Raw genomic sequence first — 144,179 nt, forward strand, 5'->3', positions numbered from 1 at the left:
TCTGACCGAACACGCTGAGCCACCGTGCCGGCGACCCAATAGGCGGTCACCTGAGGCGGTTGCTTTTAGCTCTGACGATGGATAGGGCGGGCGCCTGTCAACAGCTTCACGCTATGGATTCATCGGACATGGTGTTCACAGTGTAGACCAATGTTGGTAGCCGTATAATGCGAGGCAAGTACACGCGAAAAGAATTTGAGCCTCTCGCCATAAAGGAATCTGTCCTGGAGTCTGGCATTAGTACCATTACCTTGTGGACTAACTGCCATCAATCTTGTTTCATATTTTTCGGAAATGAGGAGGCACCGATTTCGAGTAAATCGAATGGCCTCGCAAACTGGCATTTTAATCAGTATATAGTTTTATGTTAACCAATCGCTCCCAGACCCTTGCGTAGTTTCCTTACTACAGAGAACCGCAGCTGTTTATTCCCTTTTTATTACTTTTCTGACCAGCTTCTTTAGTTAATCACCAAAACGCGCTAAACACAAATACTGGCAATCCTAAACCGTAGAGGGCTTCTTCACTAAAAGCTGCAACGCCTAAAAAAAGGAGAGAGAAAGTTATTCTGAGGGTCAGAGACAAGTGAAAACAAGCATTGTCGTTTCTGATCGAATTTCGAGTAGCAATACGAAGCCATGTGAGCCGACCAAAAATAGAGGTTTATGTTAAGTGAAGTAAATGAGTGGATTTTTATTAATTCTTAGAATTTGCGAATTACACTTTCTCAGAGGATGAACATGCTTCAAGGAAATCTAGAAAATTATTTTACATACAGTTAGTCAACACGAGACGCAAATAAAATTGAAGAGATCGAACTGCTACTGTCATATTTTATCCATGATAACTTCATCTTTCAAAAGTTCCTAAATATCTTTCTTCTTTCGTCTTAACTGTCCATGATTCAATGCTGTGTAAAACTACACTCCAAACGTAACATGCAGCAAATCTTTTACTCAGCTCCACTAGCATTCTTCTATCGTCTAGTAACTGCTTCTCCTTATCAAATGCACTCTTTCCTCCTCATTTCGTTTGTAGTCTCCACTCCAAATCATTAAACTTCTCAGTTACAGATAGGACTGCACTTGTTTCAATCTAGGAATATGTTGATTGGAGCTTCCTTATCGCTTATTCTCGCCACTTTTGTCTTTCCTGTATTATTGTTCATTACATACACCTTGCCTTTTCCTGCAATACTCTTAAACATCTTGTGTAGCTGCTTTTCTGATTACTGCAGCACTGCTTGATCATCCAAGTATTTTATAGTCTTTATCCTCTGTCCTCCAATTACAATGGCTCTTGCATCCTCTAGGACCTTTCCTATCAGTTCTTCTCCATATAAAAGGTGTTCCGAAACAAATAAATGAGATAAATAGATCAAAAGGCCATAATCACATCAAGTAGACGATTTATAATGTTGTACTTGTTTCAGGCTTTAATACGTGCAAAACATAATGTTGCTCCTTGTGTGGATTGTATAAGTACGATTATTACATAAACGTACAGTTGTTTGATGATTAAATACGGTGTTGACGTAAACCGTATGAAGAAGGAAGTTATTCACATCGAGAGAATGCATTTTTTCTAGACGTTACTACGAAATACAGCCGTAATTTGATTTGGATATGAAGATAAACGTTTTCTTTCCCGCATGAAACAGCAGAATAGATAACTGAGAGTTCGATCACAGATGTTGACAAATCTCCTTTATCATGCTGCCGAGACGAGTTTCTAACTGTGCTGTACACATCATCTTTCGACAAGTAACTGTAATGACATTTCAGTGACCTCCTTGTGTTTTATGAACCATCAACAGTCACGCATATCTTAAGCAACACGTAAAAAATATTTTAAGAGGAAGAAAAGGAATATAAATATACCACTAGTCATTGAGATATATTTGTTTTATATTCCAAATCCATGGAATAATACTTGATAAAATTAAGGGTAGAGGGACGTTGAATGCTATATGCATAGGTTAAACGGAGTGATTCTAAATTCGTTTTACAATCTCCTAAAACGGATACAGGATGTCGGAAAGGTTATGATTCCAGTAGCGACTCCTGTCAGGGTTCCAGTGATTTCCAAGCTACAGTAAGAGACGTGTAATGTGTTTTAATATTCTGCGTCTACTAGATGGACATTTGATAATAATCTACCGAGACTGTGGTATTTATTACATTACCAAGGTAATAATGCCCACTCTTAAGCAACACATGAATCCTTGAGTAACCATGTCTCACATAACACTTTCTAAACTCCTTCTCACAGTGATAGCTTCCCGTTCCACCACTACACTAATGTTTGTAAAAATCGCATCTTTCAGAAAGAATATCCCGCAGGGATCTAAACACGGAAAATGGGAAGAATATTGTACCTCCGAAATGCTTTCCTGACTTGAGAAAGATGGGGTGTACCTAGACCTGGCAGCGATTACTCTTGCGTGACCAGATATGTCAGTCTAACGTCATGCTGAGGCAGGGAAATGCTACTATGCGAAGAACGAATACGAAAACAGCTGTCATAGACCTAGCTGGCGTCAAACGGGACAACGACAGAATGACAGTTCGAGTGGGGCAGAGTATTTGATTTCGGAGAACAGGTTTGTGACTCCGTGGTGGCTACGATGGTAAATGCTGTTATTATAGTGCAGTGTGTCTGTCTGTGTGTGTGTGTGTGTGTGTGTGTGTATATGGATCCCGTAGATAGAATAGAGCCATTCCAGCGAAGAATTGATACTTGTCTATGCAGTGCGGTAACAGGAGAGCATGGCCACCATCTCGTCGGATTGATCTTAATGGACGGTACATCTCCGTCCAGTGTAGTACAATGTAAGTGCGATGCTGCTGCTTCTGCTGGTATGGAATAACCTGTGTGGACGTTTCGACACCATTTGCTGCGGTTTGGGCTGGTGGTACGCATGCAATTACGTTGCCTTCGATTTTACGGCAACCACAAACACCTCAGCCTGCAATTAGCGCATGAACGCGTCGTAAATGGCAATATTTATGCTTTCGAAACAGTTGCAGTTCAGCCGGTCGTATAGTGACAGCTGAATACTTGTTAGATGCTATTATAGCAACTTTAACCGGATCGATGTTATGTCAGGATTGTTGACCAGAATAGCAGAGAATCATGGGATGCTTTTAGATACATCGTGTGGTGTCCACTTCTGCTCACTGAAGGGAATCTGAGCATCAGTTGCTATATCTTAGTTTTAGAGGTATTGTTCTTCCTTAAGGCACCTCTGTACTCGAAATGCTAATCAACATGAGTCGAAGAATATTAAAGATTTATTCGAAGAACGAACGCTACGACTGGTCTCCAACCTCCATTTTCGAGTCAGTTACTCCCCATCGACCATGTCTCGTTACAGTCCCTGTGCTCTTAATCACTTCTATCATTTGCGCACTGTCACGTACCTAATCTGTTGTATAAAGTTCTTTTCCGTCACATGTATCCTTCTTTGGCGTAACTGTTTCACGAACCTTAATACACAATAACTGTTCTCATATGGCACTAATTGCTATCAAGCGAACAATTAATTGGTTGGTTCGTTAGGGGGAGGGGACCAAACAGTGAGGTCGTCGGTCCCATCGAGTTTGGTAAGAATGGGGAAGGAAGTCGGCCGTGCCATTTCAGAAGAACCATCCCGGAATTTGCCTGAAGAGATTTAGGGAAATCACGGAAAACCTAAATCGGGATGGCCGGACGCGGGTTTGAACCGTCGTATTTTCGAATGCGAGTCCAGTGTGCTAGTCACTGTGCCAGTGTGATCAGTTAATTAATCTAATCTACAGTAGCGCTCAAAAGTATTTTGTAGTTGTAGTGTTACGTTGTCAGTACTGTTTGCATGCAGTCACAACAGAGCAACGCATATAAGGCCTGTTTCACAATGGGACACTGGTGACGGTCACCAGTGACGATCACTGGTAATTGTGATGAACACTCCTGGATCACCGGTGTTCGACACCGCAGGTATTGCCAACTGATTAGTTAGTGAAATGGACTCGAGCGAGGAGGAACTTTTGTTAGTACTTCTAAGCAAGAGGAGGAGCAAAATGCAGACAAAACGTTCATCACACTTACATCCACTGCCACGAGGTCGGCTGGAAAAAATATCGTTTTACACTCTTTATGTCGATCTGAGACAAGATTAGAAGTAGTTCTTTTTTTTTTAGTATTTTCGAATGTCGAAAACTTCATTTGATGAACTGCTAGGAGAAGTGAAAGAAGAAATCACAGGAATGGACAATAATATTTTAACTGTATTTTTCGGACCATCAGGCGGAGCGCCTAAAGACGACGATAAGACGCACACTTAATTTTGTTATGAAAATTCTGAAATATAAGTATTTTTTTAGATTTCTTCTTCATTCGCCCTGTAGGGGTGAATTTATGATTTCTACGCTCATCCATTTTGTCCCTTCTTATCGCATTAAGACTGCGTAAAGATATACTTAATACTGGTAAATGCAAAAGAAAAGGGGTGAGGGATGCACATGTGCTTGAAGGTTACTATCCTCCTAGCCTTTACAGGCGTACTTACTAAATTTCGCTATTCTTTTATGGTCCGAAAAACAAGGTATTAAATTTGAAAAACAACGTACAACTTACCAATTATGTTTTATTCATCCATGCTCTTCTCACTGAAATCAGGCACAAATTTCGCTATAATTTCTTGTCAAGCATTCGTTTTCACCACTTTGTTGCTATAGTCATATCTTTTGACATTCCAAATAGCAGGACGACTTTCTACTTCACTTATAAAAGTCTTCCATGTTAATCAAATCTAAACTCATGACTACCCCCACCCCCTTCTAACAGCCATGTACCGCAAGTCTCTAGAGGAACGGAAGGTTCCAAATGATTGGAAAAGAGTACAGGTAGTCCTGGTCTTCAAGAAGGGTCGTCGAGCAGATTCGCAAAACTATTAACCTATATCTCTGACGTCGATCTGTTGTAGAATTTTAGAACATGTTGTCTGCTCACGTATCATGTCGTTTCTGGAAACCCAGAATCTAATCTGTAGGAATCAACATGGATTCTGGAAACAGCGATCGTGTGAGACCCAACTCGCTTTATTTGTTCATGAGACCCAGAAAACATTAGATACACGCTCCCAGGTAGATGCCATTTTCCGTTACTTCCGGAAGGCGTTCGATACAGTTCCGCACTGTCGCCTGATAAACAAAGTAAGAGCCTATGGAATATCAGACCAGCTGTGTGGCTGGATTGAAGAGTTTTTAGCAAACAGAACACAGCATGTTGTTCTCAATGGAGAGACGTCTACAGACGTTAAAGTAACCTCTGGCGTGCCAAAGGGGAGTGTTATGGGACCATTGCTTTTCACAATATATGTAAATGACCTAGTAGATAGTGTCGGAAGTTCCATGCGGCTTTTCGCGGATGATGCTGTAGTATACAGAGAAGTTGCAGCATTAGAAAATTGCAGCGAAATGCAGGAAGATCTGCAGCGGATAGGCACTTGGTGCAGGGAGTGGCAACTGATCCTTAACATACACATAGAATGAAGGATCCTTTATTGTATGTTTATATGATAGCGGTACAAACACTGGTAGCAGTTACTTCTGTAAAATATCTGGGAGTATGCGTGCGGAACGATCTGAAGTGGAATGATCATATGAAATTAATTGTTGGTAAGGCGGATACCAGGTTGAGATTCATTGGGAGTGTCCTTAGAAAATGTAGTCCATCAACAAAGGAGGTGGCTTACAAAACACTCGTTCGACCTATACTTGAGTATTGCTCATCAGTGTGGGATCCGTACCAGATCGGGTTGACGGAGGAGATTCAGAAGATCCAAAGAAGAGCGGCGCGTTTCGTCATAGGGTTATTTGGTAAGCGTGATAGCGTTACGGAGATGTTTAGCAAACTGAAGTGGCAGACTCTGCAAGAGAGGCGCTCTGCATCGCGGTGTAGCTTGCTGTCCAGGTTTCGAGAGGGTGCGTTTCTGGATGAGGTATCGAATATATTGCTTTCCCCTACTTATACCTCCCGAGGAGATCACGAATGTAAAATTAGAGAGATTCGAGCGCGCACGGTGGCTTTCCGGCAGTCGTTCTACCCGCGAACCATACGCGACTGGAACAGGAAAGGGAGGTAATGACAGTGGCACGTCAAGTGACCTCCGCCACACACTGTTGGGTGGCTTGCGGAGTATAAATGTAGATGTAGATGTACAATGTTTACATTATAATGTACAACGAATGTTTCGCGGCACTGTCTCAGAAATAATTGCCTGTCTGTGGGCAAATCTGCAGCGCTGTGTCTGTGATCTGTGTCCCAGTGCGAACACTCCAGTTCAAACTAATGCATGTCCGGCGGGGACTGCTGTGAACACAGTGACCCTGTCCGTCACATGTGGCGAGAGTGAGTCAAGGGCTTGGTGAGGCGGTGTAGTATACCGGTGTGAATGCTTCAGTTCACACCAATGTATCTCTGTCGGTGACCGTCGCTGGTGACGGTCACCAGTGTCCCAGTGTGAAACGGGCCTAACCGTGCCAGTCCATCAAGAGCTTCACACTGCTGTGGTTACATATCTAACAAATAAGCCAATAAACCAAGGTCAGGTCGTCCTTGAAACACAACAACAAGGGAGGACAGCATGTTTTGTAAGCAGTCGGTTGCTGATCCAAGAAAATCGGCTCTGACAGATTAGGGATGATCTGGAGCAGCATCATGCACTGAACCCACATGTCGTTACTGTAAAACGCTGCCTGTTAGCAGGTGATTTAAATGGTAGGCGACCACCGTGAAAAGCACTCATAAATTAAAAAAAAATTAGGTAGACCATGACAGAGTTTGCAAAGAAACATCCGACTTGGAACGCTATAGATTGATCCAAGGTTTTATAGAGTGATGAAAGTAAAATTAATGTATTTTCTTCTGAGAAGACCAAAGAGAAAACAAAGAAAACAAAAAATACCAGGCACCGACCATTAAGCACGGTCGTGGTGTGGGGATATTATTATGGACTTGGGTTTGGTTATCTAGTCCAAACAGAAGGCAAAATAGATCGTTTCCTGCACAGTAACATTACAGAAAAGAGTATGGTTCCACACAGGAGAAAGAATATGCTAGATAATTTGGTACTTTGCCAGGACAACGATTCAAACTCATCTTCGGCTATTAAAAAAATTATTTTCGGTTAAAAAAGTAAAAAATTTAGTGTCCAAGCCAGGACCCTGATCGGAATCAAATTAAACACCTCTGGGGTGCACTGGAATGACGTGTTCGTCGTAGAAGCTACTCAAACAAGGATTAATTTGCTGCTCCCTTACTGGACGAAAGGTCAAAACTCTCACTTGACCTATTACACAAGCTTGTGGATTCTGTGCCAAATAGATGTGCAGCTGAGATCAAAGTCCATGAGTATGCAACGATAAACTGATTTGTTCTTCAGATTCCAAAACAGTTTTGTTTTAATCTTACATACTCAGACCCACAAATTACTTTTGAGCCAGAAGAATTGTTCCCGTTTTGATGTAAGATAGCTTTGTTTCCACTAACGTAGTTTTGTACTAAATGGATTATAATTACATGTTTTTCAGTTATGCACTGACAGTTTTTTCTGTTACACCCTTACATATACGTAATTATAGTTAATGCTTTCTATAAAATACTTTTGAGCGCTACAGTATATGAACCTTGCAGTGTTCAGCAGCTGGATACGTATATATAAGGTGGACAGTCTGAAAAGCTATTAAGAGTGTTTCAGTGTAGTTTGTGCTGATAAGTAATTGTTAAGAAAAAACTTCGATACGTTGCGCCGTTTCCGAGTTAATTAGCATTTAAGTTAGTCAATGAGGCCATTGGGCTCGCAAATTCTAGCGGCCTGCCGGAGACGCTGTCACAAAACATGTGCTTCGTTTAGTTTCCTGAAACCGAATATGTATGTGATTAAAAAATTGGACACGGGGCGGTGGTAAGGATCGAACCCCGAGCCTAATGCTGACCGGTCTTGTGCGCTATCATCTACGCTATGAGAAAAAGTGCACCAACTGTATCCGGCAGGCCGCTTTAATTTGTGCGCGCAACGGGCTGATTGGCTAACTTCAATGTTAATTAACTCGGAAACGGCGGAACGTATCGAATTTTTTTTCTTAACAGTTATTTCTCAGCACACCATACTCTACAGCACCCTTATAAGCTCTTCAGACTGCTTCTCACCACCGTTCATACACAGTGTTCCACAATTCCTACTAAAGTTTTATAGCGTTTGTAGAGGGGGATTAAGTAGGTAAGATTCTGATAAAGAACTCGTGTCCACAAATGTATTTTTTAAATGTAAAATAAGTTCGAACGTTGGATCAATTTCAAATCTTCCGCTTCACAGCACGCACACAGCGAAGTCAATGAGCTCTCACCTCTGTGCTTTAAAAGAGCTGCTCCACATAGTGACTCTCCTGTTCGTTGCAGAAGGTGTATCTGCGACGCAAGCTTCAATATAAACGGTCCACAAATCCTAGTGCGTGTCCATGGAGAACCACAGTCAGACCTCCTTGTACGGAACGCACCAGTTTTTCTGTTGTGATCAGGCGAAAAATATTAACTGAAGCGATCCGAAAAACGTTCTTGATATATGCTTTGCGGAGCTCTACCATGACGTACCGTACCCTGAGGTGGTCGACATGAAGGTGAAACGATTTTGAAATCTATTTTATATCTAAAGGGTACATTTCTGGACGTGGGTTCCTTATCAAACATTTATCTACTAAGTACCCTCTACAGCTCCTAGAAGCCTGTAATAGGAATTGTGGAACACGCTGTATGTGTGTACAACTCACCATTAGGTCACTACATACTTAAGATTTCGAAAAAGAACTGTAAACAGTTGTAGATTGTCAAATTTAACATAGCGCGGTAGTTATCGTTTTTTCACCATCCAGAAGCATTGGACCGAAGTGTCAGCCATTCTAGAAGTATGTCATTCATGTTGATGTATTGTACTAATTAGCAACGCATATGAAGTAGTTTGCAACCTGCCTCCTCCCCCCCCCCTCTCTACCTCTCTCTCTCGCCTACACGCATGGTTATTGATAAAATGTGAAGTCAAGAAATAAAAACATACTCACATTTTTCTGTCGACTGCGTCATTGTTAAAGAGCCTTGAAACTAGTAGTACAATTCTTTGGAGATGTATGTGACAGGCAGTTACGAACATGAATTTTTGAAGTGGAACCAAATTACCTCTTTTCATGCTTTAAATAAACGCAACGAATGATTACCCAATATCCGTTGACACTGATACCGTATTTATATTGCACAATGCAGACAGCTTCATCCTTTGTCAGTGTACTGTAGTTCATGGTGGTTCATGGCATTTAAGGTACAAATGTTTTTATTGTTGTAAAAGTGACACAATAAAAATAAAACGCTAAAAGTGGACTTTTGAGGAAAGTAGCACAAGTGCTGTTGCGGGTCAGAAAACATACCAAGATTATTACTATGCTATTCGAAATTGAAGCATTTCCAGTTACACAAACTCATGCGCAGGACTCAGAGGTCTCCCTTCATAAACGAAACATAAGAGATTTTTGAAGTGTCATATGCACAACATAGACGCTGAAGAAAATGGTAAAATATGTGTCTGAATGATTCTCAACTGAACAAAACAGGTTAACTTCAGAAATCTTTATATTTTATAAAGCAGCTACTCACCATACGATTCATGCAACAGAAATTTACTGTGAATCACACAAGATAAAATGTTCAGCATAGGTTTAAAATTAACATTTCGTATAACTGATCAGACGACAGAGTTGAAAAGATGGTCTTTAGTTAGTGATAGGGATGAGCAGAGCTATTGTACATGAATAGCACTGTCAGTGTCAAAATAAACTACGAACCATGCTAAATGCTCCTGTTACCAAAGCTATAAAATATAGGAATTACACTACTGGCCATTAAAAGTGCTACACCACGAAGATGACGTGCTACAGACGCGAAATTTAACCGACAGGAAGAAGATGCAGTGATATGCAAATGATTAGCTTGTCAGAGCATTCACACAAGGTTGGCGCCGGTGGCGACACCTACAACGTGCTGACACGAGGAAAGTTTCCAACCAATTTATCATACACAAACAGCAGTTGACCGTCGTAGCCTGGTGGAACGTTGTTGTGATGCCTCGTGTAAGGAGGAGAAATGCGTATGGTCACGTTTACGACTTTGATAATGGTCGGATTGTAGCCTATCGCGATTGCGGTTTATCGTATCGTGACATAGCTGCTCGCATTGGTCTAGATCCAATGACTGTTAGCAGAATATGGATTCGGTGCGTTCAGGAGGGTAATACGGAACGCCGTGCTGGATCCCAACGGCCTCGTATCACTAGCAGTCGAGATGACAGGCATCTTATCCGCATGGCTGTAACGGATCGTGCAGCCACGTCTCGATCCCTGAGTCAACAGATGGGGACGTTTGCAAGACAACAACCATCTGTACGAACAGTTCGTTGCATTAGCTTGGACTATCAGCTCGGAGACCATGGCTGCGGTTACCCTTGACGCTGCATCACAGACAGGAGCGCCTGCGATGCTGTACTCAACGACGAACCTGGGTGCACGAATGGCAAAAAATCATTTTTTCGGATGAATCCAGGTTCTGTTTACAGCATCATGATGGTTGCATCCGTGTTTGGTGACATCGCGGTGAACGCACATTGCAAGCGTGTATTCTTCATTGCCATACTGGCGTATCACCCGGCGTGATGGTATGGGGTGCCATTGGTTACACGTCTCGGTCACCTCTTACTCGCATTAACGGCACTTTGAACAGTGGACGTTACATTTCAGATGTGTTATGACCCGTGGCTCTACCCTTCATTCGATCCCTGCGAAACCCTACATTTCAGCAGGATAATGCACGACCGCATGTTGCAGGTTCTGTACGGGCCTTTCTGGATACAGAAAATGTTCGACTGCTGCCCTGGTCAGCACATTCTCCAGATCTCTCACCAATTGAAAACGTCTGGTCAATGGTGGCCGAGCAACTGGGTGGCCACAATACGCCAGTCACTACTCTTGATGAACTGTGGTATCGTATTGAAGCTGCATGGGCAGCTGTACCTGTATACGCTATCCAAGCTCTGTTTGACTCAATGCCCAGGCGTATCAAGGCCGTTATTACGGCCATAGGTTGTTGTTCGGGGTACTGATTTCTCAGGATCTATGCACGCAAACTGCGTGAAAATGTAATCACATGTCAGTTGTAGTATAATATATTTGTCCAATGAATACCCGGTTATCATCTGCATTTCATCTTGGTGTAGAAATTTTAATGGGCAGTAGTGTAAATTGAAACTTAGCTTGTGACGCTAGTGGTTAACACTGAGGAGAAAAGTAAGATTTTCAACTAGAGTCATGTTTAACATAGCGTGTTACTCTTAGGAAGCAGTCGAAAGCACTACTATAGCGCCGAACCGTAAGTACATAAAGCATTCGCTCTCCAGCTTAGTAAAAGCGTACGTGTAACGAATACGGAATCAAATGCAGACGCTTACCTGCGTATCTCCTGGATCATCTCGAAGAACTGGGCTTTGCTCTTTCGGCGTCGGCGTTGCTCGTGTTCCTTCTGAAACAAGGCAACGCTCTGATACCCGTCACCAGGTCTGTGGCTAGCGCGCTGCTGCACTACGACACAACCCACTACAGCTATTCTACGAGCAACGAAGCCGTACATGCCTAGGGTAGCGCCCTTCTTACTCATGGCTGATTTCTCATGTCAAAAACAATATTGCAACACATACGTAGCAAATAAGCACACTGCAATCAGTTTTTCTTAGCTGATCTCGGAGGCAGATCAAACTTCTGTGTTTGGCTTATTATTAGGAGCAGTATTCTTTCAAGTGAGCTTTGAAGCTTGTACATAAACGACAAAATGGCCATTTTGAATTTCATTGTGGAAGTCATGCATAAAAGTAAAGCTGTCCGTTAGTAACACATTTTAAGTTGACCATATCACTGGACACCTAAAACGTCATCTCATATTTTTATTAAGAGACAATTTTTTAATTTTTAATACAGCATGTAAGTTAATACATGAACTTGCCCCTGGAATCAGTGCCCTTTGATTTAATTTTTTGGTTAGAAAAGTACCGTGAGAAATGGAACAGTTCAAGCAAATACCGTGTCCCTCAGACTATCGTGTGAGAAACGTATGTTTTACACTGCGAACCGTAGCGTGGTGTTCACGTAATCAATGCTTGACACGCAGGTGTAGAAACCAGGCTAAAGAGCACCAGCGTGGCAGTTCCGAAGGTCGCAGTCTGGAGAGGTGGGAAGGTGGCGACGGTGGTAGAGGGGCGGAAGAAGGAATGGCGTGTCGTCGCTGTCGGGAGTGTGCACGCGGAATTGACGAAATTTAAGAAACGAAAAAAAAATTAATTTTAAGGGTGGAAGAGAGACGTGAGTATCACGAGTGAATAGTAAGAAAAGTACTGGATTCATTTCAGTGCCCGCCGAAGTGTCTCAACGTGATTGGAAAAAGATGATGCAATTGGTACTGGCCTTATTCATTAGCAGTTGTTGTCGAGAATCTAAATTACTATCAATAATATACAACTCAAAATGAGTACACTTGTGGGTTTCTGATTCAAGATAATCACCTGCCTACGAATATCTTCTCAAAGATTTGCAGTGGCGTAACCATGACGGCAACCACGCCCTCAACCAGGCTTCGCCGCCATGATACGGGTAGAACCGAGTACATTATTGAGAAGCTCCGGAAACCATCGCTTGGGGCACGGAGGACAGATCAAGACAGCCTTTCAAAATGAAGACACTAGGACTGAATATTCAAGAACAGACATTACAGACGGTAATTTTAATATTACTGAGTCCGATTATACAACAGTAAGGCCGTTGCGAAACAAAACGGCTAACATTGCTTTAGACAGTTAAAAAAAAGACAATTTTATACTAAAGACTTAACATCCAACACTAGTGTAGTTAATTTAGACATGGATTTCGGGGCCGAAATAACATCAACGATTTCATTTCAATAATGTTAAATATGACTTGCAACGTTCAACTTCTTTCTCCAGAAATACATTCGTATTACAACGTATTAAAGGGGAACTATTTAGACCAAATTAACTGAAAACGATAGTCTCGTGAACTTTTTGCTGTATTTCAAATGTTTTGCCTTTTTGTAGAAGAGATCAGGTATGTCAGTCTGTTGTTATTTTAGCACCAGACTGACAAAATGTAGGTACGATCCCGGGCAATTCTAGGATACTTTTTATTTGTCTGAAGTCCTACCGTACACTGTCACAATCTGTGTGTAACAAACACTGTCGTCAAGGGGACTTCTTACGTCTCTTTTGTGCCACATTTATTGCCGTTATGAGTCAGTAATTCATGTTATCAGAAGGGGACCATCGTCAAAATGTAACTGGAAATAGCGTCAGACCAGGTAAGGCTTGGATATCTACCTTGGCACAAGCAAGCTATTCCAGTGGCTACACAGCCGGCCGGTGTGGCCGTACGGTTCTGGGCGCTTCAGTCTGGAACCGTGTGACCGCTACAGTCGCAGGTTCGAATCGTGCCTCGGGCATGGATGTGTGTGATGTCCTTAGGTTAGTTAGGTTTAAGTAGTTCTAAGTTCTAGGGGACTGAGGACCACAGATGTTAAGTCCCATAGTGCTCAGAGCCATTTGAACCATTTTTGAACCAGTGGCTACATCAAAACTTCGTTTAGTCAGTGTGCACGCCTATGATCCAGGAATCAATTTGCAGCAGAGCACTGCGAACAATGAGCTCCACATAATTTGTGTTCTCCATATCATAGCGTTCGCCACCATAACTGAGTGGTCAGTGTTGATGACTGCCATGCGGAGGACCTGGGGTCAGTAGCTGGTACAGCCAGGTATTTTTTTCCTTGCAGAGAGGACTGGAACGAAGTGCGCTTAGCCTCATGATGACAACTGAGGAGTTACTTGAATGAGAAGTAGCGGCTGCGAGATCTGGAAAGTCTCTATGGCCAGGAGAGCAGTGTGCTGACTCCATACTCCTCCATACCGCATCTGCATCCGGGTATGACACGTGGATGACACGGCGACCGGTTGGAATCGCGCGGTCCTCTGGGGCTGATCACTAAGCAACTTCCACCATATGATTATACTTTCCCGCTGATTGCGCCATGGATATTTTGCTCTGCATAACGAGCAAGCCGTCGACGTTCGCGCGCCATAAGGAGTACGGACGTCAAGTGCATTTTCGTATACATAAAAAAAAATCATCACCAAGAAGAACTGGTGCGAGATAAGCGAAATTTGATACGGTCTGTTTCTGCATACGAAAGAAGACACATATTAAAATTTCGCGATAATCGCATACGTGTAACGCTAGTAACGCCACGATGAGGACACAAATGAGTGTAATGTGCTGCGAATACATAGAAAGAAAGATCCCTTATCATTTAGCTACAATATAGCAGGTCAGCAACTGGAAGCAGTTAATTCCATAAATTATCTGCGAGTAGGCATTAGGAGTGATTTATAATGGAATGATCATATAAAGTTGATCGTCGGTGAAACAGATGCCACACTGAGATTCATTGGAGGAATCCTAAGGAAATGCAATCCGAAAACAAAGGAAATAGGTTACAGTACACTTGTTCGCCCACTGTTTGAGTATTGCTCACCAGTGTGGGATCCGTACCAGATAGGGTTGATAGAAGAGATAGAGAAGATCCAAGGAGAGCAGCGCGCTGCGTTACAGGATCATTTAGTAATCGCGAAAGCGTTACGGAGATGATAGATAAACTCCATTGGAAGACTCTGCAGGAGAGACGCTCAGTAGCTCGGTACGGGCTTTTGTTGAAGTTTCGAGAATATACCTTCATCGAGGAGTCAAGCAGTATGTTGCTCCCTCCTACGTATATCTCGCGAAGAGACCATGGGGATAAAATCAGAGAGATTAGAGTCCACACAGAGGCATACCGACAATCTTTCTTTCCACAAACAACACGAGACTGGAACAGAAGGGAGAACCGATAGAGGTACTCAAGGTACCCTCCGCCACACACCGTCAGGTGGCTTGCGGAGTACGGGTGTAGACGTAGATGTAGATGAGGTTTGCTGTAAATGCGTACTATGACGGTCGTGAGCATTAGTTATCTCTGATATTGGACGTAGTGAGTTGGTATCAGTCAATAATGCCTTTGAGACGACGAAGACACCATTATCAACAGCTCATTGAGTTTGAACGAGGTTGCAAAATAGTGAGTCGAGAAGGTGGTTGTTTCTTCTGCGATATTGGAGAAAGTCTGGGCGTGAATGTAGCCACTGTACATGACTTGTGACAGCGGTTGTCAGAGGAAGACACGGTCGGAAGAAGATCGGGCTTCAGAGGGCCCAGGGGCACTACGGAAAGAGAAGATAGTCGTGTTTGGCGTATCGATGTGGCGCATCGTATTGTGTCTGCATCACAGTGACACAACGAATTGTTACAAATCGGTTACTTCGAGGACAGCTCAGAACCAGATTCCCTGTAGTGTGCATTCCGCTAACCCCAAAACCACCATCGCTTGCGACTTCAGTGATGTCAAGCGCCAGCCGGGGTGGCCGAGCGGTTCTAGGCGCTACAGTCTGGAACCGCGCGACCGCTACGGGCATGGATGTGTGTGATGTCCTTAGGTTAGTTAGGTTTAAGTAGTTCTGAGTTCTAGGGGACTGATGACCTCAGAAGTTAAGTCCCATAGTGCTCGGAGCCATTTGATGTCAAGCAAGAGCTCACTGGAGGGCGGAGTGGAGGTCTGTTGTGTTTTCTGATAAAAGCAAGTTCCGCCTCCGTGCCAGTGATGATCGCGTATTGGTTAGGAGGAGTCCGGATGAGCAACTGCAGCCAACCTGTCTGTGTCCTAGACACAATGGATCTACACATGGGGTTATGGTCTGAGGTGCAGTTTCGTATGTCAACAGGGTCACTCTCGTGGTTAATCCCACTCACGCTGACTGCAAATTCCTACCTCAGTCTGGTGATTCGACAGCTTGTGCTGCCTTTCATGAACAGCATGCCTGGAATTGTTTTCCAATAGGATGACGCTCACCCACATACCGCTGTTGTAACCCAACATGCTGTACAGTGTGTCGACATGATGCCTTGGCCTGCTCGAACACAATAACTGTCTCAAATCGAGCACGTATGGGAAATCATCGAACAGCAATTCCAGCGTCATCCTCAAACAGCATTTGCCATCCTTGTATTGACCGACCAAGTGCAACAGGCATGGGGCTCCATCCCACATATTAACATCCGGAACCTATGCGACAAATGCATGCCCGTTTTCAGTACCAGCATGAAACATTCTGGCGGCTACGCTGGTCATTAATGTACCAGCGTTCCAATTTTAGATGACTTACCTTGCGCTTACATTAAGCTGTGAACTTGCAACGTTCATCACTTAAATGTGTTATCTGGAAAAGTATATTCCCGAAACTTAAGTACTCTACATTAAATTTTTGTTGGAGTTGGGATTTTTTACCGTTACAGCACCAGAAATGTCGTTGTAGTTTATCGACATTCCTTCAGTAACACAGAAACAACAAACGTATCTCTCAGATACTCGTTCTCAGGAACTGTCTCAACACAATTTCTTTTTCATCAGTATTGTTTAAATCAAAAGCCTTAACCACTTTCCGTACAAGAAGTCCACTGAGTGGTTTCACGAAATGAGATGGTATAATGGGTAAGGCACTTAAATTGTATTAAAGACGATCTCATTTCAAATCTTCATTCGAAAATCTTGGTTTCGATACTGCTCTGCTTCCTTTCCTTAAAATGAATCTTGCTGTGGCCAGATTGCTCTCTTGCCCAAATCCAGTGGAGATCGTACAATGTCGCTAATGATCATTTACTGGGTGTGTAGAGATCCTGTGAAATTGCTTTCTTTATTCTTTCCGAGAAAAAACGAATTCAATTTGGGAATGTTGGCCTAGTGTTTCAGTGACTGAGATTTTCTCCATTGTGATTTATTGCAGTATCTTCTGTTCATGATTTAACATTTTAATACAGTTTCAAGTGTAGTATGTTTTTTAATATTTTTATAAACTAATCATAAATTTCAGGACAAATAGAAATATACAAGAGACCAGTATTGTATGAAAATGTATGTTTGTTGGATTTTATGTACGATCAGATGTAAAGTGTATGTAATACTGACTCCCCGTGAAAAGTGCTACGGTTCAGTGGGTTAAGATTAACCTTTGTAATTTTGTCAAGAAGGAACAACACAATTGATTATGTGAGCTGTAAGTGGAAAGATTGACAGAAAGGATTTGGCAGATTGCTAGTAGAGAAATGAGTGTATTTAGTGGAAAGGAAGTTGTTTCTTTTGTGATAATGTTGGCGTCTATGTTACAATGATTCATTGAATCTTGGGATAAAGCGTCGATATTTTTAAGCTTAGAGAGAAGAGAGCCTGGCAAGGGATAAAGTGGGAGAGAGAAGACGGAAGAACTAACATTTACCTACGCAGAAGATTTTTCAAGAGAGTTGATGCGGAAGATCATAAAGACAAAGAAATAAAGACACAAAAGACCAAAACTCATGCAGGTTTTTGTCAAGCGAATTTGAGTGTCCGCACCAATAGCAATGGTTGTACAAAATGGTTCAAATGGCTCTGAGCACTATGGGACTCAACATCTTAGGTCATAAGTCCCCTAGAACTTAGAACTACTTAAACCTAACTAACCTAAGGACACCACACACACCCATGCCCGAGGCAGGATTCGAACCTGCGACCGCAGCAGTCCCGCGGTTCCGGACTGCAGCGCCAGAAGCGCTAGACCACCGCGGCCGGCAATGGTTGTACATGGAGTAGGTAATAGTAGATTGACAGAGAGAAGAGGAGAGACAGTGGACTGCAACGGAGGAGTGGACTGTATAACTAGAAGTGACAGTTACGCCATATTTGTGTTCGAGAGGGAAGGAGATCTTGGAATAGCGTAGTTTTCAGGGAATATAGTGTGAGGTCCAAGCACTGATTTTGTTTGAAAGTTAATCTAAAAAACTGATGCCATGCGATGTAAATCAGGTATAGCACGAGCGTCCATTGCTGAAATCAGGAAACTGTTTGTGCTTATAAAATAACCTCGCTAATCTCCAGATCTATACTTCAAAAGTGATTTAATACTATTATTTCATCAATTTGTTTCTGAAGCAGCTTTTTGAAGGAGAACATTTTCTTTATAACTTTAAACGCTGAATCAGAGATATTGCCATATTAACAATATCCTTTGGCAGGTGAAACATAGGCTGCGCCACAGAGCCAGCGACATCTTCTGCCACAGTAATTACATCTCAGGTGAGAAGAATGAATACAATCTTTGGGCAGGGATTTTAATAACAACAAGCAACTGTGTGCGTATATGTGAACACGCTGCTTACCGTACTTCAATTAGTTAACAGCAAAGTACATCCGAATTGTGTTAATTATTCTGAAAGTTAATAGGAAACAAATACGTTCGGTTCTGTAGAGAAATCTATATTACTTGCAGTCATTTCCTTTCCATTTCTGTGCAAAACTGCAGTAGAAAAACTTATTTCTTGAATGGGATTTTCACTCTGCAGCGGAGTGTGCGCTGATAAGAAACTTCCTGGTAGATTAAAACTGTGTGCCGGGACGAGACTCGAACTCGGGACCTTTGCCTTTCGCGGGCAAGTGGCAGGAAGTTTCATATCAGCGCACACTGCGGAGTGAAAATCTCATTCTGGAAACGTCCCCCAGGCTGTGGTTAATCCATGTCTCCGCAATATCCTTTCTTTCAGGAGTGTTAGTTCTGCAAGGTTCGCAGGAGAGCTTCTGTAAAGTTTGGAAGGTAGGAAACGAGGTACTGGCAGAAGTAGAGCTGTGAGGACGGGGTGTGAGTCGGGATTGGGTAGCTCAGTTGGTAGAGCACTTGCCCGCGAAAGGCAAAGGTTCCGAGTTCGAGTCTCGGCCCGGCACACAGTTTTAATCTGCCGGGAAGTTTCAACTATTTTTCTTCCTTTCTTTCTTTTATTTTTTTAAGTGGTGTTGGATCATTTATTACTAAGTCCAAGTTCCTCGATAAAATAACTTTGTTTGGAGATTAGTTCAGTTGTGGTACTACGTTGCCGCATTTAGTGAAAGAGCGCACTTCTCAGCCGTAACTATGTACAGAGCGATAGGAACCTTGTTATAGCTATTTTAATAAAAGTTTCAGTTCATTACAATTAATTACGAACATATTGTAGAAAAGAGCTTCAGTAGTTCCACAACAGGTTGTAACATTACGACCTAGTCCGCAACCAAGAAATGCTGTGAGGTAAGGTGTATATGGCCGAACGCTAGCCGGCCCGGGGCTCAGGTCGGCACGCAGCACACGCTCGAGGCGAGCCAGGTGCAAGGGCGTCAGCAAAGGACCGGGTGTGAGTTAATCCCAGTACTGGAAATTTTGGCGACGGACGGTCACTAAGGAAGACAGATAATGCTACAGCAAATGGCGGAGTGTCAGACAATCTTAAAGGTGGTTAAGTTACAGCTCTTCGAACTGTGACGATAAATCGCAGTTACATATTAAAGCAAATCTGAGTACAACGGCGATCTCAGAAAAATGAGGCGCTTCCAATGACATAAGAGTAATTTCAGTATCTTTAAAACCACACAAAGTTAATATTACGCAGTGAATAAACATTTGCACAATGAACCACTGCATAAACAACTTTTAATCATTTCATGCCATTTCAATAAACGATACCTTAGATGATAGCATTGCACTAAAGCTACCATCCCTGAAATCTAAGTATCTGTATCAATTTTATTTATTGATTTACGGTGTCTTTTATATCTGTTTCATTAGGCAAGTGTTTGTCAGAACGTTGTGTCCACCACGTTTACACAGCAAATTACGACAGCATCAGTACCTCATATTTTGTCATACTTGTGTAGTTATTTAATGAGCAGTTTATTATTTAGCCAGTAACTTCATTTAAGTGTTGGTTGTAAGTGCTATTTAAAACTATGCTAATTTAAAAGTGGTCAATCGCATTAGTGGCAGACACCACAACTGAAATGAGAACCAAAAGGTGCCTCTGCCAAGAGAGCATAAATAATTGTTTAAATAATATATAACGACAATCTGTTGTCATTTGTCGTGAGCGTACCTGTACAAGAATACTGTCTTATTTACTGATGGACAAACCTTTACTTATAATTATTGTAAATTATCTGAGTTGACAGGATGCTTATAACATTTCTTTATTTAAATATTGTTGTAACACATTAGTTTAGTTTGAGAAGGGGTCGTGGTGAATCAAATCACGCCTGTAGCACCTAAGAACGATGTATTTTGGCGGGGATGGAACAGCAGACAGTAGCGTAACACTACAGGAGTGAAGAGCTCAAGGGAGCGATTCCGGACACTTCTTTAAGGTGGCAGACTTGCCTGTGGTAACGAGTGGCATTCGATTGTGGAGGTGATTGATTCTGGGCGATGAACTGCTGCTACGACACTTCAACTTCTGAAGGGAGGCTTGAATGTGCTCCAGAGTAGGACTCTGACTGTTGCCCCTTGGTTACGGAACTGAAAACAGACAGAGTGTGAGATACTATTCTTCGTATGGCGTCTGTTAATTTGTGAATCATCATGTTGAGCTCTGAACTGTTTCGAGATTGTGAATCTTTCGCTTATTATGATCATAAAATGGACTTAGTTTACGCGAAACTTTCATGACTATTTAGTTTGGAGATTTTGCTACCATTCTCGTAACACTCTCAAAGTACATAACTTTACGGCATTTGATAAGGTATAAACCATCACTACGATAAAATAAGGAAAATCAGAGCTCGTACGGAAAGATGTAGGTGTTCGTTCTTTCAGGGTATTTTCTGTCTGTATTTTAAATGAATAGTGTAGGACCACATACCGTTTATTTGAGATATCCTTTCTTGAATAACCGTCATTCAGATTAACTCTCTGTCGTTTTCATCAATTACAGACGTTAGAAGAGAACAGTTTTTATTAAATCATTCGTTTATCTTTTACATTTATGTGTATTTTATTAACTCGCAACTCTAGCCAATGCATAGACTATTTAACTGCAGGATCACAGCTACGTTTGCAGCGACCATAGACCACATACAGAAATAACGGCTACAGTACAGCACAGAAGCTAACTGAAAGAAATACGCAATGACAGGAACAGAAACTCAAAGAGAATGTTCCATTGTCGAATATTATCGTGCTGTTGGTCCAGGTATTAGGGTGTAGGGAGGCGTGATGTTTCATGGACGTACTGATCTCCAAATCTTTGAACACAGTACACTCATCGGCCACCGTTACTGTGACACAGCGCTTCTACAGCACGCGCGTCTTTTCAGGCAGGGGCGCATTTTATGACGACGATCGACCGCATCGAACAGCCCATGTGGTGCTAATGGAACTGGAGGAAATTTGGCGAATGGACTGGACTGCCCGTTCCTTCTACTTAAGTCACATCGAGCACATGTTGGCTGCTTTAGGGATACGCACTGCAACACGTCCTCATGCACGAACGACCATCCAGCAAATGTCAATCGCGATGGTAGAGGACTGGAACGCCCTACGACAAGAACCTTGTGGCCAGCATGGGAGCGCGTTGCAGAGTGTGCACTGCCGTCCGTGGTAATCATACACAGTACTAAGAACCATGTGCTATCTTCCGTAATGTCCAGTGGACCATCATGAATAGTGGTGACTTCAGTATAATTATTGTATTTGAAAAATTGTTGAAAGGAAAGTGCGAGTATTAGTTGAGGACCAATTGGATGAAAATCAGTGTGGGTTTAGGCCTCTTAGAGGTTGTCAGGACCAGATCATTAGCTTACGGCAAATAATGGAGAAGTGTTATGACTGGAACAGGGAATTGTATCTATGCTTTATAGATCTAGAAAAGGCATATGACCGGGTTCCTAGGAGGAAGTTATTGTCTGTTCTACAAGATTATGGAATACGAGGCAAACTTTTGCAAGCAGTTAAATGCCTTTACATGGATAGTCAGGTAGCAGTTAGAGTTGACGGTAAATTGAGTTCATGGTTCAGAGCCGGCCGAAGTGGCCGAGCGGTTAAAGGCGCTACAGTCTGGAACCGCACGACCGCTACGGTCGCAGGTTCGAATCCTGCCTCGGGCATGGATGTGTGTGATGTCCTTAGGTTAGTTAGGTTTAAGTAGTTCTAAGTTCTAGGGGACTTATGACCACAGCAGTTGAGTCCCATAGTGCTCAGAGCCATTTTTCATGGTTCAGAGTAGTTTCAGGGGTAAGACAAGGCTGCAACCTGTCTCCACTGTTGTTCATATTATTCATGGATCATATGTTGAAAACAATAGACTGGCTGGGTGAGATTAAGATATGTGAACACAAAATAAGCAGTCTTGCATATGCGGATGACTTAGTTGTGATGGCAGATTCGATCGAAAGTTTGCAAAGTAATATTTCAGAGCTGGATCAGAAATGTAAGGACTATGGTATGAAGATTAGCATCTCCAAAACGAAAGTAATGTCAGTGGGAAAGAAATATAAACGGATTGAGTGCCAAATAGGAGGAACAAAGTTAGAACAGGTGGACGGTTTCAAGTACTTAGGATGCATATTCTCACAGGATGGCAACATAGTGAAAGAACTGGAAGCGAGGTGTAGCAAAGCTAATGCAGTGAGCGCTCAGCTACTATCTACTCTCTTCTGCAAGAAGGAAGTCAGTACCAAGACTAAGTTATCTGTGCACCGTTCAATATTTCGATCAACTTTGTTGTATGGGAGCGAAAGCTGGGTGGATTCAGGTTACCTTATCAATAAGGTTGAGGTTACGGATATGAAAGTAGCTAGGATGATTGCAGTACTAATAGATGGGAACAATGGCAGGAGGGTGTCCACAATGAGGAAATCAAAGAAAAACTGGGAATGAACTCTATAGATGTAGCACTCAGGGCGAACAGGCTTAGATGGTGGGGTCATGTTACACGCATGGGAGAAGCAAGGTTACCCAAGAGACTCATGGGTTCGGCAGTAAATGGTAGGAGGAATCGGGGTAGACCAAGGAGAAGGTACCTGGATTCGGTTAAGAATGATTTTGAAGTAATACGCTTAACATCAGAAGAGGCACCAATGTTAGCACTGAATAGGGGATCATGGAGGAACTGTATAAGGGGGGCTATGCTCCAGACTGAACGCTGAAAGGCATAATCAGTCTTAAATGATGATAATGATGATGATGATGAAAAACGTGTCATTTCTATTGGTCTCATTGCGTATTACGTTGAGTTACCTTCTTTACTATAGCAGTTCTTTCTGTGTGTGGTCGAAGCTTCATCGAGTTACATTGGCAGTGGTACATCATGCGAAACTTACTTTTGTCTTTAAGTTTTACACGCCAGCGTGTATACAGGGTGGTCCATTGATAGTGACCGGGCCAAATATCTCAGGAAATAAGCGTCAAACGAAAAAACTACAAAGAACGAAACTTCTCCAGCTTGTAGGGGGAAACCAGATGGCGCTATGGTTGGCCCGCTAGATGGCACTGCCATAGGTCAAACGGATATCAACTGCGTTATTTAAATGGGAACCCCCATTTTTATTACATATTCATGTAGTACGTAAAGAAATATGAATGTTTTAGTTGGACCACTTTTTTCGCTTTGTGATAGATGACGGTGTAATAGCCACAAGCATATGGCTCACAATTTTGGGCAAACAGTTGGTAACAGGTAGGTTTTTTAAATTAAAACACAGAACGTAGGTACGTTTGAAAATTTTATTTCGGTTGTTCCAATGTGAAACATGTACCTTTGTGAACTTATCATTTCTGAGAATGCATGCTGTTACAGCGTTCGCCGTGCGGTTCTAGGCGCTGCAGTCTGGAACCGAGCGATCGCTACGGTCGCAGGTTCGAATCCTGCCTCGGGCATGGATATGTGTGATGTCCTTGGGTTAGTTAGGTTTAATTAGTTCTAAGTTCTAGGCGACTGATGACCTCAGAAGTTAAGTCGCATAGTGCTCAGAGCCATTTGAACCATATTTTTTTGTTACAGCGTGATTACCTGTAAATATTACATTAATGCAATACATGCTCAAAATGATGTCCGTCAACCTCAATACATTTGGTAATACGTGTAACGACATTCCTCTCAACAACGAGTAGTTCGCCTTCCGTAATGTTCGCATATGCATTGACAATGCCCATGTTGTCAGGCGTTGTCGGTGGATCACGACATCAAATATCCTTCAACTTTCCCCACAGAAAGAAATCCGGGGACGTCAGATCAGCTGAACGTGCGGGCCATGCTTCGACGACCAATCCACCTGTCATGAAATATGCTATTCAATACCGCTTCAACCGCAAGCGAACTATGTGCCGGACATCCATCATGTTGGAAGTACATCGCCATTCCGTCATGCAGTGAAACATTTTGTAGTAACATCGGTAGAACATTACGTAGGAAATCAGCATACATTGCACCATTTAGATTGTCATCGATAAAATGGGGGCCAATTATCCTTCCTCCCATAACGCCGCACCATACATTAACCCGCCAAGGTCGCTGATGTTCCACTTATCGCAGCCATCGTGGATTTTTCCGTTGCCCAAAAGAGCACATTATGCCGGTTTACGTTACCGATGTTGGTGAATGACGCTTCGTAGCTAAATAGGATATGTGCAAAAAATCTGTCATCGTCCTGTACTTTCTCTTGTGCCCAGTGGTCAGAACTATACGCGACGGCCGGCCGGAGTGGCCGTGCGGTTCTAGGCGCTACAGTCTGGAACCGCGTGACCGCTACGGTCGCAGGTTCGAATCCTGCCTTGGGCATGGATGTGTGTGATGTCCTTAGGTTAGTTAGGTTTAAGTTGTTCTAAGTTCTAGGAGACTGATGACCACAGCAGTTAAGTCCCATAGTGCTCAGAGCCATTTTATACACGACGTTCAAAGTCGTCGCCATGCAATTCCTGGTGCATAGAAATATGGTACGGATGCAATCGATGTTGATGTAGCATTCTCAACACCGACGTTATTGAGATTCCCGATTCTCGTACAATTTCTCAGCAGCTAAAACACCTACTTGGGCATCATCATTTGTTGCAGGTCGTGGTTGACGTTTCACTTGCGGCTGAACACCTCCTGTTTCCTTAAATAACGTAACTATCCGGCGAACGGTCCGGACACTTGAATGATGTCGTCCAGGATACCGAGCAGCATACATAGCACACGCCCATTGGGCCATTTTGATCACAATAGCCATACATCAACACGATATCGACCTTTTCCGCAATTCGTAAACGGTCCATTTTAACACGGGTAATGTATCACGAAGCAAACACCGTCCGCACTGGCGGAATGTTACGTGATACCACGTACTTATACGTTTGTGACTATTACAGCGCCATCTACCAAAAAGCGAAAAAAGTGGTCCAACTAAGGCATTCATATTTCTTTACGTACTACACGAATATGTAATAAAAATGGGGGTTTCTACTTTAAAAAACGCAGTTGATATCAGTTTGACCTATGGCAGCGCCATCTGGCGGGCCAACCATAGCGCCATCTGGTTTCCCCCTTCAAGCTAGACATGTTTCGTTCTTTGTAGTTTTTTAGTTTGACGCTTATTTCGTGAGATATTTGACCCGGTCACTATCAATGGACCACCCTGTATATATTAAACGTTTAAGTTCAACCGCCTTAATCGGAATGGGTTAATTTATCCGTATCCACTGGGTACCTTGCCTTTTATAAACGTGGAATTTCTTAAGTGTTTTTGTGTACAGTCTGTGAAGACGGCGTGTGTTGGACTGTAGTGTCGTGTTCGAGCTGTAACTGATGATGATGATGATGAATGGAAAGCGAGAGCGTGAACTACGGAGCCAGCACACTGCATTCTCTCCTCGAATAGCATTAAAGATATCGCTTAGTCTGACTTCCTCTTTGTTAGACGCATCGCTGTCAGCAGTGTCACACGCTGTAATTCTACGAGGCACTGCAGAGAGGTTTGGAATCACACCCAGTGCGTGCCACGAAGATGGGTGGTAAGGAATTTTACGCCAAAACCTCACCTTTCCTTGCTGTCCAAGTGCTGGCTCTGAAAATTACTTTCGTCACTCGAATTCGAATTGGCCATACCAGAATCTAACACCACCGTAGAACCGTGCGTTAACGACCTCGAATATTGACGTGGCCCCCTTCCGAGCTGTTATCCTTCGTATCATGCACTAAATCTGTGGGACAGCGAGCGACATCTGTCCCCTACGTAACCTGGGCGCGCTCATAATCAGACAAATGAACTGGTTCAAAAATTGTTCAAATGGCTATGAGCACTATTAGACTTAACTTTGAGGTCATCAGTCGCCTAGAACTTAGAACTAATTAAACCTAACCAACCTAAGGATATCACACACATCCATGCCCGAGGTAGGATTCGAACCTGCGACCGTAGCGGTCACGCGGTTCCAGACTGAAGCGCCTAGAACCGCACGGCCACAACGGCCGGCCAAATGAATTGGTCATGCTTCATAGACTCAGCAGTATATGTTAGTCCCGAATCTGACGTTTCATGTGGAGTGACAGTATTACCATGATTTATTGGACTCTGAAGGATATATTTATGACCAATATGGTCCTGTTTATTAAGGGAGACTGCGAAATATGTACCCTTGTCCGTACGAAAAGTACCGGGAGCTAAAATTTGAGCAACACATAGTGTTACATGGGCGGCTGTCATTTTAAAGAATGTACAATACTACTGAAAAAAGTAAAAGGAAATCGCAGTTGTGAGTGTGACAGTCTTGTTGAAACTCAGGGAAGGCTGTAACCTCTCAAAAGAGGCAATGTAACCCGCGCCGTAAATATCGTAATGTTACTGGCACTTTAAACGCATTTGATGTGTTACGGTGGATTTAAAGGTGGAACAATGACCATACTTATCTGTAGATTTACTATTCCAGCGCAATGTTTTGGTTACGCAGTGCGTTGATGAAAGGTTGGAATCCGACTTCACATTGTCATGCTTGACTCGAATCCTATTTTAAGAGATTCTCTTACGTTACAGCTTTAATATGTTTCCTTGATGGGGGTTCGTGCCATTTTTCTCATAATGTCCCTTTTACCTCCGCCTATAAAGTCTCTGACACACACACAGCCACAGCCATTGCCCACCGCCCTTGCGGCTACGTCTGAACCGTTCGATAACATTACAGCGAACTTCGGTGCTTAAAAATTAAGTCCAACCAATTGACACAAGCTGTCAACATAGGCTGCTGCAGTTTTTAGCGAAGCTCTCTAGCGCAATGCTTTATGTTCGAAAACAAGAACGGCAAGAAATTTGCTGTAAACAAAATGTGCAGTCTTTTATATCATGCTTACGAGAGATCGCAATTGATTTCACATTCTGGTATGCAAATAAAAGCAATTATGTTCATAAACATTTCCCCAACAGCGTTCTCATCAGCTGTCAGTCTCTGAACATCTCACTGATTTTGCTAGTATAAGGTATGTATTCTTCTGTGATTGTTCCATGACGTCCACGCGCTTTTCATGTGGCATGGAATCGCAGACAAACGGTGGCCTTGCGATATCTGTGAAAAAATTAAGCTTGCCGAATGTGATATAACAGGTATTTAGTTGTATTTTCTTCACAGCTGAAACTATCTTCGGTGGAATGGTGCAAGCATTTAGTGTCTGAGAACACCGACACCACAACATTTCAGGATGGAGATGGCAAAGTTAGCGATGTCGTGTTGTGACAAAACACAGTGGGAACTGAATGCAGACATATGTAGGGCCCTTGACTGATACAGTAGAATCAACTTTTAACTAAACGTTTTTGTGAACAGTAATTATCATGTTACATCGAAACAATCTTATATTTTACCGACGCTTCCAACGTAGTCTGACATGCTATATTTCACTCGCGTTAATGCCGAACAAGACTTCAAATTTGGCTGTGATTTCCGCCGGTTAGTTTTAGTGCTGTAACCTGTGCTACACTGAAGAGCCAAGGAAACTGGTGGCCACGACATCTTGGTAGATGACTGTTGCAGTGTCTGTGTGTTTATTGGTTGCATTTTTTCATATGATTTGTCAAGCCAATGGCAGCACGGCATCTCTTGCCGCAATTGTCACAAGTGTATCTGGCTGCTGAGGCAGGAGCAGTGGTAGCATTGCGAAGCTTTTTCTACCTTAATCCGTCTAACAAGCCTTCATCATGCTTCGACATTCCAGATGATATATCATCACGCCACTCTGGTCTCATGTTAGCCCGTGTCGATTCCTAAGCTCTCCATATCTCGTTTACAGGAGTCCTTGAACCTCAATACAGGACGTCCTACAGGTCTTTTGGCTATAGAGATCTCTCCAAGCATTACCTCACGTGGTAACCTCTCAGGATCCATACGGTGGACGTGTCCCTCCCAGCGGAGTCGTCTCTGCTTCAAGATATCTGTAATACTGTTGCAGTTGGTTTTATATAGCACTGCTTCGTTGGTCACTCGGTCCTTCCACGTTACTCCGAGGATGGATCTCAGGCACCGCATGTGGAAAGCATTAAGGCGACGTTCTTGTAGCATAGGTAGTCCATGTTTCCGATGCATACAAAAGGATGCTGAGGACGCAAGTTTGATATACAAGAATTTTGGTGGTCAAAGAGAGTTTGTTGTTTTCCCAAACACTGAAGAGCCAAGGAAACTAGTAGACCTGCATAATATCGTGTAGGGCCCCCGCGAGCAAGCAGAAGTGCCGTAACACGACGTGGTATGGACTCGACTAATGTCTGAAGTAGTACAGGAGGGAATTGACACCATGAAACTTGCAGGGATGTCCATAAATCAGTAAGAGAACGAGGGGGTGGAGATCTCTTCTGAACAGCACGTTGCAAGGGACCCCAGATATGCTCAATAATGTTCATGTCTGGAGAGTTTGGTGGCCAACGGAAGTGTTTAAACTCAGAAGAGTGTTCCTGGAGCCATTCTGTAGCAATTCTGGACATGCGGCGTGTCGTATTGTCCTGTTAAAATTTTCCAAGTCCGTCGGAATGCACAATGTACATGAATGGATGCACGTGATCATACAGGATGCTTAACTACGTGCCACCTGTCAGGATCGTATCTAGATGTATCAGGGATCCCATATCACTCCAACTGCACGCACCCCACACCTTAACATAGTCTCCACAAGCTTGAACAGTCCCCTGTTGACATTCAGAGCCCATGAATTCATGAGGTTGGCGACATCACGGTGAACACACATAGGAAGCGTGTATTCGTCATCGCCATACTGGCGTATCACCCGGCGTGATGGTATGGGGTGCCATTGGTTAAACGTCTCGGACACCTCTTGTTCGCATTGACGGCACTTTGAACAGTGGACGTTACATTTCATTTCAGATGTGTTACGACTCTTGGGTCTAACCTTCATTCGATCCCTGCGAAACCCTACATTTCAGCGGGATAATCCACGACCGCATGTTGCAGGTCCTGTACGGACCTTTCTGGATACAGAAAATGCTCGGATGCTGCCCTGGCCAGCACATTCTCCAGATCTCTCACCAATTAAAAAGGGCTGGTCAATGGTGGCCGAGCAACTGGGTGGTCACAATACGCCAGTCGCTACTCTTGATGAACTGTGGTATCGTGTTGAAGCTGCATGGGCAGCTGTACCTGTACACGCCACCCAAGCTCTGTTTGACTCAATGCCCAGGCGTATCAAGGCCGTTATTACGGCCAGGGGTGGTTGTTCTGGGTACTGATTTGTCAGGATCTATGCACCCAAATTGCGTTAAAATGTAATCACATGTCAGTTGTAGTATAATATATTTGTCCAATGTATACCCGTTTATCATCTGCATTTCTTCTTGGTGTATCAATTTTAATGGAGAGTAGTGTATTCGAACTGAGTATACGTTCAAGAATTGAGGAACAAAAAGATGTTCGGGATATTGGTCAGTAATTTTGCGGGTAGATTCCTTTACCTTTCTCGTATACTAACGTCACTTGCGGCTTTTTTCCAGTCGCTTGGGACTTTGCCCTGGGCGAGAGACTCGCGACCAATGTAAGCTAGGTAAGGGGCCAATGCTGTAGAGTAGCAATGGTCTCGTGAAGATTCTCACACCCGTAGACAATTCTCTGGACGTCCACAGCACAGACGCCCGCCAGGATGGTTTTATTGAACGTGAAGCAATGCCAGATCGTACAACTATTACAGCACGGGTATGAGAGCTTGTTATCCCAGACGTCAACACGAACTTTTGCGAACCGGTTATTAACAATGGGACTACGGGCACTCTCGCCTCTAGCTCGTCTTCCACTAACGCCTCAGTATCGAAAAATGGCTCTGAGCACTATGGGACTTAACTTATGAGGTCATCAGTCCCCTAGAACTTAGAACTACTTAAACCTAAATAACCTAAGGACATCACACACATCCATGCCCGAGGCAGGATTCGAACCTGCGACCATAGCGGTCACGCGGTTCCAGACTGGTTAGTTGGTTGGTTTGGGGAAGGAGACCAGACAGCGTGGTCATCGGTCTCGTCGGATTAGGGAAGGATTGGGAAGGAAGTCGGCCGTGCCCTTTCAGAGGAACCATCCCGGCATTTGCCTGGAGTGATTTAGGGAAATCACGGAAAACCTAAATCAGGATGGCCGGACGCGGGATTGAACCGTCGTCCTCCCGAATAAGAGTCCAGTGTCTAACCACTGCGCCACCCCGCTCGGTGGTTCCAGACTGTAGCGCCTAGAACCGCTCTGCCACTCCGGTCGGCTTCAGTATCGACGTGCACTTCTCTACTGGTGCCGTGAGAGGATCACTTGGAATGGCTCGCCGTGGTCTTCAGCGATGAAAGCAGCTCGTGCCTGAATGCAAGTGATGATCGCTTGCGCGTACAGTGTAGATCTTTGAGCGCTGTTTCGTGGAGGGCATTCGTCCAACGCACACTGGTATGGTATGCGACAAGCTGTAACTGTCGTTCACGTTTGGTGTTTCTAGAGAGGACGCTAACTAGTGCTCGGTACGCGCAGAGACCCGTTACTTTACCGTTCGTGCAACAGGAAGGTGGTGTGTTGTTCGAACAGGACAGTGCTCGCCCATACTCTGACCATGAAATTCAACGTGTTCTGCAAGACGAGCAGCAACTTCACTGGCCAGCATATTTACGGACTCGTGTTCAATTGAGCACGTATGAGATATAATGGGACGAGCAGTGACTCATGCGACTCGTCTCAGTCAACAACTCTGACAGAACTACGTGAACAGTTCGAGCAGGCCTGACGTAACGCATCCCAGGACAGTATTCGCCATCTGTACGATCGACTAGTTGCCAGATTCAACGCTTGCATACAATTAAAGTGTACCTGTTTTTATCATGGTCGGTATATTATAAATCTTACGCATTGACGAGTCACAGTATTATGCCCATTTGTCCACGGCGGAATTGAATACCGCCTCGTTGCGTTACAGGTACATACGTGATGCGGTAAGGTAAGTGTGTAATCGGAGCGGAAACGAATGGAGAACCATTCCAATAAAAACAGCGGTCACAAGTGGGAATAAATACAGGTATAACGACTCTGAGAAAGGGTAGACAGTTACGGCCCGGCGCCCGGGAACGAACTGCTCGGAAACGGCAAAGCGGATCATTTGTTCGCGTGCAACTGTCTTAAGCATCTGTGGAAAATGATTGAAGGGCGGTTAAACCACGAATAGGCGAAAAGATGTTGGAGGTCCATGCCTCTTCATGTGCCATAGAGGTAGGAGCCTTGATCGGAGTGTAATGCTGCATAAGCAGCGGCCTGTGGCAGATACGACGACAAGTATAATGCTGGTATTTCGGAGCACGCAGTTCAGTGGACATTGTTGAACATAGGGCTTCGCAGCAGACGACCTCTATGTGTTCCCATGTTAACCCAACGGTATCTTCAGTTAAGATTGCAGTGGAAAACAGTGTTTGATTCTGAGAAGGAATTAGATATACAACTAACAAATTGAGGCATACACTTCTCACATTCAAGGCAAAATTTGCGATCTTGAAAAAGAAATTAGAGACAAATCCAATTATATTACCGATAGAGTAACTCATAACACACTATTAAGTGGCGAGGAACGCTATGATCCAGCCAAAAGACACAATGGTTCCTGAAAAACTGCGAAATGATTTTTCCTGAAGACATAACAGGTCAGGAAAACATAAAAGCGGTAATTAATGCGTTAGTGGGTGATGCCGAAAGATGGGATCTGAATTAGAATACAGACCAGGTCACTTTCAATAATTTTATACAAAAATTTGCCGAAAATATCGGTCAGATTAAAAGAAGACTTAACGGCGTGAATTCATTATGGCCAGAATGTATGACAATTTGGGGCAATAATTCTATGAAAGTTTTCTGCGAGTCCTGGTACAGAAAACTGACTCACTTAAGACGTAGGTAATCCGAATTCCGGCCTCAGTTGCCATAAAATAAATCCTTTGTAAATATCTGCCTCAGTACACAACGGCATCAGAGTAATGCGTCACACAAGAGTACAAAAAAAAAAAGTGAAGAATCGTACCTCAAAGTACTTCCTTCTTAATTTTCTATAACAATTTGCCTCGCGAATGTTATTTTGTAAAGATGAGCAGTAGTCGGGAAGGACTGCGGTATTCGATTAGCACCGATACCGTTTTTCGCACATGAGAAATGTCCTGATGGAACATTTCAGCGTGTTCGTCACTAACGGTGAGAAGGTTAACTGGGAATAAGTCCAAATTATCAATCAAGAGAAGTACTTTAAGTGTCATTTTATATCACATGAGGTAGTACGTGATGTATATTGCGCCAATGGAGGTATAATGAGAATACTGCCTAGGTGAACAATGTGTATCAAGTTTATAAATAAAGACATAAATAAAGTACCTTCTTGGAGCAAGTTATTTATAAATGAAAGTTCGGTTGGTCCTTTCAGTTCCAAGACGGAAGACAATTAAAGATTAAGTGGCGAAAGGCCAAAGTCAGTAACGAAAAGGTTCAAGTCGAAGTTAGCTTGGAATGTTCTGAAGTTAGTAACACTTCCCCTAAGGAGTTGACGGAAGGCCATAGTCTGAAGAAACAAAATCACTGCCATATGCTCGGTAGATATTACAAGATAAACACAGCATAGCGAATATTTAACCATGATTCCATAGTGAGAACTCTTATTAATGGGCTGTTAATACAACTGCCGCCTGGGCTAGAGGACTCGAGGAATAACTGGTTCGATAGCTGAGACCGAACTACCGATCGTTTTCTTTTATTTTTTATTTCTTTTGTTGGCACGACATAGGTCAATGTTCCATCTTCGAAGACAATTCTTATTTCAAAGTGTAGCATGAAGAGATGCAGTGAATCACTTGATTAATACACTTTTGGTGTCAGCTGTCCTGCATTATAATGAAGGAGGATATCTGATGAGCCTTCCGAATTTTGCGTGTGAAACAGTCCACAGTGTAATCGATTTGGGCTGGTATCTGAACCTCCAAAGCAATACATTATTATGGTTCAAATAACACTGGAATTGTGACCAGTTAATTTCTCGGTAGACACGCCCAACTGACATCTCGTTCGTGACAGGTAAGCTGTGATCCGATGATAATTCGCTGACCGGCTTGAACCGAGGGTCCACCCCAGCCTGCCGGTGATGGCAGTGACGAGTACATCTGAGAGTTGGCTTCTGGGGTGCAGAATGTGGGTTGGCACTATCCGACCCTAGTCTTCCAAATCCATTTCTGTTCCAGCCAACTTAGTTCAAGGCCTTGGGGGTTGGTGGTACAGGAGAGCCAGGTCGAATGTTTCGCATTCCAGTCGCTGTCGATATATGTCTTTCGAACAGGGGCGAAGACATTGCGTAAATCATTATCAATGATCTGAGTGTTGGGGCGAAGATATGCCGCTACAAACGTCTTCTTGCCTGGTTCAGAAGGAGGCAGACAGCCGTGCCATCCCCATGTCCCTGAGGTTGGCCGTAGCGGTAGTCCACCACATTCTGAAGTTTAAAGACTTCCGTAGGTTTCAAATGTTTCTCAGACATCAGCACAATATCAATATTGTAGTGAGTGACAACATCTTACAGTTCGAGTTTCTTATTCCGCACACCACAGATACGAAATTCCGTTGTACGTGGCGCCATGTTGCTAGTCTGAACTCTCGAATGGCGCTTTTTCTTCGACCAGTGTAACAATATTCTGCAGCTTTTCCTTCTTCGACGGCATTTCTCTCCCGGCTGCAGTGACCCTGTACAAGAAATTTTGGCTGCTAAGAAACTTCAACACAGTGGTAACTTCCTTAAGAGCAGGATATGCATCCGTCCCTGCATTGCCATCGGTGTAGAACAGTTAGAGCTGCGCTGTGAGCCCTCTAAAGTAGAATAAAAAGAATGTCCTGCACGATTCGGAGACGCTGGGCGAGGCCAGTCCCGAAGCGGGGCAGAGGAGAATGTTACTTAGATGTTCCAGCAGGATCTGAAACTTCTTAAGAGCTTTCTGAAACCCACTACAACCTTTACAAAATGCAGCATGTTGTCCATGTCTACCCGCACACTTAGGCGGGGAGCCTTGGGGAAGTTAGCAGTCCTTACTGGTGTGCATATCACTACAATTTACGCATCCCGCCAGCACCTAGCAATATTTCGTCGTGTGTGTCTAACATTGGCATCGTTTGCACTGGGAGGGCTCGTTGCCAGAACGATAATCTTCCACCCTCATCTTAGTATATAGAACGCAACGAGCTCCATAGATAGTATTGGACTTGTCACCCTTTGGCTGCGCCAGGGACGAGGCGTGCTGTCCCCACCGTTTACGCTGGAACATCGTTAATTGTAAAAAACTGAGCCAGTAGATCCTATCGGACTTCATTTGCAGAGAGTGAAAGTACGACATCCTTGAAGACCAACTTCAAATTCTTGCTAGAGGCATCCTGGTATGTTCATCTTTCCTTCTTTGAACTCTTCTACTGATCAAGTGCTCGTAACTTTTAAGGTATGTGTTTTAGAGCAGATGTTTGCTGGACATTTTTTTCTTATTTTGGTCCATACTACCACTTCTCAAAATATGGAAATCAAAGAACTTGCAGTAGAAGAGATTTGTTTCACAATATCGAAGATGAAAAATTGCTCGTAGGTCGTAATGTATGCATTTTCGATCCTATGTTTACTGAGACTTTTTTTGCTTCTAGTATCGTGTACTTTCAACTGTATGCGTTTACGCCATTAATTATGCTAAACCCTGTGTATTGATTATTTTTCAGCAATTAAATCTGCAAAATGCTTAAGTTAATCCATTAAATAATAACTAATATGCATCGTTTTCCATTGGTTTCGACAGGAGAGGTAGTGAGTCACTAGAAAACTGAACTCGATGGGCGTAAACTGATTCGATTCTCGAATTCAGTAACTATGACTTAACAAATAACAAAAATGATGTTGACCATTGTAGACAGTTAGAAAATAGAACTGACAGTTAGCTACCTATGAATAGCATAGTGAACGCATTACCGTGGCCAAGGTAGACATAAAGGCGGCACCCACCGCTCTTGTACAAGTTTGTATGCCTACTAGATCCGCAGATGAAGAAGAGACTCAAGGAATATACATAAGATAAGAGAAATTATTCGGTTTGTTAAGGGATATGTAAATTTAATTGTGATGTAGGACTGGAATTTAATAGTAGGGAAAGGAAGAGAAGGAAAAATAGTGGGAGAGCACAGACTGGGAGAAAGGAACGAAAGTGGAAGCAGCCTAGTAGAATTTCGCACGGAGCACAACCTAATCATCGCTGACATTGTGTAAGAACCGTGAAAGAAGGCTGTGTATGTAGAAGATACCTGTAGGCACCTGAAGATTTCTACCGAGATTTCAAAATGCAAAATATTTCTAGGAGCAGCTGTGGACTCGGAACGTGATTTTTAGTTTATGGATCGCAGATTAAAACTAAAGAATTTGAATATAAGTATGATATGAAGGAGCCGGTGTGTGAATAAACTGAAAAAAGTACAAGTTGTTGAGTGCTTTCAGGTTCCCATCCGAGTTGTTGATTCCATTTTTACGTACTACGTTTTGGCGACCGACGCAGTTGCTTTCTTCGGATGTTATGAGCTTTATTGTTAGTGCTGTTGTTGTCACGCCTCTGTTTAGAGCCAAGTTAAAACTCCCGTCAACCGCTACACCCTATGATGCTCATTTGGTTTTCAGTCCCTGCATTGTTAGTTTGCAAAACGCACTTCTTTTAGAAATTTCCAGGTCTGGTTAATGAGATGGTCGACAAGTTCTTAATAACCTGAGTGTCATCTCGTAGGAGACGAATGGGTAGCTTTTGGAGATAAAGCAGTAAAGTGAACGGAACTGATAATGTCTTGGTAAGACTCTATCTGATGAACACCAACAAAAGTATTAATTTAAATACGAGACACTAAAAGTAGTAGATGTGTTTTGCTATTGGGGCAGCAAAAGAACTGGCGATGGCTGAAGGAAAGAGGGTATAAAATATATATTGATATTAGCAAGGAAAGTGTGCCTGAAAATGTCAAATTCACTAGAATCTAGGGTAAATATAAAGTGTCAGGAAGTATTTTATAAAGGTAAATACCCCGGGTATAGCCTTGTACGTAAGTGAAACGTGAAGGACAAACAGTTCATAATAGAAGGAAAAAGAATCTTTTGAAATTTGGTGCTACAGATAATGATTAAATTAGGTGGGTAGATCGGATAAGTAACAAAGAATTGAAGCATCAAGGAATTGTCAGTTTGGCAATTGGGAGGAGGTTTGTTTTTGTGTGTGTAACTAAGAATTGAAGAATCAAGGAATTGTCAGTTTGGCAATTGGGAGGAGGTTTGTGTGTGTGTGTGTGTGTGGGTGTGTGAGTGGGTGGGTGGGTGGGTGAAGGTGGAGGCGAGGGAGTTGTTGAGAAGGACGGCAAGGCTTGACTACAAAGCGGGTTCGAATGGGTATAGGTTTCTATAGTTATGCAGAGATGAAGAGGCATGCACAGGATAGAGCGGCGGGAGAATCTCCATGAAATCAGTCTTTGGACTGAAGACTATCACATCAATATATAAACATTTCAAAGTTTTTTTTATCACGGTGATATATGTTGATCTATTAAAATTCTTCATGTATGAACCGCACTAAGCTGTATCTTAATGTTTGGTGTTGAGAGCATTTCTCAGTTATTAACACTGAAAGAATTTCTTTGTGTTAAAGAAAAGATCTTAATTGGAAGAGAAATAATAACGTGAGGGTTCCGATTTACTCTTACATGAATTTATCCAGTGGAATACATTGCCTCAGCAGCTCGAATTCAAGTGCCGTGCACAATGCCATTGTTTAAATATTAACAATACGGAGCTCTGCTCCAGTGGCTAACTATTCATAAAAGTACGTCAATTCCATTTCGTCTACAAGTTAAAATTTAGTAGAAGCATAATACCGAATTTTTTAATCACTGGAAAACATCTTTTGCATTCAGAGAATGTTACTCCCTTCCGAGGTACATCAGTTTCTCTTGTTGCTTGTCTAATTTGTGAATTTTTTTATCATCCCAATTCATTTAACTTATTGTATCCATTTTAGCAAGGGAGAATGACAGAAAAAATTTCGTCATGTAGTCGTGACTCATGAGAACTTACATACACGAGTTTCCAATTAAAATCTCTTACACACTTGTGAGTGGAGTGTGTGTTGAATGAAATCTCCCTTCAGAATGAAGGTTACACTTTTATAGTGGGGAAAAGTTGGAGAAAGAATCGGTCATGGCTTATTGAAAGTGACCACGCCAACATTCACCTCAAATGAAGTCGGACTCATTGGAAAACGAATATTAGAATGACTGATGATGGTCTGCGTCCCTTCCCCGAAAAGGAGTACAGTCATGTAACCATTATGGGATCTATATGGTGAACCTTTTCGACTGTGTGCAAAAGTGACAGTGAATCTCGTATCTCCGCTTTACCAGATCAGATATTTCACCTCTTTATTCGACCTCTTTAATATGTTTATTTCAAATAATTGCGATGTAGACGGGACGACAAACTTTTACTATCGTTCTTCCTGTTTCTTTACACGTTTCCAAACTCAAAAGATGATATGAAAGACTAGCATATATGGCAACAAAGACGGATGGAAGAACAAGTTAGCTGAAAACTGATTCTTAAGTAGGTATTTTCTCAGTCCGACACATACTTGAGGGTAAATCCGGGAGAGGCGCCGCATGCGGTGTAGAATGCGCAACCTCATAGTTTCGGCAGACACCGTCACATTGTGGGCGTATCGACACTGCAGTTTCTCAGTGGAAACCAGAGCATAACAAAAGTATTTACTTTTCGATCGCGTAAGTTTTAGATAAGTTCTGGGGGAATAACTGAGTTAAGTCTAAAATATTCTTGCAAAACATTTTTCAGTGTCACGATTAGTTCGTAGTGTATGCTAAATAGCCAAATGTCTCCAAATGTCTGAGTGCTTGTGTTAACGGTAAGATCTATTGGGCGTGTTTTGATTCTCGTGCACCCATCTTGGCTGTTAAGGTCATGAATTTATAAGGTGCGGTGTCCCTCCCCTACAGACACATGCCGCAACAATATCTGGTACACATGCCGCACACTTTTGCGTTACGAATACTTCCGAATAAATCAAATAACAGTTTTAAATAAGTGAAAACATTTCTGTTTTGTTTGTATTTTCGTTCAGATGACTTTACATGCATAAAATTTCAGATCCCGCTGATCCGGATGACGACACAAAAGAATAAAAAGAAAGTAACCGGAGATACAGTATGTGTAAGGAGTAGGAGAATTATATCTGAAAACAGCAAAAAAAAAAAAAAAAGAGGTTGGTTATGTTGCACAACAATTAAGTTTTGGTTACATAGAGACTGCACTATTTATGACATATTTTGTGTCGATCGTGGCCGAGAACATACAAATAGAATAAAATAAACTAAGAATGAGATTTTCACTCTGCAGCGGAGTGTGCGCTGATATGAAACTTTCTGGAAGATTAAAACTGTGTGCCGGACCGAGACTCGAACTCGGGACCTTTGCCTTTCGCGGGAAAGTGCTCTACCATATATATATATATTTTAATATCATTTTGTTCGCTGTTTTTGTTCGTTGTGTCTGCTCGGGGCGGACGTGGTAAGACATCCGTTTAAGTTCGTTGTTGATTGATTAACTCAGTTTTTTATTACAGAGAGCAGCTAACCGTCTGACCGAACACGCTGAGCTACCGTGCCGGCATCCATCTGAGCTACCCAAGCACGACTCACGACCCATCCTCACAGCTTCATGAGTTTCAATTTGAAAAGCAGCGTAATCTTGCGGTTTTTAACATGTCGAATATCACCCACAGCAAAAGGGATAAACACTGCAATGTAAAGATGGTTTCATGGTCAAATATTATGTTTAAATGTTACGTTGAAAAAGCAAAAAAAAAATTGTATATCACAGACAACTCTTGTGTTCAGGTATACAAAAAACAGTTACTAAACGTGCACCATTGTACTTTACATATACGATTTTGAAAATGTGCACTATCTCGCCCAGATTTACCCTCTTTAAACAGAATGTAGGAAGGTTAGACAACAAGATAGCTGCAACCCAAAAGACTTGGGAGTCAGCCTAAACAGCACTTCGTCATTTAAAAAACACTCCAGTGAGCTGGAAGAAAAAATATTTGGCAGGAACAATATGAAACGCAAACTGGCTGGATAAACAAGGGGAGTGCAGCCTGAAGTTCTTCGATCATCAATAATGGGACTTTTGTTTTTCAGCCAGTGAATATGTGGTGCCAGGACGGGAGGCATCATGTCACTTCAAGTAGACGTCACTTTAAATAAGAGTGTCAGAACTGTCGCCGATTGTCTGAAGCCTACATGTGTCCACAAAATTTACCAACTTGCGGCCATAGCACCACCAGATATTATAAGCGAAGTAGCCTGTAAACTAGAGAGGATAAAACAGCAGACCGTCCCACGGTACTTCATGTATAACCACGAAACAGTCCCAGCTCTTCTTAAGTCAAGGTAGAGCTTTATTAAACTAACAATGACACTAGAAGGCCGACCTGAGACCCACGCTTTATGTTTGGACTCCCTGCAACACACAAACCTACACCCAAAGAGTATATCACGCTACGGAAGCAACTACAGTATAGCACAAGAAAACCACTGAACAGATTGTCACTAGTCACTAGCAACGTATTTATGTAGCTGATACTGCCCATAAGCGCATCACATTTTGAGCAAACGTGCAGCTAGAAAGCAATACGAACCCTTTTAACGCTCTTCTGGAAGAGGCTGGTGATCTGTCCTTGTCGCAGCGTGTGTACCAACTCGCGGGCCGCATGATGGGGAGACACCAGTTCCACGCAGTTGATGAACCGGTACAGCTTCTGTAGGAAGCAAAATGCCATACTGCATTAACAGATCACTTCAGCTAGTTACAGGTTACTGTATCGAAACTCGAAAATATATCATTTGCATTCAAAATATATAAAATTAATAGCCGAAAAATGGCATAAAGCTTATTTACTTATAAATTAATTCTTCATATTACATTCCAGAACCAAAGGAACCATTACAAGAATGCTAAAATAATAATACGTTAGAAGCACATGTTTGAAATTCCTCGAGAATATCATATAGTCTGCGTAAAGAGCGATGTACAGAGTGCAGCAAAGGTTTCTTTCTGTGAAGTTTTAACTAGTAATTATTCAATACTAATATGTATCTTTATTTCTATTTAAACATGTTGCCATCAAGGCGAAATTCCAGAAGTCTTATTTAAACAGTTACTTTTTCGGTGTAATTACTCCCGTAATCTATGGCATCGTGCATTAACCCTTTGTGAGTTTTTTATCTATGAAAATTACAATAATTTCACACACACACACACACACACACACACACACACACACACACACACACACACACGTACATACAATGGACACAGACAATCAAAGAGGTTGAAAGCTACAATAGGAAAATACCGAAGCACTATTCAGCCTTCGTCATAGAAGAACCGGTCACAACTGCCAGTGTTCCAGAAAGTTTCTTCGAAAATAGTTACTTATTTATATTGTTTTATAGAAGGTACTTCACGGAATTCAGTGTCATATTTGATACTAAAGTCCAGGAAAAGATATATACGTTGCAAATCTCCCTCCGATCTGGAAACGCCCAGAAAATATTTCTCCGTAGGGAAAATGTGACGCGCTTGTAATATCCTCGATAAATTCGCCAGAAGCTGTGTCGAAAAGAACCTGTCTGACTATAAATCTGTTATACGCGTAATAACGTGCGAGGAGATGCAAAATGCAATATCTGGGAATATGGCGGACCACAATATGAATCTATACCAAGAACTACATTCGTGCTGGAATACATTTTAATGTAGTCCTATCCATGCAATTCATAGCAAAACGTACAAAATATCTTCCAGATGTTAGATTAAGTGACTTCATTTCATTTGTATATTCTTCATGTATCGGAAGCTTAATGTACTCACAGTACAATACTTACAACCTCAAGTTCCTAACGTTTTCATCTACAAATATTTTTGGATACCTTAGTCATTAGTAAACTGTTTTCTCCAAGAAGAATAAAAGAAATATAATAAAGTTACACTACATTTATTTACCAACAAGAGAAAAGTAATAACTTCGATTTAGAGTGGAATTATTGCGATGATTTACTGCAGAATAACATTTCGGCGGATTGAACGACGGTCCACTTGCATGTTAATGCCAACCTCAACGGAAGTATGCATCGCCAAGACACGACGCAAATCCGTATATGGATGTTACCCTGCAGGATGTTAATTTTTCTGTACAAAATAAATCGTGAACGCATAGAAAAAATTATACAGGCAGGAAATTTCGTTATCCATCGTGGTGAAAGAAATAGTATTTTAAGCAACAAAATTTCAAATAGATACATAATTCATTTCGAATGATTCGTCGGAGAAAACGCCTGTAAATATTTACAAATATTGTCGTTACGAAATTGATTCGTTTTTATTTATTTTTATTAGATATTTATTATTTTCTGTTTATTTATTTAAATCTGATAACAATATGTTTTCAACACCTGGCAACGAATTTAAACAGTACCTAGAACATTTAGACATACTGAAGTTGGTCACGTACTCGTCTAAGAGCTACGCTGTACAATATTAATAATATCCTTCCTGAGGCTAAATCAGTTGTGTCCGGATTTGCTTACATATAAATGTGTTTTTGGGTAGGATCCGCCTTGAGCAAAGAAAAATATTTTCTTCATTTACACAGAAGAGTTTAGCTGAAGTTAACAGCATTATAAATGGGCTTTTTTTCAGTCTGTTAAACAACAAGATAAATGCTCTCTACTACCTGTAAATATAGAGGGTGATGCACCTAAAATTTGTATCGCATAAATTACGGAAATGTAAAGTGCTACTAATTTGCTGGTTTCACAGAATGTATTGGTAGTCAGAGGCTCGTATTGTTAGCAAATAAACAGACGGCAGTAAAATTTAGAAACTGTACTTTTGTGCAAAAGTACACTTTCTAAATGGAATAATGCCCATTGACATTAACAAACTAAAAGTAGGGTATATTAGAATGTCAGTGGTGTTTGTCGCAGGAGTATAGTTCGAGTTGTCTACAGGATATCGTATTTTGAAAAACTTCCACACCGACACTTGTTTGTGCCATTCAGCCTTCTAAGTTGCTCGGTACGATATTTGCTTACAGTGTGCTTGTGTGTTCCTTGAGTACATTGCGACTTGCTAGTCGATCAGCGTGTGACAGTCCGAGCAGTAGGTCGTGAGTGGGTGATGGGATTTATCCATGGCCGGTCGGGGTGGCCCAGCGGTTCTAGGCACTGCAGTCTGGAATCGCGCGATCGCTACGGTAGCAGGTTCGAATCCTGCCTCCGGCATGGATGTGTGTGATGTCCTTAGGTTGGTTAGGTTTAAGTAGTTCTAAGTTTTAGGGGGCTGATGACCTCAGAAGTTAAGTCCCATAGTGCTCAGAGCCATTTTTGAACCATTTATCCATGCAGAAAAAGCCGACGCGCTCAAGATGTATGGAGAGAGTAGGCAGAATGCCTTCGTTCTTTTACGGTGTATATGGCAATATATCCCAATAGACGTCAACCATCTTGGCAATTATTTATCAACCTCTTCAACAGCTACGTGAAAGTGGTACATCTAGATAACGTAGCAGGAGGAAAGAAGTGACGAAGAAGGGGAAGTTAATGTTCTTAACGCTGTTACAGTTGATCCGCACGTTAGCTCCTTCGTAATCGCACGAGGAAGTGGCATGAGTCAGGAAAGTGTCCTACACAATCTCCATCGACATAGATTCAATCTCTATCACATCTCTCTCCATCAAGAGCTGAATGGAAACGATTATGAGAATAGTATTAACTTCTGAACATTGGGATCAAGACAGGATACTCCAGATGTGTGACGTATCTTGTTTAATTATGAAGCCACATTTACCAATCATGGCGAGGTAAAGCGCCGAAACATGCACTCTTTTTCTGTTGACAATCCCCGTTGGCTTCGTCAGGTGGAACGTCAACGTCCATGGAGTGTAAACTTGTGGTGTGGGATAGTGAACCCTCAGCTCAGAGGCAGGTTTTTCATAGACGGAACACTGAACGCGTACAAGTACCGCAGCCTCTTAACAGACCATCTTCCATGATTGCTAGAAGACGTTCCTCTGCAGACTGGGAGGAACCTCTGGTGCCAACATGATGACTGTCAGGCCATAGTGCACGAAGAACTACAGCATGTCTTCACGAATGGTTTCCAAATCGTTGCATTGGACGCAGAGAACTTGTATCTTGGTCAGCCCGTTGCCCGGATTTAACGGCTGTAGACTTTTTCCTCTTGGAAAGCTGAAAGACGCTGTCCACAAGGACATACCAACTACATCCGATGAGCTGCAATGACGTATTACTGCAGCTTGGTCGGACATCTCCGCTAAAATGCTAGCACGTGTGCAGCAGTCTTTCCATACCAGACTGGAAGAGTGTATTGCCGCTACCGGTGGTCAGTTTGGAAACAACCTGCGATGGTCAGTTGTCTCGTTGCTGGTCAGAATACACATAACTAGTGTACTCACTTGTTTTTTAGAGTGCGCTACAACAGGTGTTGTACAAGTGTCGGTGTGGGAACTTTTGAAAGTGCGATATCTCGTAATCAACTCGCATTAGAATCCTGCAACAAAAACCACTGACATTCAAATTTACCCTCGTTTCACTTTGCTAATATCAATAAGCATTATTCCATTTACAAAAGAGTAAGTTCGCACAAAAAATACACTTTGTGTGTATTATTACAATCTGTTGATTGGCTACCTATGCCAGCCTCTGACTACCAATACATTCTATGAAAACCGCACATCAATGGCACTTTCCATTTCCGGAATATTTGCGGTGCAAGTTTTAGGTGTTTCACACTGTAAAAATTCGAGTTTTTGATAAAGTATTAACAGATTTGAAAAAGATTATTTTAAAATCTATTGTTAGTACATGCTGTGTGGTTTTTTGTTTTGCATTACAGTTGTTTCTCTTTCACAGTTTGTCATCTGCAACTGTATACAAAGAAATGTTAGGCCTAACATATGTGGAAGAATTTGTGTTTGTGTGTGTGTGTGTGTGTGTGTGTGTGTGTGTGTGTGTGTGTGTACGAGCGTGTGCGTGCGCGCGCCATATTTTTCTGTGCTATCCATGATGAGGAAAGCACACTGCACAGTCTGCCGCTATTACAATGTGATAGGACTTTGGAAAAAAAGTCGATACGTAATGAGAGGTGTCATAAAGTGGTGACGGTAATGAACAGCAGCAGAGCTACTGCCATCGCAGAAGCAGTAACCTTACACCACATCTCATCAGCATTAGCAGGAATGAGACGCACTTTTAATGGTCACTAGTGGTTTGAAACAGTAACATGGTGCTACTCTCTACTGGGTTCACATTTGGTCGCACCCTTAAAAAGGAAGCAAACGACACTCATCTCTGAATTCTACGGGGTGGTTTTATGACAGCAAAGATATTTAGAAGACAGACGCTCCAAGAAAAGAGCATCGTTGAACAACGACGAAACTATGTACCAGTGACGAAAAAATTAATGTGGATGAACTATGTTATATCTTAGAAACCATTCGAAACAGGTAATTTCCACGTTTTCTCTTACTTCTTTTTTCACTAAAAACAACTTCTGTCATCTTTCTGTATATATCCTCTAGAAACACCAATATTAGTTATAAAAGTTTCCAAGCCATAGTACAAGTAAAATTTCATTTTTTGTGTATCTCATTACGTTACAGCTAATGGCTAGAAATTACGTGGCAACAATAAAATTTTCGTTGGTGGCATAATTATTAGATACTGAAGCTATAGTATTATTTCGACGGCACCTCGTTTTTCCAATTCTGTATATTCTGTGTTGATTACATCAAAGAAAAGCGCTATGCATTCCGACATCCTGATTTGGCTTTTCCGTGGTTTTCTTCCTGATGGGTGCTGTGATGATTTCTACTAATGGGCCATGGCCAATACTTTCCCCTTCTCATTCTTACATTATTAAGACCTATTGAAAGAAGTAAGTTCCTACTGTGCCTGTATCTTATTATTATTAATATTATTATTATTATTAGTCTAACTGTATCATCAAAATGATCATCTTTATGGTTTCCAGTGTTCATTTCTTTCAGTCCTTACATAGTTCCATAATATAAAATTTAATTTTGCTTCCTTTCAGTAAGTTTCGTGTGTATTCTGACGTATTCCATGGCATCGTGTAACTGACGCAGCTTTCCAAATGAAAGAATAAATGAAGCAGGAGAGACATTATACTGTGCATCGAAAACTACGGCAACCTTTCTGTGATGAATAACTACAAGTACTCAAGAACCTGCCACAGAAGACAAGACAGCATTCACTTTTCTTACATCAGCTACCAGTTAGTGGAGGAGCAAAGCACAAAAAACCCAAACAAAGCGAAGTGCATACTGTTAGTATAGCTGTAGAAGTACATGTCGTGAATCTTGTACCAGACTCTTTGAAACTGTGTGCCGGATTGTTAGCTTTAATCGTGTACCAGGGCGGCACGTTGTTCTAACATGTTTAATGAGAAGTGCAAGGCAATATATATTGCGCATTTCTTCTCGAAAGGAAGAAACTAAACACATTTTATATTCGAAACTAACATAAAAATAGATTATAAATTAAATAGACTCAGAGTATATAGTAATAGATGACAAACGATTCACCAAGAGAATCAGGGCAAATGGTGGAACTCAGATCCGGCTATTTCCCATACATGTAATGACGTTTAAGTGTGAGTGCCTCCCACAGAATGTTTAACCGTGTGGGATGCTGTATCCATTGGCGTTCCTGTGCGTCTGCTCCGTGACAGACTTAACTGCATGAAGCCACAATACCGCATTTCTCCGAGTGTTAATTGCGTCGTATGAGTATTAAAATAATGCAATGGAATAAACACTCAGCCGTTTCAAATACAGAGATACTTCTAAAAGCAACAATATCTGAATAAATTATGGCTATGGCACGTTATGAGTTACGGCTTTAACTTCCATTAATTTTTATCTCTAAATAAATTCGCGTAGTTAGAGGCGACAGACCTGACAGAAGAGAAGATGCCAAGAAAATTATAGAAGAAACTGGGAGCTTTGATAAAATGACGCTACTCTGAACAGTATCTTCTTCTGGGAAACAGATAATAGTGAAACGTAACCCTCAGCTAATTGCCATCGCCCCTTGCTACAAGCCACCATGCTGGAATGTTTAAGTACTGATACACTTGTTGACTAACTAGGTGCGATCTCCATTTTTTTCCTTTTGTGATTTCATGCATATCATATAGCTTAGGGTTGCGAAACCAATGATGCAGATACGTCCTTTCTGACAGAAATAATTGTAACTTACGACCTAAGTATACCACAAGGGACCCTTTTAAGTTCACTTTCTTTTGACCTCTATACAAATGATACAGAAACATCGACATCATATTCTTTGAAAGTTTCCACAGAGTATATGGCAGTGCATTCTACCAGTGTTATCGACTCCGTATCATATTCCATTGGCGTACTTAGCGAGAGAAAATATGCTCGGGTACACGCATTTATTTCCGTCATTCACCTGTCACAATTTCTGCGCGAAATATATGTAAGAGAGGTAGCAGAAATAAGGGAAAGTTTTTCTCGAATACCGATTTTCTAAATTTCACCCAACAGGGTTTCGCGAGAAGAACCACTAACTTCTTTCAAAGCTCTCTCTTGAACATCTCATCTCAGTCTGAAGTCAAGACTCGGCAATGTACAAATGATGATCGCCTACACATGTCATCTGATTATATGTACAGAGCGAGGTGGCGCAGTGGTTAGCACACTGAAATTGCGTTCGTGAGGACAACGGTTCAAACCCGCTTTCGGCCATCCAGATTTACGTTTCCCGTGATTTCCGTAAACCATTCCAGGCAAATACTGGGATGGTTCCTTTGAAAGGGCACGGCCGATTTCCTTCCCTATCCTTGATACCACTCGAGCTTGTGCTCCGTCTCTAATGATCTCCATGTCGACGAGACGTTAAACCCAATGTTCTTTCAAATGGTTCAAATGGCTCTGAGCACTATGGGACTTAACATCTATGGTCATCAGTCCCCTAGAACTTAGAACTACTTAAACCTAACTAACCTAAGGACAGCACACAACACCCAGCCAATGTTCTTTCGTTCCTTTCTTCATCTACTTATATGAACAAAACACAAGCCGAGCTGTCAACAGTCATTGTTGTTCATGTCGTGGTGCTGTTGGTAGTGGTGGTGATAGTGGTCTTTAGTTCGAAGACTATTCTGATGCAACTGTCTACGCTACCCTATCCCGTGCAAACCTCTTCAACTCCTAATAACTGCTGCAACCTACATTCTTTTGAACCTGCTTACTGTATTCATCTCTCCCCTCCAATGCTAAGCTGGCGTTCCCCTGATGTGTCAGAATGGGTCATATCAAGCGATTCTTACATTTAGTCAAGCTACGCCACAAATTTCCTCTCTGCCCAGATCTGTGCAGTACCTCCTTATTGGTCATATGATCTCCCCAACTAATCTTCAGCCTTCTTCTGTATCATCACATTTCAAAAATTTCTATTGTATTCTTGTCTAAACTGTTTATCGACCATGTTTCACTTCTATACTTTCCTGACAAATATCTCATAAAAGACGCCCTAACACTTAATTATATGTATTCAATGTTAAGAAATTACTCTTCTTCAGAAACGCTTTTCTTGCCATTGCCAGACTGTAATTTATATTCTCTCTACTTTGGCCATCAAATAGTTCAAATGGCTCTGAGCACTATGGGACTTAACATCTATGGTCATCAGTCCTCTAGAACTTAGAACTACTTAAACCTAACTAACCTAAGGACAGCACACAACACCCAGTCATCACGAGGCAGAGAAAATCCCTGATCCCGCCAGGAATCGAACCCGGGAACCCAGGCGTGGGAAGCGAGAACGCTACCGCACGACCACGAGCTGCGGACTTTTGGCCATCATCAGTTACTTTACTGCCCAAATAGCAAAACACATCTACTACTTTTCGTGTCTCGCTTCTTACTCTAATTCCCTCATCATCACTTGCTTTAATTACACTACATTTCATTACCCTTGTTTTGCTTTTGTTAATGTTCATCTTATATCTTCCTTTGAAGACACTGTACATCTCGTTCAGTTGCTCTTCCAGATCTTCTGCTGTCTCTAACAGAATTACAGTGTTATCGGCAAACCTTAAAGATTTTATTTCTTCTCCCTGAACTTTAATTCCTTCTCCAAATTTTTCTGTGGTTTCTTTCACTGCCCTATCAACGTACGTTTTGAACGCCTCACCTCCTTCTCAACAACGGCTTCCCTTTCACGTCCTTCGACTCTTATAACTGCCGTCTGGTTTCTGTACAAGTTCACTCCCTGTATTTTACACCTGCTATCTTAAGAATTTCAAAGAGTGTATTCCAATCGACGTTGTCAAAAGCTTTCTCCAAATACACAAAAGCTATGAACGTAGGTTTGCCTTTCCATGAACTATCTTCTAAGATAGATCGTATGTCAGCGTTGCCTCGTTTGTTCTTACGTTTCTCCGAAATCCATACTGCTCTTCCCCGAAGTCAGTTTTTCCACTTTTCTGAACATAATTTTTGTACCATTTTGCAATCGTGAATTATTAAACTGAAAGTTCGGTAATATTCACACCCGTCAGTATTATTAGAATGTTCACATACTTCTTGAACGCTAAGGTTATTTCCCTTGTCTCATACAATTTACACACCAGATGGAGTGTTCTAGTTCTAGTTATTGATGGCTGTCCCAAGAATACCAGTAGATCTGAGGGAATTTCTTCTTCTCTAGGGGACAACGTTTCGACTTACGTCTCTCAATGTTCTGTCAAATTCTTCTCGCAGTATCGTATCTCCTGTCTCACATTCATGTACGTCCTCTTCCCTTTCCATAATATTGTCTTCAAGTTCATTTCCCTTGTACAGACCCCTCTCCATGCTCCTTCCTCCTTCCTCCTTTCAGCTTTCCCTTCCTTGCTTAGTACTGGTTTTCCATCTGAGCTCTTGATATCTTACACCTGTTATTCCTTTCTCCAAATGTCTATTTAATTTTCCTGTAGGTGGTGTCTCTCTTCCCCCTCGTTATGCACACTAATATGCAGGGTGAGGCTGCTGAGACATGCTACCTCAAATACTGAAGCACCAAAGAAACATTTACAGCAATGCGTATTCAAATACAGAGATATATAAACAGGCAGAATTCGGCGCTGCGGTCGGCAGCGCCTATATAAGACAATATGCGTCTGGCGCAGTCGTTAGATCGGTTACTGTTGCTACAATGGCAAGTTATCAAGATTTAAGTGAGTTTGAATGTGGTGTTATAGTCGGTGCAAAAAGCGATGAGCACAGCATCTCCGAAGTGGGGATTTTCCAGTACGACCATTTCACAAGTGTTCAGTCAATATCAGGAATTCGGTAAAACATCAAATTTCCGACACTGCTGCGGCCAGAAAAAGATTCTGGAAGAACGGAACCAACGACGACTGAAGAGAATCGTTCAAAGTGACGGAGGTGCAACCCTTCCACAAATTGCTGCAGACTTCAGTGCTGGGCCATCAACAAGTGTGAGCATGCGAACCATTCGACGAAATTTCCGGAAACGAAAGCCCACTCGTGTACCATTGATGATTGCAAGACACAAAGCTTTACGCCTCGCCTGGGCCCGTCAACGCCGACATTGGACCGTTGTTGATGGAAACATGTTGCCCGGTCGGCGAGTCTCGTTTCAAATTGTATCGAGCGGATGGACGTGCACGGGTATGTGAACAACCTGGTGAATCCATGGACCCTGCATGTCTGCTGAAGCTGGTGGAGGCTCTGTAATGGTGTGGGTCGTGTGCAGGTGGAATGATATGGGATCCCTGATACGTCTAGATACGGCTCTGACAGATGACACGTACTTGAGAATCCTGTCTGATCATCTGCATCCATTCATGTCCATTGCGCATTCCGACGGACTTGGGCAATTCCAGCAGGACATTCCGACACCCCACACGTCCAGAATTGCTATAGAGTAGCTCCAGTAACACTCTTCTGAGTTTAAACCCTTCCACTGGCCACAAAACTCCACAGACATGAACCTTATTGATCATATTTGGGACACTTTGCAACGTGCTGTTCAGAAGAGATCCCCTCCCCTCGTACTCTCATGGATTTATAGATAGCCTTGTTGGATTCATGGTGTCAGTTCCCTCCAGCTCTACTTCAGACGTTAGTATAGTCAATACCACGTCGTGTTGCGGCACTTCTGCGTGCTCGCGGGGGCCCTACACAATATTAGGCAGTTGCACCAGTATAGTTGCGAATGGCGACACCGACATATTGTCCTTCAACTGGAACTATATAATTTTTTCTGAGGCATTTGAAAGAGTATCTAAGAGAACTTCAACGACATAACAGCACCACAAACCATTGTCCCGCCCTCAGGAGAAGAGGTTCCACAAACGTCTGCAGTGTTATACTAAATGTAAGCAAACACATATCTCAGGTATGGTTAACATCTTTATTGTCACGGCTGTCATACTAAGTAATCAAAATGTTGACCTTTAGTACCGCTACACGCTGAAAAGTGTTTCTGTAAAAACAATACCACTCATTGAACTTCATCTGGAATTAACGGCAGCACAGACCCGTTTTATAAGGTGTTTCATGCGTTTGGAAGGTGTCGATGTTTCCTAATGTACATCTTGTTTTAATTTTCGTCACAGATAAATGAAAATAGGTGTTAAATTTGGTGAGCGTGCAAATCATTTTGCGTTTGCTGAACGACCGTTCGAGTACTCTCCAAATTTTCTCTTAAGACGGTCTGTCATTACATGTGCCTAATAGGATTGACATCCGTCATGTTGTACCACACTGATTGTCTTATATGCAGTAGGATGTCTTCAAATAACTACGGCAGCAGCATAACTTAGGAAATCTAGATACTTGAGTTTATTTAGTCTCTCGTCAATAAAGCAGGGGTCAATTATGTGCATTTTTAAAGAGACGCACTAAACGTTGATATACCATGTCAACATGGAGTTTCAACTGATGATTAATACATTACTCGAAGATTAACTTGACTGTGGCCGTAAACGATGCTTCCTGCTTAAATGAAATTTGGCATGGATATGTGCATCGCTTTGCTCTTTTCATAGATAACATTCGGAGAACTGTAACCAGTTTTGAACGTAATTACCCTGAAGATTTCGATGCATCAAAATGTGAACTGGATGAAAAGCAATGGAATATAGTGTTCGCAGAACTCTCATTTATTTGATCTCTCTCGTATTTCCGAGATGCCTCTTAGTGACATTTGCATTGCGTGCTACTGCTGCTAAAATTTTTTAATTTCTTTCATTTTCCTTGGTGCATTTTATTCTCCATACTTACAGTTTCTAGAATTTTTTCAGTAATGTCTGTAAAGACAGATCATGAGCCCTTGGCACTATCTGGATACTCTTCAGCATACAACAGCACTGCCGCCTTAATAGTTCGGCAACGTTAACCATAAACGATATTCACTCTTAAAACTGTCGTAGAAACTGTGAATGTCTCAATAACATTACATGCAATTTTCTGATTGCTGCAACAGCAAAACACAGACTGATATTTTTCAAGGGCACAGGTAAACAAAAGAACTATACCTGAGATAAGTGTTTGCTTACGTTTGATATAATAGGGCAGACGTTTATGAAACCTTTCCTCCTGACAATGGGACAGTCGTTTGTGGCATTATTACCTTGATATTACGCTGGTGTCCAAAATTAAAGCGACAAACGGAATTTTTGCAAGGTTGCGTTTATTTTGCCACAAAATAGTATAAACAGGTTAAGTAGAAACAATGTAAAGAATACAGAACGTAATCAACTGCGACATACATAACGGAAGACAAAAATATTCTTCGTTTTTTTCCAACTTAACGGATTTGCACACACATTCTGACAACTGGTTAATGTGCTCAGTATGGTGTGTGACCACCTCTGGCACCAATACAGGCCTGACAGCGACGGGACATGCTGTGAATGGTGTCATCAATTTCATGTTGAGGCAATAACGCCCATTCTTCCTGCAGAGCTGCTCACGGGTCTTGGAGAGTCGTTGGTGGATGCTGACGTAATCCAACCCGGCTCCCTAGTGCACTCCAGATATGCTCTACGGGATTCAAATCGGGAGAGCGAGCAGGCCACGCCATGCGTGCAATATCTTCCGTTTCCAAGAAAACATCAACCACTTGTGGTCTATGAAGTCGAGCAGCATAGTCCATCAGTACGAAGTCTGAGCCCACAGCAACTCGCAACAAAAAATGGTTCAAATGGCTCTGAGCACTATGCGACTTAACTTCTGAGCTCATCAGTCCCCTACAACTTAGAACTACTTAAACCTAACTAACCTAAGGACATCACACACATCCTGCCCGAGGCAGGATTCGAACCTGCGACCGTAGCGGTCGCGCGGTTCCAGACTGTAGCGCCTAGAACCGCTCGGCCACACAGGCCGGCACCTCGCAACAACCGTCCATGAGATCCCAAGATCTCTGCACGGCACCCGACAGCAGTTAAATCTTGCTGATCCACCCGTACAACTACATGAATAGGTGTTCGAGTGGTCAACATAATCCCTGCCCACGTCATTATGGAACCTTCTCGATATTGGTCTCTTTCCACAATGTTTGCGTATCGAAATCGTGTTCCACATGCCCTCCAGATGCGAATCCGTCGAGAATCACTCTCAATGCCAAATCGGGACTCATCTGTGAAAAGATCATTGGCCTACTGTTCGACCTTCCAAGTGGTATGTTGACGTCTCCACTCTAGACGCTCCCTTCTGTGGAGACATGCCAGAGGTAAACAGACAGCAGGTGTCCAACAAAAAAGGCCACTCTGCTGAAGCCTCCTGCATACCGTTTGCCTCGATGCAAGATGTCCTGGGGATGTTGCGAGGTCAGATGCCAATTGCAGTGCAGTACTAAGGCGGTACGGTCGTGCCCTTACAGCCAAATAACAGTACACTCTTTCTGATGTCGCACGTGGCAAGCCCTGCCTTGGTCTCCGGAACACAGTTACAGTCTCTGTAATCTGTCGCCTCATCCGAGAAACAACAGAACGATTCACATTAAACAATCGGGCCACATCAGTTTGCGACTGTCCTGCTTCCATTCTTCCTATGGCCCTCCATAGCAGAGAGTCTGTAGGCATCTTCTCTGTGCCACACTGCACCGTCTGTGACGGTGTACACAGCGATTGTGGATGTGGTACTACCCTGCAAACAATACCCAATTTGATAGTTGCCCTGACGTCATTGTTGGCGTGGTTGCCCTTTTATCGGAATGCCATCTTCCGTGGAGAACACGATTGTAACGACATCTGTTGACAGTTTGTATGATCATACCCTGAATCAGGCACAGGACGGGGAATAGCAGTTTGTTGCATTAATTTTGGACACCAGTGTATTTGATGAAGCTACAGACATGTTATGTTGCTGAAACTGTCTTAGAAGCTACTTTCAAATTCCCCAGAAAAAACATATAATTCAGTTACAAGAAAACGAAGTCGGTGTCGTAATTCGGAGACTATAAACAACAAAAGGTACTTGCGAACGTCAGGGAATTCGCCGTAATGTCCACTACAGCTCGGCGAAAACCGCACCACGACATATTTATTCATTCTGGATGTATTTAGAGTGGCCTGTCTTACCTGCCTCACCCTGTATGTTTACATTTCTCCTCTAGCCACTCTTGATTAGCCGTTTCGCATATAGTGTCCTTCTAATTTTTTTTTTTTTTTGAAGTTTGTGTTCCCTTTCACCTGCTTCATTAGCTGCAGTTTTATATTTTCTCCTTCCATCAGTTAAACTGAAAATGTCATGTGATATCGAAGGATTTCTTCTACGACTTATCTTTTTACGTTTTTGATCTTCTGCTGGGTTCAGTATTTCCTCTCTCAGAACTACCCATTCGTCTTCTACAGTATTCCTTTCCCCTGTTCCAGTCAACCGTTGCCTAACACTCGTTCCTAAACTCACAGCAACCTCTGGTTCTATCAATATATCCAGGTCCCTTCTCCTTAATATCCTACCATTTTGAAACTTCTTCGGTTTCAATCTCAGTTCATAAACAATAGATTGTGGTAAGAGTCCACATTGCCCCTGGGAACGTCTTACATTTCAAAATATAGTTGGGAAATCTTTCGCTTACCATCATATAATCAAACTTAAACCTTCCATTGCCTCGAGGTCCCTTTCACGCATATAAACTTCTCTCACGATTTTTAAACAAGTGTTAGCGATGATTAAATTTTACTCCGTGCAAAATTCTACGAGGCCGCTTCCTTTTCCATTACTTTCCCTTTTCCATATTGACCTATTTTTCCTCCTCTTCCTTTTTGTACAATCGAGCTCCACTACCCCATAACAGTTAAATTTGTGTGTCCCATAATAATCTGAATAACTTATTTTACCCTATCCCACAGTTTTTCTCTTCATCATCTGCCGAGCTCGTTGGCATATAAACTGGTACTACTATGGTGGTTGTTGGCTTCGTGTCTATCTTTGCAACGAAAATGCAGTCACTGTGCTGCTCATGCTACCTCACCCGCATTCCTATTTTCTTATTCATTATTAGACCTACTCCCAAAATATCCCCATTTGATTTTGTATTTACAATCCTGTACTCACCTGACCAGACGTCCTGTTCATTCTGCCACCGAATTTCACTAATTCCCACTATATCTATCTTCACCCTGATCATTTCTCTTCTTAATTTTTCTAAGCTACCTGCGCGATTAAGGTATCTAACTTTCCACCCTCCGATCTGTAGATTGCTGGTTTTGATTTTCCTGATGACGATATCCTTCAGTGTGTTTCCGCCCTGGAGATCAAAATGAGGAGCTATTATGTCTCCGGTATATTTTACCCAAGATAATGCCATCATCCTTTAGCCACATAGTAGAGCTGAATGCCGTCGGGAAAAATAACGGCTGTAATTTCCCCTTGCTTTCAGCCGTTTGCAGTACCAGCGCAAGGCCATGTTGATTGATGTTACGAGACCAGATCACTCACTCAACAAGGCAGTTGCTCTTGCAGCTATTGAAAATGCTGCTGCCCCTCTTCAGAAATGACACGTTTGTCTGGCCTCTCAACAAACACTCCTCCATTACGGTTACACCAGCTGTAAGGCTACTTGTATCGTTGAGGCACGCAAGGCATCCTGCCATTGCAACGGCCATGGTTCATGAAGCCATTAAAATATACGAAGTTCTGAATTACTTAGATGCAGAAAGATCACGAACACAACCAGTCACAGCCTCGTGAAAAACCATGAAATATGGTATGTATCAGTAGTACAGCATGGTGGCTGCTCGGCCAGGGGCAGCTGAATATGCAACCGCCAATACCTCTAGGTCAATTGCATGAGGTAAATTCTAGGTCACTATGGACCCTGACGCCTATCACCTGTCAAATTAACCCCTAGTTCCATCACCAGCACCTGTAGGCAAAATGTATGACAAAAAAAGGGGAGGGAAATTAAGGTACCCATTCACTGTGGGTGTACAGGAAATAATTTCAAAAGCGCCCTTCCCATATTGATCTAGGTCAATAAGATGACTTAAAAATGGCGCGAAAATGAACTATCCGCTATAAAAACACACCCTTCCATCCCTCTTCTCTCTCTAGGCCCGTTGTGTGTGTCTCATCATTAGCACTGTGTACACCATAGCGAAAGTATCAAAATAAAGTACCAGGGGTGGAGCAATTCTACTTAATCATGGTGGGAAATACTAGCGTAATTTATGCCATGAAGCACTTTGACATTAAAGTGTGTCAGTGGGAAATTCGAAGGGGTGCAGCTGAGTTACTATAATTTACTGGTGTCATAGCATATTCTGCAAGCACTCCAATGGATGACTCCTTCTATTCCCATTTCCAATTTTATGCTAATTTTGGGACGATTTTTCCAAATATCCACTCTACAGCTGCACGAAACTATGAGACTGAACAACTATCACAGTACATTATTAAAACAAACACACTGGTATCCCACAGTTTAACAATTACTGTAAAGCGTTATTTAAACGAACGGGAACATTCTCGATACGTATGAAGTTGACATGGAAGTTGCCCCTTTGTGATGTCACTCTTAAGGTTGGTTTAGAGGAGTATGATGCTGTGAGATTATAGTAGACTTGTAAATAACAATGGGAAAGTCCAAGAAGGACTGTTTCTGTGGAGACAAATGCACACAACATTACAAAATTGGAATGTAAGTGTTTATCCCATCCCACCACCACCGACTTCATTTAAAACAAACAAAAAATTTTCCAGCAGCAGCAATGCCCTCCCACACTGTAATGCACCACCTCTCCCCACCACAGTCCAAAGTCAGACCATTTCTGCTACTGCCTTCTGTATGTTCTTGCCTTGACCACAGTTGCTCGCATCTGAGACGGCCAACAGCCAAGCAGCCACACACCTGATAGATAGCTCTACTGGAGAAAGCAAGTGAGATGCCTTTTTGGGTGCTCTTTTTTGCGCTAGCCACCGACTGTCAAAAATCACTTACACTCATGATATATGGCACCCAGCAGGGTGCAACGCGCAGAGCCACGGTGTTCACAAGCTGCCGCCCATGTCGGACAACTCGGGGCCAGCTACGATAAGAACTGCAACTTCAGGACACATCATGCAGCCTGACTTAAGGTGATGTAACCTATTATTAATTCATGTCTCTCTAAACCCCTGAGAACATTTCCAGTAATGAGTCGTTGAAACATTCCACATACCAGAAAAGTTCTCTTGTACAGTGAACAATTTTTCTTACATTGACTGTATGAATAAAAAATAGCTCGTCATATTGTTCACATTGTACTGTAGAGAGTGATTCATGAGTTACCAAATCTATTGATCTCTGAACGTAATTTTTGCAATGCGCTGATTCGTTTTAGCGAACAAGAAAATGAATCTAGCAATCTCAGACGCGTAAGGAAATAATTATACAACAATTTGAGAATCATGGAACAGTTCGTTGGTTATGTTCGTAAAAGTAATTCCAAAAATACAAGATTGCTGAGTTCCTATGTGTTCTGCATGGTAGCAAAGAACCACTAGTAACCATGAAAATCTGATTCACTTTCATATTTGTAAGTAGTGATAAGCTTATAGCAGCAATTTCGCAGTAGCATTTTCCAATCATTTCCTGTGCACGTGATTTCTCATAATGTCTCGTAACCTACTGTATTTTTGTGTAACACACCGCAGATAATACACAAAAACACACTTGAAGGTAGGAGTCGGTTCCTATGCCATGGCATGCAAGTGACAAATAATTCTAATTATTTCCGTGTGGACAGGTAAGCCCAGTTATTTTAAGGCTGCTGCCATTTCCTGCGGATTATTGCCATGGGCATAGTGGGACTGCAGCACATTTCCACATACACTGTTATGTGTATGTAGCGTAGAGCAGTAAGAACTATGCCGTACTGGAGAAGGCAGCAGCACCTAAGACACATCGGAAACATCATGAACCAAACAATCATGTAACCTAATTTTATCAGTATGGTCAATATGTGTTATACATTTAAGATTATAACCCAAAAACTTTAGTAGATATTGGAATGCTTTAATCAAACAATTAGTGTATTGTGATCTCCATGTGAAAAAATAAATAAATAAATAAAAACTGCTGGATGCTTAGTGAAATGAATATTGACTTTTATCTTATGTACTGTATTAAGTTGGTTGGGTGTTTGATTTGGGGGAGGGTACTAAACAACGAGGTCATCGGTCCTATCAGACTAGGAAATGACGGGGAAGGAAGTCGGCCACGCCCTTTCAAAGGAACCATCTCGGCATTCGTCTGAAGTGATTAAGGAAAATCACGGAAAACCTAAATCAGGATGACCAGACCCGGGTTCGAACCGTCGCCCTCCAGAATGCAAATCCAACCACTCCGCCACATCGCTCGGTGAATTACGTATATTTTTTATTTTATTTATGGAGAACTTCCACACTGTGCAAAATTAGAGGTCTAAACAAATTTTATTCTTTTTATTATTGACTTGATGAACCTGTAAACGAGGAATATTTTGCCATTCTGTTGTTTTATGAACTTTAAAAAAACTGTTTTGTAGAAAATTTCATACATTCCTGAATAATGTGGTTCATTGTATAGCCAAGCACTATATCATCATTCATACAAAAATTTGTTTTTGTAGCTTTCATATTTGATGAGATAATAATAACTAAGTATGCGAAAACGATGATTATGGGAAACTGAAACTAAAGGCTTGCATATGATTGTCTCCTGAATGATAACACGTCAAAACATTCCAGCTTCATCGTCTTGTTGATTCAGAGTGTCATTTTCATCTTATTTAGTTTACTTCCCTTTCTTTGCTATTCTAGCCTCTTTTGTTACGCTTTCAGCAGATTTTCTCACTTCAGCGACACATTGCCGGTCCACTCATAGCAGCCAACTTTTCATGTTGTCCCCAATTTTGATTTCTAGCCTGCTCATTGTTTTTAATCTGCTTGTTACTCCATCATTAAAACGTATTATGGCGTCCATCAAACTAACCTGGAAAGCTGAAATGCCAATAAAAACAGTTTTTGGCAAGCGTTCCCAAACGAAACTCTTGAAGCTTTCATTCTGATTCTGCGTTTTGCCATGTAAATATTTTTCCAGGAATTTAGAATCTGAAATATCTCTGTGGATTCGGTTTATTTCTATCATAACAGTTTGTGGCATGGATTGCGCATGCGAATTTTTTTGTCCATTTGCTTCACACCTATTATACTTGCACCATGAAGTGTTTCCTTTTGGGCAGAAGCCATTCTGTGGATGCTCATCAATGGATATTTTGCGAAGTAGAGTTTCTCAGATTGCTTTTGCCGCGCGGGGAAGCCGCGTGGTCTTGGGCGCCTTGTTACGGTCCGCGCTGCTCCCCCCGTCGGAGGTTCGAGTCCTCCCTCGGGCATGGGTGCGTGTGTTGTCCTTAGTGTAAGTTAGTTTAAGTTAGCTTAAGCAGTGCGTAGGCTTACGGACGGATGACCTCAGCAGTTTGATCCCATAAGACCTTACCACAAATTTCCAAAAATGTCAGATTGCTTTCTTCATCTCACAAACTTTTTTGCTGTTTCTTCTTATGGGTAGACCATAATATTCTTTGAGGTTTTCTATTTCTGATTTGGTGAGTCTGCCTTGTTTTCCAATTGCTTTGCCATCAGAGAGATTTTTCCTGTCATGTCCTTGCAGCATTTCCTAAAATTTTCTCCTACTCTCTTCTGCACACGTCTCACACATTATATTTCTTAAATTTCAGTTTCACCGCATGGTTTAACAGCCACAACACTACTGAAGCCTTTCGAGTCACGAACAACAAGGTAGTGATCTACTAAAAATAGGAACAGCACCTTTGCTTTCCAGACTACCGTTGAAACGGTCAAAGTTTTTGTCACATTTGTGTTCATTTACCTTACTGGCACAACCTTAGCAGTATTTTGTCAGATCTTGGCTGTATCTATAGAGGCAACTGTGACAATTTCATTCTGTGATGTATGCCCTCTCTCCTGCCAGGAACCGTCCTATGCAGCAACAATATCAGTAGATTAACTAATGTCTACAGTTTCTTTCGTTTTCCTCTGCATAAATGCTTCACTAACTGCTGTTGGGGAATCATGCAAACCTCTCTAATTTGACAGGTGGCAGGGGAGATCAATTACACCACCGAACACCCGAGCTGTTTTTCTTCCCTTTCCAATATACCTCACGGCATAAGTAAGGAAAATATTCACTTCACTATATTTTGTGCATGTTACAGGAGATGGCATTGTACATTTCGTTACTTTACAAACTTGACATTCAACTAAAATTTCACTGGATAGACCTCTTCTCTCACTTATGACCTCAATAAACTGTTACAGTATCGACACTTAGCAACAGACGAAAGGAGTTCCGAATGCTTTCACTTGCTAGTTAAAATGTAACCATTATTTTCACTATTTAGAGCACCAGTGTCTTGTTCATTTTTGGTAAGATGTTTCAACTTGGGTTTTGAAGCACTGCCTGGCGAATTTTAGGCCTAACCTTGCTTTGCTCCTACATGACAGTTTCTTCATTTTTACGATTTCCAACGACACACTTGAGTTGGTTACCATAAAATTTACGACTTCAGTTAAAATTCCTCGTTTATGGCATTTTATGATGCAGAATGGCTGAGATTCGCCGTCACAACATAAGTTTACAACAAGAACGTACGCGAAAAACATAAGTAAACACAAGTAATCTATTTGTGTCGATAGAAAATCGACTGCTTTAAACCCTTCTCATAGTAAAGGTCATACATTCTTCAAGGAATTTACGCAAACGAGTTTCAATGGAAACAGCGGCGCCAAAATTAAATGAGTAACTGTACGCAAGGTTTTGTGTTTGAGAGTAGTGTGACAGCTGGGAATTCGCTCCCCATATCTGCTATAGAAAGCCATTTGAACAGGTAAAAGATGAGGTACTGCAAATAAAGTACAAATATTTTTAGAATCAGGAAGAATCACAGAATTTTATTACAAAAAAAATCAATTTTTCTAAGCCCTCCTGACGCCCAGATACCCTTAACCAAAGTGATGTCACGTGAACGTGATCATCTTACAGGCATAAAGTGTTCTAGCGTTCAGTTCAGTTTTACTTTACTAGGCGATTCCTCAGATAAAATGTAATTACTGACAAACAGCAGTACCAGGAACGACAGCAACTGGATCATGAAAGATGTTTTTGCTTTTTTAAAATAAAGTACATTCCTCTGCCATCTGTAGCCGATGCCTTTATTGGTGCTGGTGGTGGCGGCAGTGGTGGTTGGGAGTAGGTGGGTTGGCTAATTGTTTACATTGAAATTTAGTGACGTTGCGTGCATATTTCTCTGTAGAAACGACCCCACTTTGTTGATGTCTATAGTTGTTTACAAATTTACTGTAATCTCATAGCATCATACACCTGTAATGCAGCATTTTAGTTACCCCACACATGGACAAATTTCTTGTAGACTTGGTGTATATCAAGAGTGTATTTGTTTGTTTAAATAATGCACTGCAGTAATTACTGAACGATGGGATATTCGGCAGTCAGCTTGTTTCAGTAATGCACTGTAGTAATTGTTCAATTAACTCACGGGTTTGCTGCCGGGTGACGTCGTCGACCACCGCGGTAGTCGACGACGTCACCCGGCCCCAAACCCGTAAGTTATTTAAACATTCAATTCGCCTGGTAGTAGTAATTGTTCAGTCTCATATGTGTGTGCATCTTTATAGTGGGAATTTGCTGAAAATCATCCCAAAATTACCGTAAAGTTGTAAATAGCAATGTGTGAGGTAACGGGCGAGTTGTGGCGCCCTGGAAATATTCTATGTTCAGAGTTGGCGTGGTTGTGCTGGGACCTCTCGGCGGCCCGCGGCTCGTCGGCGGCCAAGTGTTGCCGAACGTAATTGGGGTCCAGGGAGTGCGTGGCTGGGTATTCCATGTTGACGCTGTGACAAGGAGTGTGCTTTGTGTCGATGAAGGAGATTTGTATGCCGGCAGTGCCAAAGGTCGTGGACGCAGTGAGACCATAATGGCAGACATTTCGCAGTTCGTATAGAAATTAATAATAGCCAGGGGAATCATGATACCTCAAAAATAAACCTGTACATTAGCATCATTTTCACGAAAATTCTGATGGTGTAATCAGATTTTCAATATCTTTATTAGTTTAACGTTTAGTATCTGACGATAAATGATACAAGTAACACCCAGCAACGAATTTCCAAAATCTAAACGGTTCATCCGATTTTGTCGATCGACGTGTCTTTATAAAGCTATTAGTGTAAACCTAAATTGGTATAAATTACAGGCATGTAACTTGAATAGTACATGAGTTATTGGAGGTCAAATAGGCCGATTACTATCGATCGCGTCAGGCCATAAGTTTATTTTATTTATTTATTTATTTACTTATTGTTCCGTGGGACCAAATTAAGAAGAAGTCTCCATGGTCATGGAACGAGTCAATACATGAAATTATAACACCATCGTCGAAACAGATAAAATGAAATATAAGAAACGTATTCAAGCGACAATTCGTAAGTTTAAATAAAGAAAATCAACAATGTAACACTGGAATTTGCTTAATTTTTCAGCTCTTCCAGGAGCTCCTCGACAGAATAGAAGGAGCGAGCCATGAGGAAACTCTTCAGTTTAGACTTAAAAGTGTTTGGGCTACTGCTAAGATTTTTGAGTTCTTGTGGTAGTTTATTGAAAATGGATGCAGCAGAACAGCTCACTTCTTTCTGCACAAGAGTCAAGGAAGTGCATTCCACATGCAGATTTGATTTCTGCCTGGTATTAACTGAGTGAAAGCGGCTAACTCTTAGGAATAAGCTAATATTGCTAACAACAAACGACATTAAAGAAAATATATACTGTGAGGGCAATGGCAGAATTCCCAGACTATTGAATAGGGGTCGACAAGAGGTTCTCCAACTTACACCGCATATAGCTCGAACAGCCCGTTTTTGAGCCAAAAATACCCTTTTTGAATCAGAAGAATTACCCCCAAAAAATACCATATGACATAAGCGTATGAAAATATGCGAAGTAGACTAATTTCCGTGTTGAAGTGTCACTTCTTTCAGATACTGTTCTAATGGTAAATAAAGCAGCATTTAGTTTCTGAACAAGATCCTGAACATGGGCTTTCCCCAACAGCTTACTATCTATCCGAACGCCTAGGAACTTGAACTGTTCCGTGTCGCTTATAATATGCCCATTCTGTCTGATCAAAATATCAGTTCTTGTTGAATTGTGAGTTAGAAACTGTAAAAACTGAGTCTTACTGTGATTTAGCATCAAATTATTTTCCACAAGCTACGAACTTATTTCATGAACTACATTATTTGATAATGTTTCAATATTACACACAAGATCCTTCACTACCAAGCTGGTGTCATCAGCAAACAGAAATATTTTTGAATCACCTGTAATACTAGAAGGCATATCATTTATATAAATAAGAAACAGCAGTGGCCCCAGAACCGACCCTTGGGGAACGCCCCATTTAACAGTGTTCCATTGGGACTGAACATCACTACCACTCTCAATATTGCGGAGAATTACCTTCTGCTTTCTGTTCTTAAAGTAAGAGGCGAACCAGTTGTAAGCTACACGCCTTGCTCCATTATGGTCCAACTTCTGCAGTAATATTTTGTGGTCAACACAGTCAAAAGCCTTCGTTAAATCAAAGAAAACACCTAGCGTTCGCAACCTTTTATTTAATCCGTCCAAAACCTCACAGAGAAAAGAGAATAAAGCATTTTCAGTTGTTAAACCATTTCTAAAACCAAGGTGTACATTTGACAGCAAATTATATGAATTTAAATGCTCCAGTAACCTTGTATATACAACCTTCTCGATAACTTTAGCAAACACCGATGGCATAGAAATAGGTCTATAATTGTCAACATTATCCCTGTCTCCCTTTTTATAAAGTGGCTTCACTACCGAGTACTTTAATCTGTCAGGAAACCGATCACTCATAAAGGAAAAGTTACAGATATGGCTAAGTATTGGGCTAACATACATAGAACAGTACTTCAGTATTCTGCTAGGTACCCCGTCATATCCATGAGAGTTCTTGGTCTTTAGTGATTTAATTATTAACTCAATCTCCCTCTTGTCAGTATCATGGAGGTGCATTTCAGGTAACAGTCTCGGAACACTTTTTTCTACAAGCGCTATATGAAAACCTGTTGGGACTAGGTTTCTATTTAGTTCACCTGCTACATTCAGAAAGTGATTATTCAATACTGTACATATATGGGACTTATCAGTAACACGGACATTCCCACTACGCACTGATTCTATATCCTCGAGCTGTCTCTGCAGACCAGCCACTTCCTTTACGACTGACCATATGGTTTTAATTTTATCCTGAGACTTAGCTATTCTATCTGCATACCACATACTTTTTGCCTTCCTAATAACTTTTTTAAGCACCTTACAATACTGTTTGTAATGGGCTGCTGTATTTAGATTTTGACTGTATCTAACGTTTTGATGCAATTGCCGCTTTGTTCTACAGGATATTCTTATCCCTCTAGTCAGCCAACCAGGCTGCCTGTTTGTGCTAGTACCCTGTTTCGAACGTTCTAACGGAAAGCAACTTTCAAAGAGCACGAGAAAAGTCTTGAGGAAAGCATTATATTTATCGTCTACTGTACCAGCTCTATAAACATCTTGCCACTCTTGTTCCTTGATAAGGTTTACAAAGGTCTCTACAGCAACTGGATCGACTTTCCTAAAAAGTTGATAACTATATTTAACATGTGTTGCAGCACAAAAATCTTTTAGAGTTATAACTTGTGCATCATGATCTGAAAGACCGTTCACCTTTTTGCTAACAGAATGCCCATCTAGTAATGAGGAATGAACAAAAATGTTGTGTATGGTTGTTCTACTGTTCCCTTGCACTCTCGTTGGAAAGAATACGGTTTGCATAAGATTATATGAATTAAGGAGGTCTACCAGCATCCTTTTCCTTGCACAATCACTTATACAATTAATATTGAAGTCACCACATATAACTAACTTTTTGTATTTCCTATAAAGTGAACTAAGAACCTCCTCTAGCTTTAGCAAAAATGTTGTGAAATCAGAGTCTGGGGATCTATAAATAACAACAGTTAGAAGTTTAACTCCACTAAATTTAACCACACCTGCACAACATTCAAACACTTTTTCAGTGCAGTACTTTGAAACATCAATTGACTCAAATGGGATACCGCTTTCCACATACATGGCTACCCCCCACACCGCAAAGAGCTCCTAGAAAAGCTGCTAGCCAACCTGTATCCTGGTAAAGGAAGCCTCTGAATTATCTACTTATTTAAGAAGTGTTCAGATATACCAATAATTTCAGAGTCAACATCTAGAAGCAGTTCACTAACTTCATCCCTAATACCTTGTATATTTTGATGAAATATACTAATTCCCTTATTACTCGGATACCTAAGCTTTGTCGAAAGTGGTTTCTTTGTTAGAGAGACTTCCCTTAAGCAGGAATACCAATCAGCTGACTTCAGTCTAAAAATGGTGCAGCTCTACCACCCACTAGTACAAGAATTTTCCCATGAGTGATCCCACCACCCCCACCTATGCTGTCACCTATAAGCTTTGCCAACCTCCCCTTTGCATACCTGTTGAGGTGCAGGCCATGTCTAGTGAAACCCGTCCTGCTGATAGACTCCACCGGCACCACTGAAATGTGACTCATGCCTTCTGTCATTAGCGCATCCCCAAGTCTCATGTTATTACGCTAGACGGCTGTATTAAGATGAGGCCGATCGTGACGCTGAAACAGTTCCACGAAATGCACATTCGTGTTGCCGGACTGAGTAGCTATCTTTTCCAGGTCATCATCTATGTCATACTCCTCATCCCTATCAATACTATTACCAGCCCCACCCACAATCACTACCTGATCCTCTTTGGTAAAATCCGTACATAGCCCCCCAATGTTAACAGTCACCTGAGCCAATCCTGCATTAGGCTTCACAATGCTGGTGACCTGGTACTCACTCCCCAACACTTCCTGCAACTGCTGGCCTACACAGTTACACTAAAAAACGGTAGAAGCATGGTTATAAATATATTTATTTATCTATGTCTTTGTTTATATCCGATATATTCTATTCATGAAGAAATTGGTTAAATATTTGCTGTGTTTTAGAAAGCAAAGAGACAGTAGGCTACTGGCGTATCTTTTGTTCTATTCCGTTGATATATGTTTATTTAATTTGTTTATGTATTTAATAATATGTGTTAGAGCACGTTTATGGTCCAGCCGCAAAAATATTTATTTAATTTCAAGTTATTTAAATGTAAATTGAGTACTTCGAATTTGTTTCATTACGTTTGTGAGTGAGCGTTGGCTTGAAGACAGGACGGGAGCGCTCTAGCCAATCAAAATATGTTCAAATGTCTGTGAAATCTTATGGGACTTAACTGCTAAGGTCATCAGTCCCTAAGCTTACACACTACTAAATTACCCTAAGGACAAACACACACACATCCATGCCCGAGGGAGGACTCGAACCCCCGCCGGGACTAGCCTCACAGTCCATGACTGCAGCGCCTCAGACCGCACGGCTAATCCCGCGCGGCACTAGCCAATCACAGCGATGGTTCCAAAAAGGACACGTAGAGAGGCTGTATGGAAGTGGGGAGGAGCACCGTTTCCGGAGAGGACAAGGGAGTGCTGAACAGGGCGGCGTGGGACACTACGGCACAGGGCACGGGAAGTGCTGGACGCGACGGCGTGACGGACGCACGGTCGCGGCAGACTCGGAGAGTGTGGAGAGGTTTGCGCGTGGTCGCAAGAGAGAGAAATTCTTCGGAGTGGCGACTTGTGAGATTTCCGTGGTTTCTTCAGTGAAATCGTAGTATGCGTTCGGAAGTGAATATCTCTCGAGCTGTGTTGTCGTTCATAACTAATTACGTGCAGTAGGAATCTATTGTTTTCCTGTTATTCAACTGATATTTTATTTAATTGCTGGACCATCGACACCAATAAGTGTTTTACAGAAATATACCACATTCTCAAAAGTACTTCTACTATCATACTCATCATTTACAGTCGTTAAGATAGTATCTGCAGATTTCATTTAACTGCAATCTTTCATTTATAAAATTTGCAACTGCCGAGTGATAGGAAGCTTCTACCATTCGATTCATGTGTGTATTAATATTGTATACTGTAGACTCAGCAGTATTTGGCTTGTAATGGGACAACTACGTATCCCAGCCACTAGACAACGAAATCAGCCAAAACTTTTAATATTTCATCACTGAGTCAGAGGGTACGTAGTTGAGGGCCACCACGCTCAACATTTCATTTATTATTGAAAGCCTGCAAATTAGAGGTGGTAATAAATTAGATTGCTTGCAGCAACACTGTGATGTCATTGAATTATAATAATTGAACCAGATCCTTCGAATTTTCCTTTGAGACACTGTAATGTCAAAATGTCCTACATAGTAAATTATTTTATATTTCCCTACATTTTTAAGCATCTTTTCCCGTTGCTGGTGATTCATGTTGATTCTTTCACTATATGGACTGGTCAAGTTACAACTTTTCGATTTCCGACTAATCTTTGCTATGTGCAACTGATGAAGTCTCTCACCTGACAGCTATCTAGAAGTTAGGTCATAATTTAAATCGCGTGAATACGTACACAGCTGTAGTGACTAGTCACACTGAATTGGCTGAGTGACAGAAGGGGGACAGAATGTGCTGGAGGATGGATAGACTTAATTTATCTACTATTACTTAATCATCTTATTTGCTTAGATGAGTGGTGGGTGGGAGGTTGATCTTGATTTTTGTTTCCCATACAGGTACAGAGGATGAGTGACCTTCTTTCCCTGCCATTGTTATGTCATACAAATGGTCTTCAGGTATGGGCAGCTGATGGGAGTTTTCTTGACATGTGATACGTATCAGATTACATGATGACCTTGAATTCACCAAGAAATTGCCCTAGGGACATGGAGAGTGACCTTGACTCAGTTCATTATCGGTGTGAGGACCACTTCTGATCAATTAATAGTGCGGGTTGCCTATCCAACATCCCAGAACTCGCCTTTTTATACTGCTTGTATTGATTAGAACGCACCTAAATGCTTGTTTGTGGGAGCTTTACTCGATGATGTGCGATGATTTCTCTGTAGAATATCTAATTAAGTCTTTCAGCAATATCTGAATGACTCTCACGCTCGAGAGCTGTCATTCTTCGGGTTATAAACATATGAATCTCTTTCTGGTAATATCTACCAGTGTGCTGGTGAATGAAATTTATACAGTCGCTCCCTGTCTAGGAAGGCCACTGGCTGGTGGCAGTGACAGTTGCACAGCACTGCAGTCCTCTCACAAACACTGCCTTTCCACCACTGGGTCTTTCACGTTTCATAGTGGCAACATTTCTCATGACAACATGTAAGTGTTCATCTGTATTGAACGAGTGGTGGTGCATCGTTCAAAACACTCACCACGTTTTCGGCAGGAGCGAGGTAGAAACCCGTTTTGTCAACCTCATTTACATTTACCGTTATTTTCTAGACACACTTGAAGAAAAATTTGGGGTCGCTTCTTCAAGGTTACCTTTAATTTCTTCCGATATACATGTCCAACTTTATGAGTGATGTTTCTAATGATCTGTTGGATTGTAGTCTAACAATTTTTCATTACATTTTCCGACAGTCGTTTGAGCCGTTGAATGTATCCAATCACTACCAATAAGTGACGATATGGATTGGCCAAGTTACAATTTTTCGATTTCCGACTCATCTTCGCCACGTTCAACTGATAAAGTCTTTCATCAGACAGCTATCTAAAAGTTGGGTCATATAATTTAAATCGCGTGAATACGTACGACCGAGACATTGTGCATTAATCCCATTTACCAGCGCAAGACACAATACAGGGCTTTCCCTAGCTGCTCATCCCTTAGTTACTACAAACAGAGCGCACTACATTGGTGTACTGTTTTGCAAGAACGTGGATTTCTACACAGGACGGTGGGAAAGGAGCTTATCATCCGAAGCCAAAATGACATCAAGACATCTAATAGAGTGGCAAAATTATTTTTCACTTACTCTGATACATTTATACAAAATAGTAAAAGTTTCAATAAGTTAACAATGAGCTCGAAGCCTGAGTAGCCAAAACATAAGTAGAACAATTACGCAACTTCGTAAAAGTAGCTACACTGAAATCTGCACATAATCTATAACGCTCATCATTTGAGATGTGTTTAGGTCACAAGGAAAACTTGATGTCGTATTGGAGAACTGATAATGTAAATTACAGGATTCCATACTCTAGTTAGTTAGTTCGTTAGTCAGTCAAATGATCGACAGATTATATGAACGACTTTTTTGTCGAAGTTACGTGGAACGAGTCAATTCAGAGGATACGTATTTATGTTTAGTTTTGTTATTAATGAACACATATATACTCATGTAACTACGAGTACATTTTTACATGCTACCGGATTTCAAATAAAAATTCGTCTATGGAACAGAAAGAGTTTTCCATAAGAAATGATTTTAGGTTAGGTTTAAAATTTGCTTTGCTACCTGTGAGATACTTTCCGTAATTAGGTAGATTACGAAATTCCTTTGTCAGATACTTACAGTTTTGACAATGGATAATAAAGCTAATTATTTTCTCCTAGTGCTGTAAGTATGAATTTCACAATTCTTATCTAATTGTGACTGATTTCACTGTCAAATATATATCTAATGTCCCTCCTATGAGTGGTCACGCACATTTTGTCTGATATTTCGGCATGTATGCGTAGTTTCCATTTTACAATGTGTATCTAGAGGAACACCAACAAATAATACTTATGCGACACCCAATGTCGACAGAAAAAGTTCTGGAATGGGCACGTAAAATTCGGCTTTAAAAATGATTTTGGTCGCAATAGGAAACAAACTGACATTTTCCGTCGGTACTGAAAGACTTGATGAGCAGTATTTGTTTGGGATGACTCCAGCTGTACTTTGCAAAAACGTAATTGCAGATACATAAAGAAACATCAGAGAAAATGAGCGTAACGGCTCTTGGGTGGCACGTACTATGTATGTCGTGAAGACTTAAAATACGTATCTGCTTCAAGAAGTACCTAAAAGATGTGTACAGGAGAACTCTACGTATTATTCTTACTCCTCGTTTTTGTGCAGACAAAACTTTCTTCCTAAAATTATGAGTTACTTCAGAAAATTATTCTACAAGACGTGATTGAGTGGAAATAGGAAAAATGTTTTAGGAGGGTGATTCGCTTATTTCCAACACTAGCAATTACACATTCTGATCAAAAGTATCCATACACGTATTAGTGGAGATTAATACTAGGTGTGTTAACACTTCGCCTTTATGACGGTTTGAACTCTGCTAGGGACACTTTCAATGAGGTGTCTGAATGTCTTTGAAGGAATGGCCGCCAATTCTTCTTCAACAGCCGAAACCAGAGACAGCAGTGATATTGGATGTTAGAGTCAAGTCGCCGTTCAGACTCATCGGAGGGTTCAGGTATCGACTCTTGGCAGTCCAGTCCATTTCATGGACGTTATCGTCCACAAACCACTGCTTCATAGATATTGATTTATGACAGGGTGCCTTGCCATGCTGATACTCACACACATAGAACTTTTCCTCTACTTACAATGCTGTAAAGTGTGTTCATATACTTCAGCATTTAGAGTTTTCATAAGCGCAATACGGTGACACACCCAAATTACGACCTACAGCCCCACAACGTAACACCATTTTCTCCACACTTAATTGTTGCCAGTAGACCTAACGACAGGTAACGTTCTCCAGGCATTCCCCAATCCCAAACCCTTCCTCCGGATTGCTAGAGGATATAGTGTGATTCTTAACATCAAATCACTCGTTTCCACACATCCACTGTCCAGAGACGTCGCCCTTTACGCGACATCTAGCATTTATGAACGCTCACTTCATGAATGTGTGGCTTTTGACGATCTACTCGATCATTATACCGTTGTACCCCAATCTTTTTAACTCCCAACACAGATTCATTGTGTTATCTGGACTGGTGGTAGCACATTGGAACACGTGAGTGATTTATTCCACTTATTTCATGTGACTTTTTACAACCATCCTCTCAATGCACAAACATCCCCGTCTGTCAGTACATAAGGTCTGCAGATTTTGGTTTAGCTTTGTTGTTTCATCACGTTTCCACTTCACAGTCACATCATCAACAGTCGTCTTGGGCAGCTTTAGCGGGGTTGAAATGTCTCCGATGGATCTGTTTCGCAGGTGATATTAAATGACCAGTCCACATAGAAATAATGGATTCTCCTGACTAGCTCATTCTGCTGTTACTATTACGCTATTGACAACTCAATACTCCCCACCTCCATTTATACTGGTGGGTCCACTTCCCGTGACGTCTAGTGATCAGGATGTTTTTGATACAAGTGTGTGTACAAAAAGTAGCAGTATCTGATTTTAATTGTTTAAGTATTCATCTACGTGTGCACATAAAAATTTTGAGCATTCTACTCCGTTTACTGAGTCGTTTTCATGTACCACATCAGTTTATAATAATGGGGAAAAGCTGGTTCCAGCACATTCTGCACTGTTGCCAGATCTCTGACAAGGTCAACCTGAAAGTCACCACATCCTTTTCTGCCCTCCCTCACTGGTCTGGCCCAATTTGGTGACAAACAATGATGGAAAGGCAAAGGTGCATTATACTATTGGTTGGTGATTAATGTGCAGCGTGCATGGTTGCAGAGACTTACCTAGATCTGCTCCAAAACATTGGTGGCTAGACAGTGCCCAAGTGCAGCACCTCTATTTACTATGATTTAAAAGCAGAACTGCACTGGCAGTTACACTAACACTCTATATTATTACAATAGGGGAGACCTTTTTTGCATTATGACTCATTTTGGCAACTACAATGTTTAACAAGCATCTCTTGAGACAGTTGCAAAGCCTTTATTATATGATAAATATTAAACATTGTGTTTCACTTTAGCTGTTATATTGAATGGATGTGACTGGAAAAGAAAGGTGAATTTATAGAAGTCTTCATTATACTAGGCAAATAAATAAATAAAAATAAAAGAAACTGGTCAGCGGCTCACATCCCTCAACTTGGCTCGACATCGTACTCCCTCGTATGGCATGTGCAATCTCGCCCCCCCCCCCCCTCCCCGCCTGATATCTACCATCCTTCCGAAAATCCACTCTGAGGAAGAAAAACACTATGAAGGAATTATCTGAATGGGATGGAAATCGGTAGATGGAATGTACATGTACAGACAAACAAATGATTACAGTTTCAGAAAAATTGGACGATTTATTCAAGGAACAGAATTTCATAAATTGAGCAAGTCAATATCGCATTGGTCCACCTCTGGACTTTGTGCAGGCATTCGTTGATAGAGTGGTTGGACGTCCTCATGAGGGATAGCGTGCCATATTGTGCTGAACTGCCGCTTAAGATCGTCAAAATCCCAGGAAGGTTGGAGCACCATGCCCATAACGCTGTAAACATTCTCAATTTGGCAGGATCAGGTAACCTTACTGGCCAAGGTAGGGTTTGGAAAGCACAAAGACAAACAGTAGAAACACACGCATATGTAAGCAGGCATTATCTTGCTGAAATGTAAGCCCAGGATTGCTTGCCATGATGAAGAGTAACAAAACAGGGCGCAGAATACCGTTGACATAACGCTGCACTGTAAGGGTGCCGCAGGTGATAACGAAATGGGTCTTGCTATGAAATGAAGTAGTACCCTAGACTATAACTATTGGCTGTCAGGCCAAATGACAGGTGAAAATTTGGTATCCTGTATCCGCTGGTCGTTGATGCTCAGTTGGAAGTGGGACTCCTCACTGAAGACAATTCTAGTCCAGTCATTGGGGCTCCAGGTGCTGACAACTAGGGAAGATTTGTCCTGAGACACCCCAGACAGCAGTGGATACCAACATGAATGTTATGTGCCATATAGCCCGACAACCAGGAGTGATAGTTTGGGGTGCCAGATCATTTCATAGCAGGACCCCTTTGGTTGTCATTCGCAGCAGTCTTACAGCACAGCGGTAGGTCGACAATTCTCTACACCCCATTGTGTTGCCCTTCTTGGTAAGCCATCCTGGGCCTACATTTCAGCAAGACAACGCCCAGTCGCACACAGCGAGAGTTTCTACTGCTTGTTTTCATACTTTTCAAACCCTACCTTCACTATCAAGGTCGCCGGGTATTTCCCAAATTAAGAACGTTTGGAGCACTATGGGCAGGGCCCTGAAACCAACTCGGAATTTTGACGGTCTAACGCTACAATTGCACAGAATTTGGTGCGAAATCCCTCAGGAGGACATCCAGTACCTATGTCAGTCAATGCGAAGCCAAATAACTGCTTGCATAAGGGCCAGAGATGGGCCATTGTGTACTGATTTGGTCAATATGTGAAGCTCTTTCTGTTGAATAAAGAATCCAACATTTGGAAATTGTTTGGCTGTAGATGTGCGTACATGTATCGATTTTCGTCCCACTCAGGTAACTCCTTTGTGGTGTTTTTTTTTGCCTTAATGTGAATATATCGTGAGAATGTGATACTGACAGCTGAATTCAAAGAAATTTACTATGCGGAGATAGTGTACCATGCCAACATAACTGATCACGCAGTTATCTATAAACAGAGTCATCAAATTATAATAAATCACTGTGATAGTTACATGTTTTCACATAATTGATTTTCCAATAAGTTGGTAATGGACATTGTAAACATAATTTAGCCACCCAAGGTCAAAGAATCATTCAGCAATCTCCGACTTGGATGTCACCGCATCAGCTTAGTACACAATGTCACCATAATGTACTAAAGGTTATTCAATTATTCACTTTAATCATTTTCCTAGATATCTGCTAAGTACATTTTCAACATAATTTATTACGACTTTCCTATAGTGAAAGGGTTCTGCGCAGATGTGTGCCATCATAAGGCATCGCTAAATTACACTCGGATGTTATTGCGGTTAACTTGGTACACAGTTGCTATGTATGAATAGCACAGTGTAAGTTTGGGATTCATTTTTAACTGATTTTCACTGTATTCTAACCTATTACACTAATGTAGGGATGGGAAATCCAGATTTATTTATTTAAACAATTAGAGGTTTTTTATCTAACTTTCTTCGAAAATGCTGCTATCACACCTCGCTTGATCCGTCTTGTAGGCTACCTGATGAAACACTGCCAGCTTCACTCAGTTCCGCCACAAGCCCGGTGACACCACCACCAAATAGGAGACAACGGAGATATAGCAAAGTGTGTGTTTGTGTGAACTGCTACTGAAGTGCAGCTATCTACTGTTATCTTTCTAGTTGCAAATTCTGATTATTTCCATGATGTACTAATTATCTAAGTGCATCTGTAAATCATAAGTCCATTGTAATATTATTAAAGAACTCTGACATAGAGGTGTAGGCTGCACCTACCACTTTGAAAACATAACGAACAATACATTAAAAATGCACTTGTAAACTGGAATCATTTCCCAAAACACATAATGGAGATCTTAATATTTGCACTATGTCCATTGTCTCTCACGACTTGCCAAGCTGCTCCAAGTGTCGTCAAGTACATTTTCCCTGCTGTGTTGCCAGGTGTTTGCAGTTTCGTTTCTGCCAAGTGTACTTGTTCTTCACCTCTATTACGCAACATTGTCAGTTTGATCCCATTACGAACAAAACGATTTTTGAAGCAGAAAGTGTCTATTCGATAGAGCAGATTCCGAATTAGTCTAATGCCATATTCGGTTAACCGATATTTATTAATATGCACATTAAAGCAACGTATTTAGATCCACTGACACTACGAGGGAAACAATGTAGAAGATGTGCTTAATGGTCTATTGACCCACATCCTGCAGACAATCCAGTGCTCATTCTGCATGACGCAAACCTGCGGTAGGTTTAAGAAAATACGTTCATTCAAAGGTTTACAAAATTTCTATAAATAATTGTGAACGCAAAGCTGACGTCCGGTAGCCTCACAGATATGTTCAGATGATATGAATTTCATGGTTAAGAAACAGAACATTCATTGGCTCAGCTACCAAGTTTCAGTTACTTATCGGTTAGCATTTAAAAATCAATATAGATTATTACATAATTTCAGTGTGATTTGATGGAAGAATAAAAAAAATATTATTTCGTAAACAAACCCATTACCAGTGATACACAAATCTATAATATTTACCTTTCTTTAACAACCACACCAACATGCAACTGATCTAGGATATGGTATTCTGTGCATTTTAAGATCTTAGTTTCGAGTAAGTGCAGTGTGATATACTGTACCTATCGCTGTAACGTTATTGTTTCAGTGTATGAGAAACAGCAGTTTCACGTTGATACCCTCTCTCACTGAGATGAACTCGAAAAATTTAGCACGTAGATAATTCTTAATAAAATTCACATTTCCTTTACCAAAGTATGATATTAGAAGTGTAACACCCCCATGCCATCTGACGCTGTATGGTGAAGGCTACATAAATTCATACCCAGTTCAACCTACGTATTATGTTTAAGTTATCGTCACTTTAATTTAGTCAGACGTTTGTGGAAGGATGTAACGTCTTGCCTGGAAAGTAATATCTCCAACTTTCAACATTAAATGTCTTCCCAATGCACAACTCCTTTCTTGTAGCAACACTTTCTGTACACTTTGTTTTTTTACAGTCATTGCACTTTTGGCTTGCTCCAAATGGACGCTTCCAGGTATTTTTACGATTGTTGCTGTCTCCAGTGATAATGTAATTGTTTAGTAGTCGATTTCTTCTTCTATGTATACACAGTATGTTACGTTTACTCGAGTCCACCGCCCTCAGCTCCAATCATAAATACTCCGAAGTTCCCTACAGTCTTCAGGCGTAACTACTTTCGCACAGACAACTCCACCATCTGCGACTGCCATTTGCATGTTACGGTAAGCAGTCTTCATGCATTTTGTACTCATATCTTTATTATTCACATCAGAATATCTCCATGTGGATGAAACGTAGAGGTGTATGTGCTCTAAAGTGACACTTCATTTTTAGCTTTACAGCAGCCTTGCACAGTTAAGCGACACATACTGCAAAACCCCAATCTATTTCCAAAGTTTTTCATGATGGTGCTCCCATACAAGGATCATACGTTAACTGCTGAAATATCCCCGTTGCAAAATGCATGATATGTGGACGTCTAGACCACAGATCCATGTTCGGACTACGTAACACATTAAAAAAAGACGTACAGTGGAATAGCCTTTCCTTACGATATCGAAGTAAGTCACACCTGATTTATTACTGTTTTCAGAGCATTGCCATCTCCCACTGTTTTCATGCTTACAAAAACAGTTCGTGACCTACATTCAGTTCTATTTTTAGGCTACGATTTTTTTTCTGAGACACGACAATCATGTAGGAAATTCGAAATAGTATCGCTTCCCACAGCTCCATCTAAGTTTTCCATTCTCGACTTACTGCTTTCAAGTCATGCACCACCCTCCCATCATCCTATACCGACAGGATTGAGCAAGCCCGAACCGTGGAGTAACTGGTTTCGACGTGCTAGCCCTCTTCACCACTCCAGGATGATATCGGCTGTCTAGAATGGTAGACAGCAACTGATGTGGTAATGGGCTGTGTGTATACAAACCCATCGATTCTCCTAGTCGACGAAGTGATGTTGCTGTTTACACTTATGTTTTATTTGACTGTTTACTGATCGAAACTCATCAAAGTTGGAACAGCACAGGACCTGAATATAGCGGCCTTAATTGATCTAGAGGGTGTACAACAACGTGGAAATATTGAGCTCAATCAGATGGAATGGAGGTGCTTATCTGAAAATCGGACAAACATCAGAAGTCAACTCACCGCAGAATACAGCCCAAACGAGGTGGACGTCAACATGTTCTCCAGCAGAGACATTAACACCGGCAGCAGCAGGCAGCAGCAGGAGCCGCAGCGGTCGTGTTACCACCTCAGTAGTAACAGTGTAGAGTGGTACAGCACTAAAACTACGAAACAGTGAGACTACACATAATCCATAATTTTAAAAAAATGCGTATCATATAAACGATGTATACACGACGCTTTTCCAGAGAACGAACATGCCAATGAATCGTTAGTGTGAAAAAAGGGCACAAAACCTTGGTGGAATGGATAATGCGGCACAAAGTTCCTGTGGGTGTTGAGTTGGTTACTGCATAGTCTCATGTGAACATGATCACATGAACGCAGAATTTAATGTGCACAAAAGACATTTATTTGCTAAACATTGTCACATGGGGAATGGTTCAGATGGAAGAAAAACATGAATAAACTGAAGCCGACCTTTTGTATCTTTCTGCATATGCAAACTAATCTCAGGAAGTGCTGTAGTAAGTTTCATCCTGTATTCACTGATAGATACACTGAATCATGAGGAACGTCTTAGTACATAACATAAACTGAAAGGTTGTAGGATCGAATTCCGACCTTGTCACTTTTTTCACTCTGGCTTTCAAACTAGCGTTTACCTTTCTTTGATGTGACGATTCGCCAGTAACTAAACGTGCCTCGGATTACAAGTAACACTTAGCTCCTCTTTCCCTGCTTGGGTAACTGATTAAGCACATGCACGACGCCTAAGTGACCTCCAACTAACTGAAAGTGCTTTAGAATAACTGCACAGCGAAAAACCATGCGAGTCGGAAACCTCTGATTTTCAACTTTTTATGCATAACTTAAACGTTTTCCGAAAATGTACTTCAGCCTGGGTTGCAGCTTTGCTTCGTTTATACAAAGGAAGTTTTGCAGCAGCATAGCAGATGACTCAGCTTTCAGCTTTCTGTTTCCCTTGAGCCACGATTCTTTGCGTGGCTGAGTGAAAGATATTATTATTGTTTAGACACTTTTAAATTATGTAGAAGAATGGTAAACGAATCTCCACCGGAGAAAAATAGATTTAGGTCTTTTAAAGATCATAAAAACATAGCTCGATCTTCCTGTATGGAATCTATAAATTCCTTGCGGATGAATTCGAAATATTTCAAAATTCTTCTCTGTACGGTTGAGGGATGCATTTAGAAATTTGACTACCATTTCAGACTGCCATGCACTGCCTCCCTCCGATTAGCAATCGGAATTTTCACTCTTACATCACTGCAGATTCTTCGAACAATGGACAGTGAGATACTCAACTTTTAAATATCATAATAAATGTGACCAACAACGAAAAGATAACCACATCATGATCAGGCAGTGATGTGAGACTTACAATTTGAAATAATCAAATTTTTTAATTCATAGTTTTCCTGCAATCGTTCGAGAACAACTGTACAGCGAAAAAATATGCAAGTCGACAATATGTGGTGTTTCATTTTTTATGCTACAAGTAAAGTGTTTTCTGAAAAGGTACTTCAGCAGCTCTGCTTCGTTTACATACACTACGTTCTTCCAGCACCGCAGCAGACGACTCGGCTTTCAACTTTCTGCTTTCCTTGAGTGAATCTGAGATATGGACACGATTCTTTGCGTCTGACATACACACTATGTGATCAAAAGTATCCGAACATCTGGCTGAAAATGACTTACAAGTTCGTGGCGCGCTCCATCGGTAATGCTTGAATTCAATATGGTGCTCTCCCATCCTTAGCCTTGATGACAACTTCAGTTCTCGCAGGTATACGTACAATCAGGACAATTAGGTGCTGGAAAGTTTCTTGGGGAATGGCAGCCCATTTTTGCTGCAGTGAGGAGAAGTATCGGTGTCAGTTGGTGAGGCGAAGTAGGCGTTCCAAAACATTCCAAAGGTGTTCTATAGGCTTCAGGGCAGGACTCTGTGCAGGTCAGTCCATTGCAGGGATGTTACTGTCGTGTAACCACTCCGCCACAGGCCGTCCATTATGAACAGGTGCTCGATCGTGTTGAAAGATGTAATCGCGATCCCCGAATTGCTCTTCAACTATGGGAAGCAAGAAGGTGTTTAAAACATCAACGTAGGCGGATGACTTTCACCGAGCATTCGCCATACCCACACTGCCATCGGATCGCCACATTGCGTACCGTGATTAGTCACTCCACACAACGCTTTTCCACTGTTCAATCATCCAATGTTTACACCCCTTACACCAAACGAGGCGTCGTTTGACATTTACTGGCGTTATGTGTGGCTTATGAGCAGCCACTCGACCAAGGAATCCAAGTTTTCTCACCTCCCGCCTAACTGTCATAGTACTTGCAGTGGATCCTTATGCAGTTTGTAATTCCTGTGTGATGGTCTGGATAGATGTCTTGGGAACTACGTGCTTCTCATTGCCTCTTCGACTGTCAGCGGTCTCTGTCGGTCAACAGTCGAGGTCTGCCTGTACGCTTTTGTGTTGTGCGTGTCCCTTCACTTTTCCACTTCACTATCACATCGGAAACAGTGGACCTAGGGATGTTCAGGAGTGTGGAAATCTCGCGTATATGGAGTACCTGACAGTAGGTGGCAGTACAATGCACCTAATATGAAAATCGTATGTTTTTGGTGTGTCCGGATACCTTTGATCACATAGTGTAGCGGCCACGACAAAGAAGTGAGGCAATGAGTCTCAACAATGCATCACAGTGCGCGTAACTTTCACAAGAAGAGTGCTGTTACCCGAACTAAATACGTAGATCATGGAAATTTGTACTTCTTTTTTCTTCTTTTGCACCACCTCAGCTAACCTCTGATACATACTGAATCACTTACACACATATACACCCATGCTTCCCATAGAGTATTTATGTTGGTTGTGCATGTATTACTTACAGCACGCTGTGCTCATATCATTGTCGTGAGATGCAGCTCCAAACAGCAGTTCAATATGGAACACGACGTGAACTTGTTACATCGCAATAGTTATATGAAACTAATGGCATTCATTTATTTAACATTGTTCTCTGAATTTCATTCATAACTCTACAAGGTGTCTCGTAAATAAGTTGTCTGGTCATAGATACTTAATACTACCCATCCAAAGCCCGGCCAGGTTGCTAGTATTACTAGATTTCCAACATTACTTTTATATATGAGACATATCTCCACATCACTATAGTTAGTAGCTCAGTACTCAGCGTTGTCCTGGTACATATTTATTCCAATCTTCTATTAGTCCATTTTTTCATTCCCCCACTGTCTGTCCATCTGTACCACCCCATCTCTTTGTCCTTATCGCCTACTCACCACTCTCTGTCCATCTCCTCCTCCCATTTTCTCTATAAATCTGCTGATCCCTCCTTTGTCCGTCTCCTCCTTTCCCTTCCGTTCATCTCCTCTTTTCACCTCTAATTCTATCTCATGCTCCCCTTATCATAGGCAATCTCCTCCTCCCCTCTCTCTGTCCATCTCCTCCTCCCTCTCTCTGTCCATCTCCCCCTCTCCCTGTTCATCTCCTCCCCTTTCCTTCCTATGTCCATTACCTCCTCTCTCCCCTCTCTGTCCACCTCCTCCTCTTCCCTTTCTCTGTCCGTTTGCTCCTCCCCCTCTGTCTTTTCATCTCTTCCACCCTCAGCTCTCTGGCTATCTTCTCCTTCTCCTGCCTCTGTCCATGTCGTCCTCTTTCGTTTCTCTGTCTTCTCGTTTCTTTCTCTGTATAGCTCCTCCTCTCCCCCCTCTCTGTCCATTTCCCCCTCCCCTATCTCTGTCCATCTCCTCTTTCTCCTGTCTGTGCTTATCTCCTCCGCCCCTCTCGCTATATGTCTGTCTCCTCGTCCTCCCTTTTCTCTCCACGTTATTACACTCATGCCAATAGGAGGCTGGTGGTTTTTAACCCCATAGTATTTCTTTCCACGTTATGACTAATACGTATAACAAATTTGACCGAAATCGTTCCATGGGTTTAGAATTAGCTTTTCATCAGTGACGTTGCCCACATGCGCACATGTCAAATATACTTTACATACGCTTAACGTATCTCATTCGTATTTACACATGTATTTCATCCATATGCGTAGCGAATTTCTCCCTGCAGTTTCATTTTGACGCAGCTCAATGTTTGACATTGCATCTCCTGAACTATGTGCTGTACAGTGATCTGACTGGCAGGTAAATCGATTGGTATACTCTGAGGTGACAAACGTCATGGGATACCTCCTAGCATCGTGTTGAACCACTTTTGTCTGGCGTAGTGCAGCAACGTGATGTGGCATGGACCCAGCAAGAAATATTGAACCATGCTGCCTCTCTTGCCATCCATAATTGTGAAAGTGTTGCACTAACTGACCTCTCGATTATGTCCCATAAATGGGATTTATGTGGGCAGTCTCTGAAATTCCCCAGAATGTTCTTCAAACCAATCGCGAACAATTGTCATCCATAAAAATATACCATCGTTGTTCGAGAACATGAAACCCATAGATGGATGCATACGGTCTCCAAGTAGCCGAACATAACCGTTTCCACTCAATGACCTGTTCGGTGGTCCAGAGGACCCAGTCGTCTAGCGTCCAACCGATATGGTCATGAGACCAGATGAGGCGCTGCAGGCGATGTTGTGCTGACAGCAAAGGCCATCGTGTCGGTCCTCTGCTGCCATAGCCCGTTAACGCCAAATTTCGCCGCACTATCCCAACAGATACTTTCGGGGTACGTCCAGCAACGATAGCTGCTGTTGCTTGTCTGTTAACACTGGCAACTCTAAGCGAACGCCGCTGCTCTTGGTTGTTAACTGATGGCCGTCGGCTACTACGTTGTCCTTGGTGAGAGGTAATGCTTGAAATCTGGTATTCCCAGCAGACTCTTGGCATTGCGGGTCTCTAAATATTAAATTCCCTAACGAATTCTGAACTGGATTATCTCATGCGTCTAGATACAACCATCATTCCGCGTTCAGAGTCTGTTAATTCCCGTCGTGTGGCCATAATCACGTCGGAAACCTTTTCACGTGAATAACCTGAGCACAAATGACAGCTCCGCCAGTTCATGGCCGTTTAAACCTTGTATACCCGATTCTACCGCCATCTGTGCCTGTGCATACCACTATCCAATGACTTTTGTCACCTCAGTGTATGTGCCTTCCGACTGCGAAATCTATTGTGAACAGAGTTAGTAGTAAAGAAGTAAGAAATGAAAACGTCATGCACGATGCGGTAGTTTTTCAACGCATCTCAGTATTTGACGTCATATATCCTGAGCTATGTCACACACAATGACACATTTTTGTAGGTACATTCTGGGCGTATGTGGACACTGTCTGCGAAATGTGTAGAGTATAGAGTTGGTGGCAAAGAAGTGATAAATTAACACGTCATGCTTCATGTGGCAGTTTTACTGTATGAACAGCAAAAATTTAGTAAGCGATAAACTCATTTCCTTCCATCACATTGTGGGGATTATCAGCGAGAAAATGTTTGGGGTAAAGATTTAAAATTATGTGTAAAGTTTGTTGCAAGTCTCAAAGTGCACTCATCCTCAAATACTAGGTTACTGAAGTATGCGTATTTTTACGTCATAGGGTACACTGCTTTACCCCCCCCCCCCACCCCCACACCCCCCACTCACCTTTGATAGGTGGCCGGTTCTTATCCCCACAGTGACTCTTTCCAGGCAATAAATGAAGTGTGTATCAAATATGGTTCATATCGGTCCTGTGGTTTAGGAGATGCAGAAATACATTTATCCACACACACATGCATCCATTTTTATAATTTGTGTGCATTATTGTTACTATTACAGGATGAAACATGCATAAAAGTGTTCTGACCTCAAACTTATAAATGACTGTATTGATTATTAATGGCAATGCATGGTACAAAGATCAAACTAATCTTTTTGACAAGAGATGATTAATCTGCAAGTTACACCAGTAGTGTTACCATGTGAGCCATGTGTATTATTTTAATTCTATAGAAAAATTAAGTAACAACAGCGGGGCTGCATGTGTGTTATATACCAGAAACTTTACTTATTTTCGATAAATAATACAGAAAATTTTTATCTTTGAGCGCAATATTGAACTTTACAGATTCTTATCAGAGATCTTTGTCCATACTTATCAGTTATGACAAAAAACTCTTGGATGTGTTTTGGAAACCCATAGTACTAATCTACACATCAAAACATCGGCATAAGGGGGAAACTCCACTATGACCACAAACCATTGCTAGTTACAGTATATAATAATGTTTTAACTATTCCCGCTGAAATGAAATTTCTACATGCACAGTGTGTAAAGTAATTCGTAATGCTCCTTGAACATCTGAAATGTCTTGCTCTTCTTCCAGTAGCAGTTTATATTATTCCATCACGGCAATTGTTTTCACCATACACTCGAGTTTCCGTTTTTTATACTTCACTCTATTCCACTGCCAGTGTTCTTTCGCATACCCATAACACAATGCTCTAATTTTTTCTTCTAATGTGACGTAAAAGTTTATAAAGATGTGCAGTCAGTCAGTGAGTAAGATAATTGCAGAAAGTTATACAAAATAGAGTAGTCCCGTCAGATCATACACTCGACTGCCCAAGCTACACTACAGGATCAAAAGTATCCGGACACCTGGCTGAAAATGACTTGCAAGTTCGTGGCGCCCTCCATCGCTAATGCTGGAATTCAATATGGCGTTGGCACACCCTTAGCCTTCATGACAGCTGTTACTCTCGCAGGCATACGTTCAGTCAGGTGCTGGAAAGTTTCTTGGGGAATGGCAGCCCATTCTTCACGGAGTGCTGCACTGATCGATGTCGGTCGATGTAGCCTGGCACGATGTCGGCGTTCCGAAACATCCAAATGGTGTTCTATAGGATTCAGCTCAGGGCTTTGTGCAGGTCTGTCCATTACAGGGATATTACTGTCGTGTAACCACTCCGCCACAGGCAGTGCATAATGAACAGGTGCTCGATCGTTTTGAAAGATGCAGTCGCAGTCGGCGAATTACTATTCACCAGTAGGAAGCAAGAAGGTGCTTATTACATCAATTTCGGACTGTGCTGTGATAGTGTCACGTAAAACAACAAGGGGTGCAAGCCACCTCCATGAAAAACACCACCACACCGTAACAGCACAGCCTCCGTATTTTACTGTTTTCAATACACACGCTGGCAGATGACTTTCACCGGGCATTCGTCATACCCACACCCTGGCATCGGATCGCCACATTGTGTACCGTGATTCGTCACTCCACACAACTTTTTTCCACTGATCAATCGTCCAATGTTTATGTTCCTTACACCAAGCGAGGCGTTGTTTGGCATTTATTGGCGTGATGTGTGGTTTATGAGCAGCCCCTCGACCATGAAATCCAAGTTTTCTCACCTCTCGCCTCACTGTCATGGTACCTGCAGTGGATCCTTAGGCAGTTTAGAGTTCCTGTGTGATGGTCTGGATAGATGTCTGCCTATTACACATTACGACCCTCTTCAACTGTCGGCGGTCTCTGTCAGTCAACAGACGAGGTCTGCTTGTACGCTTTTGTGCTGTGCGTGTAGCTTCACGTTTCCACTTCACTATTACATCGGAAACAGTGGACCTAGGGATGTTTAGGAGTGCAGAAATCTCCCGTACGGACGTATGACATGTGACACCCAATCACCTGACGACGTTCGAAGTCCGTGAGTTCTGCGGAGCGCCCCATTCTGCTGTCTTACGATATGTAATGACTACTGAGGTCGCTGATATGGAGTACCTACCAGTAGGTGCCAGCGCAATGCAAATTTGTACTTTGTACGTCAATTTGGTTATCCGGCCTCTTGAGCGGCCTTTCATAAACAGCATTCAGAGAGAGGTTTTCCAACACGATAGCTCTCACCCAAATACCACTGTCGTGATCCAAAATGCTCTAAGAGTGTCGACATGTTACATTGGCCTCCTCGATCACGAGATCTGTCTTCGATCGAGCACATATGGGACATCATCAGAAGACAACTCCTGCCTCATCCACAAACAGCATTAAGCATCTGTGTATTAACCGACCAAGTGCAATAGGCATGGAACTCCATTCCACAAACTGACATCAGTCACCCATACGACACAACGCATGCTTGCATCCAACATTGTGGGGTTCCACAAGTTATTTTTGTACCAGCATTCCCTGTTTGAAATGGGTTATCTTGTGCTTCGATGAATATGTAATCTTGCTATGTTAATCAGTTAACGTGTCACCATGAGAAAAGGAATCCCGAAATTTCGTTATCCTACATTAATTATTTTTTGGCACTGCGATTTTTTCCGTCAGTGTATATGAAACTGAAAGCAGAGACTCCAATATCGGGTGTGGGGTATATCACAACTGGATGTTAAGGAAACCAATCAGGTAGATGTACAGGCCGTGACCAGAAGTGACGTCATTTTGGATCTTTTGAGTATGTAAGAGCTCTGAAAGCAGGTCTTTGTAACATAGTGGGTGTCTGTGGTGTGGGGAGGTAAACCTGTGAAGTTAGGTCTGCGATAAGTCAAATGTTAAACTTCAAACTGCCTTTTGTACAATACTTGCAGGCTGTACAGAATGGAAATACATCTGGATTTATCTCCTGAACCAAAGCCATTGTGAAATTAACTGCATGATGTGCAAGACACTGGGTTAGCTCACCCTGAATATTGAACATACAAGCGAGGGTAACATTCATGGATTACTGGCCATTAGCCAGTAAACAATGTCCAGATAAACGAAGTGAAGCTGGATTCTTTTATATCGGTAATGGAGATCAAGTTGTTGTCTTTCCACTGTGTTGCAAGGTTGGAAAGTTGCACAGAAACGTACAATGCATAGTTTGCATTGCCTGTCTTATTTTCCAAGTGTTTGTTTGTGAGTTTTGTTAAGGGTAAATATTTCGTAGATAATATCTGCTTGAGCGAAGATGCAATAATTACTGTAAAGGATGCAACTAATATTAAACTTCCATCAAATCTTTGAAAAGCCTAAAATGTTGTTATCCCAAAAACAGTATCTAAATGGCATGTAACTGTGAGAGCTTTCGACAGTGCTTGTCTGTGTAAAATTGACATGTGAGTACTATTCCTTCACCGCAGATATACTGAAAGGTGCACATCCCCTTTCCTCTTGGGCTGCGTGTTAGAAACCTGTTTCAGCTACAGTAAGAGCACTTTCGACACAATAAATTCAGTATCAACTAATACACCGACGGAAAAATCTCTCAGCACCAAAAAATAATTAATGTAGAACAATGAAATTTCGGGATTACATTTGTCTAGGTAACATATGTAACTGATTAACATTGCAAGATTATACGCTAATCGAAGCGCCACATAATCCATTGCAAATGGGAAATGTTGGTACATAAATAACTGTTGTAACAGCCAGACTGTTGAATGTGAGCATTCAAACGTACATGCACCACGTATAGGAGCCGGACGTCAGTTTGTGGGATGGCGTTCCATGCCTGTTGCGTTTGGTCAGTATGTGGACGGGTAGTGTTGGTTGTGCATGTCGCTGGAGTTGTCTACCGATGACGTCCTGTATGTGATCTACTAAAGACAGATCTGGTGATCGAGGAGGCCAATGCAACATGTCGACACTATGTACAGCTTTTTGGGTTACAACAGCGGTATTTGGGTGAGCGTTATCCTGTTAGAAAACATCGCTCGGAATGCTGTTCATGAACGGCAGTACAACATGTCGAATCACCAGATTGACATAAAATATTTGCAGTCAAGGTGCGTGGGATAAATACGAGAGTGCCCCTGCTGTCATATGAAGTCACACCCCAGACCATATCTCCATGTGTGGGCCCAGTGTGTCTAGCAGGCAGACAGGTTCGTTGCAGGCCCTCACCTAGCTTCCTTCTAACCAATAGACGCCCATCACTGGCACCGCGGCAGTATCAGCTTTATAACTGGAAAGTGTATTTAGGGTGAGCTAACCCAATGTCTGTAAAGTTTAACACTACAACGGCATTGGTTCAGGAGGTAAGTGCAGACGTGTTTCCATTCTGTTCAAGCTACAAGTATCGTACAAAAAACAGTTCGAGTCGCAACATTTGACTCATCGTAGACATAACTTCACAAGTTTACCTCATCAAAGCTCAGAAACCCACTATGTTTGACAGACCTGATTTCAAAGCTTCTTATAAACTCAAAGTTCCAAGATGACGTCACTCCTGTCACTACTACTACATCTGCTTGATTACTTTCTTTGGTATCCAAATGCGATAAAGCTCCTTGCACAATATTACAATCTGTGATATCAATTTCTATATGGTTCAAAGGTAGGTTTGATTGTAACTCTTCCGTGTAATACCGGGTGATCAAAAAGCCAGTATAAATTTGAAAACTGAATAAATCACGGAATAATGTAGATAGAGAAGTACAAATTGACACACATGCTTGGAATGACATGGGATTTTATTAGAACCAAAAAAATACAAAAGTTCAAAAAATGTCCGACAGATGGCGCTTCATCTGATCAGAATAGCAATAATTAGCATAACAAAATAAGACAAAGCAAAGATGATGTTCTTTAGAGGAAATGCTCAATATGTCCACCATCATTCCTCAACAATAGCTGTAGTCGAGGAATAATGTTTTGAACAGCACTGTAAAGCATGTCCGGAGTTATGGTGAGGCATTAGCGTCGGATGTTGTCTTTCAGCATCCCTAGTGATGTCGGTCGATCACGATACACTTGCGACTTCAGGTAACCCCAAAGCCAATAATCGCACGGACTGAGATCGGGGACCTGGGAGGCCAAGCATGACGAAAGTGGCGTCTGAGCACACGATCATCACCAAACGACGCCCATCTGCCGGACATTTTGTAAACTTTGTTTTTTTTCCTAAGAAAACCTCATGTCATTCCAAGAATGTGTGTCAATTTATACCTCTCTATCTACATTATTCCGTGGTTTATTAAGTTTTCAAATTTATACTGACTTTTTGATCACCCGGTACTTATGCTGGAGCCTGTTTTATCGATTTCTATATAATTTACAGGTAAGTTTGACGCTTTGTAAGCGAACGATAGTTACGTCACAGAGTTTTGTGTCGAATTCAGCGAATTTGAATCGAAATCGGTAAATTTTACGTCAGAATCACAGAATTTTCGGTTGAAATCAGCGAATTTTACATCAAAATCATTGTCGTTTTTAGACACTGAACAGAACCATTCACTGAGTCTAAAGACTACGGCGTATACTCAATTCCTCGATAGTTACCGTGCTCACTGAAGTTGTGGTTTGGCGTTAGGTATCCACACGTCCCCATTTTTCTTTTTGATGGAATTGAAAGAGATTGTTAGGAAGTAAAATGAGTATCACCTTTTGTTGGGTGGACATGCAGCAAAATTTTTTGAATGAATCGGTAAGAATAGAGCATCTTACATACTTTAAATATACAAGATGAATGTAACAGACGGAAATAATGTTGGAGGAACCATACAAGTACATATGTACAGTATAGTATGGCACTCTATCCGAATGTGATACACGGGACGTATAGTACAGCGCATTAGCCTGGCGGAGTAGTACAACACATTAGGTGGGTGTCTAGTGTAGTACTTTACCTGAATGCTATAGTAGGTTTATGCGGCGCGGAATAGGGTGGTACTCGTTCCCTCCCTCATCTAGACATTTTGTATGGTTCCTGGAACATTATTTCTATCTACTAAATACCTCTTTAACCTTTATAGTGCATAATAAGCTTTACGCTCACTGATTATTACAAAAAACTTAATCCATAACCACTTAGTAAAGGTGATGTCCAGTTCATTTCTATTTGCGATCTCTTCCAATTCTGTGAAGAAGAAAAATCGGAATGTGTAGCTACCTAACATCTAACCACACTGTGATTATAAACCTCATTCTGTTAGACACTGTAGATAACTGTTTTAAACGTATACAAACATGAATGATTTGGACGTAAAATTCGCTCATTTTGAAGTAAAATTGAGTGACTCTGACACAAATTTGCTGGTTTCTGTACAAAATTCACTGATTTCGACTCACAATTCGCTTATCTCCCACGAAATTCACTGGTTTCAACCCACAGTTCGTGTGGTTTTAAACCTATGGAATAACTGAATTTAATGAACGTTCGTTTGCTTAAGTATCATACTTAAGAATATAGTATGTGGAACTCAATAACACAGGCTACAACATTAGTTTCATACAGAAATGTTACATTGTACTTCTGTCTGACTTTCTCTAAGCTCCAATAGACGTATAATATAGAAGTGTTACAACGTACCTGTAAAGTGTACGAAAGTCGATAGCACAGACTCCAATATAGGGTGGGGAACCGTATCATGGTTCAGTGCTAATGAAAACAACCAAGCAGTTGTAGAAATTGTGACGAGAAGTGATTTCATTTTGAATCTTTAGGAGATCTCTCTCACATAGGCCTAGTAGATGTCTGACATGTGTGGACTGAGCCCGTGAAATTAGATCTGCAATGAGTCAAAGGTTATACCTATAAATATTTTTTCTAAGATACTGGTAACCTGTACAAAATGGAAATACGTCTGCATTTATCTGCTGATCGAACGTCGATGTGAAGTTCAACGTATGGTGGGCCAGACTCTGGGTTAGCTCATCCTCAATATAGAACACATGAGACGAGGGTAACAGCCATTGAAGGTTGGTCGTTAGGTAGTACACAGTGTCCGGATACACTAAGTGATGCTGGATTCTTTTATACCTACTACGAAGAACGAACTGTTGTGTTTCCATTGTTATGCAGGGTTGAAAGACTGGGTAGAAGCGTATAAGTCATAGGCTCATATGCTGTTTGATTTTCCAGCTGTTTGTTTGTGATTCTTGTGAAGGGTAACAATTTCTTAGAGAATATTTATTCGTACAAAGACGTAATAATTACTGCAAAGGATGCAACTAATATTAAACTTTCAGCAAATCTTCTAAATGCTAACAACATTATTACCCCGAAAGTACCATCATGTGACTGTGAAAGCTTTTAATAATGCTTGCCCGTGAAAAATTTGCTTCCATGAAAACGTGGCCGTACAGTTCTTTCCAGGCAGACGTATTGATACTTGCGTTAAATGTGCACATACCCTTTCCTCATGTGCTGCATGTTGGAAACCTGTTTCAGCTGTAGTAAGAGCATTTTTGACGCAATAAATTCAGTATCAGCAAATAGTTCGGATATACAAAATTTTTTAAAAGAATTATTATTTTCATTTAGAGCAAGTAATATTAGTGAGAATGAATATAGCGTGAAATTTACAGTTTAAAATAACAATTTACTTTATTACTTATACTGATTGTGTGATGTAGGGTATCATATATGTTTGCATACAATTTTTATAGTATGTGTCAGTAGAAATTCTGACTTTGTTAATTAGGAAAAATAAGTCACTAGTGTCAAATAACAATGTAATTCTCTTTTTCTACATCAGTCCCTATCATCATATTGCAGTTTTTTTTAAAATAACTGTTTTAAAAATGTTGTGAATGTTGTATAAGGGAAACAACTAATACGACCTTTTCTCGATGTACTAAATGTATTTTTTCTTTATTAAAATTCATACAAAATATGCGTAGTCATAATAGCTTAGCCATATGAGTCTGCGATAGTAATGGGAATATTCTATTTTGTATGAGGCTCCGCCGTTACCTTACTGACTGAGCTACAATGACTCTTCAACTTGATAAACATTTAAATCACGTTAGAAGTACTAAACTAGGAATGGAACAGAACAAAATCAAACCCACGAAAATTGGAACACATGCTGAAAACAATTTTACTTCAATGGACCTATGTAAACTGCTGCTGAAAGTAGAGCAAGCCACTGCAGATGTTCGAGCAAACCTTACATTTACTTTACACACAGTGTTGGAGTTCTCTCCCCAAGTAGATGTTTAGATGTGCAGAGTGGCACCATGTATTAAAATATCAATAAACAAAAACACATACATTTTGGTGGTCACAATCAAAATTACTGATCTATTCGGGTATAATATATACATGTAACACTACAGCTGTAACAGAATTGTTCTGTAGTATTAAAAGATTACACATGGCTCACATACTGCCGCTACAGGTATAACTTGCAGCATCACTTTCCAAAAGCTTACTTTGATATCTGTAAAATGCATTGCTATTAACACTGAATACAGCCATTCTCACAACCTTTTTTGCATCTATCACGATTTAATAATAATAATAATCATAATCATGATAATGACAACAGTAGTAGTAGTAGTAGTAGTAGTAGTAGTAACAGTAATATGGAACTCTGCCATAGCCGGTCCCAAGTCCCGTTGAGAAAGGAGGCGGCGGAGGAGTAACACCTCTTTAAAATTCCTTGGTACAGTGGAAGTAGCGGAAGAGGAAACCCTGCTTTTAGGGATAATATAAAATGTAGAAATAAAAATAAAAATTCTCTGTTCTCGTATCGAGTGACGTTTCATCAACGTCTGGTCCCACGGCAGCGCATCTGAAATAGCTCTCTCTGACGTAGAATCTCAGATTTAAATGTGAACTGGCGCATAGCAATATCCCAAAAACAACATCAAATGGGATACCCTTGATGAAAATTTCTCCAATTTGAAATACCCCATTAGATAAACTCAAACGGAAATTCTCCACCGACGAAACTGGCGCAATCGCTTCACTAAATCCTAGGGATCCAAGTGAAGGAGTCACAATATTCGGGAAGTCCTACATGTAAATTAACAAAAAAGAAATACTTCTTTGGCACACTAAACATAAATTCACTTTCGAAGACAGGTAAATTAAAAGAACTAATTTAAGTATTACACGACTAGTAATACAACTCTTGGCTCTCCAAGAAACTAGATACACTAATAAGGACATTATAGAATCAGATGAATATGGGATTTTCACATCTAGGGAGAGAGCTAATTGTAAACAGGACATAAGTAAATTCGATCATAGACTCTCATTATCCAGGTGAAAGGCTCTCAGTTATTACTCTGCGATCTGCAAATAACTCTTACACCTTAACAAACCATAGTTTTCCAATAAATGGGGACAATAAAAGGAATCCAGGGAAAGTTGAAAGCCTCTGGGATTCAGTGGAACATGAACTATTAAAGGTTCCATTGAACAATGTTAAAAAATTTTTAAGGTACTTCAATTTGCTGACTAGAAGAAACAGAAAGTTCAGGAAAACTGTTGGAGTGTATCGAGAACGAAAAATAACAAGTACAACCAGGGAAAAATTGTTAGGAATATACAGAGGCTTCAATGTCAATCAATGTCCACCAATTTTAAGAAACTGTCGATGAAACAGAAGACTTGTAAATTATCTGACACAAACCTAGGAGAATTTCAGGTCTACGATGTAGCAATATCTTTTAACAGTTACAAGTATTCATGGACATAAAAGTCAGAAAGGGAGCAAATGTAAAAACAGACCACTATGTAAAAATAATAAAAATTAAATTTATTCCACAGACAAGGATCCTTAAATAAGGGCATAGGATTCATAAAATGTGTTCTGACACTCTGAAAACCAAGAGACAAGAATTTCAGGAACGGCTAAATACAGACCAGGAGATTAAAACAAAATTAGTCAAAATAGTCCTTGGAATGGAACCACTAAAAAGATACAAAACGTACACATGGTGGGAATGTGAAAAAGCACTACTGCCTAGAAAACAGGTATAGCACAAATGATATTCCACAGAAAGAAGTGAAGACTTTATCGATTTTAAGCAACAAAGGTGTCGAACATCAAAAATGGTAAGGGCAGTCAAAAATGGTTCAAATGGTTCTGAGCACTATGTGACTTAACTTCTGAGGTCATCAGTCCCCTAGAACTTAGAACTACTTAAACCTAACTAACCTAAGGACATCACACACATCCATGCCCCAGGCAGGATTCGAACCTGCGACCGTAGCGGTCGCGCGGTTCCAGACTGTAGCGCCTAGAACCGCTCGGCCACTCCGGCCGGCTAAGGGCAGTCGAAAGGAAGTATGACAAGAAGCAGCTATAACTAACGAAGAAGACTTCCGAAAGGAGAAATCAGGAACTTGTATAAAAATTTTAAGCAAAGCCTCCAAACTTACAAGCAAACTCACTTGTGCTTCAAAAATGAAGTTGTAAAATTGGCGCTAAACAACCAAAATAGCTGTGAATATTGGCAAGCTATTACAATAAGTTGTTACTTGAGAGGAGCCATGAGCAAAATATCTAAATCAAAATCTGAGATACACTTACGCAAACTCAGAACCTCCAGCATGCTTGAAATCCGAAATGTAATTAAAAAATCTGAAGAACGATAAGGCCCCCGCGGAAGATTCAATAACTGCTGAAATGTAAAACATTGCAGGTGCTGGAATACTTGGAAAGCTACATGAAGTCTTCGCAAAATCCTGGGAAACAGAAGCTGTAGTAGAAGATTGGAAATCAGAATAAACACGTCCAATCCACAAAATAGAATATAATGTTGACCCCAACAGTTATATAGGAATTTCCTTCCCTCCAGTGACTTTCAATTTTCTTTCAAAGCATTACAAAGCAGGCTGGAAAGCCAACTGGATCAGTGATTAGGAGAGTAACAAGGGGATTTAGGAAAGGACGATCCCGTGTGGAACAAATTTTAAATCTGAAATTATTAATCACGTATAGAAGAATGACTGACAAATGCATTTATATTACATTTACAGACTTCAAAAAAGCATATGATCCTATTAACAGGGAAACAGTATTAACCACATTAAAAAGTTTGGAGCTAACAACGAAACAGAGGCAACCGTAAAGGACACACTAATAAATACAAACTTCTGGATCAAAAGTGATGTAACAAGAGGAGAAGGATTGTCCCCACTGTTTCTCAGTTGTGTACTAGACTAGGTAATCAGAGAATGAAGGAAAAGAACAAAAGAAGAACGAATTTAAAAAATAATGATTTGGAGAATGTGGGACAATCTGAGAAGCGATTGTCTGGCTTTTGCAGATGATCTTACCATCTATCATGAATCTATAGTAGACGAATCTATAAAAGATGCAACAATGTAGATAAATGTTCTACAAGAGACAGCTTGAAAAACAAGCCTAAGTATATCTTTTTTTTCTTTTTTAAAAGAGAGAGAGAGAGACAGAGAATGTTACAAACGCGAAGCAGTACATGGAAACTGGTAGTGGAAGAATAAAAAAGGCTACAAAATATAAATATTTGGGTGAAATAATACAACTAAATGATATGGACAATGAAACTAATTTAGCCAGAGCAAGGAAAAGGGAAGGGGATTTAAATTTTTTTTTTATTTCCATAATTCCAAAACGTCGGCGCTAACTTTCGACCAGTATGACTTTACACTTCAGAATGCCTTTCTTTGTAGATAGCCAACAATTAGGCGAAACAGAAAATAAGGAAAGTAATCAGGAAAGTCTTGGGACCAAAACACGACAATGTGAAAGTGAAATTAAGAAGTAATGAAGAAGTTTATGAAGGAATACAATGAATATTAGACAAAATGAGGAAGAGAATGTTTGTATTCTAAGGCAACCTAAAAGGGCTAGATGAAAAAAAAATAAAAAAAAGGATTCTTAAGTTTTCCAACAAAAACCCAGACACATCAATGACGAGGGCCAAAGATGCTGAAACAGACCCGAGGGCCATGAAAATAGGGGAGAAATAAATATTCAGAGCAAAAGTAAACAGTTTCAATGGTTTCCTGGAGAAAACAAAGAAAAAGACAGGTGCAATATAGGTATACGAAAGAAGAGAAAAACATAGGAAAAATATGAAAACCTACTGGAATGATAAAAGAGAAAAAAGAAAGAAGAGACAAGTTATTTAATGGGATTCTCAGTAGGCCAAACCAATTAAAAGTATAATTATGTAGAGTTATATCCCTTTAAAACAATAATCCAAGGAAATGTACAGGAGGTGGACAAAAATATGGAAACACCGAAAACACATTACCATGCATAATAGGATATGGGAACCCCGCTGACATACAAAAAAGCTTCCAGTCATCTCGTAATGCCTATATCTAAGTTCTGTATGGATCCTCGAGGCAACTTTCTACCACTCTTCCTGCAACTTAGTGGCAAGTGCACGTAACGATAATATCGAAATCTGTGGGAGGTGATGGCCACGGGAGGTACGAGACTTCATTCTTGTGCTCAAAAAAAACAGTCCTGGACAGTGAGAGCTGCGCGAAAACGGACCCTGTCATCTTGGAACACAGTATCACCACTGGGGAACAAATATCGCACCACTGGATGGAATTGATCAGTCAATCTGGTCACATAATCCTTGTCATTAATGCGACCTTGCAGAGGAACCATGTGGGCCATGGAATATCACTACATGTCCGCCCAAATCGTCACCGAACTCCTACCATGTTCAACTCTTGGATACAGTGTGAAACTAATGACGTTCTTCAATTTCTCCGTAGCCCAGGTTTTAAGGTTTCGACACCACGTTTTCCTTTTATGGGCATCTTCATCAGTGATAAGTGGTTTTGGAATTCTAGCTCACCCTGAAAGTCCTTGTATATGGAGCTCCTTTCATGCTGTTTGGATACTGACAGGGTTCGAAAGAGCCATATTCACTTCTGCAGTGACTTTTGCAACTTTCGTCCTCTTATTTTTCTTCACAAACCTCTTTAATTATCACCTATCACGATCACATAAGTCACAATTTGGGTCGGGTTGTCCTTTGCAGCTGAAGTTTCATCGCTTCCCCTGTATACATTATAAATTTTCGATGTGGTGCCTCTTGGAACACCTAGCACCTCAGTTCCACTGGTTACGGAAGCACCCAAAATACTAACAGCAACAGCCCCGACTGTCAGCTTCACAGAACACTATTCTAAACACGACTGACGGTTGCAAGATACTGAGGACACTGCGCAAGAGCCGCTCATGGCGAAATACAACAGCGCACCGTACACAATTGGCTAGCGTCTACATTTATGTTCAAGCATGCATTTCTCGCAATGTTTCCATATTTTGGTCCAATCCCCTGTAGTAACATGCAATATTGGAAATTAAACACATGTTTCATCTTTTTAAGAAACAATATTAATTTTATTTCTCTCATTTATACAAACTAATTAATACATGGTTATTATCTTTCATCAGAATCATTCGCCACATGATAATATTTAGCAAATAATTGTCTTTTGTACACGATAAATTCTGCGTTTATATGATCATGACCACATGCAACAATGCAGTCATCCGGTTCACCACCCGACTTCACGTCGCGTTATACATTCTATCACGTTACTGTACCCTTTTTTTACACTAACAGTTAACTGGCATATTCATTCTCTGGCAAAACATACATCATCATATACACATTGCGTTTTTTTAAAACACATTGCTTTGGTAATCATATACTATACGTCGTCTCACGATCCCATAGGTTTAGTGCTGTACCACTCTACATAATTACTACTGAGGTGGTAACACGACCGCTGCTGCTGCTGGTGTTAACGTCTCTGCTGAAGAACACGTTGATGTCCACTTCGTTTGGGCTGTATTCTGTGGTGAGTTGACTTCTGATGTATGATTATTTTTCACATAAGCGCATCCACTCCATCTGACTGAGCTCAATATTTCTGTTCCAACTAGATCAATTACGGCGGCACTCTCGAGGTCTGGTGGTATTCCAACAATGAAGTGTTTCGATCCATAATCAGTCAAATAAAACATAATTTCGAACAACAACATCACTTCGACGGCTAGGTGAACCAATGGATTTATATACACACGACCAATCCCCACATCAGTTTCTTTCTACCACTCATGATAGTCCACGACAATCTGGACCGGTGAAGAAGGCTATGACGTCGAAACAAGTTGCTCCAGGGATGTTAAGTTCGGGCTTGCTCATTCCTGTAGGTATAGGATGATGGGATGGGGTTGGATGAGTTTAAAGCAGTCGGTAGTGGGTGAACAAATTGGACGGAGTTATGGGGAGCGTTACTATTTAGAATTTTCTGGATGATGGTCCCGTCTCAAGAAAAAAAGTCATACTCTAAAATTAGAACTGAATGTAGGTCATGAACCGTTTTTGAAGCACGTGCTCTGAAAATAACAATAATAATAAAGCAGGTGAGACTTATTTCGATTATCGTAAGGAAATATGTTCTACTGTACGTATTTTTTAATGTGTTACATAGTCAGCACTTGGACCTGTGGTCCAGATGTCCACATAGTACACATTTTCTAGCGGGATTATTTCACCCGAAAACCAATGTTTCTTATGTGGGATCACAATCATGAGAAACTTTGCAAATAGATTGGGGTTCTGTAAGGCTGCTGTCAGGGTACAAAAGATGTGTCACTTTAATACAAATACACTTCTCAATTTGATTCACGTTTAGGCGTACTGAGGTGAAGAAAAAGGTATGTGCACAAAAAATTACGCAGACTGCTTATCGTAATATGCGAAGGGTAGTCTCAGATGGTGGAGTTTTCTGCGAGAAGGTAATAACGCCAGAAGACTGGAGCGAATTACAGAGGATTTATGACTCGTGCAGAGGGAGCTCGTCTCAAGTAAATGTAACATATTGTGTATACATAGGAGAAGAGATCCCTTACCAAACAATTACACCATCGCTCGACAGAGCAACAACTATAAAAATTACTGGAAACAATCGTCCGATGCGATCTACAGTGCAGTGAATATACAGTACAAAAGGTAAGTGAATGCAAAGCATTGCTACAAGAGAGGTGCATTACATACTGAAGATGTTTACTGCTAAAATATCTTAGAAACTACGTTCCGGATAGATTTTCATCCTCCCACAAATGTCTCGCGAAATAACAGCGATGATAAATTAGTGCTAATACAGAGGTTTCCCTGCAAATGGGTTTATGTACCCTCCACCACAAACACTAAGGCGGTATGCGTGTGTTATGCATCGATAAGGGACAGTCAAATGAAAATGAGACAGATGGGAAAAAATAAAGCAAACTCTACGCTTTTTCAAAAGTAATTGGCATAAATGATAAAACATGTATCCCCTTGTGATACAAGGTGGTCAATGCCTTCATGGAAAAATGTTTGCGGGTGCCTCCATATTGACAAGGGTATTTCGAGTACGCTGCAGAAGTTTTGCTGGGTAGCCCTTATACATCCTCCACCCTGTCCTGATCACTCCCATCATGTGATTTCTGTGCTCTGAAGAAAGGCACTCTTACCTGTTGAATTGCTTTAGTTGTACACCTGCGTAAAATTATACACTACTGGCCATTAAAATTGCTACACCACGAACATGATGTGCTACAGACGCGAAATTTAACCGACAGAAAGAAGATGCTGTGATATGCAAACGATTAGCTTTTCAGAACATTCACACAAGGTTGGTGCCGGTGGCGACACCTACAACGTGCCTACATGGGGAACGTTTCCAACCGATTTCTCATACACAAACAGCAGTTGACCGGCGTTGCCTGGTGAAACGTTGTTGTGGGGCCTCGTGCAAGGAGGAGAAATGTGTACCATCACGTTTAAGACTTTGATAAAGGTCGGATTGTAGCCTACCGCGATTGTGGTTTATCGTATCGCGACATTGTTGCTCGCGTTAGTCGAGATCCAATGACTGTTAGCAGAATTAGGAATCGGTGGGTTCAGGAGGGTAATACGGAACGCCGTGCTGGATCCCAACGGCCTCGTATCACTAGCAGTCGAGATGACAGGCATCTTATCCGCATGGCTGTAACGGATCATGCTGCCACGTCTTGATCCCTGAGTCAATAGATGGGGACGTTTGCAAGACAACAACCATCTGCACGAACAGTTCGACGACGTTTGCACCAGCATGAATTATCAGCTCGGAGACCATGGCTGCGGTTACCCTTGACGCTGCATCACAGACAGAAGTCCCTGCGATGGTGTACTCAACGACGAACCTGGGTGCACGAATGGCAAAACATTTTTTAGGACGAATCCAGGTTCTGTTTACAGCATCATGATGGTCGCATCCGTGATTTGCGACATCGTGGTAAACGCACATTGGAAGCGTGTATTCGTCATCGCCATACTGGCGTATCACCCGGCGTGATGTTATGGGGTGCCATTGGTTACACGTCTCGGTCACCTCTTGTTCGCATTGACGGTACTTTGAACAGTGGACGTTATATTTCAGATGTGTTACGACCCGTGGCTCTACCCTTCATTCGATCCCTGCGAAACCCTACATTTCAGCAGGATAATGCAAGACCGCATGTTGCAGGTCCTGTACGGGCCTTTTTGGATAGAGAAAATGTTCGACTGCTGCCCTGGCCAGCACATTCACGAGATTTCTCACCAATTGAAAACGTCTGGTCAATGGTGGCCGAGCGACTGGCTCGTCACAATACGCCAGTCACTACTCCTGATGAACTGTGGTATCGTGTTGAAGCTGCATGGGCAGCTGTACCTGTACACGCCATCCAAGCTCTGTTTGACTCAATGCCCAGGCGTATCAAGGCCGTTATTACGGCCAGAGGTGGTTGTTCTGCGTACTGATTTCTCAGGATCTATGCACCCAAATTGCGTGAAAATGTAATCACATGTGAGTTCTAGTATAATATACTTGTCCAATGAATACCCGTTTATTATCTGCATCTCTTCTTGGTGTAGCAATTTTAATGGCCAGTAGTGTAGTTCCGAAGGCAACAGCGAGCATTTTTTCATGAAGGCAATGATCCTCTTGTCTCACAATGGGACTCATTTATCAACAGTCATGGTGGTTACTTTAGAAATAATGAACTGTTTAAATACCTTTTTTCCCATCTTCATCTTTCGATCTTTCATCTACAAGTGTTTAACAACCTAAAAATCACGTAAAAACAGTCTCGTTTGCGTTTTCAGATTTTGTATTTGTTAGCAACCGTTTTCGGCCCCGCAGTGACAGCTCTACTTCTGTAGATCTCGCTCCGTCTGCCGCCACCAGCCGCCATAACAGCCGTGAAAAACTCGAAGGTGGTCTGAGAAAAGGGCCAAAAATGGTTGCTTACAAATAAAAAAAATTGAAAATGCGGTCGAGAGTGTTTTTATCTGATTTTTAGCATCTTATACCGATCGCTCTGCTCTAATCACGTTATACTTTCTAAAATTTTATTTAACACTCATATGTGTTGTTCTTTGTGAGGAATGGTATCAAGGGAAACTACTAATTCTCCTAGACGGGAATAGTAGTGTGAATTATATAGGCAGAGAATATTACACTACACTTACTCGAAAAAAAGGTCTTGAAAGTTTCGGAATACCATTTTAGTGGTCAGTTGCATGTTGGTGCTTGTGTTAATGTTACATAAAAATGTAGGTTTATGGATGTGTAATAATGGGTTTATTTATACAATAAATTTACTTTCTTTCTTATATGAAATCACACGGATGTTCCTGCAAACAATATGGATATTGCATGGCCCTACCGCTGATTCAGTCTACACTGCGGAACAGAGTTAAAGGATCACTTTTTCGAAACTCTGTAATTCCCACTTACTGCGACGCTTAAGTTGGAAATTTTGCTCACCATTCCCCTGTAATGGTGCAAAAGCGTGGTGCCCAGTGGCGTAATCCTCGGCCACAACTCAGAAGTTCATGAGACGTGTAATGAGGGTTTATGATATCACATTGCCACCACACTTCATCACAATTCTGTCCAGTGCCACAGTGGACATGTGACACGATGGGACGGTCATCACAGCCCCTCTTACCCACATTGTGCCCCTTCTGCCAACGCCTTTGCGATAAAAGTTAAAACCAAAATGCATGGCATTGAAATAAAGCGGCTTTCTTATGAATGGCCGAGCAAAACATTCCAGACACACCTTCGCTCACAATCGGCACGAAAATATCTCAGGGTACTGCAGAAAGGACGTCAATGAAACGACTCCTTTCTCTGGGGCGTTAATTCTCACATATTTAGAGGTCGATAAACGACAGTTCTCAGTGCGATGAGCAACAGGAATACGTTCTTGACGGCTTTTGACACAGATAACACTTTTGGCCGATTCAACCCTTCTCTACGAATACTACTAGGGCAGAATTCCCATTTATCGCGATCTGACTCTTTTGGAGTGCAGCGTGACCGCAATTTTTGCTCTCGGGTACAGGTTGTTATCACTAGGGACCTTTAAGCACTATGAAAGGAAGTTTGAACGTGCTCCAAAGCATCAAACTGTGCTTATGCTTTTTCGTCCCTCCTAATTCGCCTCCTTCTGAGTCGTGACGACGGAAAGGTGGAGCATCGACACATGAGTGAATAAAACGACAATGGATCCTTCTAAAATCCCCCGACTTCAGCAAAACCCTCACTACCATTCACACGCCTTTGTTGATCACATTAAAATGTACCTGTACAGACAGGACCTGTGACGAGAGTCGCAGACGCCTGCAAGCAGGCTAAGCTTCTGCTTTTTCTCTGCTCTTGCGGCTGATAGTAGTCCATCCGAAGTCGGAGGGTGTCGAAGGGGTTGCCGGTCTGCAAGCACCGGACTTGGTCACATGTTCCGTCTGTGTAGGTTCATTTTTAAATTTGTCAATAAATGTGGGTGGGTACTACCAACGGTTTTGGCGATCTGGGGTTCTTAGAGGGACCCTTTGACGTTTTATTCATGTATGTGTCGATGTAGCATGCCCTGTGATCACGCAACAAGAGGACACAAAATACACTCCTGGAAATTGAAATAAGAACACCGTGAATTCATTATCCCAGGAAGGGGAAACTTTATTGACACATTCCTGGGGTCAGATACATCACATGATCACACTGACAGAACCACAGGCACATAGACACAGGCAACAGAGCATGCACAATGTCGGCACTAGTACAGTGTATATCCACCTTTCGCAGCAATGCAGGCTGCTATTCTCCCATGGAGACGATCGTAGAGATGCTGGATGTAGTCTTGTGGAACGGCTTGCCATGCCATTTCCACCTGGCGCCTCAGTTGGACCAGCGTTCGTGCTGGACGTGCAGACCGCGTGAGACGACGCTTCATCCAGTACCAAACATGCTCAATGGGGGACAGATCCGGAGATCTTGCTGGCCAGGGTAGTTGACTTACACCTTCTAGAGCACGTTGGGTGGCACGGGATACATGCGGACGTGCATTGTCCTGTTGGAACAGCAAGTTCCCTTGCCGGTCTAGGAATGGTAGAACGATGGGTTCGATGACGGTTTGGATGTACCGTGCACTATTCAGTGTCCCCTCGACGATCACCAGTGGTGTACGGCCAGTGTAGGAGATCGCTCCCCACACCATGATGCCGGGTGTTGGCCCTGTGTGCCTCGGTCGTATGCAGTCCTGATTGTGGCGCTCACCTGCACGACGCCAAACACGCATACGACCATCATTGGCACCAAGGCAGAAGCGACTCTCATCGCTGAAGACGACACGTCTCCATTCGTCCCTCCATTCACGCCTGTCGCGACACCACTGGAGGCGGGCTGCACGATGTTGGGGCGTGAGCGGAAGACGGCCTAACGGTGTGCGGGACCGTAGCCCAGCTTCATGGAGACGGTTGCGAATGGTCCTCGCCGATACCCCAGGAGCAACAGTGTCCCTAATTTGCTGGGAAGTGGCGGTGCGGTCCCCTACGGCACTGCGTAGGATCCTACGGTCTTGGCGTGCATCCGTGCGTCGCTGCGGTCCGGTCCCAGGTCGACGGGCACGTGCACCTTCCGCCGACCACTGGCGACAACATCGATGTACTGTGGAGACCTCACGCCCCACGTGTTGAGCAATTCGGCGGTACGTCCACCCGGCCTCCCGCATGCCCACTATACGTCCTCGCTCAAAGTCCGTCAACTGCACATACGGTTCACGTCCACGCTGTCGCGGCATGCTACCAGTGTTAAAGACTGCGATGGAGCTCCGTATGCCACGGCAAACTGGCTGACACTGACGGCGGCGGTGCACAAATGCTGCGCAGCTAGCGCCATTCGACGGCCAACACCGCGGTTCCTGGTGTGTCCGCTGTGCCGTGCGTGTGATCATTGCTTGTACAGCCCTCTCGCAGTGTCCGGAGCAAGTATGGTGGGCCTGACACACCGGTGTCAATGTGTTCTGTTTTCCATTTCCAGGAGTGTAGTATCACTGAAAAAGCATTAGCTGTTGTGACTGATAATTCGCATTTTTTACAAACAAAACTTTTATTGAAGTAAGTTCACAAGGTTCATGACTGAACATACAAACGAAAGGTAACAATAATTGAGGCAAACAAAAGTTCGCTTCTAATTTTCCACAAAGGTTCGTGGTAACACACACACACACACTAGTAACAGTGCAATTCCGAGACGAAGACGTAATCTTCAACGGTCGCAGCACACGAGGTCGGCATCTGTCGCGAACTGAACTTCGGGCCTGGTTCTAGCCCCGGAATAGCTGTCTCCAGCCAATCAGGTTTTGGAGTAGTGATACTTCCTGCAGACCGTGGCTCGAGCTCCCCCTGCAGGAAGTAGTACTCGGAGTGTCAGGCTCTGTCTCAGGCTGATACTGATCTTTGGCCTGACACGGCTGCTTGTCCTGTTCCAGAGGTTGCCCCTCAGTCTGCAAGATCCGGGCGGTCGCAGAGGGTGGGCTTACTGGTAGTTGGGAGCTCCAACGTCAGGCGCGTAATGGGGCCCCTTAGGGGTATGGCAGCAAGGGAGGGGAAGAAAACCAAAGTGCACTCCGTGTGCATACCGGGGGGAGTCATTCCAGATGTGGAAAGGGTCCTTCCGGATGCCATGAAGGGTACAGGGTGCACCCATCTGCAGGTGGTCTCTCATGTCGGCACCAATGATGTGTGTCGCTATGGATCGGAGGAAATCCTCTCTGGCTTCCGGCGGCTATCTGATTTGGTGAAGACTGCCAGTCTCGCTAGCGGGATGAAAGCAGAGCTCACCATCTGCAGCATCGTCTACAGGACTGACTGCGGACCTTTGGTACAGAGCCGAGTGGAGGGTCTGAATCAGAGGCTGAGACGGTTCTGCGACCGTGTGGGCTGCAGATTCCTCGACTTGCGCCATAGGGTGGTGGGGTTTCGGGTTCCGCTGGATAGGTCAGCAGTCCACTACACGCAACAAGCGGCTACACGGGTATCAGGGGTTGTGTGGCGTGGGCTGGGCGGTTTTTTAGGCTAGATGGCCTCGGGCAAGTACAGAAAGGACAACAGCCTCAACGGGTGCGGGGCAAAGTCAGGACATGCGGGGACCAAGCAGCAATCGGTATTGTAATTGTAAACTGTCGAAGCTGCGTTGGTAAAGTACCGGAACTTCAAGCGCTGATAGAAAGCACCGAAGCTGAAATCCTTATAGGTACAGAAAGCTGGCTGAAGCCAGAGATAAATTCTGCCGAAATTTTTACAAAGGTACAGACGGTGTTTATAAAGGATAGATTGCATGCAACCGGTGGTGGAGTGTTCGTCGCTGTTAGTAGTAGTTTATCCTGTAGTGAAGTAGAAGTGGATAGTGCCTGTGAATTATTATGGGTGGAGGTTACACTCAACAACCGAGCTAGGTTAATAATTGGCTCCTTTTACCGACCCCCCGACTCAGCAGCATTAGTGGCAGAACAACTGAGAGAAAATTTGGAATACATTTCACATAAATGTTCTCAGCATGTTATAGTCTTAGGTGGAGATTTCAATTTACCAGATGTAGACTGGGACACTCAGATGTTTAGGACGGGTGGTAGGGACAGAGCATCGAGTGACAGTATACTGAGTGCACTATCCGAAAATTACCTCGAGCAGTTAAACAGAGAACCGACTCGTAGAGATAACATCTTGGACCTACTGATAACAAACAGACCCGAACTTTTCGACTCTGTAAGTGCAGAACAGGGAATCAGTGATCATAAGACCGTTGCAGCATCCCTGAATATGGAAGTTAATAGGAATATAAAAAAAGGGAGGAAGGTTTATCTGTTTAGCAAGAGTAATAGAAGGCAGATTTCAGACTACCTAACAGATCTAAACGAAAATTTCTGTTCCGACACTGACAATGTTGAGTGTTTATGGAAAAAGTTCAAGGCAATCGTAAAATGCGTTTTAGACAGGTACGTGCCGAGTAAAACTGTGAGGGACGGGAAAAACCCACCGTGGTACAACAACAAAGTTAGGAAACTACTGCGAAAGCAAAGAGAGCTTCACTCCAAGTTTAAACGCAGCCAAAACCTCTCAGAAAAACAGAAGCTAAACGATGTCAAAGTTAGCGTAAGGAGGGCTATGCGTGAAGCGTTCAGTGAATTCGAAAGTAAAATACTAGGTACCGACTAGACAGAAAATCCTAGGAAGTTCTGGTCTTACGTTAAATCAGTAAGTGGCTCGAAACAGCATGTCAAGACACTCCGGGATGATGATGGCATTGAAACAGAGGATCACAAGCGTAAAGCTGAAATACTAAACACCTTTTTCCAAAGCTGTTTCACAGAGGAAGACCGCACTGCAGTTCCTTCTCTAAATCCTCGCACAAACGAAAAAATGGCTGACATCGAAATAAGTGTCCAAGGAATAGAAAAGCAACTGGAATCACTCAACAGAGGAAAGTCCACTGGACCTGACGGGATACCAATTCGATTCTATACAGAGTACACGAAAGAACTTGCCCCCCTTCTAACAGCCGTGTACCACAAGTCTCTAGAGGAACGGAAGGTTCCAAATGATTGGAAAAGAGCACAGGTAGTCCCAGTCTTCAAGAAGGGTCGTCGAGCAGATGCGCAAAACTATAGACCTATATCTCTGACGTCGATCTGTTGTAGAATTTTAGAACATGTTTTTTGCTCGAGTATCATGTCGTTTTTGGAAACTCAGAATCTACTATGTAGGAATCAACATGGATTCCGGAAACAGCGATCGTGTGAGACCCAACTCGCTTTATTTGTTCATGAGTCCCAGAAAATATTAGATACAGGCTCCCAGGTAGATGCTATTTTTCTTGACTTCCGGAAGGCGTTCGATACAGTTCCGCACTGTCGCCTGATAAACAAAGTAAGAGCCTACGGAATATCAGACCAGCTGTGTGGCTGGATTGAAGAGTTTTTAGCAAACAGAACACAGCATGTTGTTATCAACGGAGAGACGTCTACAGACGTTAAAGTAACCTCTGGCGTGCCACAGAGGAGTGTTATGGGGCCATTGCTTTTCACAATATATATAAATATAGATAGTGTTGGAAGTTCCATGCGGCTTTTCGCGGATGATGCTGTAGTATACAGAGAAGTTGCAGCATTAGAAAATTGTAGCGAAATGCAGGAAGATCTGCAGCGGATAGGCACTTGGTGCAGGGAGTGGCAACTGACCCTTAACATAGACAAATGTAATGTATTGCAAATACATAGAAAGAAGGATCCTTTATTGTATGATTATATGATTGCGGAACAAACACTGGTAGCAGTTACTTCTGTAAAATATCTGGGAGTATGCGTGCGGAACGATTTGAAGTGGAATGATCATATAAAATTAATTGTTGGTAAGGCGGGTACCAGGTTGAGATTCATTGGGAGAGTCCTTAGAAAATGTAGTCCATCAACAAAGGAGGTGGCTTACAAAACACTCGTTCGACCTATATTTGAGTATTGCTCATCAGTGTGGGATCCATACCAGATCGGGTTGACGGAGGAGATAGAGAAGATCCAAAGAAGAGCGGCGCGTTTCGTCACAGGGTTATTTGGTAACCGTGATAGCGATACGGAGATGTTTAACAAACTCAAGTGGCAGACTCTGCAAGAGAGGCGCTCTGCATCGCGGTGTAGCTTGCTGTCCAGGTTTCGAGATTGTGCGTTTCTGGATGAGGTATCGAATATATTGCTTCCCCCTACTTATACCTCCCGAGGAGATCACGAATGTAAAATTAGAGAGATTAGAGCGCGCACGGAAGCTTTCAGACAGTCGTTCTTCCCGCGAACCATACGCGACTGGAACAGGAAAGGGAGGTAATGACAGTGGCACGTAAAGTGCCCTCCGCAACACACCGTTGGGTGGCTTGCGGAGTATAAATGTAGATGTAGATGTAGATGTAGTGTCTGTAAATAGCCTTGTATGTAAACAGCCGGTGTTTACCTGGTGCTTTTGGGTACGCCTTAGGCTTAGACAACCTCGTCCTCTGTGGTGTTATATGGGTTGCCGGCCCTCAGGGGCTACCTTGGCTCCGATATAACGTTAGCACACTTTGATGCTTCGATGCAAGTTCAAATTTCGTCGAATGATTTTCAACGGTCCCTAGTGGTTCCATCCTGTGCACAAGAGCGAAAACTGCTGTTGCGCTGCGGTCCGAATGGGTGCAATCTCGTTCGATGGGGATGTACTTAGAGAAGGATTGAAACGCCCGAGGGTGTCAGCAGTATCAAAGGTTGTGAAAACGTCTTCCTGTCAGTCAATGCACTGGAACTGTCGTTCTCGACAGCGAAACGCGACGGAATCGACTCCCCAATAAAAGGCATAGTTTCACTGACGACTTTTGTGCCACCCTCTGCGGTCTTTTACTTGCTGACTGTAAGTGATGTTATGCCTGGAATGTTTTCCTCGGTCAGTCGTAAGAAAACCGCGTGATTCCAACCGCAACGGTTCTGACCCCCATCGCAGAGGCTTCAAAAGAAGAGATGAAATGTAAGCGGGGCTGTGACGATGTTCCCATTGTGTGACACATCCACGGTGGCAGTGGGCAGAATTGTGGTGAAATTTAGTGCTAGTGTGACATCATTTACTCACCTTACACGTCACATGACTTTCTGAGCTGTGGCCTTTTTTCCGCATGTGTCGACGTGTTGATGTTTCAAACGTCGCTGAGTCTGATGGTGGCGTCGCAGTGCTTCACCATTTTTTACCATTACAGAGGAACTTTGTATGCACCTTAGAGCCAAATTTCCCACTTCAGTGTCGCAGTGGATGGGAATTTCGGGGTTCCGAAAAAGTGATTCTTCAATTATACTGTGCAATGTGTATGGGCCCTCGGATGGTGATCTTGAAAAGTAATAGAAATTGGGCAGATGGGCAACATTGAAACTGGTAGTTGGCATGATCTGAAGATATCTGTGACACTATAGTACTTCGGCTGTGTGTCTGCAATTTACAGGAATTTCGAAGAGCACTTGATTTCACATGTCTGTTGAAACCTACGAATGGTTTGCGTCATGCAGAATGTGTACTGTATTGTGTGCAGTATTTGGATCAACACGCACTGGAGAAGATCTTAGAATTTGTATTCCATGCGGTATCAGGGATCTAAACACGATGTTTTAATGTCCCTGTTAATACGAATAGATTTGAAACTATTCTATCGAATAGACACTTAAACGTTCGGTTTAAAATTCGTAACGGGGAGAAAACCTGCGCTTTCTGTCGACTCTCGAAATCACATTAAAGACGTATTTGTTTCGATCTACTCCAGCTGCACAATGCAAGAACGACAGAAGGGAAAATGTGTTTGATGGCTCTTGGAACGGCGTGGTAAGTCATGAGATATGGTGGCTATAGTGCTAATATCCAGGTCTGTGTGACGTGTTTCGGGAAATGAATCAAACTTCCAAGTGCGTTTTTCGTGTATTATTACAGTGATTTATAGATGCACTTACAAAAGCAGTATACACTGGAAATAATCAAGAACTTGCATCGTGCCCGCTAATATTACGTGTGTGCCCTTCAATAGCAATTCATGCATGCAAAAGCGGGTTGATCAAATAGATGTTTCAATTCTGGCAGAGACGGTGGTGACAGTGGGCATGTGGCGGGTCTGAGAGGAGCTGGTAGTCCTCTATCAGACGGTGTATAAGAACGGTTGAGGGAAACGTGATAGCAGCATTTTGGAGTGTGTAATTGGTCGAAAGTTAAATAAGGCATCTCTAATTGTCCAAATAAATAAATTCAGCAATCCAGCAATATTTCAGTGTAATTGATTAAAATACACTGAAATTTTGGTTAAAAATGAATTCCACACTTCCACAAAGGTATTTATAGGTAGCAAGAGTGTACTAAAAGAACACTAACAATCCCTCAGTGTAATTTAGCGGTGTCTTATGGTGGTGCACACCCACACACAGTGCCTGGTTTGATCCTTTGGTTCTTTGACTTTAGGGAAGCAGTACTAAATGAAAATGACAATGTACATAGCAAACATTTTTTAAGAAAACATTAAAGTGGAAAATAAAGGAACCTTTAATAAATTATGGTGACACTGTGTACTAGGTTGACGGGGTGGCAAACCAGTTAGAGCTTGATCGATGACCCTTTGACCATAGGGGAGGGGCGGTAAATGGTGTTGGCAATGTACCTAGGTCACCTCTTGGAAAATCACTGAAGTGACAACATTTAACCATCAGAGTGATGAAGTACAACTTCATAACTTGAGAAATCTGTCGAGTCACAAATGGGTGATCAGTTATAGCGACATGGTACATGGTAACTGGACAGTAAATTTCTGTAAATTTACCTCTTGTTGTGACATTTCCACGATATGTACTGGAGAGCAGCGGGTACTGGTGAAGTGAGACGGCCAGTGCCATAGGGAATGTCACGAGGTCGCGCCAATATGAGAGGTGTGAAGCGTACAGAAGTTTTCCTGTTTTACGTGGAAGTTGGGGCAGGTGCAAGGGGTACACTGCACGCACACTGTGGATCAGTCAGTCACCGACGGCTGGCAGCTGCAGAGTACACATGCTCTGGTGGCTGGTGGGCGTTGCGATCTTATGCCTGGTGTTTGATAAGTAAAGACGACTTTTGTAAGAGTTCCCTTTCTTCCTAATCATACCCCATAGGGTAAATGGTAAAGTGTAAACGTGTATCATGTGATAAGGACTGTAGTTGTCCTGAGAAATGCTTGTTAAACAGTGTATGTGAGCTACAGTGTAAAAAGTCTCCCCTATTCTGATAACATTCAGAAAATGTTATTGGAACTTCAGCTGTGCTTATAAATCAACCTAGCCAATAAATCTTGACCTTGGAACTTTTGCACTATCTAACCATCTTGATATGTAAATTAGACTAAGTTTGGATTACTCTGACAACCATCCAAACTGCATATGCATCCCCAACCAGTAGGATAATGAACCTTTGATTTTCCTGACTTTTAAGCCATCTAACTGACGTGGAGGAGGGTGGGAAAGGAAGAGTGGGAGCAAGAGGTTTAACTTCACCTTAGTGCATGTCTGTCAACAGTGCAAAGTCCGCTGGAACTGGCTGTGCTCCATTACAATTGTTGGTATGATTACTTGTTCTACAGAACTCAATACAGAGTGCTTTCCCAAAATTTTGGGAGAGTCCATTTCAATACATGTTTCTAAAACATCATTAGCAATCTCTTCTGTTGCTTTCTATCTAAGGACATTCATTACAACACTTCTATTTATCTGCCAAAAGTACTGATTCAGCTCGATTAGTGTTAAATGGTAAGTAATTAACATATATAAGGAATAGTAGCGTATCCTTAATTTAACCCTGTGGGATTCTCTTTGTGTTTTATCTCCAGTCACTAAAATTTTCTATTCCAACAAAACTATTTGAATTATTCAATAAAACTTTTTCAATTCAGTTTCTTAAGTACGTTGCAAACCATTTACTCGTAAAATCATTAATTCCGTAAAACTTAAGTTTATCTAACAAGATAACATTTTTCCACAATTAAACTCCTTGGAAAAACCACAAACATACCAACTGTCGATACATTACTCTTTAAGGCTTGTAATACTAAACGACAGGATGTGTAAAAAACATTCTCGTTCGAGGAATCCTTCTGCGATAGAAATTGTGATTTGCTACGAAAATTTCTTCTAATTAATTGTGAGACTATGCTTTCTAATGTTTCGAGCAAAGACGTCAGCAACGTACTTGGACGATAGTTATTCAATCTTCCTTGTCAGCTGTATTATAAAGAGGGTCAAATCGCTTAGGACATTTATTTCTTAAACTGGAAGAACTTTCCGGAAATCTGTTGGGAAGTCCGTCGACAGTGTAGGAGCTTTTGATTTTGAGAACTTTTATAATACTGTTGATTTTAGTAAAGGATGCTGGTGCTACTTCTAGTTGCTTAAAAGTTTGTGAAGTGACTTTTTAATATAAACTCTTGCTTCTTTAACTGAACCACATAACTTTTTTTTTTGCTACTACATTTAGAAAATAGTTGCTGAAGGTACACACAGGTTGTAAATTATCCGTCACATCGCTGTCATTCAGATTAACTGTAACAGTATCTTGAGCACTAAGTGGTTGTCCAGTCTCCCGTTTCACGAAATCCCATTTAATTTTGTGCTTATCTGCATTATTAATTAATGTCATGATGTGCATATTTCTAAACATTTTAATGACTTGATTTAAATATTGCAATATGTTTTTTAGAATGCAGGTAACGTTGGATCTTGACTTTTTCTGTCCTTTATTTAAATCTCTTTTTTTCTTACATATGTAAATCCCTTTATTTCTCCATTGTTTAGTTGCTTTTTATGGACTTTACGGATAAGTTTTTAGGAAAGATACTTTGAAACAGTAACTCAATTGTACTAAGGAATGTATAGAACTTTATATTGGTACATCTTTCCATAAATACCACATCACATACTTAATCCTTTAACTTACTCTTAAAACATGATGCCCTGGTATCATTGTTAAGTCTCACTGATTTCTACGAACATGCTTCGGTGCTACAGTGCTAAACTCCTTCTCCATTAATTATATATCAGGATCAGGTAGTAGATTTACATTAGCGTACGTACAAATTATTTCAGAACACACACAGGCTATGAAATGTTATAAATCAGGTTCCTGCTATCTTGATCCCCACGACTTGGAGAATTCACTTCTGAAATCATATTGGCACATATAATGATTTCTGCTCCTTTTTCCTGGCGGAATCTTTTAAGAAATCTGTTTTGAAATGTAGACAAACTACTGTTTTCATATCTGGCAGGTATTTCCATAATTAATATAAATTTCTCATAAATAGCAGAAACTTTCCTAGAGGCAGTTGCAGACTGTTATGATTGCAAGAGAAGTATTCTGCAGTAACAATTCGTAAGTAAGTGCTTCTAGGTTCTGATCCACACAAAAACCGCGTGCTTCGATGTTTCTGACTTTGTGTTCATATGTTACATATGTTTCAATTCCTCCTTTTTTCTTCTTAACTGTACACGAAAATGACACTAGTCTCTAATCACTGATATCTAATGTCTCTATTCTTGTAGTTCCATTGTTTTCAGAGAGTCACAGGACATCTATTAATTTAGAATTTTCCACATCGTCTAGAAATACGTCATATTCATCTATTTTGTTTTCCAGTCCCCTTATTCTCCGATGAAGCAAACTAACCTTATTTTTCTAGAATCAGTGACATCTATTAATTCCCCGCTACGTTATAATTTCTTTCAAGACTGTCTGACTATAACTTGATTCGAATCCAAAAAAATGTGGGGCTCTGATTCCAGTAATCGCAGGGATTTTGCCTTGTGTAGTTGTGCTCACCTCCCCTTACACTTCCTGCAAAATCTTAGCTAATCTGCTATTCTCCCTCCTATTGTATTCAAATTGAAGACACTATCACGTCTCAATAAATCCTATGTAAGGAGGTTGTTAGCTTTCTTGATGATCGAATCTAAGAAGAATGATGTGCATGCAAGACTTTTGGCATTTTAATAGCCCATAGAATGACCCGTCTCATTGTAGGGTTCGCGTGCAGCTGAGTTGTTGGTTTCCAGCAGGCGGGTGAGATGCCGATACTCCACACATCGTTCTTGAACGGTTAGTATCGTTTATTCAACATATGAAAATTCATATCCACCCTAGATCTTACACACACCTTTCTCCTGAAGCATCGAACTATCTTTTCTGAATAAGAGATAACTTTCACTATGTGTTTGCATACGATTTAACTGAATTTGGAAGACAGACTCCAGACATGTAACAGGAAGGCTACCTTTTCTACACTATCTCTTAAATTGGAACGTTCACTTTCTATTTCTTTTTTCTCTGCCTCGTGATGACTGGGTGTTGTATGATGTCCTTAGGTTAGTTAGGTTTAAGTAGTTCTAAGTTCTATGGGACTTATGACCATAGATGTTAAGTCTCATAGTGCTCAGAGCCATTTGAACCACTTTTTTCTATTTCTTCTGCAATGCTTTACGGATTTTATGTAGTAGGGGCATGGTCTTCAGATACTCTCTTCAGATGAGCGGGTGTTCCGAATCGGTGGTCCTTACCAGCAATAATGTGTAGCCTGTGTAGAAATTTCTTGAAGACATTACCAGCCTTTGAAGCATGATCACACGTGCACCTTGCTAGTAGAAATCCGTGGCAGACAGACTTTGGTCTGCGGTCGACAGAATGTACCATAGTGAATTTGGTTATCTTCTACTATTCTCAAGAAATTTTCCAATTATGCAGAGCTCACGGCTCGTACCTTCACGCTTACCGGATAACTGCACATTGTCATCAGCATACATCTACACTAGATGTTAAAGGTTGTTTGTTATACACTTACTGTTACTTGACTTACTTCGTTAGTTTGTTAGTGAACATCTGAAATGTAATTCGGCTTACTGGATCTTCGTGTTCAGCCCCTGTGTTCAGTGGGATTTCGCCTATGTAGTTACGGGTTAATTTTAGTATCGTAGAATGCTCAGTATAAATACTCTTCATAAAGGTCATCGTAATTAGTCACATCGTGGTCCCATAATGACTCATATACACATTGGTAAAATTTGGTGTATCGTATACAGTGGCAGTCTCGACACACAATTCTCTCTCATAATTACACGTAGAATGGAAATATTCACCATTACACTACCAATGAAACGAAAAATTCGTTCAGCTCATTGGCAGGGTTTCACTGAAATTTCGTGAATTAATGTAATGTGGAACTAGATGACAAAGGATTTTAAATCGTCTTTCTTCAGTCATGGGTAGTTTTTAATACTAGTGAGCTAACACTCCATTCATAAATTAGAGGCAGTAATTCAGAGGTGCATCAGTATAATTTTAATACGTACACACATATAACGCTGCCATATCAGCGACAGTATGCTTCAACTTCATAGACTAGTTCTATGTTTTCTTCAAAGGTGACTGGGCTGTAGTTGTTCTCACTGCTTCAGAGTTTCCCTCGATATTTTGTGGTATGTCTGTACGTTGATTGTTTTCTGAAGAATTGTGCATCTAGTTGCACCAAAGATAAGTGACATCCGTCCGCCGATGTGTTTCCTTTCTTAGCCGTTCAATATCTCTTCAGTAAGTTTGTCCAACACTTTCGCAAAGATATGACGTTGTATGGAACATGCATTTCCACTATCCTCTCCCGGTTCTAGAGACCTCGTCGTTGCCAGAGCTTTAAGCCTTAATCTTCCTTTCTTTCTTCAGCTGTAGGTCGTATTTTGTATTTTTCCTCTTGTGTCTGCACAATAAATTCCTGCCAGAAGTTTTAATTCGCCTTTTCGTCGGTACTGTGATGATGCACTCGTCTCATATCGTAGACGAACGGATGCCGGCATCCTTCTGTACCTATGATAGTCAGGCCACATGTCTAGAAAGCGTCTGCCTTCAGCTTAGCTATGTTCTCAGATGGTGGCTAAGAATTTCGTTATTTGATGTTGTATATACAAACGCCTCTATCGCCTTCTAGATCGTCACACTGTGTGTCAGTACACATGTGGGTTGTCTGTCGTGTTTTCATTTAGGGAATCTTCTCGTGGACCTTATGAATAAAACTCCTGATCAACCCACGATTTCTTGAAGTTCAGTGGTATTGACGTTTAGTATACCTTTACAGTAATCACATTAAAACATTCTGATTTTCTAAGCATTGAGAAAAGATATTCCTGCCGGCCGTTGTCAATTAATTAAGATTGTTTCATCTGACTCAGATATATGTGAACCGAGGTTTCCAATGTAACTTTACTACTTATTTCCTACTCAGTTATCTCTCCAAGTCTGGCTCGTTATCATGAAAACTCACTGTATCGTATTATCGATTCTGTTTGAATTTAACAGTAGCTATAAAGGTCGATCTATGTTACGATAAGCGTAGCCAGTGTATCATCTATGGTTGCGTCGTTTCTGTTATCATCCTTCACTGAAATTTATATAGCATCTATATTATTCAGATTTTTCCCGTTCGTTCCAATACTGGTTGTAGACTAATGAGCAATTGAATTAGAGGCAGACAGCGCTGAATCGCTGTAGTTTGTAGTACACAAGACGGTTAAAGTCATTCTACTGCCGCTCAGTAACCCGTCTCAACTCATAAGGAATTGTCGAAAGTGGAACAAAGCTCCGCACGTGTTACATCCCAACATTGGAACTGTGCCCAATAGGAGTCAAGATAATGATCTGGAAATAAAGCTATCAGACTTATGTCCGTAGACTGTTCATCCGAACATTCGAAATCAATTTGGCAGCGACGGGGTGTTCTATTGAATTGTTGACAAACTGTTGTTCACAATGAAATTGTTAAGTTCACATGATCTGCTAGCTGGTATGTGTTCCATTTTCCTGAGTGGAACGAAGTTACGTATCAGATATGCGGGGGATCTCTGTTTCATCAAATTCATTTCCAATACGAGGATACAACAGCTGGCTTCAGCTGCACAAGGCTGGTCCATTGCCATCAACATGTACCAATGTATTCCGCGACTTCAGTTCAGCTGACTAAATTATATACATCGAATACACAATAATCGTTATCCTAACAATCCCCGCCCTTTCCTTGTTAATATCTGTGCTATTTGGCGGTTTGCAGTTACCTTATATATTCATCCAGGGCGGCAGCTTCGGTAGGAAGTATTGGATGGAGTGTGTAGAACAGTCTGAGTGCTCAGCTTTGGTCCAGACTTGATTATCGAATAATCCGCTGTACTGCAACCCATATGTTACTATTCGAGTTAGCCAGAAGTGCCAAATATCGTCCATATATGGTGGTATTTTCAGACGTTTATGGTAACGTTCCATGATGTAGCGACTGCACCACTTTGGCCATAATGTGACTCATGCATCTGTTGCCAATTATTTTGCCGTCGTTAAAAGAAACATATAAAGTCGTGATGCAGCTATCTTAACACTCATGTTTTTCTTCTAAAACAGTACGTTCAGTGCATTATTAAGTCCAATGGAAATATGCATATGTTAAATGGAATGTTGATAGAGACACTTTGGTAACACTTTCGTAATTTTGAGAAACTGATTTTCGTTTTAAGTACTGCAGGGAATAACTGAGTCACATAAACTGAAACATGATTGAATATAAATCGTCGTGTTGACCTGGTTCGCAGTTGTGATCTAGGCCAGACGGTGATAAGCATTGGTGTGTAGCTGACCTGGCTGAAGAACATGATGTTGCGGCTGCGCCAGATGGTGCCCTTGGGCTTGTGCCGGAGGATGGGCAGCGTGTAGCGGTAGAACAGGTGCTCCACCAGCAGGATCACCAGCCCCAGCGCCATGCCCACGCCCAGCAGGATGAACACACCTGCGCACACACCACCTGCACGTCATCTACTGCACTAACTTACACTTCCTGCAACTCATCACTCCGTCACACACCATCTGTAGAATTGTCACCAATACCTTTACCTCTCCTCTGCGAAACACCTCTGACTTCAGCTTCATGAAACAGCACCATTAATGTTGCTCATTTGTTGAATGTATGTGTATGACTTCAGGGAAAGTGAGCTCCAGTTGTTGATTCAGTAATCGAGCCCTTACGAGGAATATCTTCTTTACGACATATTTCACTGGCAAAAAGAGCGCCAGGCCAATTACTAGCTCTGTAGGAGTGCCTGAAAACCATGATGACTGACAATAACGAATAGATTATTTACACCACTGGTGACTGAGTCAATGAATAAGCCAAGAGTGTCACTGAAAATATTACAGATATTTTTACCCACACCAAAGTACGGAAAATACATTACAAAGAGGGCAAAATTATGAAAACAAAAAATTTGGATGCGTTAGAGTTATCAAATACACTACACTATATTTTACTGTATATATCTTTCATAAATGTTATTGGTATCAGAACACAGAGTTTGCAAGTCTCTCAGAACTCATACTCATCGATCTGCAATGTGGTTTTCAACTCCCCAATTTGCTTGAAACTTTGAGATATGCGTCAGTATGACAGGTGCAGGTTGAGAGGATAGCAGTGGATGCAAGGAAAGGATGTGTTGCTGGATGATGAGAAAGGACTGTAGTAAGGTTTGAAGTCACAGTATGCATAAACATCTCCCGAATTAGCATTTTTTAAACCTAGCGTAGAAGTACTCTCATAGCAGATCTGCAATGTGATGGTTGTAGTGACTCTGGTGTCAGAGCTTAATTTAAGTGATTTTCTGTTTGATTTTATTCGATTTGGAGTATGGAATGCCGCAGTTATATGGGTTTATTTTTCAGTTGTAGCGCTAACGACTAGGTCCTCCTTCTGTTAGAAGATACTGTACGAAAAAACAATTGAGATATAATTGCATGAAAGATGACGGTAATGTCATTTGCTTTACTGCGTTCGAAGACACTTAACCAAAATATGCTATTACCGTCTTCCAGAAGGTTCACGGAAATATGAGAATCAATTACAGCTATGAACGGATTTGTGTTTAAAATATATTGAAAATCAGTGAAGAGACCGTCATCTTATTTAAAAGATTGCCTCACAGTTTACATTAAAATGCTCTGCAAAACTCTCACTTTGTGTGCTAAGTTCTGTAATTTCAGCGATGTTCCTGAAGCTCATAACCTTATTTCTTCAATTTTTTTATTAACCGGAACAGGTTCGCACATTTGACGGTGAATGCCCTCTTGCGTTGGAATTTCTGACTCTTTGCCGATATTTACAACTTGTATAATTCTTACAACACCGACAGTGGTTAAGACAATGGTCCTGCATCCAGGGCTGGTTAGGTTACACATCCTTTTTCAGTTACCCATATTATGTTCTAAATAGTGTCCCTAGGGATCACCAATTTAGTACTGGAGGGCAGCATGGAGGGTAAAAATCGTAGAGACCAAGAGATAAAGTACACTAAGCAGATTCAGAAGGACGTAGGCTGCAGTAGGTACTGGGAGATGCAGAAGCTTGCACAGGATAGAGTAGCATGGAGAGCTGCATCAAAGCAGTTTCAGGACTGAAGACCACAACAAGAACAACAGTGTCCCTAAATCAATTCAAGGTAGTGATGAAAAATTTCCTCAAAAAATTCGGTGTTCATATTTTGCCCATTCCTTGCCCATTGTGAGCTTGTAGTAGGACTCTAATTATTTCATTATGATGGGACGCTAAACTCAGATCCGACGTTCTTTTCCCCAACTCGTCATAACTCTCTGTCACGCGAAAATTCACAGCCGTAGACTGAGAATGCGCAAATTACATACACTCCGAGCCAGACTAATCTCTCAACCGTCAGTAAAAAAGTCAACGTTATTTTGCCTTTCACTTTAGAAAATTACAAAATACATCGACTCGTTTGTAGGAAACTCAAATTTGCTCTCGCTATAAGCGTGATTGACACTCTGGAAATTATCTATCGACGTTCATTTGTAAGGCGTTGTCCAATCACTACCATATCTACCATTAAGGGCACCTCGAGAAGAATTACAAGAACAATAAGAATGGAACGTAGATCATTAACCCTAGTGTACACCAGGGATATCTGACCCTGGAGTTTTCAGTTTGTTATTGTGCATGCGTCACTGCACATACACAGCCCGCTACCACCGATGTGGATTCAGCACTAAGTGAGATTTAGTACAGGACGAATGTGCGAAGTTGTGAGACAATGTTGTTTAATTAATTTAACAGAAATATTTTTCAAGAGTCACTGTGACCTAGGAGTACCAATTATGTCACTACTCTACCGCTGACTGTGAAGTTCATTTATGTCAAAATGGCACATAGGAATGACATTTTACCAATGGAAGATGTTATGCGGGATGCACTGTTAGAAGGACTCAACTGTGAAAGTGAGATAAGTGAGTTTCGTGATGGAAGTGATTCTGAAGCTATGGACAATGGCGAAACTGACCAGTCTCCCTAATGTTCAGACAGCGATGAAGCAAATACAGGCGTCCACGGTAAAAGTGGTTATTGGTGGAACGTAGCTGTCCCTAATATAAGGGACATTCAAAAACAAACGAGCCGGAGGCATAATTACAGAAACCAGTACCTGTGTGTTAGAAGTATTGAACCTGGCTGTCGAGACACTTGTCCCACTGTGACACAAGGCGGTGAATGGCTGTCTCATAAAATTCGCGGGGCTGCGAAGATAAATGACTACACAACTTACGTGAAACTGAAGGTTTTCACACCGTGTTAATGAAATAATACCTTCTTTGGTTTCTTTCTGCGTGAATCCTCAATGTTTCCACGATGTATCGGAAGGCACCCTCTCCTTTTTCCAATTTCGTCGTCATACACGCTATGGAGTCGATAATTGTAATGCATTTGCGACAGAAGTCAATATAATTTGTGATAAAACTGTCAAAAAGACCATCCACACTCCTATTTACAAAAAGTGGACATATTTTATCACTGTCATACATGTTTCGTTCAAATGATCAGTCTAGAACAAATCACCAGAATTTCACGTGTTAGAGGCATTTCATAGAATCTAGTTCATGTTAGGTCATGTCACACTGTGTTCATGCCAGTCAGCATTTCTCACCTATTTTTCCTGATGTCCATTGTTAAGCCTGATATTCATTTTTTTAGTTCGTATTTTATATTCGGAACCATAGAGATAGACTTCCTGAACTGGACAGAAACTTTGCACAGTTATCATATCAAACAGAATAAAAAGAAAAATCAAGAATTACATGCAGCGAAAACGATGAGGATCAGATTTGTCGTTTTTAATCGTGATTTTGCATCAAAATACTCCTTATTTGATAGAACTTTCGTAGGGAGATAGGGCTTAACACTTCGCCGACGACTGTTTCAATAGAGATGGAGTAAAGTCTTTGATCGGGTGAGGGAAGGGAAGAGAATAAGCAGTGTCCTGGTTTCGTGGCATTCACCTTAATGGATTTAAAGAGACGACGGTAAATCTGAATCTGGATGTCCGAAGGGAAATGTGAACCGCCACGCCTCCAGAATGTGAGCCCAATACCATAACCATATATGTGAAACAATATTACGTTTTAAACAAGATTCTTTATCTAGGTTAAATGATAGCTGTTCTGTTAATAGTTAGAAATTTGGTAGAATTCTTCAGGAACAAATGAATTTCTTGACATCATTTTACTAACGAAAGTTATTGGCTACCTGTATTCAAATACACTGTTCAACCAACGCAAAAGCCAGCTGCACTCAGAAGTAACTGATTTGATTGTTCCCATAACAAACCAACTATGTGTATTAACGTAATATCCTAGTTTTCAGGGATGGGCTGATCTTTGAAGCGGGGAGTTTGAGGAATCATGTGGGAAAATTCAGCAGATTTGTCAGTGTCTTTTGTTTGTCCTGTATCGAAATTATTTCACGAGATTTTCCGATTCCTTCTGGTTTCTCGCACTTTTTGTGTTAAATATTGAGACGTCTGGTACTACGACGCAGTCTGGTAGATAATAGCTTACATTTAGTAACACTAAAAAGAAGTTTGAGTATGGAATATTGAGCAGTTATACTTAATTAAAAACATGTAATCATGGAAGTCAGTGCTAAATATACTTATGCTGGTTGCCATGGTGACGCACCTGCGACGGCAGCGACGCCCAGCGGCCGAGGCTGCGCCATATCGGTGGCTAGCTTGAAACAGGGCAATGCTCCGTACCACTTCTCCTGCAGGATGTCCATGTAGCCGTTGTTTGAATACTTGGAGATCACCGCCGATATGCTGTCCTGTGAATAAAACATAACTCTGCCCACCACGACGTTCTGACTTTAAGAGTGTAAAAGCCTGAAATCCACATACACGGTCCAATCAAATTAATATGAACGCCGTCTATGTTCGATGTCAAAGTGCAATAACCACCCACACAGGGAAGATGATAACATCAGCAGTGAAGAATATGCAAAACGTATGGATGGGTGGTTGTTTTAGTGCGGAAACGGAGCGATTTATCTGATGTTCAAAAGGGCATGATCATTGGCTTTTGGGCCAAACGTGGAAGCATTTCCGAAACGGCTACGTTTGTAAACTGCTCGCGTGGCAACGTGATTGAAGTATACCGTGCGTGGCAAAATGGCGCTATCCTAAGCCGGCGGCGAGGCAGCTGCGATGCACCACGTGTCGTAGATAACAGGGGGAAAGACGGCTGCGGAAATGTGTACTGGCGAGTAGATGTGCAACTGTTGAGCAACTGACCGCCCAGATGAAGCAAGGTCTACCAACAGTGTCTCCTCAACGACTGTTCAACGAACATTACTGCGTATAAGCCTCCGCAGCAGGCGCCTTGTCCGTGCACCCATGCTGACAGCAAATCACACCAGGACGTCCACTGAGTTGCGGCAGGTGGCCTTTCCAGATGAATCATCTGGAAAATACGTTGAAACAAAAGTCGGAAGGGTCGAGACCGGAGGAGGAAGTGTTGTGGTGTAGGGAATATTTTCGTTGCATTCCCTCTGTGATATCATTATGGAAGGCACAGTGCATCAACACAAGTATGCATCTATCCTTGGGGACCATTTCGACCACTATATGCAGCTTGTTTTTCCTCTTCATAGTGGCATCTACGAGCAGAACAATGCAACTTGTCACATACCTCGCAGTGTACATACGTGGTTCAAAGAGCACGGGGATGATTCTATCACACTGCCTTGGCCACCCAAATTGGCAGGATTTAGCATAATCGAGAATCTGAGGGACCATCTTCATCGGGTTTTTCGCGTCATGGATCCTCAACGAAGAAACCTAGAGCAGCTGCCCACGGCACTGGATCGGCATGGGATCACATCCCTGTGGATACCTTTCAGAACCTAATTGACTGTACTCCTGCACGTCTCGCTGCATGCTTTTGACAAGTGGTCACATTAATGTGACTGGACAGTGTATTACAAATATTATGACTCGTTTGTATCCTGGTATGATATTAGAAAAAAAAAGTTCAAATGTGTTTGAAAGCTTATGGGACTTAACTGCTATGGTCATCAGTCCCTAAGCTCACACCCTACTTAACCTAAATTATCTTAAGGACGAACACACACACCCATGCCCGAGGGAGGATTCGAACCTCCGCCGGGACCAGCCGCACAGTCCAGGACTGCAGCGCCTCAGACCGCTCGGCTAATCCCTCGCGGCTATGGTATTAGAAAATTATAATGATCATCATCATGATCACGCATATTCTTGCTAAAATAATTACCTATTGAAGATATACAAATGGTAGTTACAGTGTGAGAGTACAGAAGGTATGTCGTGTATATTGAGGTGATTGTAACAGTCGTCCTAAGTTTGATTCTTGAACGAAACCTGATGTCATGCATCCCCATGGTATCTTTCGACTAGGTGGTTTATGATATATAATTAGAACAATATCTGTGCTGTGGCACAGAACTTTGTTTTCTCATTTTTGCAATCGACCGGGTTGAATTCTTCGATTACATAGATTGGTACCAACATTGTAGCCTACTGTCAATCCACAATCAGTTGAATGTCGTCAGTTACTTTAGCAATGCCAGTTGTGGTGAAACCATGGTATGTGTGTGTTACAAAGTTGACTTGCTCACTTGAACATGTATTATACATACTAATCTCTCGATATTGTCAGAACGATAAATACTGTTTTAAGCAGAGGGATTATTTGGTGTAGCATCCTTCTGTAAGTTTTAGGGAATCTTGGAAATACTCTTCTGATCATTAAAACTGCAGCACCATGAAGGCACCGTGCAACAAATGTCATCATGGCGTAATGTGTGCTACATACTTGAATCTGCAAATTTTAAAATCTTAGTGCAACCGCGCAAAATAGATGGTAGTGCACGTCATCTACAGTCTGTATACAAGGAAATATAGCACAGTGGTTCTGTCATTCAGGCATTTAATTTCAACGTTGTTTGTGAGAGATGATAGTGGAAGGAAGTTAAACGTCTACCGGCGCAGGTCGGCTTTCGACAGTAGCCGGATTACGACCTTTCGAGTGTATGGTTTATCACTGCTTCTCGCGTTGTCTGGTACACCATGAATGTCATGCGGATATATTATCGATGGCTTCATGAGGGGAATGCTCAACGCCATGCATGATTTCAACGGTAGCAATTAACTAGCGCTCGAGAGAACAGATACAGTATATTCGGAAGGGTCGAGACCGGAGGAGGAGATGCTTAAAGAACTCGTGTGGGAATCCCTGAAGGGAAGCCGACGTTCTTTTCGCGGAACATTATTGAGGAAATTTAGAGAAGTGGCGTTTGAAGCTGACGGTAGAACGACTCTACTGCCACCAACGCACATTTGCCGGAAGGACCACGGAGGTAAGATAAGGGAAATTAGGGCTCCTACGGGGGCTATATACACAGTCGATTTTTCCCTTGCTCTGTTTGCGGGTGGAACAAAAAGGAAATGACTAGTAGTGGTACAGGGTACCCTCCACCACACACCGTACGGTAGATTGCTGAATATGTATGTAGACCTAGCATGGCATAGTCACGTTACGTCGTTTGAGTAAGGAAATAGGTTTGTTTGCAGCAAGACTGGTATCTAGGCACACAGTACTACGCTTTAGCAGCGCGGACAGTCGGTATGGTTACCATTGTGTCCTCCCTTAGAACGGCAGCAGGGAGAGGCGCGTCGACAATATGGCGCCCAAAGACAACAATGGGCACTGGAGCGGCTTTCCATAAGAGGCTGGAGTACAGCATCACGATCGACGTATCCTCATGTGGATGCTTCGAGCGGAACTAATGCTGACTGCATTCGTCATCGCCATACGCGTCCAGAAGTAGGCATGATGGTGTGGGGTGCAACTGAATATATAACAGGACCACCACTGGTTCGCATAGGCAGTAACGTGGACAGCATATTTCTGACCTGTAAAGGTCGGTAGCTTTCAAAAATATTGCCCAGTACTGCATGTTGCCTGTGCTGTTCTGGCCTATCTCAATACAAAATGTGTTCGCCTGTTGTACTTCAGGCACTTTCTCCTGATCTCACCTATTGTAAGTATCTGGTCATGGGCTGCTGAGAGACTGGCACGCTACCACTCGCCAGCCACTAAGATTGAGGAACTCTGGTATACAACTGAAGCAGCATGGAATGACGAACCTACATCTGCATCCAAACGTAGTTCAGCAAGGTGCCCGTCCGGAATAGAGATCATTGTTGCTGCCAAAGGTGGCAGTTTTGTGTAATAAATTTCGCACCCTGATACCCTGATGTGACCTGCATCAGCAAATTTTTGGCTTATGAACAATTCTACTTCTATGAAAGAGCTTCACAGAACAGTTCTTCTTTTATATTTATGGTAGAAGCAAAATCGTTCTTGACACTTTATGGTGTGAAGAAAGAGTCGTATTCAGTAGCTATCTACATTTCTATTACATACAAAAATATTCGTACTCAAAGGCTATATAATGTTTCCAAGAGGAAGTGATAGCATGAATGAAACTTCCTGGCAGATTAAAACTGTGTGCCCGACCGAGACTCGAACTCGGGACCCTTGCCTACCGCGGGCAAGTGCTCTACCATCTGAGCTACCGAAGCACGACTCACGCCCGGTACTCACAGCTTTACTTCTGCCAGTTCGATTCCCGGTCGGGCACACAGTTTTAATCTGCCAGGAAGTTTCATATCAGCGCACACTCCGCTGCAGAGTGAAAATCTCATTCTGATAGCATGAATGTATGTGATCTTAGTATTTTATGCCACCCGAATAATGTGTTTCCACTCGCAAGAATTTGAGGTATTTAAGCGAAAGGTATTTGTATCGAGTGTTGCCATGTATGGAAGTGAAACATGAACAATAAAAAGTTTAGACAAGAAAAGGACAGAAGCTTTTGGAATGTGGAACTACAGAAGAATGCGAAAGATTAGATGGGTAGAACGCGTAACTGATGAGGAGGTGCTGCACAAAATTGCCGAGAAAAGAAATTTGAGGTACAACTTGACTAAAAGAAGGTATCGGTTGATAGGACACATTCTGAGACATCAGGGGATCACCAATTTAATACTGGAGGAAGTGTTGGGGGTAAAAGTCGTAGATGGAGATCGAGAGATGAATACAGTAAGCAGATTCAGAAGGACGTTGGCTGCAGACGTTGTTCGGAGATGAAGAGGCTTGCACACGATAGAACAGGGTGCAGAGCTGCATCAAACCAGTTTTCGTGCTGCAGAGCACGACAAGAACCTCAACAGCAGCAGCAGCAGCAACAACAGCAACAACAACAACAACATCAAGCGGAGGTATGAAAAAAGACGATTACCGCGGGAAGAGATGTAAAAATCAGCTGAGACAGGCCACTTAAAATATATACAGAACGAGTAAATACGACGATGTGTGGCTTTCGCTAACATGTGGCAGACGATGTAGCAAATTTTCTGACGTACGCTAATAATTTTATACTGTTATGTCTGTCAAATTATGACACTGACTTTTTTTAAAGTAGAGCTACATACAGTTTCTGTGGCATTGGAAAGAACCTCCGAAGAGGACTTGAACGACATAATATGTGTGACTCTTTATCAAATAGAAACTAGATAAATGTCGCAAGCTATTGTCCGAGCGTCAGGAAAAAATTTCCCACAAATGTGTACCCCATTGTACCAAATATGGGCAAATAGGGATCAGGTACGTTTCGCGTGTTTATTATTGTGAGTGTCACATTGCGTGATCCACATATAGAGCTTGAACACATAAGTGCTACAAAGCGATTCCGGACAACAATACTGCACACTGAATTTCATCTGCTCATGTCCAGCGCCAGTTCGTATTGTATGGCATTTCATGTTTTCAGAGCCGTCAGTAATTTCTTGTGGAGCTCTTGTTTTACCTTCCGCACAAATAAAATTCCAGAGACGTTAAATCTGGTTAGTACACAGACCATTTTGTGTTTCTTCAAAGAGCAATCGTACAATCTACAGATGTTCTGTTAATAAGGTCTGTAATTACCTGTGCTGAATGTGTGGGACATCTGTCAAGTTCGTACCGCATGACTGCTGTACAATAAATGAGATATGATTCAATACCTGCGGCAGCATATTTGTAGCTTCTTCGGAGTCCAATCAATAAATAAGGACCAATGATGTGATTCTTGATAAGCTCGCATCATACGTCTACAGGCCAAGATCGTTTTTTATCCATATCTGTCAGCTAGTTTGAATATTCAACTGACCAGCGGTGCGTACTGCGAAAAATGATTTGCCCATGCTTTTAAATGATTCTTCAACAGTAAACAAAATCTTGCATAGAGACACCGCATCACATTGCACTTTTCGTACGCACCATACGGAGAAATGTAATCGATTGTGAAAGTTGTCGCCATGGAAAGAAATTTGAAAGGATGAAATGCTGAGGAATGTATTATTTGCAGCTCACTCCTTTGGCTTGTCCCAATCACTCATCACAGTTGTCTTATTGTGATATGTGGATTGTATGTTAGCACTGATGAAATGTTAGTTGCATTTCTCTCATTAGTTGCTGTTACCTTTCGTTGGCGTATTTTATTCTTCTTACTTTCAGGTTCTTGAAAAACTTTTTTATACTATTAGCAAGGACAGAGCATGGGATTTTAGCTATCAGGATACCTCTCCGCATGCAAACACATTGCTGCTCGATAATTTGATTACATTTGCCATAAAAGAATATTTATGCACTTTTTCGACTTCGTTGACATTGTGAAAATTTGAATAGCTTCTGCATTTATGTGATTACTCCTCAATTCACAACTAAGTGCCCGGCAGAGCGATCATCGAGCAATTTGTTAGACAGATACAACAGTAGAACACAGCCTAATAGGCTTCAAACGCATCAGTAAACACCCCAACCGTATTTGTTTGCCAACGTTTGACAATTCAGGATAGACGTTTGTGAGACTTCTCCCGATGATCGGACAATGGTTGACGGTGTTTTTATCTTTTTACTATTCGAACATGTTCTACACATGGTATGTCGTTGAAGTACTCTTCCAAGGCTCTTTGCGATTCCTCAGATGGAGGTATACCGTTCAGTCAAAGAAAAATAAAAGTCGGTGTCATAATTCGACAGCTACAAACTTTAAAAATTGCTTGTGAACCTGCCTGTACGCAATAGTTTACCAAAAGCTGCATCTTGATACATTTACTCGTTTTGGTTATGTTTAGCTGCCTCACACTTACATCAATGAGAAAACCCTTAGCGGTTGACTATTCGACACTCAAATGCTTCGCTTTCAGAACAGAAGTGTTAATGAAACTATTTTTGTATAAAAAAGCAGTTTAACCACCCAGGAGTGTGTCAAAACGTTAGGAAACATTTGTTGAGTTCTGCAATGTCAGAACAGAAACGACCAATGATAAAATACACACACATAAAAATAAATACCAAAGATAGGACGTAGAAAGCCGTTTAACTGTCAGTAATTTAGTTATTAAAGACAGTCACCCAAACAATTATGACCGGAAGTGATCCCCCCCTCCCCCCTCCGCCCCAAAAAAACATTTCATAAAAATGATTGTAACTCCATCTTAAAAAAAAAAAGGACAATCACATTATAGTGCCACAGACTTATTGAATGTCATATTGTTAAGCAAAGACCACCTACTGAGATTGATACGACTCCGCTGAAATGTGTTTGAGGCATACAGCAAACGTAACAGTCATTGTGCCTTATAGAGGCGAAACTCCACAATATGTTATATAGAGCAGATTGGGATGTTTGCTATAGAGTCCTTCTTTATCTCATTAACGAGTTTGGTAAGACTTTGAATCTTTCTTTTGGACACATAGAGTAGTGAATTATTAAATAGTGATCACCTTCAGAGGGAAGCCCTTAGTCATGCCGACAGCGTACGTATCTTCATTAATGGCGTCGCCGATCTTCTGGAGTTTGCATCCATGGTCCGTGGCGCGATAGTAGTCGAGGATAGGCGTGTCCGCTATCAGGATATCCAGAGAGCCATTTCTGCAAACAACCAGAAAGCGTACAGTGAGGTCCTTCACATAATCGCTAAAAACATACTGTATCTACTAAAACAACATCCTATAGTCGTAGGTCTATAGTGCAATGTATTGAGAATAGATTTGAATCTTACTGTTGATTAGCATTTACTGAATTTTCCATCGGTGCTTGGCAGAACATGATAACAATATTAAAAATGGGTGTGTTTCTCTGTCTAATATTACTATTGATTTATTAAACTAAGCATGTCCTTAGATTTATTATGTAATTAAAACAGAGCGATGAACTTCTGTAAAACAATTCACCAAAAGAAAGTCACATTAAAAGACTGTGTATGCGTAAGCTCGAGATAATTCTATAATTGTATGATTCAATGATTGTATGCAACACGTGTTTCACAAGGATTTTCATCTTCTAGTAAGCCACGTGCATCTGCCACTATCTTGTGAATGCTAGCATCCATTTGAAAAGTTTTTTCCAGACTGGATATGCTGCACAATCGCACCAATAAGGAAAAAACAGTCTATTCGGCGCTTTAAGTGTACTTCTACAAACTGACAAGGTTGTTAGCATTCTTCTTTCGCTACATACTTGTTAACACAGTATGTCAGGATACCTCAGGTTTTTTTCTATTTAAAATTCTGCTGGTCAAGCAACTTTTATGGTGTATTCAGGACGGAGCATAAATAAGGTCGTAGCCCCTTTCTTAAGTGACTCTGTGAAATCGTGGGATACCGATATGCTGTCGGCTGAGCGACTATTGAAATATAACTCTTCGCAAAAGCATGTTCAGTCCACATAGATTTTACTATATCCTGCACTTCATACTTCACAAACAGATGGGATCTGCGTACTCTTATAAAGCTAATGCATATGTTTTACTTTTACCGCGCAAGGTGGTGCAACGGTTAAGTCACTTGTCACGGCGGCTATTGCGGAATATACAAGATGAGGTGCCTAATATTTTCATCTCAAATTACAGTCAGTTCCACAATAAAGTGACGCCGTTATCTGCATGAAATAAAAGACGCTATTAGAAATATATATTTACGTGAAAATACATGTTATTACTAATTGCACAATTACCTAATCACAGTCATTGTCGATTACAGCTTGGCACCTTGGCCCTCTTTCCGGTAAATCACCCACGTTTCCAACCTTTAAATATCTTTTGACCCATTTCGCAATGAAAGTGTTTGACTTTCTAAGAATTTTAGCAGCAGCTTAACATGAAAGTTTTGGTCACTTTGGATGATTTAAAGGAACACTCCCTCGTGACGCTACAGATATTTTGCACTCATTTTAAACTATAATCGACAAAACAAAAGATTAAACTCTCACACTATATACTGTGCAAACGGCACTGATAACAGATTCGAGACCACTGCCAAAGATGTCGCTGCGGACGATTCATTTAAAAATATGGAGTACATATTCTTGGGGAATTGACTATAATTTTCATCTCTTGCAGACATTTGTAATCTGTTTCCACTTAGACAAACAGTGATCAGGGGCTCATGAAACAAAGAGCAATGCGTCTCTGCAACTTCATTAAATACCGTGATACAGACGTCAACTTTGCTTTTCTAAACGAATTAAGACTATTTCTTTCCGTCAGAATAGCAATCTCGATGAGACAAATTCAATGATCTCTCATTTTTAGATCCAACAAGAAATTATGAAGTAAATATATATTTAGTATAGAGATTTTTGTACTGATTTTGCGGCCGTTTCAAGTCCCATCACTCTGAGGTGGTGTGAGTCCCTTACCAAAAATGGCTTACGCATAGTCCACGTAACATAAAAGTTCATTGAGGAATTATTCCTCAAAATAGAACTGTAATAGGCCTTTGGGAAACTTTAGTTACGTTTTGTATGTCAAAATGACATATTCCTTCTGAACCGTGACGCAATTTAATGTGAATCCTCCATGCAAAACGCCGACAGTTTCTGATAATAAGCAATTGCACTGATCGCTGGTAGGGTTAACTAAACAAGCAATGGGTAGTATGACGCAACGAAGACTACATATATATTTAAACTGACATCTCAGAAAAATAATACAAAATAGCTTGGTACAGCACGATTAATACTGTCATGGGCAAGGCTGCACAATACACGTAATTTACGAGGCCAACTCTGCCCACGGCCTCACATATCCAGGGAACACTGTCGAACTCATGCCGACCAGTTACTAGAAGTAGAATAAGGCATTTGACTGTTTTCTGGAAATTGTCTTAAATGATTAATTATGTCATTTTATGATCTTAACATGCTTTTTTCCACTTGAATTTCAGTATCCCTCTATAAAAACGGAAATGAAATTTAAATAACTTGAAAGGCCGCTAAAACGCTCCATTCGAATTATGTGATGCCTGTGACGTCACTGACTAGCTCGCTGCTCCTAGTGTCACAATGCTAATTCACAGTGATGTCTCGTTCTGGAATCTACGTTTCAGCAGTTGGGTTACAAGTGGTGTATTGTGCCATTCTGTACAATTAAATCTATAAAAACTACTGAAACAAGTGCTGCGGAGGACGACCACGCAAACAAGTTTGTTACTGGAAAGTTGTTTTAGAGTGTTCCAGAGAATGAGAAGATGAATAAAACGTTGTTGCACTGTACCGGCAAATTGCCACCACGTTTACGTACAAGTTCACTAACTTAATTAAAAATGTGTTGCACTGTGAAGTTAACATTAATTTCTCTCCGAAATATGCTTTCCTGCTGTAACAACTAAGGATAGCGTCATTCAAAGGAAGGTAAACTCCAAGTGAAAATTGTCGTTTTATCCAACGACGCTTAAATTATTCGGTAGTTCAGTTGTTAGAGCGGAAGAGCGTTGAATTTCACTATATAATGTCCGAAGATCGCTGGTTCGAATCTACCTAGACATTATTTTGACTTATTTGTAAGACGACTCGACAGTACTCTCATATCAAAAAACCAAATAAAAATTAAAAAATTTCACCAAACCCATCAGAACCAGAATATTATTGTGTTTTCCTTGCTGTTTACATGCGCTTACATTTTCAGTCGCTGTTCCGACACGTCACATTCAAAAAGATATTTCTAGTTAATGTAACCACTCATTTTTTACTTTATTGGAAACAATAATTTTATATTCGTACTGCCAAGATGGGATCTTTACTGTTTAAACTTTTGCAGTTTCATCATCTTACATGAAGATGCTTCAGACGCCAACGTTAGTTTACACTTACAAACATTACAGCCCTTAACGTTTGTCACCTGCATATTGTACATGCTCTGAATCTCTCCTCATTACCTCATCGTCCTTCACCTCGTTGCACTGTGAACGTATCGTGTATCTTCACTACTAGCAATGCTTTCCAAAACGTGAACTGTTTGTTCGCAAAGTAAATGCATTTATTCTCTGCTGTTCATTTCTCAGCAAAAGACTAATTTGAAGCTATAAATAATACATCCCATAGTAGAAACAACTGCTACACTCAGTTCTTGCCAACACTATTTTCGTGTAAAAGTTTTAAAACATGTTACCCTTCCAGGATTCGAACAAGTGATCTTTTCCTTCGCAGTTGGATGCGCTATCCGTTACGCCATCTAACGCCTTCAGATGACGACTTTCTGCTGAGTGTGTTCTGGAGACAAAATCAGCACTAAGTTTTGTCAAGAATAGCTTTACTGTGCTTTGGTGAGCTCATGACTGATAGTCGACAGTATAGTTATGATATACGGACTCATTTGCAAAAGTTTTACAGTTCCTTAGTTTTGACGGAGTTCGCTGATGTCGCTCGGAGCATGAAAAGAACGCCCGTTGTTGCACATATCGCCGCTCTAAATGGAGGAGCAGTAACGCATCAAGTTTCTCAAGACTTCTTCCACTATTAGCGTTCACAAAATTCCTTCCTATTGTTACTTAAATGTTCTAATTGCGTTTTGCGTCACTATATAGGTAAACTGTTTGCAGAAAAAGTGCGTAAAAACCTCCTATAACGCACGTATAGCTTCGTTTTGCTCCTACTCTGTGACGTCACCAAGCGTAAAACGTGACCAGATCTTGATATTTAATGATTTTTAAGCTTTAATTACATAGGAATAACATATATTTTGTGAAAATGTTGACCGTAAATGCTGTTTAAATGTTATAGTCAGTCAGAATAACAACTATCCGAACCATATTTTTAGCTTGGAAAATAGCCTATTGCACCAATAATGAAGCAGAATTCAATTTCTGACACAGTCCTATCACCACAGTTACGCGCCATTCATAATCATTCACCCAGATACCAACTATAAAACATAATACATGTAATATCAAGCACTTCAACAATGATCAGACACAGTGCAGCGCTATAGTTACAGTTCCTATCCAAATGGATGCTCAGTGGAGCGCAGCGCAAAACGTCTTTAGCAGTTTTATAGTTTTTACTAATGCATCTGGTAATTTCTCTAGCAGTTCTTAGTGTTAGAATGTTTCATCAGGACAATTGGTCAGTCTGTTTTAAAGGGTAACTCACTGTACTTGAACAGGTCTTCTAGTTTTAAAAAACTGACTTCATACATCATTGACCAAGTTTACATTCAGAACCTAGTTACTCTTCTGGATACAATACCGAGGCGGCGCATTAGCGGTGACGTTGCTATAACGAAGTTGCACTACGTACAGTCAACCATGCATTGAGGGCCTACCTCGGCTCATTTGCTTCTTCTCTGCCTCCATCGGCCTGGAAGCTCTCCTCAGACCAATGAGCAGTTAGCTTTCCTCATCGCACCTTCTTTCCATGCCAAGTTACTGGAGGGTTAGCGATTAGCGCGCCGACAACGCCCCCTTCATCACGAGCGTACCGTACAGCTCAGTGTCCCTCCCCGGGATTAGATTAGATTAGATTCAGTTTTCGTTCCACAGACCCAAAAATGTGATGATTCTCATCGGTGTGGAACATGTCAGAAAGTATGAAACAAAAAACATAGAACATTTGAATATAATACTCACTTCCCTGATCATCTCTCAGGATATTGTCAAGATATGTGAATGCATTACACTAAACCGGAACTGCTAATATTTACGGAATTAATAGACCGTCAGAATGAAACATACTTATGCACTTTCAATAAATTTATCATACACGGAGTACCTAAACTTGACTGTTGTGACCAAGTGCTGTCAAAAGTGAATTCTAACAGACTTTTTACTTAAGCTGGTCTAACAGTATCTGTTAAGATATGCATCTATAGAGTAGGAGTTGCCTACCAGAAAGTCTTTCAAGCTCCGTTTAGATTTTGCTTATCTTAATCCGTGTTTTTAATAATGGCTAGCAGATTATTGATAATGTGTGTTCCTGAACATTGGACCTCTTTTTGGACCGAAACAAGTAATTTCAGGTCTTTATAGAGATTTTTCTCATTCATAGTATTGATACTACGTACTGAACTATGGTTGGAATTAGAGACATATTATTTGTAACAAATTTCATTAAGAAAAAAATATACTGAGAAACAATGGTTAGAATACCGAGTTTCTGGAACAGGTTTGTACATGATGTTCTGAATTTCACCGAAAATGAGTCTTATTACACGCTTTTGCAACCCAAAAACCTTAGCTCGGTTTCACGAGCTATCCTAGAATATGATCTCATATGACATAACAGAATGAAAGTAAGGAAAGTCTGTAAATTTTTTTATTTATATCTCCTACATCGGACATCATTCGCATTGCAAATTCAGACTAGTTTAGGCGCTTCAGCAATTCTGTGGTATGCTCTTCCCAAATGAATTTATTATCGTGTTTTAGTTCCAGAAATTTAACAATACGCATGTCTTCATATATTATACGCATGCTGAAAGGAAATCTCTTACAGGTTCTGAACTGCATATAGTGGTACTTTTCAAAGTTTAATGATAGTGAATGATCTTTAAATCGTTTATTAATGTCACTGAAAGTTTGATTAGCAGCCATTTCTAAATCTGTACTTGACTTGCTATTTATTGCAATGTTTGTATCATCTGGAAACAAAACAAACTTTGCACCTAGCGGTGTAACATACGAAATGTCAAAAAAAAAAAAAAAAAATGTTCAAATGTGTGTAAAACCTTATGGGACTTAACTGCTAGGGTCATCAGTCCCTAAGCTTACACACTACTTAACCTAAATTGTCCTCAGGACAAACACACACACCCATGCGCTAGGGAGGACTCTAACCTCCGCCGGGACCAGCCGCACAGTCCATGACTGCAGCGTCCTAGACCGCTCGGCTAATCCCGCACGGCTACGAAATGTAATTAATGTACGCAAGGAAAAGCAACGGACACAAGATGGAACTCTGAGGGACATCATATGTAATTCACTCCCATTGGGATGAAGACTGATTGTTTATTCCACAGGTGTTTCGCAACGACACCCTTTGTTTCCTGTTAGTTAGGTAAGACTCGAACCGCTTTGCAGCACTGCAAGTGACGACATAATATTGTAATTTGCTTAAGAAGACGCCCTCTCGCTTGCTAAATTAGGTTTTTATAGTTGTCGTCAGACAAATTCCCAGGTAGTTTCTTACACAAATTGATCCTGAACTGCACCGACAAAATTTTGGGCATTGCTCACTGACGTTTTTTTGAATATTTTAGTATCTGCGTCTCATGATCTCCTGTGGCTCGTTACAGATGTGTTAATGTAATTGTGATTTACTCGCATTCTACGCCAGTTACCTTTGTTCCTGGAAAAGTATCTTCACAATGACGAAAAAGCCTTTAATACGTAACCTTCTAACACGGAAGGATTCCGATTCTCGATATGTACGAATGCAAAGATACTGTGATGTGGTTGCAGTCAGTTGGAAACATCTCAGCATAGCGCACGCAAACCAGGTACACATGGGTCAATTCTTGATCAATAAAAATGTCCATACAGCTGTGCATCACTATCACTATCAACGTACAACTAATACTGCCAGAAAAAAAAACAACTGAGGAAGAACTGAGTAGCACTGAATGTAAGCTTGAAGACGAAGAGTAAAGTGGACGTTACTGTTACTTAACAGTAACTACCGTGAGTGAATGGAACAAACAAGATATACAGCGCAAACCATCTACATTTATACTGTTGTGCAGATACACTGCCTGACAGAAAAGTAAAGCACACAGAAAGGGAGGCGGATAAGAAGTGAAAATTAATGGCCGGCCGCTGTGACCGAGCGGTTCTAGGTGCTTCAGTCCAGATCCGCACTGCTGCTACGGTCGCAGGTTCGAATATTGCCTCGGGGATAGATGTGTGTGATGTCCTTAGGTTAGTTAGGTTTAAGTAGTTCTACGTCTAGGGGACTGATGACCTCAGATGTTAAGTCCCATAGTCCTTAGAGCCATTTGAAAATTCGTGGGTTGAGAGGTTATGTGATTTTGTTTCACTGATTACAAGATCGGGTCAAATTCACATTCCTGGCAGTATGACACTGGCCTGGATGCATCCACGGGATTTTGGCACTCGGACAGAGTTAGTGTCTGAGCTGGTCCCATACATATACTATAGGGGACAGATCTGGGGATCTCGCTGGCTACAGGAGTACCTCAACGCCACGCATACGGTTCATACAGACGCCTAGCATGTGTGGATGAGCATTGTTATGTGTAAAAACGACACTACAGTACTGACGCACGAGAGGTAACATATGAGGACGCACGATGTGCCGCGACTTCCCCCTCCCCCGAATCAGTAACTGCCGTCACCAGAAGTCATACCCGATGGCTCCCCTCAAAATGACGCCAGAAGTAACACCGATATGCCTTTCCAAAGCATTGGAAGAATGGGACCTCTCCCAGGTCGTCGCCATACTCCCGAACGATGGTGCAAATGGGTTCAAATGGCTCTGAGCACTATGCGACTTAACTTCTGAGGTCATCAGTCGCCTAGAACTTAGAACTAATTAAACGTAACTAACCTAAGGACATCACACACATCCATGCCCGAGGCAGGATTCGAACCTGCGACCGTAGTGGTCGCTCGCCTCCAGACTGTAGCGCCTAGAACCGCACGGCCACTCCGGCCGGCCCATGAATTCAACAACGGTGCACTGGCACAAATATACTTATTGTACGATTCTATCAGCCGGGCCGGCCGTTGTGGCCGAGCGGCCCTAGGCGCTACAGTCTGGAACCGCGAGACCGCTACGGTCGCAGGTTGGAATCCTGCCTCGGGCATGGATGTACGTGATGTCCTTAGGTTAGTTAGGTTTAAGTAGTTTAAGTTCTAGGGGACAGATGACCTCAGCAGTTAAGTCCCATAGTACTCAGAGCCATTTGAACCATTTTTTTCTACCAGCCGCCCAAATGGAGACACATAATGAGGCCCCTTTCAAACTCCGTCAAGTGCTGATAACGCTGTTTTGCTGATAATTCTGTCTTACACTAGTCAGTCATTATTATCGTGTTTGACACTGTTTACGCCCCATATACAGTATATCCTACCAATCCTTGTTATAATACCAGATACAAACAACATTAATGCACTCTGGTGGCCATTTCAGCTGTAACAGAGAATTGTTAGTTCAATCATTTACCCTATCGGCGATCTTGTGTATGAACAGTTGGTTACATTAACATCCCTCAATGTGTACTGGATACTTTACTTTTTTTTGTCAGACACTGCGTTATCAGTGCAACAGAGATACAAATATAGATGAGAGAATGAAACCAAATGAAATGTATTTACCTCGTAAAGTGCGACTGGATGCCACAAATCGATTTTAGTGAAATACTCAAAAAATATCCCTGAGCAGCCTCAGAAATTTCTGGTGGAATCTGGGTGCCCCCTCTACTTCTCTTGTCCTGCCGAGTTACTGATACGTTTCAACTGACATCGAAGTAGGAGGTACTTTAAACTTCAGTTTTTCCTTGACTTGTATAAACGCACAAAATGAAGCAAGAAAGGAGTTTTCAGATTATGACCTTGGATCTCTCTTTTTGCGAAAAATGAGCCTCAGTACGTCAGGAATAAAGGGTAAAAACATCATCATTGATTCCTGACAATGTTTAGATACAGCTACAATTGAAAGTATCTGTAGCTGTCGTGCGTATAGCATGTTTTATACTGTAGAGTTTACGATTATTCCAATGTAGTCACTTAATGATTTCTCCCGTTTCCTCCACTACCTTAAAGGAAATGTCTTAACAACTATAATGAAATCACAGATGTACAATGGCGCAGTCTTACTGAAACTGAAGTTGGGCCTGGAATTTGTGACCCTTTAAGCACCCTCTGATAAGCAAACAACTCAAAAGTTGATCTGACAATGTGGATGCGGAATTTGAGCTCACGATTGGGTTTTCATAAAGTCTGTGGCTCGATCAATAACTGCTTAGGGGGCAATCGCAGATCACTCAGAACCGTTCCTTCTTTGAATCAACGTATATTTGCAGAGCTTGTTAACTGCAGCATAAAATGAATTACGTAGGTGGCGTCAAAATGATTGAGTAAACTGGACGACACTGTATATTATAGTTTCAAATCAAAACGTTTATTAAAGAAACACCTCTTTATGCGTTTATAAACTGTTGAGATAGAAACGCCAGCTAACAGCCAATGCCGGCCGGGGTGGCCGAGCTGTTCTAGGCGCTACAGTCTGGAACCCCGCTTCCGCTACGGTCGCAGGTTCGAATCCTGACTCGGGGATGGATATGTGTGATGTCCTTTGGTTAGTTAGGTTTAAGTAGTTCTAAGTTATAGGGGACTGATGACCTCAGAGGTTGAGTCCCATAGTGCTCAGAACCATCTGAACCATTTTTAACAGCCAATGCGCACAGTACTTTACTATCATCCGACTAAATGAAAACCAAAAGTCTTTTCCTATACTTATAACTTCTTTTATCACGACACCTGGCGAAGTCGTTAGAGTTCCTAATATAAAATGCTCTGCGAAAACACCTGAGACCCACAATGACTTCTTCCACAAAATTATTTCGAATACGCCGCTGTATACCGCACAAAACTCAGAAAATCAACTTTTCTGTGCCATCCCCTCATGATCTCTTCACTCAACCATCTCCTTAATAAGTGCAGCTTTACTCCCCCCCCCCCCCCCCCCCAGGACGTAGCGTCAATTTTCGTGCCTAAACAAGCACCCTCGCCCAGCCCTTTCATACTACGTGCTCCCTCGCCACCTCAGCTATCTAACCTGTCACTGGGTGTCACTTTTACTGTGTACCTTCTAGCCGCGTCGCCAGTAGTGACATATCTTAACACAGCATAAAATTTACAATATGCCAGCCTATGGCGTCTCATACACTCTTTCGCAGTCCCTGTTACGGGCTTCGAGGGATTGTAGAGGAGACTAAGTAGGTAAAGTTTCGATAAGGAACCCATGTTCGGAAATGTTCAGTTTCTATATAAAATAAGTTTGAAGATGGAATCGCTTTCAAATCTCCAGGTACACAGTACGAACACAAACTGAGAAGAGGACGTCGTCGGCAGTTATTGCACTAAGAGACATGACATAACCACTTTCGTACGCCTACAGAATCAACTGTGAAAAACTGGTAGGTTCTCAAATAGGAGGTCTGACTTCGGTGCTCCACGGGCGCACCGCGCACTTGACTTTGAAGAGGACGTCCTTCATCCCTAGAAGAGAACCTGACGAGGAGTACTCGAAACATTGCCCATACCATGGGATCCTGTAGAGTTCACAGGTCAGAGCTTATTGTCTCTGTTACTGTGAACTTACCGTGAATAGGGATATTTCAAAGTGATCCGATCTTCGAACCTATTTTACATTCAAACGATACGCTCCGGATATGGTTTCCCTCTCATAACCTTAGATACTAAATCCGCTATGCGACACTTACAAGCGCGTTATAGACGATACGAGCTACCCTATATAAAGCACGGTAAAACATACACACACAGTTTCATGGCATACAACGTTTAAATATTCAGTTGCTTCTAGTTGTTGTCCCGGACTATAATACACTCCTTCGACCATTTGAGGGAGTATACTGGTATTTAACACCAACGTGAGAGTTTCTTCGACGTATGACTTCGAAACACAATTTTTAAAACCAATGAACAATGCAGTTTTCGGTAAGCCTCTGAGTAATTTGAGAAACCACAGAGAAATTTACATAACTTACCGCTGGAAGTGGCATTATGGTGCAAGGTGTTATATTACCAAGCCACATTTTAAACAGGGCACTATGTTCAATGAAAAATGTTTCACTGTGACGATGACTAAGGTTTCGGTAGTGTTCACAAGACCTATGTCGGTATGTGTATATTGGACATATCCAAACGTCACATGTACCAGTTTCATAACGAGTTTATGAAAACCCATTTCACAGAGCCAAAGTTACTTAAATCGGTATGGATAATTTTATCTATTCCATGAGAGGTTCCAATCCTTACGAAGTAATAAGGTGCCACCCCGACTGATTCGACATGTCTGGATATGCGGCTGATAATCCTTATGGCATAACATTGCCTGCAAACAATAAAATTATCGACCTAATGAAAGACGAGGCAAATAGGTTGCAGACTGTGAAGTTTGTGGGCTTCAGATAAAATATCAGCGTGTACCGTACAGATTCGCTTGCCACGCAAAGCCAGGCAAAGAGTGTATACTTTGCAGCCTCAATGGCAGTCACGATTGACTACAAAGAGCAGCTGTTGGGTGAGTTGACACTACTCCACATCATATGTACCAAGTAAGCTTTCGGTCATGAGACAATATGGTACACCCTTTATCAGAAATGAAAGTCGGTCTGATGCACCTTGATGGTCATCTGTAAGAATGGCATCGACACCCTTCCATACTCGCACTATTCACACAGGTGACACAGAAAGGAAGAGCGAATGTATGCGCCCAATGTAAGTAAAGTTAAAATGTGTGTGTGTATTCGGAGTAGTGAAAGCCGTTTGTCATAGTGTAACAGATGGTAGTTGACAAATGTTGATGGTGTTGAGACAGCAACCAACCTCAAATTTATTTTCAGTTCCTTTATTCAAAATGAAATTTATATCTTACTACAATTCTCATGATGCTAAATGTAAATAAATAATGTCTTACCTATACAGTACTCACAAAAAATCTATCTTTCACATGGAACATCTTTCTAATTAATGTAACAGAATTCGCTCTAAAACTCACAAAATCAATGTCTCTCTGTACTAGTGTAAAAGGCGTTTCAGTTGCATAAGTCAATATACGATCTTTTTCCAAACACGGGACATCTTTATAATGTTAGGATATATCAAGGCATCTTTGACACTCATATGTTTGTAAGCACTTTGTATGTATTAAAACATGTGGTGCGTGTTAGAAATCTATTCTGTGACAGATCTAAAGTATTCAGCGAGAAAATTTCCAGTGGGAATGTATTCATATATGTTGGACGAAAACTATGAAATAAACACTCCAAACCGACATTTCACGTAAGTCACATCCAATGCAAATCTGTAAGGCAACCATCTGTGTGGCGTGCTTATAATTATGTATTATTTATATTTTAGGACAATTAATCTGTAAAAAAAACGCACCACATGTTCTAATGAAAGCATTTAAACCGTCTGAAGATGAACCATAATGATTCGAAACCGGTAACGGTACCTTTTGAATAACGGAACTGAAAATAAATTCGTGGCTGGTTGCTGTCTCAACACCATCAACATTTGTCTTCAAATACCAGCCACGGTATCCAACCATGTCAACATATGACAAAATTGCATGAAACCTACCTCGCCAGGTAATGAGAAATATACATGCTTTCAAGAAACATAAAATTAACCTGATGAAAACGTCTCTTAACATTAAATTCAACAAAGAGTATATGTCACTTAAAAATAGCTCCGAAATACGTCAAAGTCAAAGTTAGCTGCAAAACTAAAGATGCCAGGTTTGTTAAGCGAAAATGCGAAAATATACGGCAAAAAACGCAGATAAAAATGCAATGCAAGAAAAAAGAAAATTTAGACAACGTCATGTACAACTTGGATCTGCAGCTAGGACACTGTCTCTCACCCTTACAATTCTCACACATCCTACCGCACATAGACGGTAAAGTAGATAAAGAACAAAAGATTATCTTATCCAAACACAAAAAGAAAATAGAAACCTTAAAATTTATGGACAATTCCGAGTGGGTTAAAAACAAACAGTTAAGCCAACACAAATTTTTTGACAGAGTTATTAATACAACTGACATCCAATTCCGGAACAGTGAACTTACTTTATTAAATAAAGCTCTGAAACATAATCTTGGAGCAAATCTCAATAATCACATTGTTAAAAATCTCATAGCCTGCACAAAACTTGCATGTAACACAGCAATACTAGACACATGTGAGAAAAGTGCACTTGCATACAAGACAAATAATATAATAATGAAACAAATACAAACAAATAATACCCGAAGAAACATTGAGCATAAAGATTTGAAAAATATTAACAGCAAACTGTCTGAAAGTAAAGCACTCATAAGAAAGGCTGACAAAGGAAATTCTTTAATCGTAATACATGAAAGAGAATACATAAAGAAAACCTTGCAATTTTTCCATAGCAATATTATTACTGAAATAAAGTCAGATCCTACAATAAAATTCCAAACTAAACACCGTAAGCTACTACAAAACTGTAACTTTTTACTGAACAAATATGAAATACGTAACTGTATAACAATGAATCCCTCAGTACCAAAACTGCGTGCACAGCCAAAGGTTCATAAAGAAAATTGTTCCATTCGCCCGATTGTTAACTCAAGAAACTGACTTGCATACTTGATAAGCCGTAAACTAAAAGATTTCATTACCAAATACTATACATTTGAAAGTAACTACATCATACATGACACACATGAACTCATAACCTTAATTAAAGACATCCACATCCCACCAACAGCTAAATTAGCATCACTAAACATAGTCAACCTATACACGAACATCCCTGTCAAAGAGACTATTAACATTATAAGAAATAATCTGCTTAAATATACGAAAATTAGTATTGCAGAGATCTACAGGGTGTTTCAAAAATGACCGGTATATTTGAAACGGCAATAAAAACTAAACGAGCAGCGATAGAAATACACCGTTTGTTGCAATATGCTTGAGACAACAGTACATTTTCAGGCAGACAAACTTTCGAAATTACAGTAGTTACAATTTTCAACAACAGATGGCGCTGCGGTCTGGGAAACTCTATAGTACGATATTTTCCACATATCCACCATGCGTAGCAATAATATGGCGTAGTCTCTGAATGAAATTACCCGAAACCTTTGACAACGTGTCTGGCGGAATGGCTTCACATGCAGATGAGATGTACTGCTTCAGCTGTTCAATTGTCTCTGGATTCTGGCGGTACACCTGGTCTTTCAAGTGTCCCCACAGAAAGAAGTCACAGGGGTCCATGTCTGGCGAATAGGGAGGCCAATCCACGCCGCCTCCTGTATGTTTCGGATAGCCCAAAGCAATCACACGATCATCGAAATATTCATTCAGGAAATTAAAGACGTCGGCCGTGTGATGCGGCCGGGCACCATCTTGCATAAACCACGAGGTGTTCGCAGTGTCGTCTAAGGCAGTTTGTACCGCCACAAATTCACGAAGAATGTCCAGATAGCGTGATGCAGTAATCGTTTCGGATCTGAAAAATGGGCCAATGATTCCTTTGGAAGAAATGGCGGCCCAGACCAGTACTTTTTGAGGATGCAGGGACGATGGGACTGCAACATGGGGCTTTTCGGTTCCCCATATGCGCCAGTTCTGTTTATTGACGAAGCCGTCCAGGTAGAAGTAAGCTTCGTCAGTAAACCAAATGCTGCCCACATGCATATCGCCGTCATCAATCCTGTGCACTATATCGTTAGCGAATGTCTCTCGTGCAGCAATGGTAGCGGCGCTGAGGGGTTGCCGCGTTTGAATTTTGTATGGATAGAGGTGTAAACTCTGGCGCATGAGACGATACGTGGACGTTGGCGTCATTTGGACCGCAGCTGCAACACGGCGAACGGAAACCCGAGGCCGCCGTTGGATCACCTGCTGCACTAGCTGCGCGTTGCCCTCTGTGGTTGCCGTACGCGGTCGCCCTACCTTTCCAGCACGTTCATCCGTCACGTTCCCAGTCCGTTGAAATTTTTCAAACAGATCCTTTATTGTATCGCTTTTCGGTCCTTTGGTTACATTAAACCTCCGTTGAAAACTTCGTCTTGTTGCAACAACACTGTGTTCTAGGCGGTGGAATTCCAACACCAGAAAAATCCTCTGTTCTAAGGAATAAACCATGTTGTCCACAGCACACTTGCACGTTGTGAACAGCACACGCTTACAGCAGAAAGACGACGTACAGAATGGCGCACCCACAGACTGCGTTGTCTTCAATATCTTTCACATCACTTGCAGCGCCATCTGTTGTTGAAAATTGTAACTACTGTAATTTCGAAAGTTTGTCCTCCTGAAAATGTACTGTTGTCCCAAGCATATTGCAACAAACGGTGTATTTCTATCGCTGCTCGTTTAGTTTTTATTGCCGTTTCAAATATACCGGTCATTTTTGAAACACCCTGTATGAACTCACAGAAATACACTTCTGGAAATTGAAATAAGAACACCGTGAATTCATTGTCCCAGGAAGGGGAAACTTTATTGACACATTCCTGGGGTCAGATACATCACATGATCACACTGACAGAACCACAGGCACATAGACACAGGCAACAGAGCATGCACAATGTCGGCACTAGTACAGTGTATATCCACCTTTCGCAGCAATGCAGGCTGCTATTCTCCCATGGAGACGATCGTAGAGATGCTGGATGTAGTCCTGTGGAACGGCTTGCCATGCCATTTCCACCTGGCGCCTCAGCTGGACCAGCGTTCGTGCTGGACGTGCAGACCGCGTGAGACGACGCTTCATCCAGTCCCAAACATGCTCAATGGGGGACAGATCCGGAGATCTTGCTGGCCAGGGTAGTTGACTTACACCTTCTAGAGCACGTTGGGTGGCACGGGATACATGTGGACGTGCATTGTCCTGTTGGAACAGCAAGTTCCCTTGCCGGTCTAGGAATGGTAGAACGATGGGTTCGATGACGGTTTGGATGTACCGTGCACTATTCAGTGTCCCCTCGACGATCACCAATGGTGTACGGCCAGTGTAGGAGATCGCTCCCCACACCATGATGCCGGGTGT

This window comes from Schistocerca cancellata, chromosome 4 (genome assembly GCF_023864275.1).
Source record: "Schistocerca cancellata isolate TAMUIC-IGC-003103 chromosome 4, iqSchCanc2.1, whole genome shotgun sequence".
Lineage (NCBI taxonomy): Eukaryota > Metazoa > Arthropoda > Insecta > Orthoptera > Acrididae > Schistocerca > Schistocerca cancellata.